Source organism: Lynx canadensis, chromosome B3 (genome assembly GCF_007474595.2).
Source record: "Lynx canadensis isolate LIC74 chromosome B3, mLynCan4.pri.v2, whole genome shotgun sequence".
In the NCBI taxonomy this organism is placed as follows: domain Eukaryota; kingdom Metazoa; phylum Chordata; class Mammalia; order Carnivora; family Felidae; genus Lynx; species Lynx canadensis.
This window is the reverse complement of record NC_044308.2, coordinates 57,578,404-57,722,582: the sequence shown is the minus strand read 5'-3', so window position 1 is coordinate 57,722,582 and position 144,179 is coordinate 57,578,404.

Genomic DNA, 144,179 nt, shown 5'->3' with positions numbered 1-144,179 from the left:
TCTTTTTACTATTTTGTCAGCAAAAAACACTGCAAAATTTTTTCTAGCATTTAGTCACTTTTATCCAGAGCTGCTAAATTTCATATACAATAGTTTCCCTCTTTTGCTCCTGAGAAAATCTCATGAATTGCAAAATATGTGAACATTTTACATTAGAATAAAGGTTTCCTCAAATCATTTTGTGTGTATGAACAGTCTTTCATTCTCAGCATTCCCTAGTTTTAAAAGAACTTACTATCCCAAATATTGATTGGGATTTTTCTCCACGTAGTTTAGAAGACAGCAACATTGATTACACTGGGCTTTTCTTATTTTCCACTTTTTCTTTTGTGATGGGCCATCTGGGTATTCTGTGTTTAGTTATGTATGTCTAAACTCTTTGAGGAGGACAGTTTATTTGTCCGACTGCAAATATCTAGAGAGTTGATAACAATTTTCTTTCAACAAGCAATTGTCAGGCTCCTGGCTTGGAACATGCCAGCCCAAATCCTCCTGGGTGGCACATGTGGTCAGACACAAAATGACATAACAGATTCTGGGATCTGACTTGGATCTAAAATTTAGCCCCAGTCAACAAAGAGTCTATAGATGAATTTGTGGGGCAGGGTGTCTGGAGCTTAGTGCACAAACTCATATTTTTTTTCACTAATGTATATATATGTATGAATTTATATATGAAAGTATTACTAGTTAAAGTATATATTATATATATGGTGTGTATATGTATGTGTGATGTGTGTGTGTGTGTATATATATATATATATATATATATGGAGAGAGAGAGAGAGAGAGAGAGAGAGAGAGAGAGATTGATTTACTCTAGGAAGAGGCTGACATGATTTTGGAGGCTAAGACGTCCCATGATTTGCAGTCTGCAAGCTGGAGGACTGTGGTGAGAGGGGAAGGGGGTGAGGGTGTAAGTCTCCATCCAAGCCCAAAAGGCCAAGAACCAGAAACACTGGTGTCCAAGTGCAGGAGAAGATGATATTCCAACTCAAAGCAGACAGCAAGTTCGCCCTTCCTCCACATTTTTGTTGTATTCAGGCCTTTAACAGATTGGATGGTGCACACTGGCTTTGGTGAAGGTTATCTTCCTTACTCAGTCTGCTGATTCAAATGCTAATCTTTTCCAGAAACATCCTCACAGACACACCCAGAAATAGTCTTACCAGCTATGTGGGCACCACTTAGCCCAGTCAAGTTGACACATAAAATTAACCACACACCTCCACACCTCCACCGCCACCAAGAAATTCCCATCTTATGTATTCCCTCGGGGTCCATTCATTCATTTATACCACAAGTACTGTTTTTGAACATCTACTCTGGGTCAGGTGCTACCAGTGCTGAGGATATAGCAGTGAGCAAGATGTTCCCTCCCACAAGGAATTTGCAGGCCTGTGGGATGACAAGCTAACAGGTGTCACAGTAAGGGTAAATACATGGAGGGTCATCCTTCCCAACTGGTTGGGAGAATGGTGGGCAGAGCTGATATGGGGAGTGATATCTAAATGGATACCGGAAGAGTAAACAAAGGCTAAGAGCAGCAGGGGTATGGTGTACATTGGGGGCAGTTCTAGAAAACACGAGGCAAAGGTCTGCAAGCATAGCAGAGTCCAGTGAGGTGAGAGACTAGGTGTGGCTGGAGAGGAAAGCTGGGGCCACATTATATAGGACCTCTACAAGTCACAGAAAGGATTCGGCAGTGTAGTGTAATGGTTAGGAGGGCAGGATCTGGCATCCTGAACTTGCACCTGAACCAGGACTACAAAATGGAAACAATTTACCTGTCTCATTGGGGTGTGGTAAGGAGCTACTGAGCTACCCCACAGAGAATTTTGACTACAGTGCCTGACATATACAAAGTATTTGGTAAAGGATAGCTATTATTATCATCGTTATTTCAGTCTGAGTGTCATGGGAGTCATGGAGACATTCCAAGAAGGCAAATAACATAATCAGTTTACATTTGAGAAAGGCTGCTCAAAGGACAGTGTGTTGAATACATTTACAAAGGACAGGCTGAAGGCAGGTAGAGCTAACAAGTTGTTGGGTAGGAAACAAATCCCTTCCAAACCTTCATGGCATCTAATGGGTATGTAAGAATGTTGATTGACCATAGCTATTAAACATTTTGAGGGAGAAACACTGTAGGATACTGTCCATCGTTAATACTTATGAGTATTGTATATTAGAGATAAATTTTGATATGAGGCGAGATCAAAGCAAGAGAGCCTGGTGTGTGTAGGGCACCATAGTATGGTGGGGGCATCCAGATGAGCAAGAAGACGTTATGTGTCTGAGAACACTTGGCAGATGGGTGGGGACAGAGGCAGACAGGGTGATAAGAAGTGCTCTAAAGATAAATACTGCCTACTTCACACTTTTGCCTAGAACCAGTCCTCCTGGGGTTACATCTTGTCAAACTGTACTCTCTTGTGCTGCACTCACAGCTTCTCACACTGATATTTAAAAACGATTTGGGGACTGCCTTAAACAACGCTTCCTTTTATAGGAAGCATTCTCTGGAAGCAGGTGTTGATGAGGAGGTTGGAATCAATACCTTGGAGAGGGAGGGTGAGGTGGCAGGATTGGGCTGCTGTCCCCGGCTGGATTATGTACATACAGGCCTAGTAGCCAGGAGGGAAAGTGGGGCCAATCCAGAGCTGGACACATGCTGCCTTTCAGAGGAGAGACCTCTGTCATCTCTTCCAGCATGGACAGGGTGGGGGAAATAGTAGTTCTTACTAGAGAATGTTCTGAGAAGTCTGGGGAGACAAAATCTTCAAAGGCACCTGCACAGAAATCTCCATCTGGTGTGTTAGTCTTGTGTTTTCCTAACCTGGGCCCTAACCTCAGCATAAGATGACTGCCTTGTTGGAGTGTTTACCTTTCTTTGAAAATGAACCACTCTGACGTCTAGATCCTCTGCCCTCCTCCTGCAGGAGATGAGAACCAAGCTATGCTTTTACTTGCCCCCAGCTATTATCTTTCTGGAGTATGGAAGGCAATAAGCCATAGCCATGCAATCCTATTGTCCCTAGAGTTACTACTCCCCTATGGATCTTGAACACCAGACACACTCGTTACTTCATCCACCACACTTTCAGCAGTACATCATCCCAACTTACCACTGACAAATGTTTGCACAGTTGAACTGCCAGCCGGTACCAGAAGCTGATTGTGCTTCACTTTCTGCCCGTGATGGGGAGCTCAGGGCCATTCAGGACCAACAAACCATCTCCAAGTCCCAATCTTACCGCCAGCTTTCTCGAAACAGGCACTAACTGTCAAAGGTGAGTTCTCCAGAAACAGGCATCTAGATGGAGTTTGGGATGCAGGAGGTTTGTTAAGAGTCAACACCTGTGAAAGGAAGGGTGTGGCAGAAGGAAGCAGTTGTACTAAAACGTAGAGCTAGCTTGTCTCCAGAAAGCTGGTGGCGAGTTCAGGAACATGTGTTGTCCATCAGAGCTATCTTGTGGACAGGCACAGTAGGGCTTTGTCCCTCCACCTCCCTCAATAACTAAAAACGGGCTGTCCCAGGAAGGGCAGCAACCTGGCTGTGTAGCTATCTGTAGCTGAGGCAGATCCCAAAGCACCTGATGATGAGAATCCTCTGCCCTCCTCCTGCAGGAGATGAGAGCCAAGCTATGCTTTTACTTCAGAATCTGTCTTTCTGACCATAGTCCCCATAGCCCAATAGCTCAGTAGATGTCCTTCTCTAAAGGAGAGCATGTATCTGTGTCTACCACACCTTTCCTTCCTACCTTCTGAGGATATTTTTGAAGGTTTATTTTACTGCTTTCTGTCCTAGGTTTCTTAACTCTGGGATTTTTTCTCAAAGCATTCCCATTAGACTCAACAAATCAACACAAACATTCACACACACACACACACACACACTTTGTGTCCCAAAATTGCATGGTATACTGATGGAAATTGCATGTTGCAAAAAAGATTGCATGTTTTGGTCTATGGAAGCTAACTTTTGTAGACTTGCAGGGAAGGAAGGATCTAGAAGAAACATTGGTCACTCCTTTGATTATAAAGTTTTATTCAGCTGTTCTGATTGGTTCACGTGATACTGATTCCTGCTTCATAGTTTCTCAGACCTCCCTCTTAACAGGGAAAACTTGGGCAAAAAGATGACCTTCCCCAGGGGGAAGAAACAGCCCTCAGTAAAATTTATCAGTATTAGCTAGAGCAACCCCACTAACATTCAGAACTTGTTCTTTGGCCATAACTGAGATTTAAATGACATATAAAGAGCAGGGGTGAGAATGATTAGAATATGACTCTGATCTGATGTTTCTGGGTTTTTCTCTAGCCTATGGAGCCAGTAGCAAGAGGTCTGGCTTCCAGTTCATGCCCTTAGCCAGTACACTGCAATGCAGTCTTGACTGTCTTCATTTGCTAAACTGCTACATGATTTGCCACACACAACCCTCTCCTACCACCCCTATCCCACTTTCTCTTTAAAATATTCACTAAAATTATTCATTTGGATAGAAGAGTATTTTTTTTTCTGTTCTTAATTATAAGATACCCAAGTAAAAAAAAAATCTGTTCTTTTAAAAAGAAAATAAAATGAAGTCACTTTCTGTTCATATGGCTCTTGACTACCCCCCGCCATCACCCACAACTCTATTTTGTGGTAGTGCTACTTAAACAGGAAGAATGACCCATGGTGACATAAATGTCAGTATTGATGAGTTATGTTTAAACCTCTTCAACTGTTGCCTTCCACAAAGTAGTCCTATAACCTATAACCTACAGCATTCTGCCACAAAATAAGTCCAGCATGGATGACCCCTATATCTTTTGTGAGAAGAAAATCCCAAAATAAAAGGAGGGAAAAGAAACAAAGGTAATTAATTGTTGCTTTGTTTTAAGAGAACGTCTCAGGCATCAAAGTAGCTTTATAAGATTCTCAGCTCAATCAGGCTTAAAGAGAGAGGCCTGGCCACTCAGCCCATGTGATGCATGGGAAGAGGTCCTGTGGTGAGTCTTCCAAGAGGTGGCTGGGGTAGAAAAATCTCCTATTTTTCTCCTGTTTATATTCTTAGAGATTTGCTTATTTTATTTACATATGAGAAAAATCGAACCTTGGGGTCCAGGGGAGAGACAGAATGAAACACATTTTGTCCTAATCCTGAGAGTCTATCGCTTCCCAGAGCAACACAAAATGCAGGCAACAAGGGCATGTTGTACACAGATCCAAATGAGCAAGAATCAGGAGTCAGGGCAAAGACAGGGAGATTTTCTCCAGTTCCTTAATCTATTTCTGTTTTAAAATATTCAGTAGCAAGACGCACAGCAAAGTGTCCCTTGCCAGCTAAGCCACAACTCTCTATTAGACGGTCTTACAAGAATTGATTCTAATTTGCTCAGTGATGCTTAGACCCACACAAGGAAAATAAAGCTAATGTAGGCCCCGTGGAAACTTCAGGGAACAAGCACTACATGTTTGTGTACCCAAACTGCAGGTACACAGGGGCATAGCAGGAAGCTCTGAGACCCCAAGCAAGATTGCAGAAAACCTTTTTTTTTTTTTTTTTTTTTTTTTTGTAAACTATGAAAATAAATAGCCCTCTAACTCCATGCACTAAAGGGGTTTGTGGAGTAGTATTTACACCTGTGGAGAGTGGAAGGCAGCAGCTGAGAGGATCAGAGCTTTTCTCTCTCAATCTAACTGGCTTTCCATTATTTTTGCAGTGACCTCATGCAGGCCAGAGACCCCAGTGTGTTTTATTCAAACTGTCCATATAACCCCAGGAAATAGGCAAATCTAATTTTAAAAAGCTAAGTTAAAATGGGTAAGTGCCAACTGGCTGCCTTGAGGCCCTCCATTTCAGAGGAGACTGTCATGGGGTGGCCTGGGGCCTACAGCTAGATGGCCTTGGAAAAATCATCTAAACCTTCTGAGCATTCTTCCCCTTCCGTGAAATGAAGGTGGCACCACTTCAGGCAGATACTGTTGTGAGGATCAAACTGGAAGGTACATACAAATATTTTAGAGTTTCAGGATTAATAATCTGGTAGAGGTTTCAGATGTTCCTTTTTTAGGTGGTATAGCATGGGTGGGATGTGGAGGGTGGTTTTCAGATATTCCTTCAATGTCTAATCCCTAAAACTTGTATCTGGAGGATAGATATAACTACATCAATATGCTTGCTTTTCCTCTTACTTCTTTCCCACTCTTTTTTTTTTTTTTTAAACTTTTTTTTTTTTTTTTTAACATTTATTTATTTTTGGGACAGAGAGAGACAGAGCATGAACGGGGGAGGGGCAGAGAGAGAGGGAGACACAGAATCGGAAGCAGGCTCCAGGCTCTGAGCTATCAGCCCAGAGCCCGACGCGGGGCTCGAACTCACGGACCGCGAGATCGTGACCTGGCTGAAGTCGGACGCTCAACCGACTGCGCCACCCAGGCGCCCCTACTTCTTTCCCACTCTTAATTGTTCCCTTCCATTCTGGAATTCCAAACCTTTTCTAATGCCCGGTGTTTCATTGCTGGTCCTATATGTTCTTATTAGTTAACGCTATGGCATTTGGGCCAATTGCATGGTGTTCTGATTATGATGATGCAGTGAATCAGCCCCAGCTAACTTCAACAAGTTTTGCCTATTGGGTTCTATAGGAAGAAGACTCCTTAATGAGGATAAGTGGGCAGGAAAGTTGGTAGTGAGTGCGGAAGGAAAGGGAAGAAAGCAGATTGGTGGAGAAGTTTAGCTAAAATATAGTTTCAGTAAAGACCTCTGCCAACCTTATAGGGATAAGCCCTATATAGGGATAAGCCCTATATAGGGATAAGCCCTATATAGGGATAAGCCCTGTTCTGAGCCCTGTAAGGACAAAAAGTCCTGTAAGGACAAAAAAATCCAGGAAACTTTCATATCCCTGTGAAGATCATTCATTGAATTCAGGCAGCTTTGGGAAGGGTCATCACCTTCAGCCAGGACAATAGGAAGCTGACAGCTGACATCTCTCCCATTAGCAGTCTTATTAGCTGGGGGAATAAATCCTTTCTTTTTTTTTTCCTTTTTTTTAAGGCGGGGGGAAGGGGCAGAAGGAGAGAGAGAATCTTAAGCAGGCTCCATGCTCAACATGGAGCTCAAGATGGGTTTGACCCTGGGATCGTGACCTGAAGAGTCCGATGCTCAACTGACTGAGCCAGCCAGGTGCCCCTAAATCTTTTATTTCTGATAGGGGATCTGAGTGATGCTTCTCAGTACTCTTCTTCAGAGGCCATTAAGCCACCATGATTATATCGGCCATTCACTGAGGGGGCTGACTTGACCCTTTGTGCTTCTGTGTAAGCAAACTCATTACCATATTGTGGAATCAGATTCAGACTTTTAAGCACAAAGTTCAAGCTAAGGGCCCAGAAACAATAAGGCAGATATAAGTCTAGGAGGTTCTCATATTATCGGGAGCGAGCAGAAACTTTGGGAACCATGAGAAAAACTAAGTCAGGAGGACTAAGCAGGCCTTAGAAATCAAGATCAGCAAGAATGCAGGTCTAGATGTAAGTACAGTAGGAAGACCCAGAGCCAGCACTAGTAAGTTCATGAATAGGGCAGAGGCAATTTCTGCTCTGTTGGTAATCACCTGAATGTTAGGCATCCCCAGCGTTTCTCTTCCAAAAAGGAGCATAATCTACCTTTGTATTGTTGAAAACATATAAAGGACATGTAGTAACATAATGAGCAATAAATATCTGTTGAACACAGCTTTCTTATGAATCGTTTTAGAGTAAAAAAAAATAGTTGCTCACCACTGATAATATGTTTTCCTTTATCAAGCTATTAGAACTGAATCAGCCATTGTGATTTCACTCCCCAGCCTTGGTTTCCAGGAGGCTTAATTTCAGTGTTGTCACAGAAACCTGGAAGAATTTTTCTTCTCTCTTTTCTCTGTCCCTCTTACCATTATTTCTGTTTTAAACTTCTGTTGTAAACTCTATTTTTTTATTTGTAGATTACCTCTTTAAATTTTAACTATCTAAAATCAATTAGTGAACAAACATGACATATTTAATTACTAGTGGCCTGTTCCCTGATCCTAGTCACAACTCTGGGCATGGAATATAAACTATACCAATTTGGGGAGGTGCATAACCATGACCTTATTTTTTTTTTAAGACAAAGAGAGCAAGAGAGCATGAGTGGTGGAGGAAGAGAGAGAATCTTAAGCAGGTTCCACACCCAACATGGATCCCAACATAGGGGTCTTGATCTCATGACCCTGAGATCATGACCTGAGCCAAAATTGAGAGTGAGATGTTTAACCAACTGAGCCATCCAGGTGCCTCTAACCATGAGCTTATAATATCCAAAGATGCAAGAGAAAGGTGTATTTACTCTTTTCCCTTCCCCAAAAGCCATAGATATAAAAAATAATAAAAACTAGGAATGAAACTAGAAATGGATTACAAGAAAAAAACTGGAAAAAAACAGAAACATCTGAAGGCTAAGTAAACAACATGCTACTAAACAACCAATGAGTCAACAAAGAAATCAAAGGGCTAGTATCCAAAATCTATAAATAACTCACCAAACTCTGCACCCAAAAAACAAATAATCCAGTGAAGAAATGGGCAGAAAACATGAATAGACACTTCTATAAAGAAGACATCCAGATGGCCAACAGGCACATGAAAAGATGCTCAATGTCACTCCTCATCAGGGAAATACAAATCAAAACCACACTGAGATACAACCTCATGCCAGTCAGAGTGGCTAAAATGAACAAATCAGGAGACTATAGATGCTGGCGAGTGTGTGGAGAAATGGGAACCCTCTTGCACTGCTGGTAGGAATGCAAACTGGTGCAGCCACTCTGGAAAACAGTGTGGAGGTTCCTCAAAAAATTAAAAATAGAGCTACCCTATGACCCAGAAATAGCACTGCTAGGAATTTACTCAAGAGATACAGGAGTGCTGATTCATAGGGGCACATGAACCCCAATGTTTACAGCAGCAATTTCAACAATAGCCAAATTATGGAAAGAGCCCAAGTGTCCATCAACTGATGAATGGATAAAGAAGATGTGGTTTATATACACAATGGAATACTACTTGGCAATGAGAAAGATTGAAATCTGGCCATTTGCTGCAATGTGGATGGAACTGAAGAGTGAATGCTAAGTGAAATAAGTCATACAGAGAAAGACAGATACCATATGTTTTCACTCTTATGTGGATCCTGAGAAACTTAACAGAAGACCGTGGGGGAGGGGAAGGAAAAAAAAGTTAGAGAGGGAAAGAGCCAAACCATAAGAGACTCTTAAAAACTGAGAATAAGGTGAGGGTTGATGGGGGATGGGAGGGCAAGGGGTGGGTGATGGGAATTGAGGAGGGCACCTGTTGGGATGAGCACTGGGTGTTGTATGGAAACCAATTTGACAATAAATTTCTTATTAAAAAAAAAAAGAAATCAAAGAGGAAATTAAAAAAAAAACACATAGAAACAAATGAAAATGAAAATACAGTAGTCCAAAACATAGCAAACACAGTTCTAAGAATTTTGTAGTGACATAGGACTACGTCAAGAAATAAGAAAAATCCAAAGTAAACAATCTAATCTTAGACATCAAGGAAAGGAACCAGAAAAAGAAGAACCAGAAAAAGAAGAACAATCAAAGCCCAAAGTTAGTAGAAGGAAGGAAATAATAAATATCAGAGTGGAAATAAGTCAAATAAACACTAAAAGAAAATGATCTAAAAGATAAATGAAACCAACAGCTGGTTCTTTGAAAAGAAAAACAAAATTGATAAACTTTTACCCATACTGATCAAGAAGAGAAAGGGTTCAAATAGATAAATTTAGAAAGAGAGAAGTGAAGTAAGAATCAACATCACAGAAATACAAAAGATTATAAGAGACTACTACAAAAAATTACATGGCAACAAACTGGACAGTGTAGAAGAAATAGATAAATTCCTAAAAATATAAGTCTTCCAAAACTGAATTAGGAAGAAATAGAAAATATAAACAGACCAATTACTAGTACCAAAATTGAATCAGTAATTTAAAAACTTCCAATAAACAAAAGTCCAGGACCAGATGACTTCACAGGTGAATTATACCAAATATTTAAAGAATTAATGCATATTCTTCTTAAACTATTACAAAAAATAAAAGAGGAAAGAAAGCTTCCAGTTTCCTTATATGAATCCAGCATTATCCTGATACCAAAACCAGACACTATAAAAAATTTACAAGCCAATATCCCTGATAAACATAGATTGAAAAATCCTCAGCAAATATAAGCAAATCACATTTAACAATGCATTAAAAGGGTCATCCACCACAAACAAGCAGAGAGCCATTCCAGGGACACAAGAATGGTTCAATATCTACAAATCAATAACATGATACATCACATTACCAAAATAGTGGATTAAACCCATATGATTATCTCAATAGAGGCAGAAAAAGCATTTGGCAAAGTTCAACATCCTTTTATGATAAAACTCTCAACAAGGTATATATAGAGGGAACATATTTCAACATAATAAGAGCATACATTAAACCCACAGCTAACATTATAGTCAAAGGTAAAAAACTAAGAGCTTTTTCTCTAAGATCAGGAAGAAGACAAGGATGTCCTCCACTTTCACCATTTTTATTCAACATAATACTGGAAGTCCTAGCCACAGCAATCAGACAAGAAAAAGAAAGAAAAGGCATCCAAATTGGTAAAGAAGTAAAATGTTCACTATTTGCAGATGTCATGATACTATCTATCTATAGAAAACCCTGAGACTCCACCAAAATACTCTTAGAACTAATAAATGAAGTCATTAAAGTTGCAAAATACAATATCAATATACAGAAATCTATTGCATTTCTATATACTAATAACAAAGTAGCACAAAGAGAAATTAAGCAAACAATCCCGTTTATAATTGCACCAAAAAGAAGAAACTACCTAGGAATAAACCTGACCAAAGACATGAAAGACCTGTTCTCTGAAAACTACAAGTTATTAATTAAAGAAATTGAAGATAATACAAACAAATGGAAAGAAATGCCATGCTTGTGGATTGGAAGAATTAATATTTTTTAAACTACAGATTCAATGCAAAATCTATCAAACACCAATAGCATTTTCACAGAACTAGAAAAAATAATCCTAAAATGTATATGTAACCACACACACACACACACACACACACACCTGAATAGCTAAAGCAATCTTGAAAAAGAAGAACAAAGGTGGAGGTATCAGAATCCCAGATTTCAAGATATACTACAAAGCTATAGTAACCCAAACAATATGGTACAGGCACAAAAATAGACACATAGGTCAACTGAACAGGATAGAGAGCCCAAAACTTTACCCAAATGTATATGGCCAATTAATCTACAATAAAGGAGACAAGACTATAAAATGGGTAAGCACACTCTCTTCGATAAATGGTGTCAGGAAAACTGGACAGCTACATGAAAAAGAATGAAGCAGGACTTATTTCTTACAACATACGGAAAAATAAAGTCAAAACAGATTAAAGACCTAAATGTGAGGCTTGAAACCATAAAACTCCTAAAAGAAAACATAGGCAGTACTCTCTTGGACAAGTGTTGGCAAGAACGTGGAGAAAGGGTAGCCATTATGCACTGTTTATGGGATTGTAATTGGTGCAACACTTTGGAAATAAGTTTGGAGGTTGCTCAACAAATGTAAAATATATATACCATTTGCAGTAATTCCACTACTATTTACCCAAAGAAAATGATAACACTAATTTGAAAAGATACATGTACCCGTTTATTGCAACATTATTTACAATAGCCAAATGTGGAAGCAGCCTAAATATTCATCTCTCTCTCTCTCTCTCTCTCTCTCTCTCTCTATATATATATATATGCACACACACACATATATACATACATACACAATGGAATACTCCACCATAAAAAAGAACGAGATACTGCCATTTGCAACAACATGGATGGATCTAGGGTGTATTATGGCAAGTAACATAGGTCAGACAGAGAAAGATAAATACTGGGGTGCCTGGGTAGCTCAGTTAGTTACGTGTCTACTCTTGATCTCAGCTCAGGTCTTGATCTCGGGGTCATGAGGTCAAGCCCTGTGTTGGACTCCATGCTGGGTTTGAAGCATACTTGAAAAAAAGAAAAAGAAAAAGAAAAAAGTTAAAAAAAGAAAAATACTACATGATTTCACTTATATGTGGAATCTAAAAAACAAATGAAAAAACAAAGAACAATAAGAAGAAACAGAACAGACTCATAAATACAGAAAACACACTGGTGGTTGCCAGAGGGGAGGGAAATGGGGATGTGGGCAAAATAGGTGAAGGGGAGTAAGAGGTACAAACTTCTAGTTATAACACAGATAAGTCACAGAGTTGAAAAGTACAGCATAGGTTACATATTTAATGCGAACTTGTGCAGCCACTCTAGAAAACAGTATGGAGTTTCCTCAAAAAGTTGAAAATAAGACTACCCTATTACCCAGCAATTGTACTACTAGGTATTTATCCAAAGGATACAAAATACTTATTCAAAGGGTCACATGCACCCCAATGTCTATAGCAGCACTATCGATAATACCCAAATTATGTAAAGAGCCCAAATGTTCATCAACTGATGGATGGATAAAAAAGATGTAGTATATGCATACAATGGAATATTACTCAGCGATTAAAAAGAATGAAATCTAAATTTGCAACAACGTGGATGGAACTAGAGTGTATTATGCTAAATGAAATAAGTCAATCAGAGAAAGACAAATATTATATGACTTCACTCCTATGTGGAATTTAAGAAACACAACAGATTAACATAGGGGGAGGGAAGGAAAAATAAGATAAAAACCTAAATTACAGAAAGTGAAAGCCAATTCACAATAAACTCTGGCCTCTGTCATTTAGCATAGTGCTTTTGAGATTCATCCAGGTCGTTCTGTGTATCAGTAATTCTTCCCTTCTTATTGCTGTATTCCATTGTATAGATAATCCCGCAATTTGTTTATCTGTTCACCTGTCAATAGACGTTTGAGTTGTTTCCAGTCTGGCTATTATGAACATGTTTGTGTGAACATATTATTTATTTCTCTCATATAAATATCGAGGAGTGGGATGGTTGGGTGAAATGATGTCTTCCACTTCATAAGAAACTGCCAAACACTTTCCCAAAGTGGCTATAATATTTCGTACTCCCCTTAGCATAGAATGAGAGTTCCAGTTGAACTGTATCCTCACTGACACTTGGTTTTGTCAGTCCTCTTCATTGTAGCCATTCTGGTTGTGTGTAGGGGTATTTAATTATGATTTTAATTTGCATTTTCCTAACGATTAATGAAATTTGGCATACTTTTATTTGGCATTTTTAACAGCTTTATCGTGGTATAATTGATATAAGAAAAACTGCACATATTTAATGTGTATACTTTGATGAGTTTGGAAATATGCAAACACCTGTGATACCATTACCACAATGAAGGTAATAACATATCCAACATCTCCCTGAGTTTCCTTGTGTCTCTTTTGTTTTTGTTTTTGTTTTGTGTTGTAAGAATACTTAATATGAAATCCACCCTCTTAAACTTTGAAGTGTACAATACTGTTTTGTTAACTACGGGCACTATGTTGTCTTGCAGACCTCTGGAATTTATTCATCTAGTGTAACTGAAACTCAGTTTTCGATTCATATATATTCTTTGGTGGAGCATTTATTCAAATCTTTTGCCCACTTAAGAATTGGATTGTCGTTCCTGCGTTGGGCTCTGTGCTCAGTGAGGAGCTTGCTTGGGATTCTGTCCCCTCTTACTCTGTCTTTCCCCCATTTGTGCTCTCTCTCTAAAAAATAAATAAATAAATAAACATTAAAAAATAAAAATTGGATTATCTTCTTACTATTTTGTTCTAAGAACTCTTTAAAGATTCTCCATCAGGTGTTGGCCGACTTTCTCTTAAAGGGCCAGCTAGCAAGTAGTTTATGCTTGTGGGTTATAATGTCTGGATTCAATTACTTAATTCTGACATTTTAGCTTGGAAGAAGACAAACAGGTAATAAAATGTGACTTAAAAGGACAGGTGGCTGTAATTTTCCCTCCTCTTTTCTAGATACAAGTCCTTTATTACGTACATGTTTGGCGAATATTTTCTCCCATCTGTAGCCTTCCTTTTCATTTTGTTAACAGTATCTTTTGAACAATAAAAGTTTTTAACTTTTATGTAGTTAAATGTATCAATGTTTCCTTTTATAGATTGTGCTTTTGTGTCTTATCTAAAAGAATCTTAATTTTTTTTCCTATGGTTTCTTCTAGAAGTTTTATAGTTTTAGGTTTTACATTTAGATCTGATCCATTTATTCATATTAAGTTGTTGATAGTTCTGTGTGTATTGTAAGATAATATTATTATAAAGTAATATTATTTTAAGACTAATAATTTTTGTGTATGTTATAAGGCAACAGTCAAGCTTCTCTTTTTTTGCATATGAATATCCAATTGTTTCAATACTATTTATAAAAAGACTATCCTTCCCACATTGAGTTGCTTTGGCAACTTTGTTAAGAATCATTTGGCCAAAAATGCATGGATATATTTCTTTAAGTTTTTACTTTAATTCTAGTTAGTTAACATACTACATTATATTAGTTTCAGGTGTACAATATAGTGATTCAACAATTCCATATAACACCCAGTGCTCATCACAAGTGTATGATGTATGATGTATGATGTATGATAATCCCCTTTACCTATTTCACCCATACACCCAACCCTCTTCCTATAGTAACCATTAGTTTGTTCCCAATAATTAAAAGTCTGTTTCTTAGTTTGTCTTTCTCTCTTTTTTCCCTTTGATCCTGTTGTTTCTTAAATTTCACATATGAGTGAAAACATGTAGTATTTGTTGTCCTCTGACTGACTTATTTTGCTTAGCATTATACTGTGTAGCTCTATCCAGGTCATTGCAAATGGTAAGATTTCACTCTTTTTCATGGATAAATAATATTCCTCTGTGTGTGTGTGTGTGTGTGTGTGTGTGTGTGTGTGTACTGCATCTTTATCCATTTGTCAGTTGATGGACACTTGGGCTGCCTCTGTATCTTGGCTATTGTAAATAATGTTGCTAAAAACATCGAGGTGCATGTATCCCGTTGAATTAGTGTGTGTGTTTTTTTTTTTTTATTCTTTGGGTAAGTACACAGTAGTGTGATTGCTGGATTGAAGGGTAGATCTATTTTTAACTTTTTGGGGAAATCCCATATTGTTTTCCAAGTGACTGCACCAGTTTGCATTCCTAACAATAGTATAGGAGTGATCCTTTTTTTCCACATCACTGTTGATCTGTTGTTTCTGGTGTTGTTGATTTTAGCCATTCTGAAAAGTGTGAGGTGATATCTCATTGTGGTTTTGATTTGCATTGCCCTGATGGTAAGTGACAATGAACATTTTTTCATGTGTCACTTGGCCATCTGGATGTCTTCTTTGCAGAAATGTCTGTTCATGTCTTCTGCCCATTTTTAAGTTGGATTATTCATTTTTTGGATGTTGAGTTTTATCTAAAATTCAATTTCTTTAATAGATATAGGACTACTCAGGTTATTTCTTTCCTGTTGTGTGAGACTTGCTTGGTATTTTTTTACTTTTAGGTCACCAATGTCAATTTCACTTGTCAAATGTATTGGCATAAATGTTTATAATAATCCCTTATTATCTTTTAAATATCTATAGAATCTCTAGTGATGACCCCTCCATAATTGCTGATATTGGTAATTTATGTCATCTCTCCTGTTTTCTTAATTAGTATAACTGACTAACAGTTCATCAGTTTTAAAAAAATTTAAAAATTCATTGAATATCTCCATTGTTTTTCTGTTTTCTGTTTTATTGGTTTCTGCTTTTATCCTCATTGTTTACTTTCTTCTTATTATTTTGGTTAAATTTACTCTTCTTTTCCTAGTTTATTCAGGTGCAGATATATGTAACTTATTTTCAGACTTGACTTCTTTTCTAACGGACACATTTATTGCTATAAATTTTCTTCCAAGCTCCATACCACAAATTTTGAGATGCTCTGTTTCCATTTTCATTCAGTTCAAAATATTTTTAAATGTCCCTTGTGATTTCTTTTCAATTCATGCAGTTGTTAAAATGTGTCAGTGTGCACTTACAGCATGGAGCCTGCTTGGGGTTCTCTCTCCCGCTTCCTGCTGCTCCCCCTCTCAAAATAAATAAATGAATAACCTTAAAGAAATAAAAAATAAAAAGAAAAACAATAGCAGGAGAAGAAAGTATACATGTGGTAAAAATAGGAAGTGATATTAAATGTGTCAATTAATTTGAAAATATTAGAGATTTTTAAAGATCTCTTTCTGCTATTATTTCTAGTTTAACTCTTTTTTGGTCATAGCATATGCTTTGTATCATTTAAGTTCTCTTAAAATTGTTGAAACTAGTTTCATGGTGTATGATATGGCCTATTTTGGTGCACATCCCATGTATTGTTGAAAAAGATGTATATTTTGTAGTTGATGAGCTGTGAAATAATGTCAGTTTGGTTTAGTTGATTGATAACGATCTTTAAGCACTTTGTACTATCATTGACTTTTCTCTCTGTTCTCTCTTGTTCTGTTACTTACCGAGAAAGAAATGTTGAAATATCTAGCTGTAATTGTAAATTTGTCTATTCTCCTTTCAGTTCTATAAGTTTTTGCTTCATGTATTTTGAAGCTCTGTTATCGGGTACATATACACTTAGGGTGGTTCTGTACTGCTGTGAACTGATTTGTGTCCTTCCAAAATTCATATGTTAAAATCCTACCCTTCAGTGCCCCAGAACGTGACTATATTTTCAGAGAGGGTTTTTAAAGAGGTAACTAAATGAAAGTGAATTCATTAGGGTGAGCCCTAATCTAATATGATTGGTTTTCTTATAAGAAGAGAATATTAGGACATAGACATGCTTAGAAACAAGACCATATGAAGACACAGGGAGGAGGCAGCCATCCACAAGCCAAGAAGAAAGGTCTCAGAAGAAATGAGCCCTGCTGGCACCCAGATCTTAGACTTCTAGCTTCCAAGATTATGAGAAAGTACATTTCTGTTGCTTAAGCAATCCAGTCTGTGGTACTTTGTTATGGTAGCCCCGGAAAAATAATGCATTTACTTTTGATGAGTCAACCCCTTTGCCATTTTAAAATGTCCCTCTTATTTGTGGCAATATTTCTCAAACTAAAATCTACTTTGCCTTAGTATAGCTATTCCTTGTTGTTTTTGATTAGTGTTTTTATTGGACATATCTTTATATTGTTACTTTTAAACCTATTTGTGTCTTTTAAAATTATCTTTCATTTATTTCTCCATTATGCTTATATTTTTATCTATATTTTTGATCATATAGAACACATTTATTATAGCCTTTTCTATACCTTTTTTAAATGTTTTTTTTTTTTTTTTTTTTTTTTGAGAGAGAGAGAGAGACTGAGCGTGAGCATTGGAGGGGCAGAGAGAGAGGGAGATAAAGAATCAGAAGCAGGCTCCAGGCTCCTAGATGTCAGCACAGAGCCCGATGTGGGGCTCAAACCCATGAACCACGAGATCATGACCCAAGCTGAAGTCGGATGCCTGACCAACTGAGCCAGCCAGGCTCCCCAACCTTTTCTATACCTTTGTGTGCTAGCTCCATTGCCTTAGTCATTTCTTGATCTATTTATATTTATTTTACTTTTTATTTTGGCTGATAATAGGTCAAAATTTTCTGCTGGTTTGCATAATTTATAAATTTTTACTGCATGCCTGACATTGGGATTTTACGTTGTTTATATTTTGGCTAAAATATTTTTTTTGTTTTTATTCAAATAGTGCTGAATTTTATTATAATATGCAGTTAAATTACTTACAATCAATTGAATTTTTGAATGTTGCTGTCAAGAATTGTTAGGGTGATCAATTGTTAGGTGATCCTTTATTCAAGAATCAATTTAACTCCTCTATGGTGGTTGTATTCTCCTACATGATGCACTGGGTTATTGTGATATTTTTTATACTCTGGTTGGTAGGAACGTAAACTATTGCTATTTTGAATGGGTTTCCAGAATTGTTCTTCCTACTTTTTTCTTTTGATTATTTCCCTGTTACACCTGCACTTCTGTACTTAGCCAAAGACTCAGGAGACCTCTCTGCAGGAATCTGAAGCTCTCCTTTTTGTGTGTCCCTCCTTTTTGATTTTCTGCCCCACAAATTCTAGCTGCCACGGCCTTCTGTACTCCAGGCTCTGTCTTCTCAATTCAAGGAGAAGTGCTGGGCTGTTTGGGTTCTCCCTCTTTGCATGAAGTCCTAAAAACTGCTTCTAAAGTAAACCAGTAAAGATGTAGAGCTCCTCTTACTTGTTTTCCTGCTCTTGGGGATTTCTCTCCTGCTGTTTTGTCATTCAATATCTGAAAAACGTGGTTTCATATACTTTGCCCAGGTTTTTAGTAATTTAGGTTGGGGGATAAATCCAGCTCTTATTACTCTACTTGACAACCTTATTTGACTAAGTCTAAAAATTATCTTGTTCAAAGTCAATCCCTTGTTCTTAGAAGGCTTAGCAGTCTAACAACATTCATACAAAGTATTTTCCCCTCTAATTGTATTGTTGTTTGGCTCAGTCTCAGCTCTGTAGTATCTTTCTGATGTCTGGTGCCTGGATCTCTTCTCAGCTACAATCTGAAGTATTTACCATAGGAAATGGCACTGTTCTTTGGCACCTCCAGAAATTATCCCGGTCTCAAGTCTCCCATATTTCCAAAGTTCCAAGGAATTGTCTGGCACAGATCTACTAAACTACATATTTACAATTGAAGCACAAATCACCTTACATGCATGTATTTCCCAAGCAATGCACTGTTTCCAGTACAAAACATGTAACTTAGACTCTAACCACAATTTGCTATTATCAGCCAGAGATCACTACAGAGAGACACAGCATATTTTGGGGATCATGTAAACAGATAAAAGATTAGGGAGGGAGGGAGGGAGGGAGGGAGAGAGAGAGAGAAAGAGAGAGAGAGACTGACTTTTAGTTTCTCCATAGGGCAAGGCTAATTGGTACCCATTGTCTAGCCTACCTTGAGTTTGTTTCAACTTTTTATTTAAAATTCTAGTTAGTTACATATAGTGTAATATTAATTTCAGGAGTAGAATTTAGTGATTCATCACTTAAGTATAATACCCAGTGCTCATCACATTAAGTGCCCTCTTTAATACCCATCACGCTTTTAGCCCCTCCCCCCACCTACCTTCCTTCTGGCAGCCCTCAGTTTGTTCTCTCAGTTTGTTTTATGGTTTGCCTTTCTCTATGTTCATCTGTTTTATTTCTTGAATTCTACATATCAGTGAAATCATATGGTATTTGTCTTTCTCTGACTGACTTGTTTTGCTTAGCATAATACACTGTAGCTCCATCCACATTATTGTAAATGGCAAGACTTCATTCTTTTTGATATCTGAGTAATATTCCATTATATTCCACAACTTCTTTATCTATCTATCTAATGTGATCTATTTATCTAATGTGATACACACACACACACACACACACACACACACCACATCTTCTTTATCCATTCATCAGTCAGTGGACATTTGGACTCTTTCCATAATTTGGCTATTGTTGATAATGCTATTCTAAACATTGGGGTGCATATGTCCCTTAAAATCAATATTTTTATATCCTTTGGGTAAATACCTAGTAGTGCAATTGCTAGATCATAGGGTAGTTCTATTTTTAACTTTTTGATGAATTTCCATGGTGTTTCTAGAGTGGCTGCACCAAGTCTCATTCCTACCAACAGTGCAACAGTGTTCCCCTTTCTCTGCATCTATTGTTTCCTGTGTTGTTAATTTTAGCCATTCTGACAGGTGTGAGGTGATATCTCGCTGTAGTTTTGATTTGTATTTCCCTGATGATGAGCGATGTTGAGCATCTTTTCATGTGTCTGTTGGCCATCTGGATGTCTTTGGAAAAATGTCTATTCATGTCTCCTTCCCATTTCTTAGTTGGATTATTTGGGTATTGAATTTGATAAGTTCTTTATAAATTTCGGATACTAACCCTTTATCACATATGTCATTTGCAAATATCTTCTCCCATTTTGTAGGCTGCCTTTTAATTTCATTGATTGTTTCCTTTGCTGTGCAGAAGCTTTTTATCTTCATGAGGTCCCAATAGTTCATGTTTGTTTTTGTTTCCCTTGCCTTTGGCAATGTGTCTGGTAAGAAGTTGCTATGGCTGAAGTCAAACAGGTTGTAGCCTGTGTTCCCTTCTAGGATTTTGATATTTTCCTGTCTTCCATTTAGGTCTTCCATCCATTTTTAGTTTATTTTTGTGTATGGTGTAGGAAAGTGATCCAGTTTCATTCTTTCACATGTTGCTGTCAAATTTTCACAACATCATTTGTTGAAGGCGCTGTCTTTTTTCCATTGGATATTCTTTCCTGCTTTGTCAAAGATTAGTTGACCATAGAGTTGTAGGTTTATTTCTGGGTTTTCAATTCTGTTCCATTGATTTGAGTGTCTGTTTTTGTGCAGGTACCATACTGTCTTGATGATTACAGCTTTGTAATATAGATTGAAGTCTGGAATTGTGATGCCTCCAGCTTTGCTTTTCTTTTTCAAAGTTACTTTGGTACTTGGGGTCTTTTGTGGTTCCATACAAATTTTAGGATTGTTTGTTCTAGTTCTGTGAAAAATACTGGTGATATTTTGCTAGGATTGCATTAAATGTATAGATTGCTGAGTGTAATATAGACATTTTAAAAATATTTGTTCTTTCAATCCATGAGCATGGAATGTTTTTCCATTTGTTTGTATCATCTTCAGTTTCTTTCATCAGTGTTTTATAGTTTTCAGAGTATAAATATTTTATCTCTTTGCTTAGTTTTTTTCCTAGGTATCGTATGGTTTTTGGTGCAATTGTAAATGGGATTGATTCCTTGAATTATTTTTTCTGCTGCTTCATTTTTGGTTTATAGAAAGGCAACAGATTTCTGTACATTGACTTTGTATCCTGTGGCTTTACTGAATTTGTGTATCAGATCTAGCAATTTCTTTGGTGGAGTCTTTTGGGTTTTCTACATAGAGTATCATATCCTCTGCAAATAGTGAAAGTTTGACTTCTCCCTTGCTGATTTTAATGCCTTTTATTTCTTTTTGTTGTCTGATTGCTGACGTTAAGTCTTACAGTACTATGTAAATAACAATGGTGAGAGTGGATATCCCTGTCTTGTTCCTGACCATAGTAGCCTACTTTGAATCTAAAACTCAAATGTAATAGTTCTTCTGACAAAGGACTCTTACACTGTAATTGTCATGTTTAGTGGGGAGAAGAGCGGGGAGAGAAAAATGTGCATAACTCTGAAACATTCTTGTCCTATTTAATAAAAATCTCTAAGTTTGAGATGGTAAGATCTTTTCCTCCGGGTAATTTATAAGGCTATTTTCTTCCATGTACTGGTCAAATCATATACTTTGAGTTTCAAAAAACAAAACAAAAACAAAAAACAGAAACCAAGAGGTCTTCTATCCTTTTGGACCCTGAAATCCTGATACTTCTTTCCAGAGCCCACAGTCAAATGAGTTCAGGATTATATGTTGTAAAAGATGCTACTGGTGCCCCAGCGTATCCCTTTGGGCCTTATGTTTGTGGCATATTCCCTGTCTTATAGCCACGTGCCAGGATATGCACCTATTTGCTGGAGCTGTTAAGGTAGCTGGAACCTACTGCTTGTACCTAAGGTAGGCTAGGAGTGCCACAGATTAATGCTCCATAATCAGCCTTTAAGCAATGACTGGAATGGGGTATCTCTGAATTGCCTGTTCTACATAAGTCCTGGAGTTTCCCAGCAGGAGGAGGCTCCAGTTACCCACAGTGGTAGCTGGCATGATACCTCCCTTTCCAGTCTTACTTCCCACTTCCCTACAACTGTGTTTTGGATCACCTCCAAAATAAACAACTTGTACTCAGTTCTTTGTCTCAGACTCTTTCTGGGAGAATCCAAATTAAGATACTCCTACTTTCTGACAACCAAGTAACTCTTCACAGATAATAGGAGACTCTAGAAGTAAAATTCACAGCTTTGCATTCCCAGCAATACTCGTCTTCAGTCCTCACGGAATATAGGAGAAAGAAGGAAAACAAAAATAGAATAACGAGTGCCCTGCCTTCCAATTTTTTTCATAGTGTCAGGCCCCAAGTGCACTTTCCTAACTGACCTGGGCCTGCCCCAGACTAGAAATGAATTCCCATCAGTGTCTAAAACCGGATACTGTTGCTTCAAGTGGGGTCAGATACATAATTGGTGTTATAATTTGTGCTTTAGGAGTGAACCTGCCTTAGCCCTTAAGATGAATCCCCACTGAGATGACTTCTGGAGCCAGTGATGGAGAACATCTTTCAATACCAGAGAGGTTGTTTTTTCTCTCCTCCTGGTACTTTTCCCATGAGAAGTTAAGTGCCCTTTGCAGTTTGATGTTTCTGAGTAAGCCTGTCTCCCATATCCTGCACTGGGCTGCATATACTCACAGGTATGATTCTGGGAAATGATGTATCTAGGCTCCTGAATCCTCAGATCTTGGCTCAGCTGCTTGATATGACTGCTGCCACTCCAATTAGTCATGAGGTATATGTGCCTTGGGTTCTTTCCAGAGAAAACAACTACCTTATTAGTAGCTAGAGCTTTGGCTCACACTCTTAGGCAATATCTTGCTTTGGTGATTTTGTCATAACTAAGAGTGAACTCTGAGGGCTACTGAGGTAGAGGTTTCTGTTGCATCTCCATACCTTCTTGTCTCTGAGATCCCCACCCTAGAAGAATCCTTCCTGTCAAGTGGAAAGAGACTTTAGACCATTATTTTCAGAAACACCACATGAAGGAGTGGTTCTAAGAGAATGAAACCATCTTTGAAAGGGAGGATAAAAGAGCTCCCTTCATGGAAAACAAGTTTATCTTGGCTCCACAGAAATCTCCACCTCCTGTATGTGATTGCTTCTCTGAGTATTGATTACACGATGTCCTTAGATGCTCCTTGAGAAGGCTGTGAGGTTAGATTGGGCTACCAGACAAGTTGAAAATCAATATTTTTTCTTGTTCCAAATACAGCATGTAAAAGTTGAACCAGTGTTTATAGTATCAAAGAAATACCTAAAAGGAAGAAAGACAAACAGAACACCTGGACTCTTGAGGGCATCTGGAATTAATACGGAATTTGTTCCTGGTCAGTGCATACAGTGTTGTTGCTGTGTTCTAGAAGGCAAGCCTGAGCGAACTGAATTTTAGGATAAATGCATGTACTGATGAATCAGAAATAAGTGAAGAACTAGAAGAGAGATGTAATAGTAAAAAGATCACTGAGAGAAAGAACAATGGGAATTTTCTTGCGCAACTGTGTGAGCTACTTCAAAGGATGCTATATTTCAAAGGTCAACTAAGAGGATAAGTAGAGGAATAGAAGAGAAACGAAGGCGACTGGGAGGCATGTTGGAAGAGAGGGTGAGTAGGAAGGAGAGCAATGGGGAATTAATAGGTGCAGTGACTTGTAATTACATGTGAGGGAGATCAACGATGAGTAGTAAAGAAAATAAGTCAGGTGGGGGACCTGGGTGGCTCAGCCGGTCGAGCCTCTGACTTCGGCTCAGGTGATGATCTCTTGGTTTGTGAGTTCGAGCCCCGCGTCGGGCTCTGTGCTGACAGCTCAGAGCCTGGAGCCTGCTTGGGATTCTGTGTCTCCCTCTCTCTGTGCCCCTCCCACACTCACACTCTGTCTCTCTCCAAAATAAAATAAAACATTAAAAAAATTAAAAAGAGAAAGAAAAGAAGTCAGGTAGGAGAGAGGAGAGAGAGAGAGAGAGAGAGAGAGAGAGAGAGAGAGAGAGAAGGGCTAGCGCAGCAGTCAATGGCCTGTGTGTCATATCTGATCTGCTGCCTGTTTCTGTAAATAAAGTTTATTGGAGCACAAGCTCCTTCATTTACATATTGTCTATGACTGCCATTGTGCTAAAACAGTAAAGTTCAGTAGTTGTGATAGAGATGATGTGGCTTGCAAAGCCTAAAATATTTCTTTTTACGTATAACATTGCTGACCTCCTGGACCGGGGGAAAGGAAGGTGAAGTAGGAAAAGTCAGTTGGTCAATGAAACAGTCACAGATGACCAGTTGCCAATAAAAACGGCTTTAGTGGGTGTTGGTAGTACCCCACCAGATCTCCCAGTTACTGTGAGGGTTGCTAACCATCACAGACGTTCCCTGCGGAAAAGTGACTTTGGCTAATGACTGCAGCAAGTGTGAACAAAGGTTGGCCCTCTTCCCTCAAGGTGTGACTGACTCTGTGGTGCAGTTCAAGCCCCAAAGCTTCCCCAGGGATGAGACTGCAGCTGGTCTCCAGCTGAGACTACCTTCTTGCTTCCCTTTGTTGCCCTGCCCTATCCTGCTTCTCTCAAGCCCCTATTCCTGAGAGTACTCCTCCCATAAATCATTTGAACAAGAATCCCTCTCTCGGACCCTGCTCCTACGGAATCTGACTTGGACAGTAATATTTAATGCCAAAGTGTACACGTAGCCAAGTTTTTAATAGAAATAAATGCAAAACACAAAAAACTGCACTGGTATATTCTCTATAGAAATGTATTTGTAGAAATGTTTTTCAATTACGAAATTAAATTGCAGATTACGGTCAGAGGAGCATAGGAAAGCAGCTTACCGCATTACATTCTTGGTCACAAACATGGGATTTGCTTAAGCGTACAGTTGGTGTGCATGTAAGTTTGAGGCCTTTTGCCATCCGTAGAGAAGCTGCTCTGGGCAGGTGTCTCTGAGTAGGCGGGGAGCCTTTCTAACTAGCTGTTGAGTTCAGATCATTCAAAACTTTGTGGCATGGAACCCATGAAGCCACTTGTGTTCTGACCCAACCAAAAAAATGCCTTGGGTTCTGAAGCAGCAAAGGGGCATCTGTCCTGGCATCAAACTATTGAACTTTTGCTATTCCTTTTCATCATCCTGAGAACATTGGGAGATACAATGTATTATACATCCTGTTCATGGCTTCTGCTTGTGGCAATCCAGACCACAGCAGTGCTTTTCCAGTCTGTGGAATTTCTTTTCATAGGTACGTCCTATGGATAACACCCACTAGTACACACAGCCAAGAGGCAGAAAAGCAGAGAGTTAATATACACCAAGATTTTAGTGGTATTTGTAAAGTAACCGTGGGATCCTGGAGGAAGCAGCAGGAACTAGAGTTGAAAACATTTTCTCCGGGGCAGATCAGCCTGAAACGCTTTCTCTTTTACTTGTAACCTGCTTTCAAAATTCTATTAATCCTTCAAGGCTCAGCTCTAAAGGGGTCCTTTCTTCACATTTGCAAAGTGAGCATTACGTGCTTGTACACTCATCAACTGTATCTACTTTTCCAGCTAAAATTAGCAACTTTTATCGAGGAACATGTCTAAAAGCTAACAACTAATCACATGCCCAAATCAAGCACTGAACCTCATTTACACATTTAACTACCACGCTTTTAACTAATGGTGAGTGACTCTTAAATACCATGTAGTAATTTGGAAAATGCCGAGGCAAGAACTGAAACTGACCATGCTGTGAGGCTATTGGGGAGCAGCAGGCTCCTTATCCAGCTGGTAAACCTCACTGCATCCCAGGGGGATTTGGCTGTCCTACCTTAGGTAGAAGTTCTGCTAAAGTCAAACAAACAAACACCATAGTTCTTTGTGAAAAATATCATCCCCAATAAAGCCAACTGCTTGTGCTGGTCGAGACGAGGAAAAGTTAGAAGTAGCTCTAAAACTAGAGAGAGCTTCGGTTAGGGTCAGCAAAAATGGCATTTCTCCCACCATCCTTTGCTTTCAAGCCCTTAGCAGATGTTGCAAGTTAATCATATATTCTTTTCTGCTAAGTTTAGTCCCTGCCTCACATTTCTTTTAAGTCTAACTTGTTAGGCAGTCCCCACCAGTACAGCAGAATAGGCACTTAAAGTACTTGTATTATTTTATTTAAGTAATTAATTTATTTATTGAGAGAGAAAGAGAGTGCATGGGGGACAGGCAGAAGGAGAAGGAGTGAATCTTAAGTGGGCTCCACACCCAGTGCAGAGTCCAACAGGGGGCTGGAACTCACGATCCTGGGATCATGACCTGAGCTGAAATCAAGAGTCAGATGCTCAACCAACTGAGCCAGCCATCCAGGCGCCTCTGCATTTACAGTACTTGTGGTAGGAGTGCTGACAACACGGACTCCATCTTTGGCCCTCCATCTTGTTCATGTTTGTACAATAACCTCCCTCAGGGCTCCGTGTTCCAGATTCCTGGGAGGTTAATATATACCCTGACTGGAATAAATGAAGGCTTGTTCTGATCTTCCCTCTGGTGCACAGATGGCACACTTTGGATAACTACCCTTTGACTTCACCACAATGCCCCTCATCCTATAAAAGCTACAGATTAAGGTCTGGAAGAGAACAGTGCTTGGATTGCTGTCTGCCCAATTCTCCTTTGTCAGTAAGTTGCCCTGAAAAGAACTGTTAATGGTGTGGAGTAGTTTGCTTTGTTTTTTGGTCTCAAAGTGCCCTCTCAGTCTGGAGGATACGTTATTGTCCCTCCTCCACCTTCTTCTTCTTTTTTTAATGTTTATTTATTCTTGAGAGAGAGAGAGAGAGAGAGAGAGAGAGAGAGTATGAATGAGGGAGGGGCAGAGAGCAAGGGAGATACAGAATGTGAAGCAGGCTCCAGGCTCCAAGCTGTCAGCACAGAGCCCGATGCGGGGCTCGAACTCAGGAGCAGTGAGATCATGACCTGAGCCAAAGTTGGACACTTAACTGACTGAGCCACCCAGGCGCTTCTGTTCCTCCTCCACCTTATAACCTTACCTTGGTTCAAAGTAATTTTTCTTAAACACCTTTTATCCTTGTTTGCATAACTCAGTTCAAATTTTCTGGCCTTACCATGTTCTTTCCCTTATTGGTACTTATGTTTTGATGGTTCACACTTTGTAATTGATTTTTGTTATTTATAAAACACTACGGCTACTGCTACAGCTTACTTATTAAATTCTGATTGTGGGCACATACATATACCTCTGGGTATGTGACCACTTGTAATTAGGCATTAAAGACTGCTTTTTGGTTGAATTTTCTGTAGTCCAAGGTAGGTTTCCTTACTGAAGTGCAGCTTTTTTTTTTTTTTTTTTTTTATATGAAGTTTATTGACAAATTGGTTTCCATACAACACCCAGTGCTCATCCCAAAAGGTGCCCTCCTCAATACCCATCACCCACCCGCCCCTCCCTCCCACCCTCCATCAACCCTCAGTTTGTTCTCAGTTTTTAACAGTCTCTTATGCTTTGGCTCTCTCCCACTCTAACGTCCTTTTTTTTTTTTTTTTTTTTTTTTTTTTTTTTTTTTTCCTTCCCCTCCCCCATGGGTTCCTGTTAAGTTTCTCAGGATCCACATAAGAGTGAAACCGTATGGTATCTGTCTTTCTCTGTATGGCTTATTTCACTTAGCATCACACTCTCCAGTTCCATCCACGTTGCTACAAAAGGCCATATTTCATTTTTTCTCATTGCCACGTAGTATTCCATTGTGTATATAAACCACAATTTCTTTATCCATTCATCAGTTGATGGACATTTAGGCTCTTTCCATAATTTGGCTATTGTTGAGAGTGCTGCTATGAACATTGGGGTACAAGTGCCCCTATGCATCAGTACTCCTGTATCCCTTGGGTAGATTCCTAGCAGTGCTATTGCTGGGTCATAGGGTAGGTCTATTTTTAATTTTCTGAGGAACCTCCACACTGCTTTCCAGAGCGGCTGCACCAATTTGCATTCCCACCAACAGTGCAAGAGGGTTCCCGTGTCTCCACATCCTCTCCAGCATCTATAGTCTCCTGATTTGTTCATTTTGGCCACTCTGACTGGCGTGAGGTGATACCTGAGTGTGGTTTTGATTTGTATTTCCCTGATAAGGAGCGACGCTGAACATCTTTTCATGTGCCTGTTGGCCATCTGGATGTCTTCTTTAGAGAAGTGTCTATTCATGTTTTCTGCCCATTTCTTCACTGGGTTATTTGTTTTTCGGGTGTGGAGTTTGGTGAGCTCTTTATAGATTTTAGATACTAGCCCTTTGTCCGATATGTCATTTGCAAATATCTTTTCCCATTCCGTTGGTTGCCTTTTAGTTTTGTTGGTTGTTTCCTTTGCTGTGCAGAAGCTTTTTATCTTCATAAGGTCCCAGTAATTCACTTTTGCTTTGAAGTGCAGCTTTGAATAATCGCTCTCACAGTAGAGTCATGTTTGAAGTGTTTGGTATTACATAAAAGTTTTTGTTGTCCTATGAATATTTGATCATTTTTAGCTTGCTTTTATGAATGTAATGCCTCAAAATATGTTGCCTTAAAAAATTTCTTTTAATGTTTATTTACTTTTGAGAGAGAGAGAGAGAGAGAGAGACAGAGTATGAGGGGGGAGGGTCAGAGAGAGAGGGAGACGCTGAATCTGAAGCAGGCTCCAGGCTCTGAGCTGTCAGTACAGAGCCTGGTACAGGGCTTGAACCCACTAAGCCACTAACGGTGAGATCATGACCTGAGCCGAAGTTGAATACCCAACCGAGCCACCCAGGAGCCCCAATATGTTGCCTTTTAAAAGTAGTTGTAGGGGCGCCTGGGTGGCGCAGTCGGTTAAGCGTCCGACTTCAGCCAGGTCACGATCTCACGGTCTGTGAGTTCGAGCCCCGCGTCAGGCTCTGGGCTGATGGCTCAGAGCCTGGAGCCTGTTTCCCATTCTGTGTCTCCCTCTCTCTCTGCCCCTCCCCCGTTCATGCTCTGTCTCTCTCTGTCCCAAAAATAAATAAACGTTGAAAAAAAAAAATTTAAAAGTAGTTGTAATACATGACAACTGATGTTATAAATTTGTTCAAATTAAGCTTAAATAAATGAACTGGAATCTTATTCACATATAAATCAGCATTGAAATTTATTCTGAGATTTGCAATTTATTAAGATTCTTCACCTGTGAGGCCCTGGGTGGCTACCTTTCATCTTATGGTATCTGTGATTCTAGACAAGGTCAAAGAAAGCGATGTTTCTTAGTTGAATTCAACACTCTACATTTAATTTCTCCTAATGATTTCTAGATATTATTCTGACTGACCCAAGCAAGTTTATCATATGTACTCTTTTTCCATAAAGAAAAGTGACTTATAAAATTTCAAGGAATGTTTTGGTTAGGTCTAAAATGGCTCATCAAGTAAGAGATAAAACTTTACGGAAGCTGAACCAGCCATTTTTCTCAGTGGTTGATGTCAAACTTAGGAAACTCATGACCATGTCTCTTTGCAAATGCGTCTTAAAAGTCGAGAGTGCACAGTCATCTTATCGAAGCATCAGGAGTTAAAGGCTTGTCTGTCATTGTTGAACCACACTTTGGTGGAGTAAATAATATGTTAGGGGGTTGTTCGAGTGTTGAGGGATTAGCCAAAGTCTTCAGGCAGATTCTTTATGGATGGCAAAACCTATTACCTTGAGTATTGAGCACTATGCTACTTCTTTAACATATGAAATGAAATACAAAAATCATCCCTTTCAGTATTTTGGAAAGTCACGGTACTAGGTACTACTGATTGGAGTGAAACAAATGTGGCGTTTTTGCAGCACATATGACTACTTTGTAAGATTTGAGGGCACAGACTTCATTCAAGAGAGACTGATTCAACATGTCTCATGTAACAGGCATTGTGGTAGGTGCAAGAAAAATAGAAGTAAAAGAGACTTTGTGATTATTTGATCACAGATGCTATGAAGGAGAGGAAACAGTGCTTTAAGTGAGTAACAGCTGGATATGACAAGGTTTACGTGATCAGGGAAAGCACGGAGTTGGTATCTGAAAGAAGATGAGTTCACTGGCTGAATAGGGAGAGAATTTCAGGGGGAGTGAGCAGCAAAAACTAAGGTCCAGTGTCAGGAATGTGACTGGAACCAAAGAAGATAGTTGAGGAAATCCAGACAGACCATTGTCACTGAGTGCAGGGAGCAGAGGGGAGCCGTGTGTCCTAGGCCACGCAGAGCCACCTCAGACATAACAAGTATTTTACTCTCCGTTTTGGGAGTTGCAAGAAGCAATTAAAACCTAAGCAAACCAGGAGAATCTCATTCTGGCAGGATCACTCAGTCTTTCATAGTGAAAGGAGGTGAGAAGGGGGTAGAGTAAATGGAAGAAGGGATGCCTGGGTGGTTCAGTCGGTTAAGCGTCCCACTCTTGATTTCAGCTCAGGTCATGATTTCAGGGTTCATGGGATCGAGTCCTGAGTCGGGCTCTGCACTGACAGTGTGGAGCCTGCTTGGGATCTCTCTCTCTCCCTCTCTCTGCCTCCCCCCCCCCCCATTCATGCCCATGCTTACTCTCTCTCTGAAAATAATAAACAGAAAAAAAGTATATGGAGGCAGAGCTGCAGGGAACTGACTGTGGGAAACCAGGGAAAAGGTTGATGCTAGTTTTGACTAGGATGATTCAAAATATCTGAAATCACCAGCAATCTGTCCTGAGTTAAGGAAAAATTTAGCTCTTGTAAAAAAATGTGATCTGGAAGACAGATGGCCATTTAACTGTCACCAGTACCATACATAGAGAAGTTTGACAGACCAGCACAGAGAGAATGGGTCCTGGGTTAGCCAACAGTAGAACCCAGAATACTTATTTGGAGGTGTGGTGAAGACAGGTTGTGCAGGTGAACCTTGGCAGCTGGGAGTTATTGGAGGAGCCTCACACCTCACACCTGGTAGTGCTAATTGGCTTGGAATTAGTTAATAAAAGAAAAGATACAGAGAAGCCCAGAGAGACAGCCCTATCCCTTCCCTATGTTGCTCAGCATATGCCCTGCCATGTGTCTGATGAATTCATGGAGACCCTTTTTATAATCAGTATAGAGCTGGAAGGGATGTGACAGGTTCTCAAATATAATGGTTTTCAAAATAGGGTCCAGAGACTCCTGATTCTGGGAGGATGGAGAAACACTTACCCCACTTTTCTCTATTTTTAAAAAAATTTTTTTAATGTTTATTTATTTTTGACAGAGAGAGAGAGAGAGAGAGAGAGAGACAGAGCATGAGTGGGAGAGGGGCAGAGAGAGAGGGAGACCCAGAATCCGAAGCAGGACCCGGGCTCTGAGCTGTCAGTACAGAGCCCGAGGCATGGCTTGAACCCACGGACGGTGAGATCCTGACCTGAGCTGAAGTCAGACATCCAACCAACTGAGCCACCCAGGTGCCCCGCACTTTTCTCTAGTTTTTATTTTAACTTTTCTCCATTTCTCCCAGTTTGTACAACACCCTGGACATGTCCTATAAAGCAAACTTCCTTGGGTTTTCTTTTAGTTTCACATACAGATTTACAGCTGGAGACACTGGCAATCCAGAAACACCAACAGCCACAGACAAAAACAAAAAACAAACACGCCCCACAAAAAGCCTACTCCTGGATCTGGACAGGAGCAACCTAGCAAGACAGAAAGCTTGTACACGATAATCATTATACTTTGGTCAAAATGTGGCCCCTGGACCAGCAGCATCGGGGTCATCTGGGAACTTGCTAAAAATGCAAATCCCTGAGACCCATCCCAGACCTGCTGAGTCAGAAGCTTGGGGGTTGAGCTCAGCAATCATACTTTGACAAGTCCTCCAGGTGATTCTGTTGCACCCTAAAGTTTGAGAACTGCTAACATGGCACCTGATGGTCTCTCTTCAGATGAGAAAACTCAAGGCTGAAGGTTGTTTGGTTTTCCCCAGGCAACAGCTTGTGTGGAGTGTAGCTCTCATTCTAGATTTGCCCAGAGTGCCTCTTCAAGCACTAAAATGTAAGGAGAACTGAGGAAATTTTATTTTATTATTTATTTTTTTAACAGAAAAATTTAAAATATGTTTGAATTAAGGGTTGACAGGTATTAATATGTGTATTGTGAAGTATCTGGCACATAGTATGTGCTAGATAAATTTATATTGAATATTGAACAAATTATTAGTTTGATTCAGCTAGTTTTAGAGAAGATGCTGAAAGACAAGATATTTTGGAAAATCTCAAACTAGTGTGTGTAAAAGCATCTGCAACATCGGTAAAATCGGTCCCAGTGAGGCTCACTGCTACAGGTTAAGGGCCTGCAGGATGTTCTTTCATATTCTGGCCCGTTTTGGCCCCAGCATATGTCAGACTTTATAAATACTTGACTTCATACCATGCCAGCGTTTCTCAACTCTGAATTTTGACCTTCTCCTGATGGTGGAGGGAGGAAAGACTGGATTCCTGTAGCTCAATCACTAAGTCTGTTCTCCAGGTGGGTTAGAACCTGGGTTTTCAACAATAGAGCAGTTTGTAATCATTCCTCCATTGCGTCTTGGTCCCAGCCCCCTGAATGATTACATTTAACATCATTAAAACTTTGCTTTAATTGGACTAGAGCAAAACATAAATGTCTGCTGCTTAGAAAACAAACACTTTAGTATTTTCTTAATGTTTATTTTAACGGATACTTACAATTGCCTGGAGACTAAATAGGGTTATTATATTTATTTTAAAAGTCATAATTGCTAGGATGGGCTGATGGAGGCCAAGTTTGAATTCATAGTGTGTTTTTACAAGTAATCATTTAATAACTCTGTGCAACCCCTTATGTGTGAGGAGAACTCAAGGGGGACTGTAATTATGGTGGTGCAATTAGGCATTTTGACCTCGTAGACACATGGGGAACCTCAGGCTACCAGTCTGGCTTCTCCTCAACCTCCCATTTTATATTTTGTAAAGCTAGTTGGAAACAGCAACAAAGCTTTGTTTTAAAGATTTTTCAAGCCACTGGTTCAACAGACGAAGAGGCACGGAAACTTGGTAAGTACCTGAAGTCTACAGAAACACCGTCTTCTGATGCTCATTGCCGAAACCAGGATATACACAATGTAGGAGGAGAAGTGGAAACAGTCCCTCAGGAGGAGCAGACTCCAGATGAGACACTCTCCGAGGGGAGCAAGCAGACACAACTCTGGCATCTATCTTACGGAGGATCTTTGATATCAATTTGCAAGCTCACTGTGCTATTCCACTCAGGTCCTAAATCCACAGGAACTGGATGTTGGTTTAGACTCCTGGTTCTCCAAGTGTGGTGTCTGGACCAGCAGCCTCAGCATCCCTGGGGAATGTGTTAGAAATGCAAATTCTTGGGCTCCAGGCCCACTTAATGAGAAACCGTGGGGATGGAGCCCAGCAATCTGTGTTTTCTGAAGTCCCCAGGTGATTTTGGTGCAAGCAAGGGTTTGAGGAGTCCTGGAGAGTGACTGAAAAAAAGAGGATGTATCTCTTCAAAGGGATGTGGCATCTCACTGCTGATGTGGAAAATCAGTTCAAAAACTGGTTAGGAAACCAGAGTAAATATGTAAAAGGCAAGAAAGAAGTCTTTCAAGAACCAGAGGCAAAACCAATACTCTCCTGCTGGATTTCAAAGGAGAAAATTCAAGGGAATCCAGGAAGCTATGTATCTTAAAGGACCAGAAAATAAATAGCCACTTGGCTCTCATATAAATATGAAATTAATTCATCTAGTCATTCTTATGTAATCTCTGCCTTCAGTTTCCTCTAGATTGTTTTCAGCTGGCAAATTTTGTACATCTTGTTAGTGAACTTGACAGCGACAGTGGTAGATGCCTCTACCTCTTTAAACCTTTCTTTTTGTTGTGAGTGGGGGATGGTAGGTACACTTGTGCATCAATTGTGTCTAGATATTTGAGTATAACTGGGGAATCATGCCTACCTGAATTTATTACATGAACGACAGGGAAGCCTCCTGGGAAGGGTGTTCATCTTAAAGGAAGAGAGAATGAGACAATTGACCCAGTAACCAATATTGAGTCACCACTGGCATCCTTCCCTGAAATTATTTAGATTTGTCTTTTGGCCACTAAGTTCTGTGGAAGAAAGGTGGGTTGTAAGTAAAAATACACAGTTGCTTCACATCAACAGCTCAGAGATGTTGAGGCAAAGATACCGCTTTGGTGCCAGAGAGCAAAAGTACAACTCAGTCGGGAGACAGACTCTATCCTTGTTCTTGTATAAGAAAAGTGGCTTTGGTTTTAGGGTATTCACAGCTTCAGAAAACACAAGTGTTTTCTGAGTCTCGGCAGAACGCGAGCCAGCTTAGTCTCCTCGGACCCGTGATGGTGCTAATCTCTGGTACCGCCTGGATGACCTTGGCAGTTGCCCAAGAACACCAGCATCATAAAGAAGAGTACAATACAGTGGAGAGTTTACATTTCCTTCTGCATTTCCTTGGCTGTATCATCTCCTCATTTTCATTTTTATTTATGGTTGACAGGGAGGGATTCGGTGGAGTACAGGACAAATTTGTATCTTTGTCTCCTCTCTCTCACACTGTAACACCTAGGCCACAGCTCAATATACATAACAGGTGTTCAACTAATTATGCTGATTGAGAGACCCTGGAAAGCAAAGCTTTTAAGAATGATTTGGTGCTTAACAAAAATGGGGCATGCCTGTGAATTATAAACAAGCTGAGTCCATTTACTTAGATTTACTCAGCCGCCCAGAAATCTGGTCTTCCACTCCCAGTGCTGGGAAAGCAGCAGGAAAAGAATCAGAGAATGCTAAAGTTGAGGGGAACGCTTAGGCACACGGTTGTTCTGCTGGGCACCGCCTGTTTCTCGCTTAAGATTTCTGCTTGAGAATCCTGCCAGGACTCCTGGCCACCTTGTGGTGAATGCCAGTGGGTGGCAGAGCTCCTGGACCTCACTGGCCTGCCTTCTCCCACTGCCTTTCTCGGCCCTGGCTGTTCCCCGCCCTCCAATCTCAGCCACCCCGGAGCCTCCCCTCCCTCCCGCCGGTGTGGGGATTGTGCTTGGGCAGCTTCTTCAGAAACAGCCATGGCCTTCCTGATGGCAAGCGTGGCCCAATGATGCTTGTGTTCTCTGGTGTTCCCTGTGTTGGCAAAGACCTGGAGGACCAACAGTTGCTGGGCTCTGCTGCACTTGCTCTTGCTACTCCTTGGCTGTCCTGACCCAAGTTCACTTATATCGGATTTAGTCTCCCTGTCAGCCCCACCGTGCTCCCCGATGAGCACATTTCTGGTCCTTCCCTGTTACTCCCCTTTATGAAATGATACTTAGGTCAAAAAAAAAAGTGTGCACATACTGAATGCACTAAATAGGATGAAAGCATTGTGTCTCAGCCTAATCATTAGTAATGTTTTTAAGAGTGTGGTCTGTACATCAGAATCGTAGGAGCAAATTAGCAAAGAGGATTTCTGAGCCCTACCTCCAGCTAGTAGATTCCAAATTCTGTAGATCTAAAATGCAATTAAAACAGCAACAATGAAACCTCCTCTAGTTTGAGAGTTGGTGCTTTATAGCGGGTTCCTAATCTTGGCTGTAAATCCAAGGCGAGGTAGGAGGTGAGGGCAAGGGGGTGGGGAGCTTCTCTTAAAAATCAGCACATGGATCCTGGATTAAATGGATTAAATGAGAATTTCTGAAAGTAGGGATGAGGCATAGTTGTTTTTTTTAAAAGCCTCCAAAGTGAATGTAGACTGTAGCCGGGTTTGAAAACCATTCCTTCAGCCTAGATGGCTCAGTATACGCAGTTTCCAAAGTCTGTGATGTGAAAACTGCTTTAGTAAAATTATTGCTCTTTAACCATGTTGCCTAAAACCTTCCTGTCTGTGGGTCATATCAATGTATTCCCTTCTGTGTTTTGCTGTGGAATCATCTTGCCTTTTTATTCTGTTCTTTGTTTTTATTGTTGGCTTTTCTTCTGATCAGTAACAAGAAAAAAGAAGACTGGCTTTGCTAGCTGATGGCCCACAGCTGACATTGGTCTAGCAGGTGTGTTTTCTTTATTTAAGATTTTATTTAAAGTTTTTGTAAAAATTTATGTTAAAACAGTGTTCCTAAAAAGATTTAAGGCAATCGTTAAATGTTGAGATATTTTCACATAAAAGTTCAGACTTGTCACCATAAGGGAAAAACCACAAGCTTCATCAGCATTGGAGCCACCTTCCCTGGGGGTGCCCCGCAGCAGCCTCACTGAATATCCTCCCTTGCCATCAGACCCTCTCAGACCCACCTCTGCCTGGCCCCTCAGGCATTTATGTTTATGACCTTTAGGAGAAATGGATGGATTTAATGTATTTTATCAACATCTGGGCACCTCCACGGTGTCAGGCACTCCATGGTAAATGTTTTTCTTTTTCTCCCACAAATCTATGAAATATACATTGCCATCTCTTTAGGGAACTTGGAGACTGGGCTGGGCTGAAGGGTTCCGATTTCTAATCCAAGCCTGTATTCTGCCAAAGCTTCCTCATATCCTCATGCTTGCAGGAACTGCGGAAACTTTGGCTTGGTTCCATCCCTCTGAGACGAGAGAGATGGGACTGTTTGGGGCACCTGTGAAGTATTTTGCATCCTATTAAGTTTTCATCACCTGGATAAAAGGAATTTAGAAATCAGTAAATGGGGGGGGGGTAGTCTAATTAGCTTCAAGTGTAAAAGCATAAGCTTTTTGGGCAATTTAAGATAGATTTGCAATCCCATCAAGTGGATGTAATCATGTATGTAACGTGAACATTTCAAGGAGAGTTAATAATGACTTTTCAGGCACCTCAGGGAACTGAACGGGAAGAACATTTGTTCAGTGCAGTTAGTTACCTGAGCTATTTTTTGGTAACACAAATTCTTGAGTGTCCCTCTGGTGAAGTGGGGCCTTCTGCCCACAACCCAATAGCAGTTCCTTGAGCTTGTGGTAATGTACAGTACCACCATTTTAGTGCAGTTTTCAACTGAGGTTGTAAATATCTTGTCTGAGTTAGTTCATTCAATAGGGATTTTATGTTCTTTGGGTGATTTTCAATGACATCTTGGGGCCAGAATTATTCCTTTAGAAATGGAGCTCAAGTTAGGAAGTATTAGTGGAAAAATTATTTTCCCAGATACTTTTCAGTAACCCATCTCTTGCATAATCAAAGCTTGCAGCTGTTTTCTGTCCACAGTACTTCAGGGTCACTGAGAACGGGTTGAAAAGAAGATATGTGGTGATCCGGTCTGTGTCTAGACAACTTTCAATTTCTCCAGTAGATTGTGTAGACTGGCAACTTAGGGGAAGGTGGGAATGGCAAAAAGAAACTGAAAGACATTTAAACAAGTTAATAGTTATTAGGATTGGAAAAACACTTGTAGCTATTTAATGAGATCAGGGTCAATGAGGTTTTGCCTTTGTATTCCTGCAGTGTCTGCTATGGGTTTGGTGGCCATACCTATTAAAATATTGTCGGGGCGCCTGGGTGGTGCAGTCGGTTAAGCGTCCGACTTCAGCCAGGTCACGATCTCGCGGTCCGTGAGTTCGAGCCCCGCGTCAGGCTCTGGGCTGATGGCTCGGAGCCTGGAGCCTGTTTCCGATTCTGTGTCTCCCTCTCTCTCTGCCCCTCCCCCGTTCATGCTCTGTCTCTCTCTGTCCCAAAAATAAATAAAAAACGTTGAAAAAAAAATTAAAAAAAAATTAAAATATTGTCAACCTCAGTTCTCGTTGACTCAGGATCCAACTCAGCTTAATCCTAAGGTAGTACGTCTTCAACACCTATAGCTGATAGACCAGAATCAATCAGATAGATACTTCCCCTAGATATTGCCAGGAGAGGTAATAGGGGACCCAAAACTGAAGGGCACCTTGTACTTTCTTAGTGACATTCTATTCCTTCACTCCCTCTCTAACCAGCACATTGCAGGAACTGCCAAAGTCAGGCCTAAGATGAAGGAAGAATTGGCTATCCCAATTCCCAGTATGCTGCCCGAAACCATTGAAAGGGAGGGCAGGTAAGTGTGTTGTCAGTTTCCTTTATTCCGTTGGTATGGATAGACTCTCCAATGCTGGGAATCATTTCTTTCTAGGGTGGATATAAAACCTGTAGATTCTGTCCCAGACCTTGAGAAGTTAGAGAGATTAGTATCCTCGGGCCCTCAAATGAGGAATTTTAATTCTTGCAGTCTCTTGAAAAGAAGGACCCTGGACTGGAGACAATGCTTCCTCGAATACATCCACAGAGGTGCTCACAGATTGGCCTTTGCTTACAGGCTTACACCACAGGGAAGGATAGTTTCCTTTTGTTAGAGGTTGGCCCAGCTACTGACAGCTCTCAATCAGGCAACAGTCTTGTGATCTCTCAGCTAGGAGGTGGTGAAACATAATAATAATGAGTTCAATAATTGGCATCATTCAGACCAGTGTTCACGTCCCAGCTTAACCAGTTACTAGCTGAGTGCTCTGGAGGACAAAGCTCTGAGTATCCATTTTCTTGTCTGTAAAATGAGACTATATCACTGAGGTGTGAGCACATTTGAAGATTAAGAATGTATTTCGGGGCACCTTGGTGGCTCAGTCAAGGAAGTGTCCAACTCTTGATTTTTGGCTCAGGTCATGATCTCGCGGTCACGGGATCAAGCCCTGTGTTGGGCTCTGTGCTGACAGCATGGAGCCTGCTTGGGATCCTCTCTCTTTCTCTGTCAAAATATAGAAATAAATAAATATCTAAAAAGAATGTATTTTAAGGGCTATCACAAAGCCTGGCACATGAGTGGTCAAAAAATAGACATTGTTTTTTAATGAGAAAGTTTTCCTAAAGGTAACCTCAATTTGTCATTCATCCGATGTCGAAAGGGTCCCTGAATTTTCAGAAGAACCCCTTTCACAGATCACCATCAAAAAGAGTCAGGTATCATCTGCTCTGGGAGAATTCTCATCATCCTGAAGTCCCCCACTTACCAGGGGGTATATGCCTGCCTGTGTTTCAAGTCAGAACACACACTCTCAGCAAGCTACCACCAACAGGTGTTCCTGGCAGCATTTCTAATCCCCTTTAAGAAGGGAAGGGATAATAATTGCTTGGGTCAGTCCTTCTGAAAGTTTGCTGACCCGTGGCCTATACAACACCACATGGTGAGTTTGCCCTAAATACCAGTCACATAGAAGGTGCAAGTACAGCACACACGATTACAGAAATAGATACAGTTGGATGCAGTCACAGAAAGATTTAAAATAATACAGAATTCATCTCTGTTGAATTGAACGTCATTTATATTCTAATAACACCTTTAAGAACTTTCCACATTGCTGCAGCCTATTGTACACTCTGCTAAGACCGTCCATTCCCTTTTCCACCCCTCTGGTCCTTTTGAGAAAAACTGGAGGGGAAACAGGGAGAAATGAGGCCTGAAGAGGGGAGATTAAAGGTGAAGGGGAGAGGATTGAAAGTTTTTACTTTCAAGTCTGATTTATTGATCACTGTATCTGGCATAGATAAACTGCAGACATGAAAGAACCTACAGAACATCACACGTTTGGTCCCATAAAGATGTCATTGTGGGTTAACATTAGCAATTACATGTCATTACTGGAGCTTTATTTTGGTCACTCATCCTGTTCTTCTAATATAAAGACAAGTAAGGAATGAACAGCCTGTTCCTTATATTTCTCTTTGTAAAATATCTTTGTTCTTCCATGATTGATTTATAGACCTTTTCTTTTAAGCGATGCGAAGTAGAACTAACATGAACTCTGTGTCAATACAGACGGATTGTCTTTACCATTAACCACAACTTCAAGGAAGTTTATCCTTAAGAGGTTACTGAGCAAAGCTTTGAAAAGTTTCTCAGAATTATGTGAGGAATAGTTTTATAATACAAATGGTTTTTGTACTTGGCAAAGATATTTACCTTATTTTTAACAAAATGTTCCTGCACCTTGACAACTTATTGTCTAATCCTACACAAATATGGCATTAATGAAGACTGAAAAAAAAAGACATCACCATCAGCTTCATTATCAAAATAATCAATACTCATTTGCAATTAATGTGATTAAATGCAATATGATGTGTGAACACTGATTGTTTGCTCGACTTGCTGGTATAAGTTTTAGCAGACAATATTGCAGAGTTGTTTATTTTGGGATTGTACTGCATTGCGATGTGTCTAACATGAGTATTTTCTAAATGGAATATTCACAGTTGGGAATTAGATTGTGATTTAGGCAAGTTACATTTTTAAGCCTATTGACTTAATATGAAGAAAATACAAACTTGTGATATTTCTTTTTTTTTAAATATGAAATTTATTGTCAAATTGGTTTCCATACAACACCCAGTGCTCATCCCAAAAGGTGCCCTCCTCCATACCCATCACCCACCCTCCCCTCCCTCCCACCCCCCCCCATCAACCCTCAGTTTGTTCTCAGTTTTTAAGAGTCTTTTATGCTTTGGCTCTCTCCCACTCTAACCTCTTTTTTTTTTTTCTTCCGCTTCCCCATGGACTTCTGTTAAGTTTCTCAGGATCCACATAAGAGCGAAAACGTATAGTATCTGTCTTTCTCTGTATGACTTATTTCACTTAGCATAACACTCTCCAGTTCCGTCCACGTTGCTGCAAAAGACCATATTTCATTCTTTCTCATTGCCACATAGTACTCCATTGTGTATATAAACCACAATTTCTTTATCCATTTGTCAGTTGATGGACATTTAGGCTTGTTCCATAATTTGGCTATTGTTGAGAGTGCTGCTATAAACATTGGGGTACAGGTGCCCCTATGCATCAGTACTGCTGTATCCCTTGGGTAAATTCCTAGCAGTGCTACTGCTGGGTCATAGGGTAGGTCTATTTTTAATTTTCTGAGGAACCTCCACACTGTTTTCCAGAGTGGCTGCACCAGTTGCATTCCCACCAACAGTGCAAGAGGGTTCCCGTTTCTCCACATCCTCTCCAGCATCTATAGTCTCCTGATTTGTTCATTTTAGCCACTCTGACTGGTGTGAGGTGATATCTGAGTGTGGTTTTGATTTGGATTTCCCTGGTGAGGAGTGACATTGAGCATCTTTTCATGTGTCTGTTGGCCATGTGGATGTCTTCTTTAGAGAAGTGTGTATTCATGTTTTCTTCCCATTTCTTCTCTGGATTATTTGTTTTTCGGGTGTGGAGTTTGGTGAGCTCTTTATAGAATTTGGATACTAGCCCTTTGTCCGATATGTCATTTGCAAATATTTTTTCCCATTCCATTGGTTGCCTTTTAGTTTTGTTGATTGTTTCCTTTGCTGTGCAGAAGCTTTTTATCTTCATGAGGTCCCAATAGTTCATTTTTGCTTTTAATTCCCTTGCCTTTGGGGATGTGTCAAGTAAGAAATTGCTGCGGCTGAGGTCAGAGAGGTTTTTTTCTGCTTTCTCCTCTAGGGTTTTGATGGTTTCCTGTCTCACATTCAGGTCCTTTATCCATTTTGAGTTTGTTTTTGTGAATGGTGTAAGAAAGTGGTCTAGTTTCAACCTTCTGCATGTTGCTGTCCAGTTCTCCCAGCACCATTTGTTAAAGAGACTGTCTTTTTTCCATGGGATATTCTTTCCTGCTTTGTCAAAGATGAGTTGGCCATACTTTTGTGGGTCTAGTTCTGGGGTTTCTATTCTATTCCATTGGTCAATGTGTCTGTTTTTGTGCCAGTACCATGCTGTCTTGATGATTACAGCTTTGTAGTAGAGGCTAAAGTCTGGGATTGTGATGCCTCCTGCTTTGGTCTTCTTCTTCAAAATTACTTTGGCTATTCAGGGCCTTTTATGGTTCCACACAAATTTTAGGATTGCTTGTTCTAGCATCGAGAAGAATGCTGGTGCAATTTTGATTAGGATTGCATTGAATGTGTAGCTAGCTTTGGGTAGTATTGACATTTTAACAATATTTATTCTTCAATCCATGAGCATGGAATGTTTTTCCATTTCTTTATATCTTCTTCAATTTCCTTCATAAGCTTTCTATATTTGTCAGCATACAGATCTTTTACATCTTTGGTTAGATTTATTCCTAGATATTTTATGCTTCTTGGTGCAATTGTGAATGGGATCAGTTTCTTTGTCTTTCTGTTGCTTCATTGTTAGTGCATAAGAATGCAACTGATTTCTGTACATTGATTTTGTATCCTGCAACTTTGCTGAATTCATTTATCAGTGCTAGCAGACTTTTGGTGGAGTCTACCGGATTTTCCATGTATAATATCATGTCATCTGCAAAAAGTGAAAGCTTAACTTCGTCTTTGCCAATTTTGATGCCTTTGATTTCCTTTTGTTGTCTGATTGCTGATGCTAGAACTTCCAACACTATGTTAAAAACGGCAGTGAGAGTGGACATCCCTGTCGTGTTCCTGATCTCAGGGAGAAAGCTCTCAGTATTTCCCCATTGAGGATGATGTTAGCTGTGGGCTTTTCATAAATGGCTTTTATGATCTTTAAGTATGTTCCTTCTATCCCGACTTTCTCGAGGGTTTTTATTAAAGGATGCTGGATTTTGTTAAATGCTTTTTCTGCATCAATTGACAGGATCATATGGTTCTTATCTTTTCTTTTTTTAATGTGATGTATCACATTGATTGATTTACGAATGTTGAACCAGCCCTGCAGCCCAGGAATGAATCCCAATTGATCATGGTGAATCATTCTTTTTATATGCTGTTGAATTCGATTTTCTAGTATCTTAATGTGAATTTTTGCATCCATATTCATCAGGGATATTGGCCTGTAGTTCTCTTTTTTTACTGGGTATCTGACTGGTTTAGGAATCAAAGTAATGCTGGCTTCATAGAATGAGTCTGTAAGTTTTCCTTCCCCTTCTAATTTTTGGAGTAGCTTGAGAAGGATAGGTATTATCTCTGCTGTAAATGTCTGGTAGAATTCCCCAGGGAAACCATCTGGGCCTGGACTCTTATTTGTTGGCAGACTTTTGATAACTGATTCAATTTCTTCACTGGTTATGGGTTATGGGTTGCTTTTGATAACTGATTCAATTTCTTCTCTAGTTATGCCACCCCATATACGTGGCAATGAGAAAGAATGAAATATGGTCTTTTGTAGCAACTCCTGTTTGAGTTTTGGAAGTGTGTGGGTGTTTAGGAATTTGTCTATTTCTTCCAGGTTGTCCAGTTTGTTGGCATATAATTTTTCATAGTATTCCCTGATAATTGCTTGTTTCTCTGAGGGATTGGTTGTAATAATGCCATTTTCAATCATGATTTTATCTATTTGGGTCATCTCCCTTTTCTTTTTGAGAAGCCTGGCTAGAGGTTTATCAGTTTTGTTTATTTTTTCAAAAAACCAACTCTTGGTTTCATTGATCTGCTCTACAGTTTTTTTAGATTCTATATTGTTTATTTCTGCTGTGATCTTCATTATTTCTCTTCTTCTGCTGGGTTTGGGGTGTCTTTGCTGTTCTGCGTCTATTTCCTTTAGGTGTGCTGTTAGATTTTGTATTTGGGATTTTTCTTGTTTCTTGAGATAGGCCTGGATTGCAATGTATTTTCCTCTCAGGACTGCCTTTGCTGCATCCCAAAGCGTTTGGATTGTTGTATTTTCATGTTTGTTTGTTTCCATATATTTTTAAATTTCTTCTCTAATTGCTTGGTTGACCAATTCATTCTTTAGTAAGGTGTTCTTTAACCTCCATGCTTTGGGAGATTTTCCAGACTTTTTCTTGTGGTTGATTTCAAGCTTCATCGCATTCTGGTCTGAAAGTGTGCATGGTATGATCTCAATTCTTGTATACTTATGAAGGGCTGTTTTGTGACCCAGTATGTGATCTATCTTGGAGAATGTTCCACGTGCACTCGAGAAGAAAGTATATTCTGTTGCTTTGGGATGCAGAGTTCTAAATATATCTGTTAAGTCCATCTGATCCAATGTATCATTCAGGGCCCTTGTTTCTTTATTGATCCTGTGTCTAGATGACCTATCCATTATTGTAAGTGGAGTATTAAAGTCCCCTGCAATTACCACATTCTTATCAATAAGTTTGCTTATGTTTGTGATTAGTTATTTTATATATTTGGGGGCTCCTGTATTCGGCGCATAGACATTTATAATTGTTAGCTCTTCCTGATGGATAGGCCCTGTAACTATTATATAATGCCCTTATTCATCTCTTGTTACAGCCTTTAATTTAACGTCCAGTTTCTGTGATATAAGTATGGCTACTCCAGCTTTCTTTTGAGTACTAGTAGCATAATAGATAGTTCTCCATCCCCTCACTTTCAATCTGAAGGTGTCCTCAGGTCTAAAATGAGTCTTTTGTAGACAGCAAATAGATGGGTCTTTTTTTTTTTTTTTATCCATTCTGATACCCTATGTCCTTTGGTTGGAGCATTTAGTCCATTTACATTCAGTGTTATTATAGAAAGATATGGGTTTAGAGTCATTGTGATGTCTGTAGGTTTCATGCTTGTAGTGATGTCTCTGGTACTTTGTCTCACAGGCTCCCCCTTAGGATCTCTTGTAGGGCTGGTTTAGTGGTGATGAATTCCTTCAGTTTTTGTTTGTTTGGGAAGACCTTTATCTCTCCTTCTATTCTAAATGACAGAGTTTCTGGATAAAGGATTCTTGGCTTCATATTTTTTTTCTGTTCATCACATTGAAGATTTCCTGCCATTCCTTTCTGGCCAGCCAAGTTTCAGTAGATAGATCCGTCACTAGTCTTATCAGTCTCCCTTTATATGTTACAGCATGTTTATCCCTAGCTGCTTTCAGAATTTTCTCTTTATCCTTGTATTTTGCCAGTTTGACTATAATATGTCGTGCAGAAGATCGATTCAAATTACGTCTGAAGGGAGTTCTCTGTGCCTCTTGGATTTCAATGGCTTTTTCCTTCCCCAGATCAGGGAAGTTCTCAGCTATTATTTCTTCAAGTACACCTTCAGCCCTTTCCCTCTCTCTTCCTCTTCTGGAATCCCAATTATGCATATGTTATTGCATTTTATCACATCACTTATTTCTCTAATTCTCCTCTCATACTCCTGGATTTTTTATCTTTTTCTCAGCTTCCTCTTTTTCCATATCTTCTCTTTTTCCATATCCTCTTTTCCATTATCTTCTAATTCCCCTTTCTCTCCTCTGCCTCTTCAATCCGAGCTGTGGTCACCTCCGTTTTATTTTGCAGCTCATTTATAGCAATTTTTAGCTCTTCCTGACTGTTTCTTAGTCCCTTGATCTCTGTAGCAATAGATTCTCTCCTGTCCTCTATACTTTTTCAAGCCCAGCGATTAATTTTATGACTATTATTTTGAATTCATTTTCTGTTATATTGCTTAAATCGTTTTTGATCAGTTCATTAGCTGTCACTACTTCCTGGAGTTTCTTTTGAGGAGAATTCTTCTGTTTTGTCATTTTGGATAGTCCCTGGAATGGCACGGAACTGCAGGGCTCTTCCCCTGTGCTGTCTGGAGTAACGTGTTGGTGGGCTGGGCCACAGTCAGATCTGATGTCTGCCCCCAGCCTACCACCTGGGCCATGGTCAGACTGGTGTGTACCTTATCTTCCCCTCTCCCCGAGGCAGGACTCACTGTGGAGTGGTGTGGCCCCTGTCTGGGCTACTTGCACACTGCTAGGCTTGTGGTGCTGCTTCGATGGGATCTGGTGTATTAGCTGGGGTGGATCCACAAGGTACACAGGGGCAGGACGGGCAGACTCAGCTCGCTTTGCCTTCAGTGGTCCATTTCGGGAGGGGCCCTGTGGCACTGGGAGGGAGGCAGACCTGTCGGAGGGATGGATGCACAGAAGCACAGCGTTGGGTGTTTGCGCGGTGCAAGCAAGTTCGGTGATGGGGACTGGTTCCCTTTGGGATTTTGGCTGGGGGATGGGTGAGGGAGATGGCGCTTCCCAGTGCCTCTGTTCTCCACCAAGCTGAGCTCTGTTCTATGGGGCTCAACAACTCTCCCTCCCATTGTCCTCTAGCTCTCCCGCTCTCTGAGCAGAGATGCTGACTTATAACCTTCCAGATGCTAAGTCCCACTGGCTGTCAGAACACACTCCGTCTGGCTCCTCCGCTTTTGCAAGCCAGACTTGGGGGCTCTGCCTTGCCAGGCGGGCTGCCCCTCCACTGCCCTGGGTCCCTCCCGCCAGGCCATGTAGCGCACACCCCCTTTCCGCCCTTCCTAGCCTCTTTTGTGGGCCTCTTGTCTACACTTGGCTCTGGAGAGTCCATTTTGCTAGACTTCTTGTGGTTTTCTGGGTTATTTAGACAGATGTGGGTGGAATCTAAGTGATCAGCAGGACGCGGTGAGCCCAGTGTCCTCCTACGCCGCCATCATCTGGTAAACTTGTGATATTTCTAATGTTTTTTATTTTATTTAAAACATTTTCAATGTTTATTTTATTTTTGAGAGAGAGACAGAATGTGAGCAGGGTAGAGGCAGAAGGAGAAGACGACACAGAATCTGAAGCAGTCTCCAGACTCTGAGCTGTCAGCCCAGAGCCCAATGTGGGGCTTGAATTCCCCAACTATGAGATCATGATATGAGCCAAAGTTGGACACCTAACAGACTGAGCCACCCAGGTACCCCATATTTTAAAATGTATCTCTTAAAAGTGAATTTCTATAGAATTAGAAAGAGTTGAGCGAAGCAAGGACAAATAGATGTATGGGGGGGGGATTGAAAATTCAAGGTGATTTTTATAAAAAATTGAGTTGCTCTATTCTGGTTCAAATACTAAAGGTTTTCCACTTCCCAGGCCCTGCTTTGCAGATGGCAACACCAAATAGTTAGGGTTCCATTTGTGTCCCGGCTAGAGTGAATTACAAGAGGTCCAGGCAGGACTTAGTGAGTTGGAGCTGCTGCACTGAGTCTTGAAAACAGTGTATGTAGTCAGGAAACATCAGAAATAATCACCAAAAAAATGACCCCATAAATCTTAAATACTTCACTGAAAAAACATATCCAGAAATGATGTTACCATATAGTGTTTCATGTTGAGGAAGTGGAGAATCTGTGGATTATTCAACTGAGTCCATTTCTTAAGCTCAGCTGGCAAATTGCTCCATAGCCAACTGTACTTTGTCTAAAATAATAGACACTAGGATAACATGGATAAATGGGATGGCACCTTTAATTTACGGTTTTAGTATTTGACTATGATGGCGTTATTTTGCTTTATAATAGTGATAGTTCTGGGGAAAAGGTGCTAGAATTTGAAAGAATTAGTACTTGAGAAATGCACCTGCCATTTTGTGTGAGATGAATGCTTGGATGTAGGGCATGACCCTGTGGTTAAAAAGCATCCTATATCGAGTTCCCTGGCATGGACAGGGGCTACAGCAATTTATCTGACTGTTTTTCAAATTAACCAACCTGGAGACCCTCATGCCCACAGATATTGGTAAATGAACAAATTCAAAAAAAGCTTCTCCTGGGTAATTTTTAATCCCTTAAAAAAGTCAAGTAATAACATGGTTTCCACAGAAGCTAACAAATTCAATTATTGTTTCATCAAAAGCCTTTCCAGACTTGCTTGCTAGGACACGTTCCCTTATTATATGCTCTTATAGCAACATGTCTATGCATATATTTCCTTCTGTGATTATTTTATTGATGTCTGTCATACATACCTGTATGCGAGATACATGAAGGCAGGGATCTTGGCTGCTTTTGTATTTTTAATGTCTGTACAAGGCACATTTAATGGATATCTGTTGACCAAATAATAAATGAATCAGTCTGGTCCATCGTCCTGAGGGCTCTCATAGCCTAAATGGATAGACAGAACCCGTGAATTAATGTGACCCAGTAATGCCCACAGGATGACATAAGCATGTGCATAGAATATACTAGTGAAACAATGTACCTCAAGTTCTCAGAAGATTTATCTCAAGGAGTGAAAACGCTGTGATATTATCTCCTTTAAACTTAGCCAGTTATTTAATACATGATTTTGATGCGAGGAAAGATACATTTCCTTTTTTATTTTTTATTTTTTGACACATCTCCTTAATTATTAGGACTTTTTTCATTGTGCAAGTGACAGAAAACCTGATGTCAAGTTGGCTTTTAAAAAAAGGAAATAGAATCCCATTTTTAATAATATGAATAGTTAGGTATTTCAACTGATCCTTATTCTTAGAACAAATAAAAATCCTACAATAAATAAAAACTATTCTAAAAAGTATTGGAGACATGCTAGATTATTAGAAATTAAAGGTCATTATCAAAGAAGGTGGGAGCCCAGAGAGGTAAATTGAGAATTTAAATCTTATTTTGTTCAAAGAACTTTTACTAGGCCTATTGGGGGGGGGGGCAGTTTTGTTAGGTACAGGAACCAGAAGACAAAACACAGCATGTTTTCAAGATGGGGCACCTGAGGGGAGATGTCTCCCAACAAAGCTGGAACTCAAAAAGCCATTCTTTTTTTTTTTTTTTTGAGACAGAGCACAAGTTAGGGGGAGCAGAGAGAGAGAGGGAGAGACAGAAGTGGGGCTCACTCAAAGTGAGGCTCGTGCTTACCTGAAGTGGGGCTTGAGCTCACCTGGTGTAGGCCTCTAGATCATAAACTGTGACATCATGACTTGAGCCGAAGTCAGATGCTTAATTACTCAGCCACCCAGGTGCCCCCAAAGGCCATTCTTCAGAGGAAGGGTGATCCAGAATTAAATCTGCTCTAGATCTCTACCCCCCCAGGGCCCCATAGGAAAGTGTACTTTTGTGCTGAAAAGTTTGAATAATAGATTGGCTCTCAAGTGTATTTTTAGCTTAAGTTTGCATCACTTTGAAGGGTCCAATAAGCATCCCAGAATTGGCAGAGCAAATCCAAATCTTTGAATAAATATATCTTTATCCTAGGTTCCAAATTTCTACAAAACAATTTCTAAGTTAAATGACAAACTAAAAAAAAAAAAAAAGGAGTGAATAGGCAACTATGCACAGAAGAAAAGGAAGAGCCATATTCTAATCCTACAATTTCTCCTGGTAGCAGACTCCAAGACAAATGATTCGAAGGCATGTAGATTATTTAGGAAGTGCAGGTCACACTAGCTGGTAAGTGGAGGCATGAGGTAGGGATGGCAGCCAATAAAGCCCAATGTGGGAAATGAGAATTGAAACTAATGAGGAAACTGGGAAATAGTACAAAGCACACATCTCAGAACAATCCCATTTAAGAGGTGAGGAAACTCACACTTTTTGCCAGTTCTGGTTGGTCAAACATTGGTCGATGGTTCCTGTGGTGGGGTGGGGGGTGATACTGTGAATTCCTTGGCGCTACTAGCCGGCCACACACATGGGTAGCACAGTCGCCATCATTCTGGGGAAAAGAGCTGTGCTGTGCAGAATAGACGGTAGATAGTGGCTGTTGGGAGTCAGCAGAGTATACCAAAAGGTCCCAGGGTTAAGGGCAGGGCGTTGACAGCAATGGTTACAAGAGAAATAACAGAAACAGATCCAGAAAGACTAAATATAAAGACTTATTATCAGGCACTGATTACAAAGCAGTAAAATAAAGACAAATTTGGAAAATCTAGGGATGGTACAGAAACCTATTAAAAGTGGCAAAGAAGTTTTGTAAATAACCAGACAGAATTTCAGGAGACAAAAAAAAATATAATAACCTAAATTAAAAAACTCGATGGGGGGTAAATCACACTTCAATAAAGTTGATTAAAAAAAAAAACCTCAGTGGAGGAGCTTAATAGTAGATGAAATGAAGGTAAATAGGGCATAAATGAATTGGAGGATAGATAGGTCAAAAGAAATGATCCAGAGTGCAACACAGAAAAAAAGGGGATAATGCAGGTAAGACTAAAAAGGTCTAACATCTGATTAGGAGAGGAGCTAGTGAAGATAGCAGTGATAGCTTTCTAGAACTGATGACAGACTCCAATCCAAAGACTCAAATATCCCAAAGAAGCGAAAGCAGGAAAAATAAAAAATTCCTATCTAGACACACAGTGAACCTGCAAAGAACTGAAGACAAACAGTCTTGAAAGTGGTCATAAGAAAAGATTATGTCCGATGAGTGGCAGTTAGTAGACTGATAGCTAGCTCCTTAATGCTAATAATGGAAGCCAGTATTCAGTGGAATGTGATCTTCAGTAAGTTGAAAATATACCTGCCAGGGGCGCCTGGGTGGCGCAGTCGGTTAAGCGTCCGACTTCAGCCAGGTCACGATCTCACGGTCCGTGAGTTCGAGCCCCGCGTCGGGCTCTGGGCTGATGGCTCAGAGCCTGGAGCCTGTTTCCGATTCTGTGTCTCCCTCTCTCTGCCCCTCCCCTGTTCATGCTCTGTCTCTCTCTGTCCCAAAAATAAATAAACGTTGAAAAAAAAAAATTAAAAAAAAAAAAAAGAAAATATACCTGCCAAAATAAAATTCTACACCTTAAAAAATATTTCAAAAATAAAGATGAAAAAGATACACACACACACACACACACACACACACACACACACATATTTAGAGAGTACAAGAAATGGGGGAGAGAGAGAGAAAGAGAATATCTTAAGCAGGCTCCATGCTCCGTGTGGAACCTGACACGGGGCTCGATTCCTTGACTCTGGGATCATGACCTGAGCTGAAATCAAGAGTCAGACCCTCAACCAATTGAGCCACTCAGGCACCCCTGAAATAAATATTTTTAAGTTGAGAATCCATACTTCATTACTAGCAGGCCCTGACTAAAGAAAGTTCTGAATGTCAAATGGAAGAAAAATCCCATATTGAGAGTTTGATGTGCAAGCAGTAATTAAAAACAAACAAGTGGCAAATACATTGGTGCATTTATGATATTAGCTGTATAAAACAATAATGTCTAATAGGGTTAAAAATATATAATCAAAGTACATGACAACAATAATAGAGAAGTGGAGATGGAGTTAAATGGAGCTGAAGTCTTCAAGGAAGTAGGGAGAAGTACAGATTAAACATTAGGGTAGGATATATGTTGGAATTTTTAGGTTACCACTAAAAGAACAGAAAAAAAGGAGAAATAAAATATAATCAACTCAAAAGGTAAAAGATCAAAAAACATATAGGGAAGGTGGGACAGAGTATATAGAACTGGTGAGCATGTATCATGACCTAAGGTTTATAATTAATATAATTCTGTGCACTTGAAATTTAAGAAGTTAAAAAAATAACAAAACCAATATAAAAATTGGAAAGAAGTAAATAATACTACTAATTAAAGGTAGAAATTATAGAACTAAAAAATAAAAAATAAATAAGATTAAAAAATCCATAATCTATTTCTTTATTTCATGCCTGATCTTGTTAGAGTTTTTTTCCAAACAGAGCAAGCATAAATAACTATTAGCAGAAATAACAGGGACATCATTATTGATCCCCCAGTTCTTAAAAGGTTAATGAGAAAAAAGTATGAACAATATTATGCTGATAGCTTTCATAATTTAGAAAACTGGAAACATTTCAATTAGAAAAGTGAAATTATCAAAATTTACAAAAGTAGTAGAAAGTATGAATAATCATCTAATGTTTAAAGGATCTGAAGTGACAAAATCAAAGAAATCCCAAATGATATAGACTTTCCAGTGAATTCTGTCTGCCATTCCAGAAGATATACTTCCAACCCAAAACTCTTTCGGAGAATCAGAAAAGATGACCCTGTTCCCAATAAATTTTTTTTTCAATATATGAAACTTATTGTCAAATTGGTTTTCATACAACACCCAGTGTTCATCCCAAAAGGTGCCCTCCTCAATACCCATCACCCACCCTCCTCTCCCTCCCACACCCCATCAACTCTCAGTTCTCAGTTTTTAAGAGTCTCTTAGGTTTTGGCTCTCTCCCACTCTAACCTCTTTTTTTTCCCCCTTCCCCTCCCCCATGGGTTTCTGTTAAGTTTCTCAGGATCCACATGAGAGTGAAAACATATGGTATCTGTCTTTCTCTGTATGGCTTATTTCACTTAGCATCACACTCTCTATTTCCATCCACATTGCTACAAAGGGCCATATTTCATTCTTTCTCATTGCCACATAGTACTCCATTGTGGATATAAACCACAATTTCTTTATCCATTCATGAGTTGTTGGACATTTAGGCTTTTTCCACAATTTGGCTATTGTTGAAAGTGCTGCTATAAACATTGGGGTACAAGTGCCCCTATGCATCAGTAGCACTGCTAGGAATTTACCCAAGGGATACAGGAGTACCAATAAAATTTTTAATGTCATAGTAACATCGCTATAACCTACTAAAGTGTAAAAAAATTGTATTCATGAAGTGCAATGTCGTGAACAAAATATAAGCAAACAGAATTATCTAGCCTTTTGCTGCCATCAAATGCCCAAACTGCCAGCAGCAAAGACCAGTGCTAAGACCCTGCTTACAGTGTCATTTGTCCAGGGCATCAACAAGTCACTTGGGAGTAGGTATAACTTGTAAGAGGTGAGAAACCAAAGAGGGATGGTGAATATTACCAGCAATTAGAGTTCTCATCAGGAACTCCTTGGGCTGGGGGGACATAGAGAGTGAGGAATATTAGCAGAGTCCAGAAGCAGAGGCCTTCAGATAGAGGCTAGAACCATAATGGTATGAGGAAACAAAGAGAAGGGCTATGCCTGGCAGGAGCTTCAAAGATGGAGGAGACATAGCTGCTGCCAGCCACTGCCCTAGAGTCTGGGTGACAAAGCTATTCCATGGTTTCTCCTCTCCAATATTCAATTTTTCCTCCAATCCCTCCTTTTGGTCACATTCAACTGAAAACAAGAGTACAGGAGAATCTGTTAATGTAATACATACATTTATTTCCTTCAAGGTACAGAGTAAGATGAAAGATGGAGAGTATATCTGAAGGGCAAACAGAAAATATACAGTAGAGAGGAGGAATAGTTATCACAAAAGTTAGGCAAGGAGTTACCTCCGGTGGGAGAGGTATACAGGTGCCTTCTAATGTGCTGGCAATAGTCTGTCTCTTGCCTTGATTGGTGGTTACATTGGTGTTTCTTATGTATGTATGTATGTATGTACTTATTAGAGAGAGCATGAGTTGGGGAGAGGGACAGAGGGAGAGAGAGAGAATCTTAAGCAGGTTCCATGCTCAGCATGGAGGGAGGCTTGATCCATGACCCTGGGATCATGGCCTGAGCCAAAATCAAGGGTCTGATGTTCAATCGACTGAGCCACCCAGGTGCCCCACATTGGTGTTTCCTCTATAATTGTTCTTAGAACCTCACATATATTTTAGGTTCTTTTTGTGTGTGTGTGTATGTGTGGATGATACAGCTCATAAAAGCACAAAAAAGAAAATTTACGGAGTCACATAGCTGAAAAACTCAGAGATAGAATTAACTTTAAGGGTATTTCATTCAGGGGTTCAATTGTTACCAGCAGTGCTCTTCTCTGTCATCCCACCTCATACTCAGGATGGCTGCAACAATCTCACCTTTCACCAAACTGATTCTCCCTCCCTCTTTCCCAGAAGCTTCAACAAATATGTCATTAGTTCCTTCTGCATCACATGCCCATTCCTCAGCCAATCAACGTGGCCAAGTGGTGAGGGGAATCACTCCCACAAAAATTTCATTAGCTGAGCCTGGTGATGAAGGACAGGTGAATCCTCCAAAGGAATGAGTTCCATTGCATGGAGAAGATGGTGAGGCCCATCCCAAGTGATTCAGTTTAATCAGTCCTTTTCTACCCAACTCCGGGTGGGTGGTTGCTCTTGTCTGGCATAATATCTACTGGAGCCTGGAGAGAAATAGAAAATGAGGGAAATGACAACTGGAGCTCTCCACGGATTTGCCTTTCTGTTCTGAGTCCTGACAAGGTATCCTTAAATAATACTTATTAGTTGATTCCAGGAAATATCAAATAATTGCTTAAGTCATAGGGTAAGTTTCCGTAAGTTGTCTCCCTCTTTTTCTCCTGAGACATCTTAAGAGGTCACTACATCTGTCTCTGAAAGGGATTAGAGATAGAAGATAACTGAGAGGCTCACTGTATGAGTGATGGTAATTATCGAATGAGGTATAGATAGCATGGACTCTGCAATTGGTTTACTGCATAGGTAAACAAGAGTTTTAGATATTTTAAACACTTAATTTCTTTTGAACAGAAAAGGTATATGTACCCTTTATGTCTATATCTTAATATATATTTATTAACCTTTGCTTTGAAACATAGTATGAATAAAGTTTTCAACTATAAATTTAATTGTTGGGTACATTTAATTGAACTCATAGGTATGATGAACACAGAAAGGTAGCTGCTCAGACTCCACTTTGGGGAAGGATTCATTGTCCCAGCTGCCGGGAATGCCATCAGCAAGTTTTCAGCTGTTGGTCTCTTCAGAGAACCTCAGTTGTAGAAAGGCATCTTTCCCCCAAACCATGCCTTTCTGGGTGGTGGGATGGTTAAATGTATGCATCAACTTGGTTAGATCACTATACTCAGATATTTGGTCAAAATTTATTCCTGATATTTCTGTGAAGGTGTTTTTGGACTAGATTAACATTTAAATCAGAAGACTTTCAGTAAAGCTAATTGCCCTCCATAATGTGGGTGGATATAATATAAACACCTGAAGGCCTAAATAGAAAAAGGCTGATCTTCCCAGAAGTAGAGCATTCTGCCAGCAAACTGCCTTTGGACTAGAGCCGCAACTCTTCCCTGGGGCTCCATTCTGCCAGCCCACTCTGCAGATTTTGGACTTTCCAGGCCTCCACAATTTCCTGAGTCAGTTCCTTAAAATTAATCTCTCTCCCTTGCTCTCTGATGGGCTTGTGTTGTAGCTCTGCTTCTGCCCACTCCAGCTTCCTTCCCCTTCCTTCTGTGTTGATCCCAAGGACATGCCCTACTAAACACGCTGAATTACTAAACACTCAACTCCATTAAGGTTTGCTTCTTAGACAATGTAACTTACAACTAAAGTAAAAATGAAATGTATAAGGAAAATATAATTGCCATTATTCCTGAGAAAAATATTCCAAAGTCTAGAAGGAGGATATAAAAGGCAAAACAATTGAAGCCTGCACTGGAAAGTCAACTCTGAAGAGAATTCCCTAGTTTGGAAATAGAAAAAATATGGGAAAACTTCTTATTAAGGTGTTTATCTATTCTATTTGGGTAGAAAACAATGTTTTCCATAGCCAGCTACCTCTGAGGTTTGAAGAAGGAGAATTACTTGCACAGAGTTGCACAGCAAGAAACACAGAGAAGCATTAGACGTCCAGTAATATACCAGGGCACGTGTCTATTAGGAGGTGGGATGAGCGGTATCTTGTATCTCTGGAGAAAATGAGAAATATTATACCTCGCTTCCCCTTCCTTTCCCTGCTTTCCCCACTTGCCCAATTCACTGGGGACTGATTAGTGTTGATTAGAGTTCTAGGTTCACACTCTAATTTGTTACATTTTGTAACCTACACCATGTGCTTTTAAAGGTTAAGTTTCTTCATCCTGCCATTACACCAGTAACTCTCATTAATTACTCAGAAAATAAGCTTAAAGTTGGGACAATTTAATTTAGTTTACATTGGTGGCATTTGAATCCTCAACTAGCCCACACACTTTGGCTATTGTTGAAATAGTTATTTCTTTTATGAAGCTCAGGTTTCTCTTTTGGATTTTCCTGATCTATTGTTCATCTCTGTGGATATATTTCTCTTTGTCCATCTAATGCAGAAATGAAATATAAGGTAACAGGATAATTTGAAAATTTAATGTAATTGGGATCATTGGAGAATTGAACTTGGGTTGTATTTCTTGCTGCTGTAGACCGAGAAAAAAGGTATGGAAACTTTTCCTAGATCCCCTTACCTAGGAAGATACTAAGACTTTATTCCCCAGCTCTATCTTTCCCCTTCTCAACCCACCCCCAACCATGGTAAGCAGAGACCACATCTTAGAAACAGTCTTTCGGGACTTGATTTCTCTTTAAAGAGGCACTGATATTTAGTCTGTGGGTAAAAACGTGAAAATTGTTACCTTCAGTGGATAGGAGTTGTGTTGACCGGAAAGAGGCATGAGGGAACTTTATGGGGTGATGGAAATGTTCTATATTTTAATCTGGGAGATGGCTACATGAGAGTATACGGATGTAAACGTCACTGAGCTATACCCTGAAGATTTGTGTACTTTATGTAAATTCTCTTTCTATATATACATATATAAAATGTGTATATATTCATAGAGTTGCACTACTCGCAATGTCACTATTCCTGAAATAGCCACAAGCCTGGCTCTCCAGAGGCTGGTACTTAGATTTATCCCCTTGCTACTAGTCTGCCCTTGTAGACCTTTATTCTATAAAAGATTGTCTGAGGACATGCCTTAGAAGTTATAATTACCAGAAAATATTTATCTGTCTGGTAGCAAAGTTAAAAGGAAGATTACTATCAATTCTTCAATATGTGGAAAAGGAAAAGAAAAAAAAAAAAACAAAATTTCTTCTTTACAGGTTTACTTCCGATGGTCTAAGACTCCATTGTCAGCTTAGTCACATGAAGGAGCTAGACACTGTTGTTAGCATTTAGGAGAGACGAGGCAGAAATCAATCCAACAAACTGCTTGCAAATCTGTTCTTTTTTGTCAATTAATTTTTCCAAGGAAATTTCCTTTTTTTTTCTCCTCTTTGGCATGAGGCCATTCAGACCAGCCGGTACACCTTTATATACATCAATGACTTTTGGCTTTTCACTGACACTGTGACCAGTCCCTATTCATAATGGTTTCATTGGATCACTTTGCTGACCTCTAAGATTCTGTCATTATGGAACTCCTCAGTACCTGCACCAGCTTGGTTATATTCTTGATGTTTGAGATCTGTTCTTTCTGGCCAATGGCCAATTTCTTGGACACACCTAGAATTTTCTTATTTATTATTTTTTGTTGTTGTTGAGGGTACTATGCTATCTTTCTCTAAATAGCCAGAGGCTCTCTGGGGCCCTTTGAATCCACACCAATACTGGATAATACCAATACTTCCCTTGCCCTAGTAGGAGTGGGTATGGGTACAGTTTATTAATCTGTAACTTCACTGGGGTGTGTGGTTTTTGGTTTCCAGAAATCTGCCATTTTGTGTGTCAAGAAAAGTTACAGATGAGAAATGGACAGTCTCAAGAGAGGCCTTCGTTGGACAGCCTCACACTGTTATGGGTAGCGTGCTGTGAGGACAGAGACTGACTCTGACATTTGTGTGCAGAAGATTTACTGGGGAATGTGCTGGCCCCTGTAAAGAAGTGAGAAATGCAAAAATTTTTTTTTTCAACATTTTTATTTATTTTTGGGACAGAGAGAGACAGAGCATGAACAGGGGAGGGGCAGAGAGAGAGGGAGACACAGAATCGGAAACAGGCTCCAGGCTCCGAGCCATCAGCCCAGAGCCTGACGCGGGGCTCGAACTCACGGACCGCGAGATCGTGACCTGGCTGAAGTCGGACGCTTAACCGACTGTGCCACCCAGGCGCCCCGAGAAATGCAAAATTTTTAAGAGGGAGAAGTTTAGCAGTGATATGGTTGCAATTCTCAGTCGTTAAAACAAGGAGTTCAGCACCTGGATGGCCTTTCAGAAAAATACTAAACTGGCAAAGAGACTAGGCCTTTGGTACCTCCATGTAGATCAGCTGGGGAGGGAGCATAACCCTGGTCAAAGCAGATTCCTTTAGCTGAGGGAAATTCCACAACAGAACACAGTTGTGAGTCTGTAATAGCAGGTCTATTTCCAGTGGCTGGGGAAATGAGTGCCTTGGTCTTGATCCATTAGGATGCTTTTTTTGTGTGTGTGTGTGCCACTTGGACCCACTTGCTTTATATAGTAAGATCATACCACCTGTGAAAATGTCCTCCGGGACCCTGGTTAGTTTTTTTTTCCTGGAGAAACTTAAAAAGAAAACCAGGGAGATACACTCCAGCGCCTGCTGCTGTAGCTGATCTTGATAACACAACTGATACCCATCATTTCCCTCTTCTAATACCCCTTCTAGAAACCCCTCATCCTTGGTTAATATCTCTGATGCTCTAGATGGCTTAACTGAAGGGTTACCTAGACCCTAATCCATGGACAGTGAAGATGACTTGGTTATTTGGTGGCCCTGGAAAGAGAAAGATTAGAAAATCAGGCAGAAGTGGTCTGTGGGAGAGACAGGTAAGAGTTGTCATGAAATGTGAAGGTCTTTATGTAACATGTTGGCATCCACCAGAATATTTCAAGCACAGAAGGTTGGTACTTAATAATAACCAAGTGCACAGAATGACTTCACAGTGTCAGCCAGCTTCTATTGGTGTTGCTTAGGCACTGGAAGTAGCTGTGGTGGAAAGGATGGAGGCTATGTGGTCCTCATAGCATGGGCTCCTGCTTGCCAAGACTTACCTACTTTCTGCTGCCACCAAATGCCCAACCTGCCAGCAGTGAAAACCAGTGCTAAGCCCCTGATATAGTGTATCTATTGAGGGGATCAACCAGTCATTTGGTAGTGAGAATTACACTGGACCCTTTCTACCATGGAAGGAACAGTGATTCATTGTGTCTGAAATTGGTACATATGCTGGGTGTGTTTTCTTTCTTTTCTTCTGGGTCTCAGTCAGCAACAAGATCTGAGAACAGAGTATTGATGTCAATATTTCCCCAAGAGATACGCTTAACAACAAATAAGCTGAGCCATGAGCCTATGACTAGGAGATCCATAGTTTCTAATATATACCCCACCACTCAGAAGCTGCTGGCTTGATAAATGAATGAAACAACTTTTTAAGTTGCAGCTGAGGAGCCAGCATGGTGAATCCCTTATCAGGACAGAGTGCCATTCTCTAGACTGTGAGATATACTCTAAATCAGTGACCATTACTTGGCACTGTGTCAGGCAATGGGCCAAAAGGTAGAACCTAAGGAGTCCTTACCAAGGAGTAAAAGTTGGGGTGGCCTTATTTATTATCCGAGTTTCCATTTAGAGAATTTGTATTTCCTGTTCCATAACCCTAGGTAGACTCCTCAGGGATGGAGGTCTTTAACATAGGAGCAGTGGATGAATTTTAGATGAATCGGGATTCAAGATTTTTGAATGCCTTGACCCAGATTTTCCATGCTTTGGGGTTGACTCTTAATCAGGATGCTGATTTTGAAGTAGTAGCCCCTTTTTAAAATTGAGCTCTCATTGACATATAATATTGTATTAATTTTAGGTGTACACTTAATGATTTGTTACATAGATAATGCAATGAAATGATTACTCCAGTAAGTTTAATTAATATCCATCATTGTATCCAAAACAATTGAAATTTTTTTTCAAGTTTTATTTTAAGACAGAGAAAGAGATAGCGTGCACATGTATGGGGGAAGGCAAAAAGAAAGGGAGAGGGAGAATCCCAAGTGGGCTCTGTCAGTGCAGAGCCCGGTGTGGGGCCCAAACCCATGAGCCATGAGAGCATGACCTGAGCCAAAGTCAGACACTCAACCCACTGAGCCACCCAGGCACCGCAAGATTTATTTTATTAACAGTAGAAGACTCGTTGGTGTTGAGAATTCAACCCCTCTTGGAGCTCTTCCAGTCTCTTATTATAATTAAGACCTGGGCTCAAACCTCAGTTTTTTCTGCTCTGTGCCTGCAGGAGTTAAGAGTCTCTTTTTATGTTATCAAGGAGGGCTTCTGGCTTTCATATTTTGTCTTAAATTGGTGATTAATTGATCCCAGCCTGTCCCTGCTTTCTTCAGTGCTTTGGGTGCACCCAGCAACAGCCAACAGATTCCATATCCTTATAATAACTCCTTCCCTTGTACCTCTCAAATGCCTTGTGTGGTGCATCTGACAATGCATTCCATTCTGCTGATAATCCACTCCAGTTCATCACTCATAAATTTTTCAACAATTACACCACTGCAGCAAGTCAGGGGATATTTATACTCCTCTTGGTACCAATACGGGCTCCTCTTAACCAGCTGGTCAGTGAGTGATACAGCTCAAAATCCATTTGAGAGTCTGCTTTGTAGGATCATCTCCAGTATCAGTTGTTACACATAAGGTTCCCTGGGAAACAGACTCTGGGACACTGATATTTTCATGCAGCATGTTTATTTGGGTGTGCTGTCTTCGTCAATGCCTCTTGAGGGAACCATGGACGCAGAATGGGGCCAAGGAAGAAGCTGAACTACAATGCAGTTGTAATAGCCATTTCAGCCAATATCTTGAAGAACTCTAAAACTAGGCCCTTCAGCAATTTCCCTATTTACATAAGGGGCCAGTCTTTTGTACCAGCACATCAACCAGTTGTTGAATGTGGGTTGCCCCTGAGGAGGAAAAGCAATATGTGCAGCTTCCTTCAGTCAAGGGAAATGTCTGGGTGGGGACATAGCTATGAGCCATCAGTAGCCAACGCCCTTTGTGGCTGGGCGAATGAGTTTCTTAGTCCTGAAGGGGGACTTGGGTGACACCATAGCATCTACTACAGGGCTTATTGAAAATTAAGTGGTATTATTCCAGAGACAGAAAGGAATAGTGCTACAAGGTTGAAGAACATCCCCACTCTTTCTGTGATACTGGGCTTCTCAGACTTGGAAAAGGATCATGGTATCACACTACCAAGATCCAAAAGTAGACTTGAGTCTAACCTGAAAACAGTACCTTAGAGGTGGCTGAATCATAAGTATTTGGCTACCACGTATCTGTAAGCTGTGTATTAAATGTCTTATGAGTCTTAATATCCCCTGTGTATAAGGGGATATTGCCGTAGAGTACAGTTGCCAGCGGAATTGTCTGACTTTGAATGGACCACACTGGACACATTTGACCAGCTGGGTATGCAAGACCCTAGATAAATAAATAGGGCTAGAAAGAGCGGTCTTATTCCATGGTTGTTAGATTACTATTGCTCCTGGAAGTTTCACCTTGTGCTGTTGGGCTCTGTTTTCCATCATCTTTCAGGCTTTTATCTAAATAGAAGTGGATCTAGCTCAAGGATTCCATGTACCAAAATTGGTAGAAAGTCCAAAATCATATGCTTGGGGAATCTTTTCATCGGTAATATGCAAAGAAATGTTGTGTTACTTTGAGTGTGGTGGAGTAATTTACCTTTATAGCGTTAATATGAATTACCATGATGGTTTCTTTTTCTTTTTTTTTTTAATATGAAATTTGTTGTCAAATTGGTTTCCATACAACCATGATGGTTTCTATTGTTCAAAATATTTGCTGCTTCTCCATAGGGAAGGATCACATATCCCCACCCACTCCTGTGGTATCAGCATTGGCTATGTGCATTGCATGAAGTGCAATGGCCAGTGAGTAAAAATGACGTGTGTCACTCCTCAACAGAAGATTTAAAAGCCATTGCATCATCTACCACTTGGCCCCCTTCTTCCTGTGTCATAAGATGAGAAATTCCAGTTAGGGGCTGCTGCATCAGTCTTGGCCTTGACATAAAAATTCATGGAGCAGAGCCACAGCTGACTCATGATGAAAATATAGAGTGAGAAATAAGGCTCTGCTGTTTTAGGACACTGAAATTTTTGAGAGGTTGTTTGTTATCACAGCATGATTTAGCCCAAACTGACTGATGCAGTTGAATTTCCATAGATTTCATCTTGTGTGTGTTCTGTTTGAACACTTGACACATTCACTTAAAAATGACAAGGTACACCGGATTGTAGTAATTCTCTCTCTGGAAGGAATATTGCTAAAGTACAGTTGGCCATTGTATCTCATTACAATTATCTGGTTGATTTTAGTATTTTGTTTTGCTTTAATTTTTGTGACAACAGCAAAGGTTTGGAGAGGAAAGGAAGGTTGGGAGGGACATAGGGAAGCTGAACTAGTTTAAAAAATCCCTGACTGGGGCTGGGTTTGATGGGTGGGGATAATGAAAGCTCTGCAATTAAAAAGAAATATAAAGTGCTAATTTTGAATTTTCATTTTTGGAAGATATATGTTATTATTTTTAAAGTAGTGCTTTAAGTAGTCTGTTCTGAAATTCTGAAAGGATCTAGGGGAAAACATAAAGCTTTCCTGCATCTAGTTCTACACTTAAAAATGGCACACATTTTGTAGATCTAAACACACACACACACACACACACACACACACACACACACAGTGAACTTAAGCTTTTATTTTCTTGAAGTTCAATTCTTAAAATAGTAACACAAGCAGCCAAAGATATTTTCAGTTACTTTAAAGAAGTTTTTGTTTGTATGCCTAATTTATATTTTTATTTATGGGGAAGGCATGGGGATTCTTGTTGGTCCATATAACTTAAATTTTATACAAATATTAAAGTATGATTCCCCCAAAATCACATATAACTCTATACAACTATTAAAATAATAGCAACCATTGAAAATATTCTTTTATGTGAGACACTGTGCTAACTATGTATATGCATATAAATCCTATGTGTAGCATATACAGGCAATAGCAAGATAGATAGTCTCATCTGGAAAATGACGCTTTGAAGACTATACTCACTGGTTTGTTGAAATAGGAAGTAGTTAAATGAGAATGCGTGTGGAGTGCATGCATAGTGTAGTCTCTGGCACAGAGGAAATAGGAATAAATGACAGCTAATATGCACCCTGACTTAATGCTTCTTCCATCAAAAAAATACAAGTTCTTAGCTTCAATTTTTCTACTTTTACATGGAGAAAATACTAGAGAAAATTGACTAAGGTCAGTGTATTGGGACAAAAACATTGTATGTGTTCTCAGTGTGCCCTGGCTTCCTGCTTTGTCTCCTTTTTGGTGCTGCAGCGACACCTGGCCCCCCTTCCACTTTTGGAATTGGATGTGGCAGACAGAATTATAAGATGACCCCAGGGTCCTGCCCCTGAAATACATGCCCTGTATCTATCATACCTTCCTTTTGAGTGTGAGCAGAATCTGTGAATATGATGGAGTATTATTCACATGATTAGTTACTTTTAAAAATTATTTTATTTTTTAAGTTGTAGAGAGAGGGGCAGAGGGGGAAGGAGAGGAGGAATCCCAAACAGGCTCCACACTCAGCATGGGACTTGATTTGATGACCTGGGATCATGACCTGAGCTGAAATCAAGAGTCTATTGCTCAACTGACTAAAGCCACTCAGGCGCCTTGCCCCCCCTCTATGATTAGTTACTAATCCATTAATTTAAGTTAATCAAAAGGAAAATTACTAAATGGGCTTAACATAATCAGGGGAGTCCTTTTGTTTGAATGTGTTGTTTATTTTGTTAACATAGGATTTGCAATTTGATAGCCACCTACTCTCCAATTTTACTATTGACTTTACAACAAAAAATTGATACATATAGAGCATTTCTTCAATTTGTGGGAGTATATATGTTGAGTAACAAATACTCCAGAAACCATTATATACATAAATTATTTACATATTAATGATATTTACTGTAAATAGAAATATTTAAGAAAAAAAATAAGAAAACTTGAAATCACAACTTGTGGTTTCTGGTCCACAACCAACCTAGCTTCTCAACAAAGCACATCCATGTAGATACATACATTTTAACTTACATATGCATTGGTTTATATCAAGCAAAAATGCTGCTCCTCAAAACAGCACCTGTTTTTTATTTTTATTTTTTTTAGAATTGAAGCTGGCCTTTATTTTTGGGTTATAAAAGATGACACATTGTTATTGTAAAAGAAAAGGATTCAAACATTACAGAAAAGCACAAAAATAAAGTAAAAATCATACAACCCAGAAATGACACATTATTAACATTTCAGTGAACAATTTTTTAGACCCCCCTTTCAGCACACAAACTAACTTATAATCACACTTACATTCAATTCTATGTGAAATGAATGGTATAAATGTACTTCCTTATTAAACAACACAACATGAACACCGTGCTGTGTCATTGAATGCTGCTTTATGTCATATTTTTTTTAAAAAATTAACATTTATTTTTTTGTTTATTTTTTTTGTTTTGTTTTATTTTCATTTCCATTTGGTTATTTTCTTTTTTTAAAAAATTTACATTCAAGTTAGTTAGCTTATAGTGCAAAAATGATTTCAGGGGTAGATTCCTTAATGCACCTTACCCTTTTATCTCATTCCCCCCCCCCCCACAACCCCTCCAGTAACCCTCTGTTTCTTTTCCATATTTAAGAGTCTCTTATGTTTTGTCTCTCTTCCTGTGTTTATATTATTTTTGCTTCTCTTTCCTTGTGTTCACCTGTTCTGTGTCTTAAAGTCCTCATATGAGTGAAGTCATATGATACTTGTCTTTCTCTGACTAATTTCGCTTAACATAATACCATCTAGTTCCATCGACATAGTTGCAAATGGCAAGATTTCATTCTTTTTTATTGCTGAGTACTCCATTGTGTGTGTGTGTGTGTGTATACATACATACTCACATATATATATATATACACACACCACATCTTTATCCATTCATCCATCAATGGACATTTAGACTCTTTCCATACTTTGGTTCTTATTGATAGTGCTGCTATAAACATTGTGGTGCATATGCCCCTTTGAAACAGCATACCTGTATCCCTTGGATAAATACCTAGTAGTGCAGTTGCTGGGTCATAGGGTAGTTCTATTTTTAATTTTTTGATGAACCTCCATACTGTTTTCCAGAGTGGCTGCACCAGTTTGCATTTCCACGAGCAGTGCAAAAGAGATCCCCTTTCTCCATATCCTCTCCAACAACTGCTGTTACTTGAGCTGTTAATGTTAGCCATTCTGACAGGTGTAAAGTGATATCTCATTTTGGTTTTGATTTGTATTTCCCTGATGAGGAGTGATGTTGAGCATTTTTTCATGTGTCAGTTGGCCATCTGGATGTCTTCTTTGGAGAAGTGTCTATTCATGTCTTCTGCCCATTTCTTCACTGGATGATTTGTTTTTTGGGTGTGGAGTTTGGTGAGTTCTTTACAGATTTTGAATACTAACCCTTTATCTGATATGTCATTTGCAAAATCTTCTCCCATTCCACAGGTTGCCTTTTAGTTTTGCTGATTGTTTCCTTTGCTGTGCAGAAACTTTTTATCTTGATGAGGTCCCAATAGTTCATTTTTGCTTTTGTTTCCCTTGCCTCTGGACTCGTGTTGAGTAAGAAGTTCCTGTGGCCAAGATCAAAGAGGTTTTTGCCTGCTTTCTCCTCTAGGGTTTTGATGGCTTCCTATCTTATATTGAGGTCTTTCATCCATTTTGAGTTTATTTTTGTGCATGGTTTAAGAAAGTGGTCCAGGTTCATTCTTCTGCATGTCACTGCCTAGTTTTCCCAGCACCACTTGCTGAAGAGACTGCCTGTATTCCATTGGATATTCTTTCCTGCTTTGTCAAAAATTAGTTGGCCATATATCTGTGGGTCCATTTCTGGGTTCTCTATTGTATTCCATTGATCCGAGTGTCTGTTCTTGTGCCAGTACCATTCTGTCTTGATGATTACAGCTTTGTAATACAGCTTGAAGTCCGGTATTGTGATGCCTTCTGTTTTGGTTTTCTTTTTCAGGATTTCTTTGGTTATTTGGGGTCTTTTCTGGTTCCATACATATTTTAGAATTGTTTTTTATTTATTTATTTTATTTATTTTTTTTATTTTTTATTTTATATATTTATTTATTTATTTTATTGTTTTATTAAATAAATATTTTTTATTTAATAAACAATTTAGAATTGTTTATTTCTAGCTCTGTGAATAGTTCTGGTGTTATGCTGATAGGGATTGCATTGAATATGTAGATTGCTTTGGGCGGTATTGACATTGTAACAATATTTGTTCTTCCTATCCAGGAGCATGGAATCTTGTTCCATTTTATTGTGACTTGCTCATTTTCTTTCATAAGTTTTCTATAGTTTTCAGTGTATAAATTTTTCATCTCTTTGGTTAGACTTATTCCTAGGTATTTTATGGTTTTTGGTGCAATTGTAAATGGGATCGATTCCTTGATTTCTCTTTCTGTTCCTTCATTATTGGTATATAGAAATGCAGCTGATTTCTGTGCATTGATTTTATATCCTGCAACTTTGCTGAATTCATGGATCAATTCTAGCAGTTTTTTGGTGGACTCTTTTGAGTTTTCCATATAGAGTATAATGTCATCTGCGAAGAGTGAAAGTTTGACCTCCTCCTGGCCAATTTGGATGCCTTTCATTTCTTTGTGTTATCTGATTGCTGAGGCTAAGACTTCCAATACTATGTTGAGTAACAGTGGCGAGAGTGGACATCCCTGTCTTGTTCCTGACCTTAGGGGGAAAGCTCTCAGTTTTTCCCTGTTGAGGATGATATTAGCAGTGGGTCTTTCATATATGGCTTTTATGATCTCAAGGTATGATCTTTCTATCCCTACTTTCTTGAGGGTTTTTATCAAGAAAGGATGCTGTATTTTGTTAAATGCTTTCTCTGCATCTATTGAGAGGATCATGTGGTTCTTGTCCTTTCTTTTATTGGTGTGATGAATCACATTGATTGTTTTGTGGATATTGAACCAGTGTTGCATCCCAGGTATAAATCCCACTTGGTTGTGGTGAATAATTTTCTTAATGCACTGTTGGATCCAGTTGGCTAATATCTTGTTGAGGATTTTTGCATCCACATTCATCAGGGAAATTGGTCTATATTTCTCCTTTTTAAAAAATTTTTTTAACGTTTATTTATTTTTGAGACAGAGAAAGACAAAGCATGAATGGGGGGAGGGTCAGAGAGAGAGAGGGAGACACAGAATCTGAAACAGGCTCCAGGCTGTGCGCTGTCAGCACAGAGCCTGACGCGGGGCTCAAACTCACAGACTTTGAGATCACGACCTGAGCCAAAGTCGGATGCTCAACCGACTGAGCCACCCAGGCGTCCCTATTTCTCCTTTTTAGTGGGGTCTTTTTCTGGTTTTGGAATCAAGGTAATTCTGGCTTAATAGAAAGCGTTTGGAAGTTTTCCTTCCATTTCTATTTTTGGAATAGCTTCAAGAGAATAGGTGTTAACTCTTCCTTAAATGTTTGGTAGAATTCCTCTGGAAAGCCATCTGGCCCTGGACTTTTCTGGGAGATTTTTGGGAGACTTTTTGGGAGATTTTTGATTACTAATTTGATTTCTTTACTGGTTATGGGTCTGTTCAAATTTTCTATTTCTTCCTGTTTCAGTTTTGGTAGTTTATATGTTTCTAGGAATTTGTTCATTTCTTTCAGATTGCCCATTTTATTGGCATATAATTACTCATAATATTCTCTTATTGTTTTTATTTCTGCTGTGTTGGTTGTGATCTCTTTCATTCTTGGTTTTATTTATTTGGGTCCTTTCCTTTTTCTTTTTGATCAAACTGGCTAGTGGTTTATCAATTTTGCTAATTCTTTCAAAGAACCAACTTCTGGTGTCATTGATCTGTCCTACTGTTATTTTATTTATTTATTTATTTATTTATTTATTTATTTATTTATTTATTTATTGGTTTTGATAGCATTAATTTCTGCCCTAATCTTTATTATTTCCTGTCTTATGCTGGTTTGGGGTTTTATTTTGTGTTCTTTTTTCCAGCTCTTTAAGGTGTAAGGTTATGTTGTATATATGAGACCTTTCTTTATTCTTTAGGAAGGCCTGGATTGCTACATATTTTGCTCTTATGACCACCTTTGCTGCGTTCCAGAGGTTTTGGGCTGTGGTGTTATCATTTTCATTGGCTTCCATGGACTTTTTAATTTCCTCTTTAACTTCTTGGTTAGCCCATTCATTCTTTGGTAGGATGGTCTTTAGTCTCCAAATATTTGTTACCTTTCCAATTTTTTTCTTGTGGTTGATTTCAAGTTTCATAGTGTTGTGGTCCGAAAATATGCATGGTATGGTCTCAATCTTTCCGTACTTGTTCAGGGATGATTTATGTCCCGGTATGGGATCTATGCTGGAGAACATTCCATGTGCCCTGGAGAAGAATCTATATTCCCCTGCTGTAGAATGAAATTTTGAATATATCTGTTAAGTCCATCCGGTCCAGTGTGTCATTCAAAGCCATTGTTTCCTTGTTGATTGTCTAATTAGATGATCTTTCCATTGCTGTAAATGGGATGTTGAAGTTCCCTACTGTTATGGTGTTATTATCAATGATTTTCTTTATGTTTGTGATTAATTGATTTATATATTTGGGTCCTCCACATCTGGAGCATATATGTTTACACTTGTTACGTCTTCTTGATGGATAGACCCCTTAATTATGATATAATGCCCTTCTGCATCTCTTGATACAGTCTTTATTTTAAAGTCTAGATTGTCTGATAGCCTGAAGGTGTCTGTAGGTCTAAAGTGGGTCTCTTGTAAACAGCATATAGATGGATCTTGTTTTCTTATCCATTTTGTTACCCTATGTCTTTTGACTGGAGCCTTGAGTCCATGGACGTTTAGAGTGAGTACTGAAAGATAGGAATTTATTGCCATTATGTTTCTTGCAGAATTGGAGTTTCTGGTGGTGTTCTCTGGCCCTTCCTAGTCTTTGTTGCTTATGGTCTTTATTCAATTTTTTCCCATCTTTTCTCCCCTAAGAGATTCCCCCTTAAAATTTCTTGCAGGGCTGGTTTAGCAGTCACAAAAATGTTCCGTGATTCTGAATATGCTGTTGCTTGTTTGGGCCCAAGGTCCTCCATTTAAACCTCACAGGTTAGCCAAGGCCAGCTGGGCTGTGGAAGCTATGATCTCCTGCCCTTTTTTCTGGAGGGAAGCTTGTCTTTGGCCAGAGTTTGGACTAATAATTCCAGCACTGAGTGTGGACATGGGGATCAGGAGGAGGAGGAACATGATCTTGTTGAGGTTCAGGCAAACAGGCCCGCGCAGCCCCTGCTGTGGTGGGTTTTTTGGACAAAGCCCACCTGAGGGCTTAGTGGGTATGATGGCTGTGTGTCTGTCATGTTGATACTGTCACAACAAAACTTGGAAGGAGAAGATTTCTGGTAACACTCTGTTAGCAAGGTATATAGATTCTAAGCACCATGGCCTTCTCTGCTATTCTTAGGGGAACAGCCATCAGTCAGGTGAGGTGCCTTCACAGGTGACCCGAAAAACAATCCTTATAGCTGTTTCCTAAAAGCTCACTTCTCCCAACCCTTCTCTGTGCCCAAATCTGAAAGAGAGAAAGCTCTGTATCCCTGTGGTCTGACCTAGTCAGACAAAGTGTTAGGCAGTTATTTAGGCTTGAGTGAAGAGGGGTAAAGCAGATGCTGGCCACATCCTCCAGCATGCATCATGGGTAGGCACATGTGCAAAAGCCAAAATGTTATATAATCATCAGCTGTCAATCACAAATGTCAATCAAAGACACATTGACATGTACATAAAACAGGCTTAAAGGATGCAGCTAGAGCTCCTTGGTGCCATTGCCAGTCTTACTCTGGCAGTGGCTACTTTCATTCTTGAAAGTGTACTGTACTTGTCTACTCAAACTCTGTCTCCCCATTCTGGCCTTGGGTCTCCAATTCTTTGCTGCATCTGGGACAAGAACTGAGCGACCCGTAAAAAAGAAATGAGTGAACATTTCCCTCATGTGAGATACTGATCTAACTGGCACTAGCAGCCTGGATGTGGGGCCAGCCAACTGGCCAGTGACAGTGGAACAGTCTTCAGTAGGGTTTGGCCCGCATGGTGGCAGTGGTGTCTGTTTTCGTGGAAGACTGGAGGCCAGAGTTGTATATATATATCAGTCAGGCTTTTCGAGGATGCTGACTTGCCTTTCTCAAAAACTAAAGTTTCGAATTTGAGGTATCAGTCCAGTAACAAAGCCTGAAAGCTTGGCAGTGAGCCACAAAAATCAGTTTGATGCATGTCTGAGAGTCCTGGGCTCAGATCTCTCTGCATCTAGCATGACTTAAAGCTGCATCAAGATTAGCGGTGCCTGTTTCGAGGACCCATAGCCATTCAGTCTCTGCATCAGCTCATGGAAATAGTTACCTCTACTTAAATCTCTGCATCAATACTTCTAGTCTGAGGTTTGTTTTCTTGGACTTTCATTTTGCATAGGAGCAGTTAATGACCTCTACAGGGTACAGATTAAGAAGTACCTATGTGGCTACGGCAGGGACCCAGCACCAGGACAGCCCACATGGGCAAGGCAGTCTTGGCAGTAGAAATAAAGCACCTGATAAAACAGGTGGGCAGATGGGCAGGCATCTGTCACTGGTCCTGTCCTGAAGATCTAAAGGCATCTTGCCTCAGCATCCAGCTTCACCCACCTGCACGCTCTCGTCCAATTCTGTGATCCATCCTCCATTGGCAAACATCATCAGGGGAATCCTTTAAGAGAAGATGGGGCATAAGATCCCTCTTCTGGCCTTAAAGGAGCAGGCTGCCAACCTGTGAGAAGGGCAACTTGGCAAAGACCCAAGAGAGGCCTCTAGGAACTGGAGCCCCATACCAATAACTAGCAAGAAAACAGAGACCTCTGTAAATGGCCACAAAGAAATGAATTCTGTCAACATGCCAAAGGAGCAGGGAAGCAAATCATTCCCCAGTCAAGCCTTGAGATAAGGATGCAGCTGGCTGACCCCTTGATGTCAGCCTTATAGCACCCTGAGCAGAAGAACCACAGAAACAAAGATAACCTAGACCCACAGAAGCTGAGATAATGGTGTTTTATGAAACTAGGTTGTATTAATTTATTATTCAGCAATGGAAAACTAATATAAAACTAATATAACACCACAGTGCATGGGATCTAGTCTCCTAAGTGACTGCTGGAATCAGATGACACAACCCAGAAGTACAGAGGAGTTAACTCCCCACGGGGTGAATTTTGACAAATGGGAAATGAAAGACGAGGGGAAGATGAGTATGAATTCCCAAATTCCACCCTCTGTGGCTACTCTAATTTTTGTTTTTAATTTGTAACTTTTCTAAAGAAGCACTAGGTATGTGCCAAGGGACTACACCTGCTGCTTACCTTGCTTTGTCTTTATGCAGCTTGTTGTGAGTAGTAACCATCATGGTAAAGGGATCACATCATGCTTTTCTCATTTCTTTCCTTTTCATCCTCACCAATATGTCTTGTATCTCCCAAATAAGATAATATCACTTTAATCTTTCCCCCAGGTTCTGCTTTCTGAAGGACCTGGGCCAAGTCACATACTTAAGTGGCACATCCAGAATTTGAGTCCAAGTCTGACTCCAAAGCATAATTTCTGGGTACTGTATTTCACTTTAAGAAAGTTAAATTTAAAAGTGGAAAATACATACGTCATAGAGTACACAATTACTATGCTAATGACATCTCAGGAAGATATGGAATAGGGATTTCAGATTGTCTTGTTATCTCAGAGAGAGTTGGTCTAACTGTTAGAAGGAATAATTTCTGGCTCTTTCATTAAGTTCAATTCAATAGACATATATTTGGGGACAGGGAACTCTATAGCATAAGTGATACTAGGTTACTTTAATGTTTGTTGTTAGTACCTCTTGGGGCAGAAAGTATGATAAAGAGTCACTTGCTTTTTTCACAGTGGAGACAGAATTTAAGGAATCCCTTTCTTAGGGGTTTTTTTGTTGTTTTGTTTTTGTTTTTGTTTTCTTTAGTTGTAAATACATTTCCTAAGGTTGAAATTGTGCCTTGAACTATTTCCGAGATGTTCTTTTCTTTGAGTGGTGTTCAACGAGCCTGAGGCAGAGTTTGAGGCAAATAAACAGAAACAGTACCCAAGTGCATTTTTAACACTGAGTTCTGTTGGGTAAATGAAAATGCTCCTTTCAGACTAGTTAATCTGTTCAGCACATTAGGGCCTAATAGGGTGGGCATCACACTTTGCTGCCTTAATGGTAGGGCCCAGAGCAAAGGTAAGCCCTTATTTCCAGTTTATTTTTCTCCTTCTAAACTCCTGGTTACTTGATGATCATGATCACAAGTTGAGCACGTTGCTTTTAAATATGTGTTCTTAGCTCAGAGAATGCTCTCAGAAATCAACTTTAGGGTTGCCTGGCTGGCTCACTGGGAAGAACATGTGGCTCTTGATCTTGGGGTTGTGAGTTTAAGATCTACACTGGGTGCAGAGATTACTTAAAAATAAAATCTTAAAAAAGAAGAAAGAAAAAAATGTATATCCTTAGGATTCACTTGCAGATTCCTTGGAGATGTCTGTGCTGTCCTGGTTCTTTGAAATTTTAACAGATAATCTGGGTCGAGTCCTTTGGCACTCACGTTTATACCTTCAGTCATATGTGATTGAATGAGGAGTAAATACCTAACTGAAGCCTGGACAAACATTCTGTCACGAATTTGGAGATGAGATGGAGCGAGGGCTGATGTCCTGACCAGAAGATATGTAACCCTGAGAGCTACAGGGTGGCCATCTTCTCCCGTATGGGACAATGATACTAAAAGGCCAACGTGACTTTATTCTGTGTGGATTCTTTGTTCTTCTTTCCCATTTGTATAGAAATGTGATATGAAGAGAGAATGCCAACAGGGATGATACTAATTTTTCCCTTCTGAATCCACTTTTCACCTTTCTCCTCCCAGATGTGTTTCCCAGGAGGCTGATCTCCATCATCTGAGTCAAGGGGACTCCCTTATCCTCTGGCTTCTGGGTGGGTTTGGGCAGTGTGAGGTATCATTAGGATATCAAAATGCAGGAAGAGAGGTCAGAGTATTTATTTCCTTGCTTCCTCATTCTCAGGCTGCAGATTTGCAGTGGTTGACTTTCTGTCGCAAGGTCACGGAACTTACAGGATGATTTTTCTTCTCCAGTTGGAGCTACAGATCTTGCTGTGTTTCAGTAAATTCCCCCTCAGGTCCAGCAGTGGGCAGACACCATTACCACTCCAGGTGTAGAGGAGGAGGAAGAGGGAACTTCGTCTTGCCCTCTTGGCTTCTCTTTACTCTGCCTTTGACCTTTTTGTAACTAATCTAATTATGCCTTTTGAAAATGCCTTCTGTTTCCTGCTGGGATCGTGACTGAATGATATATGACCTATGCTCCTGAAGTTCTCCTCCTATGTGGGTTCCTGACTGTGAAACACACCTATGAGCTTACAATAAACTTGTTTTTTGCTTTAACTGGTTAAATGTGGCTTAAAGCCAAATAGCTTCAGCAGATGAAGATTCCTTGAATTACATGTAATACATGTGATATACAAAAGTGTCTACTTATGTATATATATATATACTTACATAATACATAGACCTAAGCAATCTTTCAAAATAGGTGAGAAGTTTATCAGTAAATCAAATGGGTTGTGATTGTATACATGCTACTATGATAAGCAATACATTTGGTTTTTCTCTTTGGTTTTATTGAGTTACAAATGGCACACAACATTGTATTAGTATCAGTTGTACAACATGATTATTCAATATATGTATGTATCGCACAGTGATCACCACAATAAGTTTACTTAACCTCTAATACCTCACATAGTTTTTTTTCTTGTGATGAGAAACTTTAAAATTTATTCCTAGCACCACTTTCAAATATACATTATGCTATTAACTTCAGTCAACATGTTATATGTTATATCCTCAGTACTTAATTATCTTATAACTGGAAATTTGTACCTTTTAACCACATTTACCTATTTCACCCACCCAGCCACCCTTCTTCTGACAATCATTAATATGTTCTCTGTATCTATGAGTTCAGGGTTTGTTTGTTTTTTTAATTTCACGTAGAAGTAAAATCATATTGTATTTGTCTTTCTCTGTCTGACTTATTTCACTTAGTGTAATGCCCTCAAGTTCCATCTAGGTTGTTGCAAATGGCAGAATGATCTTCTTTTTAGTAGCTGAAAAACATTCCCTTGTGCTATATCCATTCATCTGTTGTTGGACCCATGGTTGGTTGTCCCCATGCTTTGACTTTCATAAATAATGCTACAATCAACATGGGGATGCAAATATATCTTCAGCACAAGGTATATCATCTTTGAAAAACTATCCAGTTCCTCTGCCTATTTTTAAGTATTTGTTATTAAGTTGGATGAGTTCTTTATATACTTTGGATATTAACTGATAATTGGATATGTGATTTATAAATATATTCTCCCACTCCATAGGGTGTCTCTTCATGTTGTAGACGATTCCCTTGGCTATTTAGAAGCTTTTTACTTTGATGCAGTCCCACTTGTTTATTTTTGCTTTTGTTGCCTTTACTTTGTTGTCAAATCCAAGAAATCATCCCCAAGACCAATTGCAAGGAGTTTACCCCCTATGTTTCTTCTAGAAGTTTTATGGTTGCAGGTCTTATGTTCAAATCTTTAATCCATTTTGAATTGCTATTTGTGTAGGGTGTAGAATAGAGGTCTTGTTTAATTCTCTTACATGTGGCTGTCAGTTTTCCCAATAGCATTTTTGAAGAGCTATTCTGTCCCTGTTGTGTATTTATAGCTTCTTTGTCATATTAATTGCCCATATATATATGGGCTCTGCATTTTATTGCACTGACCTGTGTGTCTGTTTTTATGCCAGCACCATGTGTTTTGATTACCATAGTTTTTTAATACAGTTTGAAATCAGGAAGTATGATGCCTTCAGTTTTGCCCTTCCTTCTCAAGATTGCCGTGGCTATATGGGGGTCTGTTATGGTTCTGTATAAATGTTAGGACTGTTTGTTCTAGTTCTGAGAAAAATGCCATTGGAATTTTTATGGGGATCACAGTGAATCTGTAGTTTTCTTTGGGTAGTATGAATATTTTAACATGAATTATTCTAATCCATGAACACAGAATATCTTTCCATTTATTTGTGTCTTCATTTTCTTTCATTAGTATCATAGTTTGCAGTGTACAGATATTTCATCTCCTTGGTTAAATTTATTTGTAGGTATTCTTTTTGATGCAGTTATAAACAGAATTGTTTTAAGTTTTCTTCTAGTCTGTCCTTAGTGTATAGAAAGGCAACTGACTATTATATGTTGATTATATAGCTTGCAACTTTACTGAATTTGTTAATTAGTTCTAACTTTTTGGTGGAGTCTTAAGTCATGTGTGTGTGTGTATGTGTATATCTTTCTATCTATATATCTGAAAATAGACACAGTTGTACTTTTTTTTTTTTTTTAATAATTTGGATGACTTCTCTTCCTCCTTCTCTTTCTCCTTCGTCTTCTCCTTCCTCTGGCTAAGACTTCCATTACAATGCTGCATAAAAGTGGTAAGATTGGGCATCCTTGCCTTTTAGCTTTTCACTATTAAGTATGGTATTAGCTGTGCGGGCTTATCATATGTCTTTTATTATGTTGAGGCACATTACCCCTGTACCTAGTTTGCTGAGATTTTTATCATGCATGAGTCAAATGCTTTTGTCATATATTTTTCTTGCATGTATTCAGAGGATCATGTGGTTTTTATCCTTCATTTTGTGAATGTGGTGTATCCTATTGACTTGCATATGTTGAACCATCTTTGTGTCCCTGGTGTAATTCCCACTTGATCATGATGTATAATCCTTTAATGTTTGGTGGAATTCAGTTTGCTATCATTTTGTCGAAGACTTCTGCATCTATGTTTTTCAGTTATAAGGCATTGTTATAAGAAGTCTTATAACAATGTTGTAAGACATTGTTGAAGACTTCTGCATCTATGTTTATCAGTTATAAGACGAAAGACATTGGTCCGTGACTTTCTTGTGTGGTCCTGGATTGGCTTTTGTATCAGGATAATGCTGGCCTTGTATAATGAGTTTGGAAATGTTCCCTCTTCTATTTTTTTAGGAAGAGTTTGGGAAGGATTTGTATTCTTTAAATGTTAGCTTGAATTGTTACCAGTGAAGCCATATATTCCTGGACTTTTGTTTGTTGGGAGGTTTTTTATTACTGATTTAATCCCCTTCCTTATTGGTCTGTTCAAATTTTCTATTTTTTTATGATTCAATCTTTGTAGGTTATATACATTTCTAAGAATTTATCCATTTCTTCTAGGTTGTCCAATTTGGCCTATAATTGCTCATAGTAGTTTCTTATGATCTTTGTATTTGTGTAGTATCAGTTGTAATGTCTCTTTCATTTCTGATTTTGTTTTTATTCAAGTCCTCTTTTTTTTTTTTGGTTAGTGGCTTTGTGATTTTGTGATTTTTATCTTCCCAAAAAATCAATTTTTAATTTCATTACTCTTTTCTATTGTCTTGTTAGTCTCTTTTTCATTTATTTCTGCTTTCATTTTTGTTATTTCCTTTCTTCTTCTAACTTTGGGATTAGTTTGTTCTTTTCCTAGTTCCTTGAAGTGTAAAGTTAGGTTGTTTATTTGAGCTCTTTTTTATTTCTTGATAAAGGCATCTATTGCTATCAACTTCCCTCTTAGAACTGTCTTTGATACATGCCATACGTTTTGGGGTGTTGTATTTCCATTGTTGTCACAAGATTTTTTTTTGATTTTTTTTTTCCTTTGACCCATTGGTTTTTCAGTAGCATATTGTTTAATCTCTACATTTTGGTGAATTTTTCAGTTTTCTTATTGTAATTGATTTCTAGTTTCCTATTACTGTGGTCAGAAAACTCTTAGTATGATTTCAATCTTAAATTTATTAAGACTTACTTTGTGACATAACATATGATACATTCTGAAGAACATTTTATATGCACTTGAAGAATGTGCATTCTGCTGCTTTTGGGTAGAATGCTTTATAAGTGTCTATTGAGTCCATCAGGTCTATGTGCAGTTTACATCCAGTGTTTCCTTATGGACTTTTTCTGTCTAGATTATGTATCCATTGCTGAAACTGGGGCTTGGAAGTCCTCTATCATTGTATTGCTCTCTATTGTTCTCTTTTTGTCTGCTAATATCTGCTTTATATATTTAGGTATTTCTTTGTTGGGTGCATAAATATTTACAAATGTTATGTCCTCTTGTTGGTTTGATCCTTTTATCATTATATACTGCTCTTTCGTTTCTCTTATTGCAGCCATTGTCTTTTTTTATTATTTTTATTTTTTATTATTTTTTTCAATATATGAAGTTTATTGTCAAATTGGCTTCCATACAACATCCAGTGCTCATCCCAAAAGGTGCCCTCCTCTATACCCATCACCCACCCTCCCCTCCCCTCCCCTCCCCTCCCTCCCACCGCCCATCAACCCTCAGTTTGTTCTCAGTTTTTTTTTTTTTTTTCATTTTTTTTTCAACGTTTATTTATTTTTGGGACAGAGAAAGACAGAGCATGAACGGGGGACGGGCAGAGAGAGAGGGAGACACAGAATCGGAAACAGGCTCCAGGCTCTGAGCCATCAGCCCAGAGCCTGACGCGGGGCTCGAACTCAACGGAGTGCGAGATCGTGACCTGGCTGAAGTCGGACGCTTAACCGACTGCACCACCCAGGCGTCCCTGTTCTCAGTTTTTAAGTCTCTTATGCTTTGGCTCTCTCCCACTCTAACCTCTTTTTTATTTTTTTTCCTTCCCCTCCCCCATGGGTTTCTGTTAAGTTTCTCAGGATCCACATAAGAGTGAAAACATATGGTATCTGTCTTTCTCTGTATGGCTTATTTCACTTAGTATAACACTCTCCAGTTCCATCCACGTTGCTACAAAGGGCCATATTTCATTCTTTCTCATTGCCACGTAGTACTCCATTGTGTATATAAACCACAATTTCTTTATCCATTCATCAGTTGATGGACATTTAAGCTCTTTCCATAATTTGGCTATTATTGAGAGTGCAGCCATTGTCTAAAATCCATTTTATTTGATATAAGCATAGCTGTGGTTGATTTTTTTTTCTTTTGGTTATCATTTGCTTGGGATATCTTTTCCATCATTTCACTATTTTTTTTTTTTTTTCTTTCAGCATGTTGGATATATTATGCCACTCTGTTCTGGTCTGCAAAGTTTCTGCTGAAATTTCTGATTGTCTTATAGGGGTTACCCCTGTATGTATAACAACTTGTTTTTCTTGTGCTGCTTTTAACATTCTCTCCTTCAACTTTTGATGAATTAATTATAATGTGTTTCAGTGTATGTCTGGTTTCCTCTCATTTGGGATTCTCTGGGATCCTTGGATCTGGTTGTCTGTTTCTTTCCCCAGGTTAGAGAAACATTCAGCCATTTTTTTCAACTAAATTTTCTGACACTTCCCTCCCTCCTTCCAACCCCCCTCTTTTTTTCCTGGGATCCTTATCCTCCCAATATGGGTCCACTTGATGGTGTTTTATAAGTCCCTTATGCTATCTTCATTCTTTTCATTCTGTTTTCACTTTGTTCTCCTGCCCTGTCTTCAAGTTGCTTTATCTTTTTTTTCCATCTCTTCTAGTCTGTTAGTGAACCCTTTTATGAAATTTCTCCATTCAGTTATTGTATTCTTTAGTTCTGTGATTTCTCTGTGGTACTTTCTTATATTTTATATTTGTTAACATTCTTTCTTGTTTATGTATTGTTCTCTTGATATGAGTGAGCATCTTTATGACCATTATTGTGAACTCTTTATCAGGTAAATCACTTCTCTCTGTTTCATTAAGTTCTGTTTCTCGGGTTTTATTGGTTCTTTGTTTGCTTGTTTGAAACCTATTTTTCAGTGTCTTTCATTTCTTTGCCTCTGTATTGGTTAGTACATTAGATAAAACAGCCATGTCTATCAGCCTTGATGGAGTGATTCCATATAGAAGATGAACCTTATTAATTCTTTCCAGCCCTAGCTCTTGGTTATCTCTCAAATTTTTGTGGTTGCTCAAGCAGCTTTTTTTGTTCTTGTGGCTCCCAGTAATTGAGGTTGTGCCAAGACTATCAGTATCCCCAAAGGGAGGATCTCAGTCAGCACCTAGATGCAGGCTGATTGGAAGCTGGACCATCACAGCAGTTTTTAAAATATGCAAATATATCACTTTCAGGGGAAAAATAGGATACTGCTGACTCTTTCAACTCCCTCTGTGCCAGGCCCCAGAGTCTGGGCAGGGAGCCAAGAACTGCCTGTTTGTTGCAGTGCCACTGAACCTATGAACACAGTCTGCTGGCCACCAAGGCCAGCCTCTTAAGGGATGTGTCCTCTGGGCAGCAGCTGTCTTTGATACATACCATACGTTTTAGGATGTTGTATTTCCATTTTTGTCACAAGATTTTTTTTATTTTTTTCCTTTGACCCATTAGTTTGTCAGAAGCTGGGGTGCCAGATGTATGCCCAAGCTCCTTTCATGTGAACACTGCCAACCTGGAATGGGCAGAAAGTGAATGTGAAGATGGCATCTCCCTGGTATCTGAAGAGTATTCCAGTCAGCCTTTAGATGTGTGTCAGACTAGAAGCCAGACCCTCATGCTGCAAGTACCGAAAATATGCAAATTGGCCTCCCTCAGGGGAAGTCTCAGGGTTGGGTGCCTCTGTGTGAGCTTTAGGGGAGATAGCCAGTCAAGAGCTGTTTCCTTTTTCCCTTTTTTTACTGCGAGACCCATGAACACAAGCTTCACTAGCCACCAGAGACAGAAGACCAAGGGGATGCAATCTTCAGTTGGCATCCACAAAAGATGGGATGTATGTGCACAGGTTTCCTTCAGGGTGACCCTGGTGACCTGGGTCAGGGCAGGGGAACAGTGTGAAGGTGGCACTCACCAGCCTTCTGGGTTTCTGGAAAGGTCTGCAGTTGGCCCCTACACCTGTGTCAAATTGGAAGACTGAGTTCAGTCTACAGCTTTTAAGGTATACAAATAAGCCTCTTTTAGGGGAAAGGTGGGTGTTTTAGTGAGCTGTATTTCTGCTGAGCCCTTGGGGGGGCAGTGAGGAGCCACACTTAGCCACAATGAGTCCTCTTGAGCTTGTTAAGAACTGTTTCTTTGTTTGCTGTAATGTTTTTAGTGTTGTAGATGCAAGCCCAATTGGCTTTCAGAGCTAGGTATTTGGGGGGCCTGTCTCTCAGGTGGATGTCTTGAAAATTGAGTTGCTAGATGTTGGGTGCAAACCCTTCACTCAGGGAGAAGCTGGGAATTGTAATTTATCTGGACTGTACTTTGCTGTGCAGGGGGTGAGGTTTATGGGGAGATGGTGTCTCAGCCTTTCAGACCCACTTTTAAGTTTTTTTTCTTGTTTGTGTGATGTGTAGGATTTGCTCAGCTGGTTTCTGAATTTCTTTCAGAGGGAGTTGTTCGATATGTAGCTGGGATTTGGTGCATCCATGTGAGTTCAGGAGTCTATGTCATTATTTTAAATTGGACTCTGCATTTTATTTTAAATTTGAATCACATATGTTGTTAACCCACAAATGTAAAGAAGATGCTGAATGGATGATTCTAATACAAGGAAGAGTATGAGAAGAACCAGAGAGGTAAAACAATGCAATGAAATTCAAAGGAAGAAGACAGCTCATTGCGGGTGGGGATGATATGGAGAAAAGGCAGTTACTTCCCATGGAAGTACAATAATATTGGGGCCAGATTAGAGGGTGGGATGATAACCTCCTGGAAATATATTTTGTTCACTAGGCTAGAGAAATATATTTCCCTTTCTAGGTGATGAAGAATCAGTGAAGTTTTGTGTGAGGCTGTGAAAATGAGTTTGATTTGAAGGGAGACATACTGGCTTTGCCTGCTGAATGGTCCAGGAGGCTCCCTCACCCTAGCAAAAAGGGTGACAAGGTCTCCAGCTGATACTGAAGATGGCATGTAGTCTCCTCAGAGACTAATGCTGGGACCTGGATGTTTCTCTTACCAGAAAGGCTATTTTCTCTAACCATGTGGGCTCAGGGCCTTTTAATCTCCATTATTAGGTGATTATTGGTGTGTTCCTGCTTCCTCTTTTTTTACTCCTCTTTAACTAGGACTAGGGAGGGCTTGTTGTCTTCTGGAGCCAAACCTTGGAGTGTCCAGCTATACCACGTACTCCTCTCTGTGGGAGGGTAAGAAATTGCTATCAAATGCATTCTTTTGTTACTTCTAGAACTTTAGGCATCAACAAGTAATCTGCTTTATACCTTTATTGTGTGTCACATGTGGTATTTGCCTCTGTTCCAGACTTGACAATTTTTGTGCTCTAGAAAAATTAATTCGGCCTACCCACTGCTACTTGGTAAGGGGAGAAGTGATATAGGGAGACCAATTAGAGAGCCAATGATAAGGATGGCTATGCAAGTGGTTATGAAGCCCAGAGAGCATCTTAGAAATAAATAGACATGCATTCTCAGGTAGTGCTATAGGATTGGGTAGCTGAATGTGAGAGGACAGAAAATGCCGAGAGTTTGAACCTAGGTTATTAAGATAATGGTAGTGGCAGTCAAATAACGATGGAGGTTAGTTTGCAGAGGATGGATGGGAAATGGTAGGGCTTTGGAATAGGTTTGGAATATGTCCAAACCTGGTGGAGAAATTGATAGTAACACTGAGTGAATGTCTTGGAGGCAGTTGTAAATATGATTCAGCAAAGAAGCCAGAGTTTTTCCTCAAATATATATGAAGTTCTTATTTTAAAGAAGGATTTTATTTAAAAATTTTTAACAAGGAAGCTGAAAGATGTTTAACAGTATTAACTATCTGAAACAGATAATTATAAAACAAAACAAAATATTTCCCATGCAGCATGGCCCAAAAGAAATGAAGGTTGAGGGAGTGAGTGCTTTTAGACTTCATATTCTCTGCTCTTTGTTTTGCCACGGGAGTGAAAAAGTAGCCACCCAAGTGCACCCAAGTTGGATTTTCATGTTCCATTCAGCCTTGTTTTTTGCATGACCTTCTCTTCTCTCTTAAACCCTCTGGTGAATGGGCCTCCAGAGAAATGAATTCATTAAAATACGTGGGTTCATAATGAGATAATAAATAATGCAGCAGATTCACCCCAACTAAAGATACCGCATCCCTGTTAGCTTTGGCATTTATTTAAAAATCTTTAGAGAAGAACCTTCTGGGTATTGTTTTGGCAAGATTTAGCAGATGTCTTTCTTACCTGAAGTGCATTTAGAGTAAAAATGACAGTTATTTTAAATTGATTTTTTTTCTTACAGGTATTTCAAGAATATTTCAGCAAATGGTATAACTAAGTTTATCTGGAGGCACTAAGCACGTTAATGGAATTCTACTTATCTCTCAGTAGAAAACAACAAACTTGTCAAATGCTCTCAACTCTGTTTCTTTAAGTTTGTTTGAAATTTGTTTCCTCATCTATGAAACAGAGGAGCTGAGCTACATTTCCCAGGTGTTTTCGTGCTTGAGATTTCTCAGGACAGATTTCTCCGGACAAGTTCAAAGTCACACAGTAAGGGATAGCACCAGGTATTTTCTTCAGCGGAAGGTGGTGGGGGGGAGGGAGGAACCTGAATATAACAGAAACAGGGCTGGTTTTTGGAATCTGAGACCAGCTTGAATACTGCTTCCAGCACCAGTTACTAGCTGTAGATAAGACAGCAAAACTTTTGGTTCCATTTTTACAGATAATTAAAGTAAATCACAAATGCCATATATTTTGGCTATTTCAGGGACCTGCATACCATAGCTACCTAGTCAGTTCCCTTCCCACTCTACCAGGAAGCTTCTTTTGGGACAACTTTTTGATAATTTTTATGTTGAAACTGTGCTTTGAGTCCCCATACTTTAGTTTATAAGCAGAGAATGCCCTCATTGGTCCTTTAGAAACCATGGATGACAGCTCTTTCTGTCATCCCAGCCATCAAATGATTTTTCACAAATTTAAATAGAACATGTATCCTCTTATCACAGCTTCTCCATTAGATGGTAACCTGCTCTGTGGGAGACAATGCTTTAGTCATCTTTGTGTTGTCTGCATTTAGCATAGTGACTAGCACATAGTATCAGGACAGTAATTGTTGATTGAAAGAATGCAACTTCTTTCCTTCTCCCATTTTTTATTGAAGACAGAACCCGACCAACCACCATCTCAAAGTTCTGACCTTTTATTCATTTATGTGTTTTTCACCTTACTGATATTTTCTATTTTAATAATATATTTAGTATGTCTTACAAATTTCCTTAATTTTTGTGTGAGCCAGGATAAGCATAATAAAAAAGGGAAGATAGTGTGTGCTCTTTGTGAGCAGGAAAATTGGTTTAAGTAAATTTTTCAAAGGATGGCAACAATTTCATTATATTGGAATATAGCCCCAGGTAGTTAGGGGCTGTAGTTTTCCTCCCCCACACAATTGCTACTAGGGATCATGTTAAACTTAAAATCAGTCTCTGGGGTGTGGCTTCTTGCTGATACCATTATGACACAACCTGCAAGTTTGGTAAAGTCCCATCTCTCTATTCTGCTGGGCATACTGATGATCTTTTTGCATAGAAAGTTCAGGTGAAGTTGACTGGACAATCTTTTGGTAAGGTTTAGTTAATTTATTAAAATTGGATGGCTACAGGGGCGCCTGGGTGGCGCAGTCGGTTAAGCGTCCGACTTCAGCCAGGTCACGATCTCGCGGTCCGTGAGTTCGAGCCCCGCGTCAGGCTCTGGGCTGATGGCTCAGAGCCTGGAGCCTGTTTCCGATTCTGTGTCTCCCTCTCTCTCTGCCCCTCCCCCGTTCATGCTCTGTCTCTCTCTGTCCCAAAAATAAATAAAAACATTGAAAAAAAAATTAAAAAAAAAAATTGGATGGCTACAGTTTTAAAATTGAGTCCTAAGTTTAGTGTATGTCTTCTTTGGTCATCTAGAAAGCAGAATAAGGCCAAGGACTTATAGTGGGAGGCCCAGGGAGTTAAGGCCTAGGAAGAAGAGAGCAAAAGACACCAAGCAATGTGATATTATGTGCCACTAATGATAATTTACATAATGAATTAAAGGGACACTTGTCATATATGTTCACTTGGCAAAAGGGGAATGATCACATTCCTTCACGGGCTGTTGTGAGCATTAATTATGTTAATCTATGTAATATGCTTAGAATGCATCACATAGTGAGAACTGGTTAAGTATTAGCTCTTAGCTATTATTATTTGAGACACAAAATGGTCCTTCTTCCAGGGATGCATGATATAGTTCAGGTAAAGTCATATATTACAAATAGCTTGGATTATATCCTATTTCTAAAATAAAGTGTGCATGGAGTTATTCAATAAATATTTATTGAAGGATTACTCTGCTTGAGAAACAATAAGATAATTTATTAACCTGGGACTTCTGCAAATCAGGTCCTGAGACAAGGATTTAGGTATTACAACTTTGAGAGTTACCATCCCAGGGCAGTGAGTGTGAGTGGAGAAGGGAAATCAATCAAGGGAAGATGTGAAGCAATTCAAGCGTTACCTTAGTGCCTGTTGCTTCGTTACAAGCTATTGAAGGACATAGTGCATTGCTCAGCAGTGGTATTTATTCACCACGTAGGGCTTCTCAAGGAAAAAAAACCATACCTCAGGGGTTTCCAGGGAAGAGAGAAAGGAGAGATCTTTGTCTGCCTTCTCTTGTTTTATTTCCACTGGTCCTTAAGGGACCTTAAGGGACCTTAAGGGACTCTCCTGTCTCACCAGTTTATCAAGCTCTTTAAGGAGTCACATCTACTGTAGTGTTTTATCTACCTCCAGAAGTAGAGAGGCAATCTTGCATGGGTAGGATGCTAAGAGAGAAAAAGAAGGAAGCTTCTGTGTCCACAGAGTTGGATAGAAATATTTGGTGTTCTTCCTTCAATGACTCCTGGATGGATTTGTATGTACCTTATATCTCACTCTGGTTCAAAAATAACCCACAAGCAACCCAGTGTCTTGAAAGTGTCTGCTTAAGACTGTCACCCCTTTCCCCTACTCCAATCTAGGCCTTCTTTTGGACCCTTTGAAGGAAGAAATGGAATTATTTTTATGAATGGCATGCTCAGAATCGCCTCTTAGCCCAGGTGTCTCCCTCAGTATAATATGCAAAAATTCTATCTGCTCAGTTAAATCCTGAAATGCCTCAGAATAAGGACCATGCATTATCTTTGGATTTCTCAAATCCCTTAGTGACTGGATGGTCATGGATGAAAAAATAAATATTGGTCATGGTGGTTAACCCTTAGCTCCTGCCTGCCACATCTGATATGATTTTCTTCTCATTTGTACCTTTATGCTTCAGGGACTGGTTCAGTTGTCACCTTAACCAAACACGGTAAGATTTTTCTGAGAGATCTCATTGCATAAGATATCCCCCATTAAATTTCCCATGGCAATGTATTTGAAAATCTGAATGCATTCTGTGATATTTCCCATTGAAATCTAGTTAAATCTTGCTTTTACTTTATTCAGAAAACGTTGAAAACCTAGGTCAAAGATCTGGGGTTACATAAATGGGAAGATTTGGTCATTGTTTTCAAGGAACTTTTGATTCAAGATAGAATAACTTATAAAATGTAATCTCCACCACAGTTATTATCATGTAATGTTGAAGCTGTAATGGTAACAGAAAGAAGGGAGAGAGGCTTTAGGGTGGTTTTCACAGAAGAAATGGTGCTAGAGTTTAAAAATGAATGAGGGAGCCAAACCATAAGAGACTCTTAAAAACTGAGAACAAACTGAGGGTTGATGGGGGGCGGGAGGGAGGGGAGGAGGGTGAGTGATGGGTATTGAGGAGGGCACCTGTTGGGATGAGCATTGGGTGTTGTATGGAAACCAATTTGACTATAAATTTCATATTGAAAAAACAAAAATGAATGATGAATGAATGGTGTGTCTGTGAGAACAAAATGAGGCTGGCAGGTAACAGATGTTGAGCAATTGTGAGGGGGCAGAGTGCCTTGAATGTGCTGCTGGGGTGTGTGGATGAAAAAGAACAGTTGTATTCTTGTGAGGCTAGGGCACATTACCTATGGGGGAGAACTGGAGAGATCAGGCTGATTGGGAAAGCTGGGGCTACAGACTGATGGACTGTAGACTGTGCTACAGATATTTTCCTAGGGGCAAAGGGGATTCATGGAAGTGCTATCAATAGAAGAGAGAAAACCAGCTTCTTGAGGTTTAGGGAATATATTGTAGATACATTTGTTTCATTCATGACGCCTAGCAGGGCTTCTTATATGTAGCAGGCTCTCCGTGGATTTCGGTTAAATGCTGGAGCTCCCCTAGTTCCGGGACACTATATGACAGGCACAGATCTTAGCAGAATTCACAGCCAGACAGTAAACGTTTAGAATTCTTTGTTCCTGGGGACAAACTTCTGGAGTATGACCTTGTATTTCATACAACTTTGTTCTTCAAAAATTGCTGCTGTATAATACTTTTTGTCAATTAGTTGGAATTGCATTCAGTTAATGGCATATGTAATTAGCCATCTTATCTTGCTCTGAAGGGCACCTAACAAGAGGTAAAATGAGCTATTTTCAGTGGTTGTAAAACTACTGAGCCACAGAAACAGAGGTTGAGACCCTTTAAGGGCTCAGAGGAAATGGAGCAGAAACTAAAAAATACCATCACAAATGGAAACTACTCCATAAAAAGAGAATTCAGTTCTGAATTTTGGAGATTATGCTTCCATATATGTTAAATTCTCAAGAATTGGTTAATGTTTTTTCCCTACACTCCCAAACCCCATTTTCTTTTCCCCATGAAGATAAATATTGAACTAAAGGAGATAATTGCTTAGAGTTTTATAAATCTATTGTTTATCTTATCAAATTACAAAAAAATAAGCTGGTTAGTAATTAAAATTTAACACCCAGCTACATAAAATAAGAGTATTAGCAGAAAAGCTAACATTTATTTTGTGCTTACTGTGGGCCAGGTATTGTTTGAAGTTCTCTACATGCATTCTTCTTTAATCCTTGTAACAACTCAATGAATAAAAAAATGGAATAACTGATTCCACATTAGTAAGGAAATAATTATTCTCTCTACCCATGCATGTGTCTCTAGAGCTGTGCTATCCAGTACAGTAGCCACTACCTTCATGTGGCTATTTAAATTTAAATTAAAATAAATTCAGCTGCTAATTCACACTACCCCATTCCCCAGGTGGCTATTGGTTGCCATATTGGATGGCACAAAGTGCATTTCCATTAGAGACGTTTCTGCCCATTCTCTTTTAGAGAGACCAGACCATGCTGTCACAGAGCTCAGAGAATTTAGATTTAGAAGAGAACCACATAGTCATCTGGTTTAATAGCTTTATTTCCAGTGAAAAACAATTTGCCAAAGCAGTTAAGGGACTTGCTCAAGATCACACAGTTTATAATGGAGAGAGCCAGGACATGGACCCATGTATCTTTATCCATCACATGCACTGATATAGCCTACCTGCTTGTAATGCACAGCAGAAAGAAGGCAGTGAGGACAGACACACTAATAACCATAACCTTGACTGTAAATGCTTCTGTCAAGAGTGATCTCAGGGGTATGACTAGGAGAGACTTTAACTTCAAAGAGTGCAGCGTGGAGTTTACCACTATCCTTTGCACAGCTGAATGCTAAATCAGGTAAAAGAGGAACATCAGGATGTCCTGTACTATGGGACAGACTGAGAGGTGGCAGATACAGAATTGAACCTATATTCCTTCCTTCAAGGTCCAGGGAAGTCTGAAGGCTTCAGTGACCTCTGCTTTTTTGGCTATGATAACCCTATGTCATTCTTACCATGAACTTTGTTCACTTCTTTTTTTTTTTTTTTTTTTTTAATTTTTTTTTCAACGTTTATTTATTTTTGGGACAGAGAGAGACAGAGCATGAACGGGGGAGGGGCAGAGAGAGAGGGAGACACAGAATCTGAAACAGGCTCCAGGCTCTGAGCCATCAGCCCAGAGCCTGACGCGGGGCTCGAACTCCCGGACCGCGAGATCGTGACCTGGCTGAAGTCGGACGCTTAACTGACTGCGCCACCCAGGCGCCCCAAACTTTGTTCACTTCTAAGGATGGTTTGTGCCAAAAACTTGGCTGGGGCCTGGATCCTGGGAATATATTAAAAAGTTTTCTGATTAGTATTTCTATTGTGACTTTCTTTGATTAAGAAAAAAAAATCAACTAAAAACTTCATTATAAACCATAATTAACATTATTTAAGTCTTTCATACATTTGGTACAAGTTTTATGTCCATATTTTACAGTCTTATCCTTTTTCATTTGTATCTAATATTTTAAGCCCCTTTAAAAGAATAGATGTTTAGGGGCACCTGAGTGGCTCAGTCTGTTAAGCGTCCGACTTCAGCTCAGGTCACGATCTCACGGTCTGTGAGTTAGAGCCCCGCGTCAGGCTCTGTGCTGACAGCTCAGGGCCCGGAGCCCACTTCAGATTCTGTGTCTCCCTCTCTCTCTGCCCCTTCCCCGCTCATGCTCTGTCTCTCTCTGTCTCAAAAATAAATAAAAACATTAAAAAAAAAGAATAGATGTTTAAAATATTAGAATTTGTTGTCCCTCTTCCAACTTTACTGTAGTTGGATTTTTTGAAGCTTCTCTACTTAATAACAGTCAATAATTGCTCCAATGCCTAGCTGTCTTTGCCTCAGTCTTCGAAATTCTCAAACATGCTGAGGGCTTCTTACATCAAGCCCATGGGACTCACTGCTCCAAGGCTTCCTCTGAATGCACGAGCACATTTGTTAGCCCAACGTGGAACAAGTTGGGAATGAGCAGATAAGTGCCATCCTCATTCTGCAAGCACGCCAATGCTGAGTTATTATTTAGCCTCTAAGGGAAGCCACCATGAGTCACACCATGGGATGATCCCATTTACATGGGTGTGGTCAGGACCTGAGACTTGTTTCTACCCAACGAAGATGACAAATGGGATGGGATAGTTACTCCTGTGATTATGTCATGCAAGACATCATCTTAGCGGACCACAGTGAGAGAATCTCCTGCTGGCCTTGGGGAAGCAAGCTGCCATGTTGTGAAAGGGCTTCAGGGCAAGGAACAGCAGGTCATCTCCAGAAGCTGCGGGCTCCAGTCTTCTATTCACAAGGAACAGAATGCTGGCATCAGCCCCAAGGGGACCACAAGCTCCAGAAAGAAATGCAGCCTGGTTGACATATTGTTTGAAGTCTTGTGAGACCCTGAATAGAGGGTCTAAGTGTCACCGGACCCCAAGTTCAGCTGCCTGTCGCTTGAAAGGCCAATACTTAAGAGATGAGTTTTGATTGGAAAGGAATTTGAGCTTTATTCAGGAAGCTGGCAGCCTGGGGAGAAGGCAGGCTCTTGTCCAAAAGCCAACTGTGAGGTCTCTGCCTGACCCAGGGGTTTTAAAAAGGGGTTTAGTGTTAATCGGTAAAAGGGGTGCAGTGGTCTGCAACATTTGATCACACGTAGACTCAATGATGCCAGCCACAAACATTATCGCAGTGCTCGGGGGTTGTGCAGGGTGTGGGGGGGGGGGGGGCGGATAGGTTCTTGTTTCATGATGTGCAGTACTCTGTTATTTCCGCAAAGGAAGGCAAGGTCTATAGATACACAAAGGGAAGTTGGTAAAATCATCTGTGTGGCCTAAAAAAAGAAAAATATTTTGCTAAAAAATTACCAGGCTAATAAAAAAGCCAAGGTGGCTTCAAACAGACTTGCTGGCCTCTGTGTCCTGGGGAAGTTTTGTCCTCCTGAAAGCCAGTGATCCATCTGCTACATTCAGATCCAGGGACTTAGGTCAGCAAGTAAGAAGTGTGTTAACTTGAAGCAAATTAACTCTTAAGACCAGTTGGAGTGCTCTTACAGGTGAATTGTCCCCAGACTTATGACCATGGAAAACAGATAGTAAATTTGTGTTGTTTTAAACTCTGTTTGCAGTAATTTGTAACACAGCAATGGAAACGAATGCAAGATTCTTACACAGCCTCCTGGAGGTGCTCAGTAGGATTGAGCCCCAGTTGCTCTCCGGGGTAACTTGCTTGTTACGGTACTCTTCATAGGTTGCCTTTTATTTTCTTTCTACCTTCCTTATCCTCGTACCGCTGCTGCTTGGAATCTCCTAAATAAAGTATTTGCACTCAAATCCTTTGTTTAGGATCTGCTTCTGGGACAACCCAACCTAAGAGTAGCATTTTGATGCCTTTTATGAACAAGTTCGTTCATTCTTTTTCTCTTTCTTTCTTTCTTTCTTTCTTTCTTTCTTTCTTTCTTTCTTTCTCCCTTTCTTTTTCTTTCTTTCTGCCATTCAGTCATTCATATAATTTATTGTCAAGATGGCTTACATAAAACACCCAGTGCTCATCCCAACAAGTGTCCTCCTCAATGCCCATCATCAACTTTCCCCTCTCCCCCATCCCCCATCAACCCTGTTTGTTCTATGTATTTAAGAGTCTCTTACGGTTTGCCTCCCTCCCTGTCTGTTTGCAACTATTTTTCCCCTTCCCCTCCCCCATGGTCTTAAGTTTCTCAAGATCCACATATGAGTGAAAACATATGATATCTGTCTTTCTCTGACTTATTTCATTTAGCATAATACCCTCCAGTTTCATCCATGTTGCTACAAATGACATGATTTTATTCATTCTTATTGCCAAGTAGTATTCCATTGTGTATATAAACCACATTTTCTTTATCCACTCATCAGTTGGTGGACGTTTAGGCTCTTTCCATAATTTGGCTATTGTTGAAAGTGCTGCTATAAACATTGGGGGTATATGTGCCCCTATGAATCAACACTCTTGTAACTTTGGATAAATTCCTAGTAGTACTATTGCTGGGTGGTAGGGTAATTCTATTTTTAATTTTTTGAGAAATCTCCACACTGTTTTCCAGAGCTGCTGCACCAGTTGCATTCCCACCAACAGTGCAAGAGGGTTCCCGTTTCTCCACACCTTTGCCAGCATCAGTTGTTTCCTGAGTTGTTAATTTTAGCCAATCTGACTGGTGTGATGTGATATATCAGTGTGGTTTTGATTTGTATTTTCCTGATGATGAGTGACATAGAGCATCTTTTCATGTGTCTATTGGCCATCTGGATGTCTTCTTTGGAAAAGTATCTATTCATGTCTTCTGTCCATTTCTTCACTGGATTATTTGCTTTTCGGGTGTTGAGTTTGGAAGTTCTTTATAGGTTTTGGATACTAACCCTTTATCTGATATGTCCTTTGCAAATATCTTTTCCCATTCCGTTGGTTGCCTTTTAGTTTTGTTGATTGTTTCCTTTGCAGTGCAGAAGATTTTTATCTTGATGAGGTCCCAATAGTTCATTTTTGCTTTTAATTCCCTTGCCTTTGGAGATGTGTCGAGCAAGAAATTGCTGTGGCTGAGGTCAAAGAGGTTGTTGCCTGCTTTCTCCTCTAGGGTTTTGATAGTTTCCTGTCTCACGTTTAGGTCTTCCATCCATTTTGAGTTTATTTTTGTGTATGGTGTAAGAAAGTGGTCTAGTTTCATTCTTCTGCATGTTGCCATCCAGTTCTCCCAGCACCATTTGCCAGAGAGACTGTCTTTTTTCCATTGGATACTCTTTCCTTCTTTGTCAAATATTAGTTGGACATACATTTGTGGATCCAATTCTGAGTTCTCTATTCCATTGGTCTACGTGTCTGTTTTTGTACTAATACTATACTGTCTTGATGATTATAGCTTTGTAGTAGAGGCTAACATCTGGAATTATGATGCTTCCCACTTTGGTTTTCTTTTTCAATATTACTTTGGCTATTCGGGGTCTTCTGTGGTTCCACACAAATTTTAGGATTAACGTTTGTTCTAGCTTTGATTAGAGTGCCAGTGCAATTTTGATCGAGATTGCACTGAATGTGTTGATTGCTTTGGGTAGTATTGGCATTTTAACAATATTTATGCTTCCAATCCATGAGCATGGAAAGTTTTCCCATTTCTTTGTGTCTTCTTCAATTTCTTCATAAGTTTTCTATAGTTTTCAGCATACAGATCTTTTATATCTTTGGTCAGGTTTATTCCTAGGTAATTTATGGTTCTTGGTGCAATTGCAAATGGGATTGATTTCTTGATTTCTCTTTCTGTTGCTTCATTATTGGTGTATAGAAATGCAACTGATTTCTGTACATTGATTTTGTACCCTGCGACTATGCTGAATTCATGTATCAGCTCTACCAGCCTTTTGGTGGAGTCTTTTGGGTTTTCCATGTAGAGTATCATGTCGTCTGCGAAAAGTGAAAGTGTGACTTCTTTGCCAGTTTTGATGCTTTTTATTTCATTGTGTTGTCTGATTGCTGATGCTAGGACTTCCAACATGTTAAACATCAGTGGTGAGAGTGGACATCCCTGTCATGTTCCTGCTCTCCCTCTGCCCATTTTTTAAGTTGGATTATTTTGTTGTTGGGTTGTATGAATTCTTTATGTATTTTCGATATTAGCCCTTTGAAAATATTTTCTCGCATTTGATAGGTTGCCCTTTCTTTCTTTCTTTCGTCCTTCCTTCCTTCCTTCCTTCCTTCCTTCCTTCCTTCCTTCCTTCTTTTCAGTTTCTTTTTCAGTATAGGAGCTTCTCCTTTTAATGTAGTATGGTTTGTTGATCTTTTTTTCTTTTGGGTCTTGTGATTTTGGTGTCATATGTAAAATGCCAAGGAGCCTCTTTCCTGTTTTTGTCTAGGAAGTTTATGATATTAAGTCTTATGTTCGAGTCTTTAATCCATTTTGAATTAATCTTTGTGAGCGGTGTAAACAGGTGTCCAGTTTCATTCTTTTACAGGTTTCCCCATACTGTTTGTTGAAGAGACTATCCTTTCTCCATTGAGGGTTCTTGGCTTTCCTGTTAAATATTAGCTGACAGTAAATACAGGGGTTCATTTCTGGGCTCTGTGGGTCTTATTTTTATGCTAGTTCCATACTGTGTCAATCACTATAACTATATAGTACTGTTTGAATTCAGGAAGAGTGAGTTCCCTGCTTTGTTTTTCTTTGTTATGATTGCTTTGGCTATTCAGGATGTTTTGTGGTACGATGCAAATTTTAGGATTGCTTTTTACTATTTCTATGAAAAATGTCATTGGAATTTTAGCAGGGATTGTGTTGGATCAATAGATAGCTTTAGAGTAGTATAAACATTTTATCAATATTAATTCTTTTGATCCTTGAACAAAAGATATCTGTGTATTTGTTTCATCTTCAATTTCTTTCATCAAAGTCCTATGGTGGCCATTGTACAGAACTTTCATTTCCTTGGTTAAATTTATTCCTAAGTATTTTATAGTTTTTGATTACATTATGAATAGAATTTTTTTTATTATCATTTTCAGATGTTACATGTTTAATGTATAGGAACAAAACTGATTTCTATATGTTAACTTCATAACCTGTAAGTGTACTGAATTTGTTCAATAGTTTTTTGGTGGACTTTTAGGGTTTTCTCTATATAAGAATTGATCATCTGCAAATAATAATTTTATTTCTTCCTTTCCAACGTGGATTCCTTTTATTTCTTTGTCTTGTCTAATTGCTCTATATAGGACTTCCAGTACTATGTTAAATAAGAGGGATGAGAGTGGGCATCCTTGTCTCATTCTTGATCTAAGAGGAAAAGCTTTCAATTTTTTGCCATTGACTCTAATGTTAGCTGTGGGTTTGTTGTATATGGCCTTTAATATGTTGAGGTATGTTCCTTCTACATCCAATTTGTGAAGTGCTTTTTACCATGAAGAGATGTTGTGTTTTGCCAAATGCTTTTAATACCTCTATTGAGATGATCACATGATTTATACATTTTATTCTATTGTGGGGTATCACATTTATTAATTTGCTTATGTTAAAATATCCTTCTATCTCAGATAAATCCCACTTGGTCATGATGAATAATCCTTTCAATGTGTTGTTGAATTTGGTTTGTTTATTTTGAGAGAGAGCATGTGCATAGTGAGGGAGAGGCAGGGGCAGAAAAGGAGAGCGAGAATCCCAAGCAGGCTCTATGCTGTCAGCGCTGAGCCCAATGTGGGGCTTGATCCTGTGAACTGTGAGATTATGACCTGAGCCAAAATCACGAGTAGGATGCTTAACCAATTGAGCCACCCAGGTGCCCCTTTTCTTTCATTTCTGATTTTATTTAAATCTTTTTTTTCTCTGTTAGCCTAGCTACAGATTTTTCAGTTTTCTTTAAGAGCTGTTTTGTTTTTTTTTCTAAAAATAATTTCGTTCATTATTTTTCTGATCTTTTTCTGGTCTTTATTTTATTTCTGCTCTTATCTTTATTTCTTTACTTCCAATTTTGGGCTTAGTTTCTTTTTCTAGTTCATTGAGGAGTAAATTTGTTATTTTTGAGAATTTTCTATTTTCTTAATATATGTATTTTTCACTATAAACTTCTCTCTCAGAATTATTTTGCAGCATTGCATAGATTTTGGTATGTTGTTTTTTTCGTGTTTTAAGATACATTTTTAAACTTTCCTTTTGATTTTTTTCTTTGACCTATTAGATATTCAGAAGTGTGTTAATTTTCATATATTTGTGGATTTTCCTGCTTTCCTATTGTTGATTTCTAGTGTCATACCATTGTAGTTGGAAAAAATACTTGGTGTTATTTAATTAGGTTAAACTTGCTGAGGTATGTTTTGTGTCATGTCATATATGGTCTATCCTGGAGAATATTCCATATGCTCTTGAGAAGAATTTGTATTTTACTTCTGTTGCAAGGAATACTCTCTAAATGTTAGGTCTATTTGATCTAATATATGTTTCAAGTCCAACATTTTCTTGATTTTGTCTATCTGACTTAACTATCCATTGCTGATAGTAGGTTATTAAAGTCCCATACTATTATTGTATTGTTGATTTCTCCTTTTAGATCTACTAGTATTTCCTTAATGTGTTTAGGCACTCTGATGTTTGGAGTGTATATGTTTATGACTATTATATCTTCTTGATGAATTGACCACTTCATCATTATACATTGATCATCTTTGTCTCTTATTACTGATTTTGCTAAAAATCTATTTTGTCTGATAAGACATATAAGTATAGCTTCCCCCTAGTTTCTTTTGGTTTCTTCTTGCCTGGAATATATTTTTCCATTCTTACACTTTGAGGCTATTGTATCCTTAAAGCTAAAGTGAGTTTGCTGTGTGTAGCCTATATTTGGTTTTTATTTTCTTTTTTTTATCCAGCCACTCTGCCTTTTAATTGGTGAATTCAACTCATTTGCAATATTGATATGTAAGGACTTATTTATGCCACCTTTTAACATTTTTTTTGAGAACTAGAGTGAGAAGGGGAGGGGGAGGAGGGAGAGAGAGAATCTTAAGCAAGCTCCACACCCAGTGCTCTAATGAGCATGAGATCCTGATCTGAGCTGAAATCAAGAGTCATATGCTTAACCAACTGAGCCACCCAGGCACCCCTATTTATGCCACCATTTTAAATTGTTTTCTGGTTGTTTCTGTTTCCATTGTTTCTTTTTCCCCCTTTTTCTACCTACCTTCCTATATTTGTGATTTTCCATGATCGTATGCTCTTTCCTCTTTCTTTACTTTTTGTAGGTATACTTTAGGGTTTTGCTTTGTGGTTACCATGAGACTTACATAAGACATCTCATACACAAAATAATCCATTTTAGACTGATAGAAACTTAACTTTGATTGGCTACAGGCTTCACCCCTTTACTCTCCCTTTTTATATTTTTTATGTTGCCATGTAACTCTTTTTATGTTATGTATTTGTTAATAAATTATAGTAGTGATAATTATTTTAATATTGTTTTACTTTAACTTTTATAGTTAAAGGTTAACACATCATTCTATTATAGAATTAGAGTTGTCTAAGTCTGACTATGTATGTATGTATATTACCAGTGTGTTGTATATTTTTGTATGTTTTCATGTTGTTGCTTAGCTCCAAGAACACCTTTCGGCATTTCTTGCAAGGCAAGTCTCATAGCAATGAATTACCTAAGCTTTTGTTTGTCTAGGAAGGTCTTTATTTCTCTTTCATATTTGAAGGATAAATTTGCTATATACAGTATTCTTGGATGGAAAATTTTCTTTCAGAATTTGAATATGTCATTCCACTCTCTTCTGGCCTATAGGGTTTCTTCTGAGAAATCCGATAACCTAGTGGAGATTCCTTCAAAGGTTATAATCCTCCCTCAATCCCCAATGAATTGTAATGATTTATCTTGTACTTTTGACAATTTTATTATAATGTGTCTTAGAGAAGATATTTTTTTTTTTTGCGTTGGGATAGTAGAGTGAACTATTAGCTTTATGAACTTGAATGTCCAATTTTCTTCTCAGTTTTGTGAAGTTCTAGGCTATCATATTTTCAAATTTTCTTCCCCCTTCTCCTTTTATGGAATTCCAATTAATCTACTATTTGGTTTCTTGATGGCCTCCTATAGGTCATTAGGGTTTTCCCCCCTCTCTTTGCCTTCTCCTTTCTTCTCCTGTAACTGGGCTATTCAAAATTCCTATCCTCTAACTTACTTATTCTGTTTTCCATTTGTTGTACTGTACTGCAGGTGCTTTCTATTGCATTTCTCATTTCATACTTTGATTTTTTTTCAGGTCCAGAATTTCTGCATTTTTTAAAAATGATTTTTACATCTTCGATAAATATATAATTTAGACCTTTTTTTTCATGATTTCATTGATTTTTCTTTGAGTTTTCTCATAGGTCATTGAGTTTCTTAAAAATAGCCAACTTGTATTCTTTATCAGTTAGATTGCAAAATTCCATGCCTTTGAGCTCAGTTAATGGAGAATTGTTATTTGGTGATGTTTCCTTGATTTTTTTCAATGTTTCCTGAAGTTTTGCATTGCTCCTTTTGCATTTGAAGTAGCAAACACCTCATTAAATCTTTGTTCCTTGCCTTCAGATAGGGTATTCTGCTCATTAATGCTGTTATTATGTGGGTTCTTCTCTGCTTTTGTATGAGTACACCTGATCTCCTCTTCTTGACCTTTTTTGTTGTAAAAATCATAAGCATTTACATCTTTGTTTCTTGCAACTTACCAGGTGAGTTTTTAGTTTATGGTCCATTTTGACTTATATTTGCATGTGGTGTAAGGAAGGTGTCAAATTTTACTGATATATTTTTGCATGTGGCTTCTAATTGTCTCAAAATTTTTTGAATAGACTATACTTTCCCCAATTAATTATCATAGAATCCTTGTAGAAACTTGATCATAAATATAAGTGTTTAATTTTGTCCTCTCAATTCAGTTCTGTTTTCTCTGTGTCTAATCTTTGTGAGTACCACAGTGTGTTAAGTTTTTAAATTTGGAAGCATGACTCCTCCGACTTCATTCCTGTTTTTCATAAATGTCTTTGTTATTCAGTGTTTCTTGTATTTCCATGTGAATGTCAGAATGAACTTGTCAATTTCTATTTTTAAAAAAGGCACCTGTAATTTTGATAAGGAGTGTTTTGAATCTGATGATCGAACTAGGGAATAGTGCCATTTCAACAATATTAAATCTTCCAATCAAGGAGTATGGATGTCTTTCTAAATATTGATATCTTTAATTTTTACAATGAAGTTTTATAGTTGTCAGTGTATAAGTATTGCACTCTTATGTTAATCCTTTCTAGATAATTTATTCTTTTTGATGCTATTGTAAATGAAATTGATGTCTTTATTTTTAGATTATTCAGTACTAGTGCATAGAAACATAGTTGATTATATATTTTGATCTTAGCTCCTATAACCTTTTTGAACTCATTTATTCATTGGCATAGTGTTTTGGTGAATTCCTAAGATTTCTTTATATGCAAAATCATGTCATCAACAAATATAGTTTACTTCTTCCTTTGCAATATGAATTTCTTTTCTTTTTCTTTTTTCTTTTTTTGTCTTATTACCCTCACTAGAATCTCTAGTACAAATCTAAATAAAAGTGGGCAGAACAGATACTTTTGTCTTGTTCTTGATTGTAGAGGCTAAGCATTCACTCTTTCACTACTAAATATGATGTTATCTATGGGTTTAAAAAAAAAGTACGTATAGTTTGTCATAGATTGAATTGTCTTCCAAAAGATATTATAAAGTCCTATCCCCTGGTAGTTGTGACCTTATTTTAAAATAAGGCTTTTGCAGATATAATCAAGTTAAGATGAGGTCATTATGGTGGGCCTTGATCCAGTATGACTGGTCTTCTTATAAGGAGAAAAGACAGACACACACACAGAGGGAAGATGGTCATGTATGACAAGGGCAGAGATTGGAGCTGTATTGCCACAAGCAAATGAGTGGCTGGTGCTACAAGAAGCTGGAACAGGTAAGGAAGAATTCTCCTTTGAGGCTTCACAGGGAGGATAGCCACTGCCCCCCATCTTTTCCCTGCCACCCTATCCCCTCAACATCGTGGTTTCAGACTTCCGTTCTCTACTGTAAGAGAATAAGTTTTTGTGGTTTTAAGTGTGTTCTGTTACTGCAGACTTAAGAAAATATTTTAAATATCAGATTGAGAAAGTTCACTTTCTTACCTGTAATAGGTCTACTCAAGTTTTCTATTTCTTTTTGAGTCAGTTTTGATAGTGTAAGTTCAAAAAATTGTGTATTTTATCTGAGTTATCTAACTTGTTGGCATAGTTATTTATAATATTACTATAATTTTAAAAGTTAATTTCTTATGTTTCATAGGCCTGTCCTCTCTTCAGTCATGTTTTTATTAATTTGAGTCCTTTTTTTTGGTAGCTCTAGCAAATCCTTGTCAATTTATTGATATTTTCCAAGAACTAATTTTAAGCCTCGATTTTCCTCTTGTCATTCTCTATTTCATAAATTTCCTGTGTAATGTTGATTTTTTTTCCCTTCTTTCCATTTGATTTAGGTTTAGTTTGCTCTTTTTTCCCAGTAACTTATGGTGGAAGATCAGGTTATTGATTTGAAATCTTTCTTGGTAATATATATATTTATAGCATAAATTTCCCCTCTAAGCACTGCTTTAGCTAGCTCCCATATATTTAGATATATTGTATATTCATTTACATTTTTCTCAAATTCTGATTAAATATAGAAACTTTGCTTTAGTACAGTTTTATTCCTTTTTGCTATTGTCCTATATTATCTGTTTATAATAGCTCAACAATAAAGTTTTATTTTTATGTAATCTTATGTATTTAATTTTAATTTTATTTTTTAAATTTACATCCAAGTTAGTAAGCATATAGTGCAATAATTACTTCAGAAGTAGATTCCAGTGATTCATCCCCTATGTATAACAACCAGTGCTCATCCCGACAAGGGTCTTCCTTAATTCCCCATACCCATGTAGCCCATCCCCCCACACCCAACCCCTTCAGTAACCCTCAGTTTGTTCTCTATATTTAAGAGTCTCTTATTTTTTGTACCCCTCGTTTTTATATTATTTTTGCTTCCCTTTCCTGATGTTCATCTGTTTTGTATCTTAAATTCCACACATGAGTGAAATCATATGACATTTGTCTTTCTCTGACTAATTTCAGTTAGCATAATACCCTCTAGTTCCATTCACATAGTTGCAAATGGCAAGATTTCATTCTTTTTGATTGCCAAGTAATACTACATTGTATGTATGTATGTATATGTGTGTGTGTATGTGTATGTGTGTGTATATATATATATTTAATATATATATATTATATATATATCTTCATCTGTCGATAGACATTTGGGCTCTTTCCATACTATGGCTATTGTTGATAGCCCTGCTATAAACATTGGGATATGTGTGCCCCTTCAAAACAGCACACCTGTAAATACCTAGTATTTATCCTGATTATGTCTTCCATTATAGGTTAAGGACTTTTTTTTCCTTTGCTGCTTTCATGATTCTTTGTGTGTTTTGCGAATTTGAGTATGATATGCTGTATTTATGGTTGGCTTTTGCTGAATCTAATGGGGGTTCTCTGTGCTTCCTAGATTTTGATGTCTGTGGTCTTTCTCCAGATTGGGAATGTTTTCTGCTACAATTTGCTCACATAAACCTTCTATCCCCTTTTCTCTCTCTTCAGCTTCTGGGACCCCTATGATTTGTATGTTATTCCTTTTTCATGAGTCACCGAGTTCTCTAATTCTTATATCATGTTCTTTTGCCTTAGTTTCCCTCTTTTTTCTGCTTCATTATTCTCTAGAAGTTTGTCCTCTGTATTGCTGATTTGCTGCTCCGCTTCATCCATACTTGCTGCCGTGGCATCTATTTGAGACTGCACCTCAGTTACAGCATTTTTAATTTCTTCCTGACTAGATTTTACTTCTTTTATCTCCTCAGAAAGGGATTCGATGCTTTTTTCAACTCCAGCTAGTACTCTTTTTATCATGATTCTAAATTCTGGTTCAGACTTCTTGTTGTGTCTGTATTGATTAAGTTCCTGGCTGTCATTTCTTCCTGTTCTTTCTTTTGGGGTGAATTCCTTTGTTTTGTCATTTTGGATGAAAAAAAAAAGAATTAATAAAATTAAAAAATAAGTAAAACTTAAAAACACAAAAAGATAAAATAAAGGATTCTAGGTCTTAGGTGTGCTTTGGTGTGGCTATTGATAGTATAGAGGAAAAGGGAATGAAAAGAAGAGAAAAAAAGGGGAAAAAAGGGGAAAACAATTGAAAATTTTAAGAAACGAATACAATAAAATAGAATAAAATGAAATCTTAAAAGTAAAATAGAATTTAAAAAATTACAAAACATAAACAATTTGGTGGAAAAAAATTTAAAGGTAAATCTTTTTTATAAAAATGGAAAATAAAAATATTTTTTTTCTCTTTCTGTATTCAAGAATAAGAAAAAAAGAAAAGACAAAAAATTGAATAGATGGACCAGTGAGCAGAATGAAATGTGATTGCAGTTGCATCCAGTTTCCCCTAGAAGTCAAACTATGAAGCACTTTATAGTCCATAAACTAAGCAGGCAGAGAGACTTTGGTGTTCCTTTAGAGCATGGTTGGCAGAGTTGGATGGGGCTTGGTGTAACAGCTCTATTCTCCATTAGATGGCACTGCTTAGTTTACTGGGGTGGATTGTTGTGGTGCTTGTAGGTGTGTATGCGAATGTGCAGGAGGGGTGAAAATGGCATCAACCAGGACCCAGTTTCTAGTATCAGAACTCTGTGCGGTGGTTGTGGGGCAATCAAGCATCCCTCCTTTGTGTCCGGCTTCCATCCACTCCCCATTTCTACACTGTCCTTGACCAAGCCATCAACATACCAGGCAGCACCTTTCTCCCAAGTTTTATCTCAGATGGGGCTGTGTTTCCAAACCCCTCACTTCTGAGGGCCCTGTGGCTTTGACCCGCTTGGACCCTCTGGGAGGGAATCTTGCCCAGCAATGGCCAGGTGCCAGCCTGCCCCCAGGACCATTCACACAATTGCGCTGCTGCAGATGCTCAGAGACAGTGGCCAGGTGCCATCCCGCCCCAGAAAAAGTTCACGCAATTGTGTGGCAGCAGTGTTTCAAGGATTATGGTAAAACACAACAAACATCTGGCGCCACGCTTCACCCTTAACGTCTTTGTTCCAACACCAGTGAATGTGGCTGTTCTCTGGGGTCCACTGGGACCTTTGCCTGTGGGGAGGCTGCACAGCCTCTACCAGATGTCCTCTCAGCAGGAAATCACCTCTCCCTGTGTGGGCCAAGGACCCCTGGGACCTCACTGTCTGTTCCTGGGGATTAGCCCTTACCACCAAAGCTATACCAGGTATTGAGCTGCGGAGTTTCAGACTCTAAACTTCTCTGTTTATAGAGTCTTAATGATATTTAAACCTTCTCCTTTCTCCCTTTCTTGTTAAGTCCTTTATGGGTATTTCCACTCTTTCTCTCCAGCTGCTTTGGGGAGTGCTTTTCCTGTACTTTCCCCCCTATCTCCATCCTCTCTGTGTAAGTAAAAACAGCTCCTTGCCCTGCGCAGCTTCTGTCTCCCCCAGTTCACCTTTCTGTGCCGTGTACCTGCCGAGTTCTGTGGTTCAAGTTGTGAAGATTGTTGTGTTAATGCTTAGATCCTTTCTAACTGTGCAAGATGGTTTGGTGTTGGTCTAGCTGCATTTCAGGGATGAAAGAGGCAAAACAAAAAAACAAAAAAAAAAAACCCAAAAAACCTTCCATGCTGCTCTGTCATCTTGGCCCCTCCTCTAACCTTATGTATTTTAAATCAGTGAAAGGCAGAGGAAGACATTTTTATATGGTCCATTATATTTACCTATGCATATACTTCTTCCTATGTTCCTTCTGTCTTCATATGAATTTGAATTGTCATTTGATGTTATTTGCTTTCAGAATAAAGGACTTTCTATTATATTTCTTATAAGACAGGTTTGTGGATAACACATTTTCTCAGGTTTTGTTTCTTTAGAAATGTCTTCATTGCACCTTCATTTTTAAATTAATAGACTTTATTTTTAGAGCAATTTTAGGTTTATAGAAATATTGAACAGAAAGTACAAAAAGTTCCTCATGTTTTTTCCCCACCAACAGTTTCCTCCACTTTCAACATATTACATTGATATTGTACTTTTTTTTTTTTTTAATTATTTTTCAACGTTTTTTATTTATTTTTGGGACAGAGAGAAACAGAGCATGAACGGGTGAGGGGCAGAGAGAGAGGGAGACACAGAATCGGAAACAGGCTCCAGGCTCCGAGCCATCAGCCCAGAGCCTGACGCGGGGCTCGAACTCACAGACCGCGAGATCGTGACCTGGCTGAAGTCGGACGCTTAACCGACTGCGCCACCCAGGCGCCCCTGATATTGTACGTTTTTTACAATTGATAAGTTAGCATTGATATATCATTTTTAAGTCCATAGATTACATTAGGGGGCACACTTTGTGGTATACAGTTTTATGAGTTTTGCTAAATGCAGAGTCATATGTGCACCATTATAGTAACATACAAAATAATTTTATTGCCCTAAAATCCTCTGTACTATACCTGTTAATCCCTCCTCCCTTAATGCTCCCTGGCAGTGACTATCTTTTTACTGTCTTTATAGTTTTGCCTTTTTCAGAATGTCATGTAGTTGGAAGTGTAAAACATGTAGATTTTTCATACTGGCTTCTCTCACTTAGCAATATATATTTAAGTCTCCTTCATGCCTCTGCATGGCTTGAAAGCTCATTTCTTTTTATTGCTAAATAATATCCCACTGCATGGATGTCCCAGTTTGTTTATCCATTCACTTACTGAAGGACATCTTGGTTTGCTTTCAAGTTTTGGCAGTTATGAATAAAGCTGCTATAAAAATTTATGTGCAGGTTTTATGTAGGGGTTTTCAGTTTATTTGGGTAAATACCTTAGAGCACAATTGCTGGAATGTATAATAAGACTATTTGTAGTCTTTTCATTGTAGAAAAACTGCCAAACTGTCTTCCAAAGTGGTTGTACCAATTTGTAGTCTCATTGTCCGGAAATGAGAATTCCTTTTGCCCCACATCCTCACCAGTATTTGGTGTTTTCTGGGTTTTGGAATTTAGCCTTTCTAATAGGTATGCGGTGGTATCTCTTCGTTATTTTAATGTGTAATACCCTAATTACATATAATTTAAAGCATTTTTTTCCATATGTGTATTTTCTGTGTATCTTCTTTGGTATGGTGTCTGTGTTCTTTTGCCCACTTTTTAATTGGGTTGTTTATTTATTGTTTAATTTTCAAAGTTCTTTGTATATTTTGGATTCAAATCCTTTATCAGAGATGTTTTCAAACATTTTCTCCAAGTCTGTGGCTTGTCTTCTCATTCTCTTAATGATGTGTTAAACAGAGTAGAAGTTTTTAATTTTCATAAGTTCAACTTAATTTTTTTCATGGGTTATTCTTTTAGTATTATATTTAAAAACTCATTGTCAAACCAAGGTCACCTAGATTTTCTCTTATATTCTAGAAGTTTTGTAGCATTGTGTCTTACATTTAGATCTACTATTTGTATTGAGTTAATATTTGTCAAATATGTAAGGTCAATGTGTAGATTTTTTTTTTTTGCATGTGGATGTCCAGTTATTCCATTACTCCTTCCTCATTTGGATTGCCTTTGCTTCTTTTCAAAGATTGATTTGCTATATTTGTGTGGATTTATTTCTGGGTTCTCTATTGTGTTCCATTTATATATTTGCCTATTCTTTTATTAATCTCACAGTGTCTTGGTTTCTATGGCTTTAGAGTAAGTCTTGAAACTGGGTAGTTTCAGTCTTCTGAGTTTTTAAGAAAGTATATCAAATTACCATTCTGAGTCTTTTGTCTTTCTGTATAAACTTTAGAATCTTTGGACTTGTTTTAAAATTTAGGTACCTCTGGAATATTTGGAAACCTGTGTGAGTACAGGTCTGTTAGGATTATATTTGTCAGAGAAAAATGAGGAAGTCCCTGAGGAAAACTCACTGGGGGTGGAGAATTAAACGACTAAGCTTCAGTCATGGGGCAGGTGCAAGGTGTCCATGATTCAGATTTGATAGTGTGAAACAAAGTCAGAGGAAAGGGAATATCCATGTGAATATGAGTGTATGGAACAATGTGTTCATCAGGTATGAAAAGATACATCACTGCAGGCAATGGGCTTTCTGGGTGGCCCACAGGTAGGAGGTAGGGATGTGCTGCTTAGGAATGTCAGGGCACTATTTCTGTCTCTCTCTCCTCCAGATGAGATATAGACTTACCTAGAAGTTAATTTAAGAACTAGTAGATCTTGAGATGCTCAGTTACCTAAGTGTGTAATTCTTGATTTCTGCTCAGGTCATGATCTCATGGCTCCTAAATTCATGTCCCATGTCAGGCTCTGTGGCTGACAGTGCGGAGCCTGCTTGGGATGCTCTATCTCTCTTCTCCCTTCTCTCCCCCTCTCATGCTCTCTACCTCAAAATAAATAATAATAAAAAAGAACTAGTTGATCTTGATGTTGGCCAGCATTCCCTTAATTGGAAGCAACCAGATCATTAATCATTTGTGTTTTCTTCATAGGGTAAAACATCTGTGATTTAGTATACTGTTAAACTTTCTGATCTGGTAAACCATGTCTCACATGCACACTGCTACTTGGCAGCTGTGAGCTGGTTCGTGTTGAGTGTGGACAACTGAATGAAATCCTATGAGCCTAGGGGATAGAGATTTTAAGAGGGGAACTTCCTGGTCGGAATTCCCACATATTTATGGTAACTTTAGTTGGACAGAAAGGGAAAACTGGTGCTTTATTAGGTTGTCTTTGCTGTGGCCATTGCCACTTTGTGATGTGAGGTTGCGGAATCCATACTTACTTCTTGGTGCAATGAAATTAAGGTGTCACCAGCATTAGACATTAACAACAGAGGTGGTGTTGGCATCTTCAGAATTTTAGCACTCATTTGTCTCCCTGGTGGGACGATTGCCAATGTTGTGTTTCTTGGTAAGTTCCAAGGGCAGAAGTGAGGCACTCAATGTGGCTTTGTACAGTCCTTTCCAGATAAATAATAGTAATAACTTATAGCTTTAAAAACTATAAAAAAAGCAGTTAGGTTTACAGCAAAATTAAAAAGGTACAGAGGTTTTCCTTATACCTTCTACCTGCACACACGAATAGCCTCCCCCATTATCAGTGTTCCCTACTGGAGTGGTACATCTGTTATAGTTAATGATCCCATGTTGATACATCATAATCACTCAAAGCCCATAGTTTACCTTAGGGTTTATTCTGGGTCTTTTATATTCTATGGGTTTGGAAAATGTATAATGACCTACAGAGTATTTTCACTGTCCTATATATATACTCTCTGTTCCACCAGTTCATCTCTCCCCTCCCCCTGCCATGGTAGCTTTTTGAAATCTTACTATGTGCTAGCAAACACTTTGCAATATCACTGAGAAGTAGATCTTTTCATTATCTTCATTTCACAAGGGAGAAAACAGACATAGAGAGGTTGAGAGGCTTCTACATACCTTGATGAGGCCTAGCAAGTGGGGAAAGAAGGAATCTAAGTCCCAAGTCAAAAGTGTTGACCAAAACCTTGTATTCCCTGTTCAGAGGCTTTTAGAAGGAAGTATGAATGACCCTGGTAGGCAGGAGGAGGACCAGTACTTTGGAAAACTGCTTGGCTATGTAGAGTAATCTCAGTTCTTTTTTTTTATTCCCAGGCTAGAGTGTCCTTGAAAAATTCTGTTCACACTTAGTGTTTTTATGTTTTTTGTTTTTTTAAAATTTTTATTCATGTAGAATATAGCTTTTATAGACAACAGTTCATATTTTTCTTTCAAATTGCTATGCTTTTCATGAGTATTAAAAACCATATTTTCTTTAATCACGTATTTATAGATGTTATCTAATATCAGAATTAAATTTACAGAAAAAATTGGGTAATTTCTTTTGCTATGATTCTCACATATACTGAAACAGTTATCCTTACTATATGTTTATATTCTTCATAACATTTCTACTATTTTACTTTACTCACCTTTGAAACAAAGCAATTAAGTTACATTTCTCTACATTTTTTTTTGTCAACAGAGAATCTAAAACCTGCTGTATAGTGTTATAATGACTTGATTTGCATCTTTTCTGAGCAGTGAGAATTACCATTATTTAGCAGAGTAATCATATTTGAAGTGTTTCAGAAAGAAATTTTTCTTCTATACCATCTGCCAAATTTACTTATTAACACTTTTTTTGAACTGATAACTCTACAAATATGTTTCTAGCCCAGATTTTTCTTTTGTGTACTGAAACCTTGAATTAATTACCAACTGAACACTTCTGACTTCAATTATTACTGTGAATGGACACTGTAATGCATTTTCCAGATCCCTGTTTAGGAATAAAATACCTCTTCCTGTAGCTATGAGAGTATTTATAGCTGTCAGCCCTTTTCAGGGATTGCCCTAGCCAAAGAAAGGCAACTCACTCAATCTCATGCTCTTTTCCTGGAGCAGCTTCCTTCCAGTGACTGATAGATATAGAGCTATAAACACCTGACCATCTCACTCAAATAGGGACAACTCTAAGGGTTATTGTGTCTTAAAAACTCCCTACTCCATTGCTGCCCAACTGCGATGCTAACCAGTTTCTCTCTGCTCAACCAGTTTCTCTCTGCTCAACGCTGATTCTTTTTCTTTCCTTCCTTTTGTTGTGAGTTAATTCCAAAGTCATTCTCTAATAAAACACCTATGTGCTAACTTCTGTTTCAGAGTCAAGTTCCCAGGAAACCCAGCTTGAGATACTGACAGCTATCTCAAATTTGGTATGCCTAAATTTAACATGGATTTGGGGAAGAAGATAAGTGCTTTTATTGTATTTCTTAAACCAGTTAATGGCCCCATCATCCACTCATCATCCCAGTGAGAGATCTGGGATTTGCCCTGGATTCTTCTTCATCACTATTATTTCTTTAGTTATCAATCTGGTTACTCTCTCAAATTCATTTCCAAATACTCCCTCTTCTCTTCATCCCTACCACCACTGCTATGGCTAAAGTCCTCATTATTTCTTGCCTGTTTAGATAAGCAGCCTTATAACTTAAAGATTTATAGCAGATGCTGTCAGTGCCCTGCTGCATTCCTTGACACTCACTATTCCCAGTTTTGCCACAGGCTTGTTAAAGCAAGCACCTGCAACTCTCTGCCTGAGGGCTTTCTTTGGCCCATGGAGATTGCTGAGATTGTGCTGTGGCCAGATAGGGAGTTCTGGGAAGTTAACACTCCCAGAAGCAACTCTGAACCATTGGTGGATGGAAATTGGCGGATAGACACTCTGATAGGAAACTAAGGTGTGTTTCACATGAGGTCTCCCTGAGGTCACCTGTGGATTAGTTTTTTCCGTAGTGATAACCTTCATAGTAATGTAAAGTTCAGTGGCTTATTTCCTTTTCCTATCATACTTCTTCACTGTGGATGAATGTTTCTTGGCATCACTTCTTAGGAACTGGCTATAAAGACCTTACCTTGGCTAGAATTCCTCGGTAGGAAACCCTGAGATGAAGGTTTGAGTGCTGGAAGAGTTACCTGAATTAAACACAAATGTGATCATTTAATTGTCCTATTTAAAAATTCAAGTCGCTAAAGGTAAACCCCAAAGTCCTTAGTATGCCATCCCAAACTCTTCATTACTTATAGCAGGATGTTTGCTGCTCCATTGAGCTAGACAATCAAAACCATGGCCCTCTTGAAACATCCAGTCACGTCTCACTCAGATAGAAGGTAAGGTCTCAAACTGCAAAGCCTACCAGGTTCAGGTTAAATGTAGGATACATCAGATAGCTCTAAGAATAGTTGACACAAAGCTTCATTGAGCCAAGAAATAGAGTAGCTTCTCTTCTAGACACACAAAAATGTGGGCTTCTCAATAGCACTTCAATGATGTTTTTTCACCTTTACCTTATTTGAATGGGATTCGAACTAAAATCTCTCATTAGTTTCCCACAATTGAGCATTTCTTCATAATGAAGATTGATGAAATTTTGGAGCTCACAGGAAAACTAGCGTAGGAAAACAGACATTATTTCTTATTTATGCCTTTAACTTTGGCACTAGGGTCTAGATGGAAATGAAGCCAAAAGCTTAATTCATTGGATTTGAAAACAAGATGATACCATTAAGTGAATATTTACAGAATACCAACTGTATAGTGTGATGTGAGAAATACAGGAGAGATACTGGGGCTTGAAAGAGAAGGGAAAGTAAGTTTGATGTTTGAATATACTTAAAAATTATGAGTCTTTGCCCAAAGCCTTTTGTTGAACTGTTATTTGATCCTGTGCATAAAGTAAAGATCTCCACTTTATACATAGGCAGTGATCTTAATTTGAATAACTAGGCCATAGTCACAAACTTAAACACTATTTCCCCAGGGAAGACTTTATGACTCCATAATCAGTTTTCCAGAGTATCTTAGAGTTCTTTTTCATAGCCATTACAATTTACAGTTGTTCAATTAAGTTCCATCTCCCTCACTGGACTGCAAATTCCAGGAGAGTAGTGACCACATCTATATTGTTTACTACATATTTTTAGTACCTATTGCATGACACATGTATGTGCCTATAAGTATTTGTTGGATAAATGAATACTCAAATATGGCAGAACAGGGAATTGATCTCAGATCTGACTTCTCACCCTCATTTTTTTACAGTGAGTATATCAGATTAAAAGACAGAGATAGTACAATACCTATCTACAAAATTGGCACTTAATTACATATCTAGTGGCAATGTAAAAGCGAGCAGTTCCTAAGCACTTTGACCAACCCTGTTAGGCCTTGTGTTATTAAAAAAATGTTTTTTTCATGCTTCGTGGGCTGTAGGGCCAGAGGAGATTCTCAGTTAGGAATCCACTTACATGGAAAATTCAGGACTTGGGCTTCTCAGTGATGGACTTTATGCACAAACTAAGTTTATGGATTGCTATATAAAACCATTTATCTAACCCTTCATTTATTTTTACCTGACTTAGCCTATGCACAGTTTTATTTCTGGCAATTGTTAGGTAGCATTGTGGCTTGGTCTTTAGGTTATTACATTCATGAGTACAAGATGGCTGCTACAATCCCAGATGGAGCATGTGGACAACATCTGGCCAAAAAAAGAAGGAATTTTTTGTTGTTGTTTCTGTCGTTCTTTGATTTTTAATTTGGAAGAGAAACTTTTCCAGAAGCCCTCTGTAAATATTTTTCCTCAGGGAAGTTTGGCCTGGATTGGATCACTTGTTTTAGTGGGGAAAAAAGGGATGGCAAAAATACAGATCTTGCATTTTTAATATCTTCATCCACATTTTTATGGGTTTCTTCCTCTATTAAAAAAAAAGCTGGAGCAAAGACAACCCAAGGTGTGTTCCATAAGGGCTTCTACTCAGGGGAATGGACCAAATTAAGTTTTTATTCAAAGGTTTGATTTACTAGTTGGTTTTCATAAGAGTTAAAGGGGGATTTGATAACTTAAGTAATTTAGTGACTTAAAAAAAACCTGACCCTGAAAATGTCTGTCTCTAGTATGCCCTAATTTTTTCCCCTAAAAATTAGTTTAATTTCTCTCCTTTGAGCAGGTGGAGATCCAACAATTGCTGTTTTCTCTAAGATAAAATGCTGGAAAATCATCTAGGGGTTAAATTGAAGCCCATCCAGTAAAATACTACTTCTCCACCGTCCATATACTTGGGTTCCTGGATTTCCTGAATGCATCATGTACTTCTTACATTGTACTTGTTCCCTAAAGCCTATTAAAAGATTCCCAGCCACCCCCCCTACAACCTTCCTGGAAGAAAAGCCCATAGGAGAAGAACCCACAGGACTGGGTATTGAAGTTTTTCATGATTACCTCACCCCTCTTCATCTTTCTCTCTTGGCACTTATCACCACATGACCTGCATCATTATAGTTATGTTCCTAATTTCCTCACATTCTAGGACCTTGAGGATTCTAAAATAGAGTGTCTTATATAATCTTGGTACTGTTATGACCTAGTACCCAGTGTAAAGCAGATCCTCCCTCTTCCCTGTAGCCACACTCTGCAATATTATTTAGAGACTCTACTTTTGATGGAAAGAATTGCTATTTCTCTGCCACAGTCTGACCCAAACAAAAATGACAATATGTTAATTCTGAACCTAAGCTTCAAGAGGCCTTGTATGATTCTGTTCTCATTTTTCTATCAGATTAGCCTGGGCTTGTTTTCATAGCATAGCAGAAAAGAAGGGGTGGGGGACCAGGAGAGAGAGAGAGAGAGAGATCATGTAGAGAACTCAGATTATCCTAGACAAGCTGATAGCCAGTTGACCCCAAAACAAGTGGAAGAGTCAAGCCAAGACTAGCAGAGATGTCTAATCAAGTCATAGATGACCATATGCACATTTGAACCCACCAGAAACCAGAAAAAATACCCATCTAACCTTTAAACACATGAAAAACATAAAATACCTTTAAGTTACCATGCTTTGGGGTTATTTACATAGCCATGACCTTCAGATATGCCCAAGAATTTATTGCATTGAAACCACCTTTCATAATTGAAGAAGAATTTTCATCCTTGGCGAAGAAGGGTCTAATGAGTACATGGCCCAGATTCTTCATGGTAAAATTACATAGATAGTGAACAAGCTAACACAATATGAGAAACAAGTCAATAGGAAGATAAGCTTTAAAAAGTGAAAGTGTAATCTTCATATTACCTATGGAAAACAAGATGAAAAAGTCCAAGTATAAAATGATTTAATACTAGGTACTTTTCATTCTTCAAAAGATTTTGATGTGCCTAGACAGAGGGTACTAATAATAGTCAAAAGTGAAATTTATTTAAAATGCCTTTTAAGCTCTCCTTTATTATGCTAATTAAACTTAATTCATAAATAAAATATCAAGTTGAGATGTAACTGGCAAATGTGTTCTATTAAGGAACACTTAGGTTCATAACTCCTCCCAGTTGGCTGAGTTCTTAATGCTATATGGTTCTCTGCCAGGCTATGGGGTTTATTCTCATGTTAAAGAAACAGGCATTTGCCAAGAATCCTGATTTAACCGTGTCTTCATTCAACTATAAGCAGATCTTCATGGAGTATTCACACTCTGTATGTAGACAGGGATCATCAGTAGCCCAGAGCTCCCTAACTCAGAACTCCAGATTTTACTTGACTGGGAAGGCGGGGGGGGGGGGGGGGTCAGAATGTTAATCTGAACTAGAAATGCAAAAGATTTTCTTACTCTTCCACATTTGAAACCAGTTAAGGAAGAAAACATTATTCTACTTTAATCAGAATATGATGTAAAAGTTTGCACTGTATTTGTTCTTCTATGCCTAGCAAAATCAGCTTTTGTGTAACTGAATTAAGATGAGCCAAAAAGAAACTCAGTAAAGTGACCAGAAGTTGGTTTTATGCCCAATTCTTCTGCAGAGGCAAGGTAAATGGGAAGAGTCAAATGTGCACAGGGTTGCCCTCCTTTGTTAGGAGGAATTCAAGGAAGAGGCAAATGCTTAAACAGTGGTTCCTACTCAGTGCTCTATCTGTGATTTCAGATAACAAATCTGCTTGGAGATATGACCTGGGACTTGGAAGTGAATCTAGAAATGCTCACAGTTGGAGGTGATATTACTGTAATATTTCTTTGATATGGTCCCTCAGAGTCTGGCTTTCCACTGAATGCTAGTGAATTAAAATGTAGTCAATATTTACTGAGTATCAGGTGCTTCTGCGGTGTGTGTGTGTGTGTGTGTGTGTGTGTGTGTGTGTGTGTGCGCGCATGCTGGGTGAGAGGGGGCAGGGAAGGAAAGGACATTTCTTTATCCCTATTCAAAGTCTACTGTCTTTTTTCAATGGACTTTAAAGACTTTTTAAAAATGTTTATTTTTTTGATAGAGAACATAAGCAGGGGAGGGGCAGAGAGAGAGGGAGACAGAGGATATGAAGCAGGCTCTGTGCTGACAGCAGCGGGCCCAGTGGGGGGCTCCAACCCACCACAACCATGAGATCAAGGCCTGAGCTGACGTGGAACGCTTAACCGACTGAGCCACCCAGGTGCTCCTCAGTGGACTTTAAATATTTATTAAGCAGCTCTGGGCCTGTAGGGGGCCACATCTGTCTTTACAATTAGTTAATTGTGCCAGGTCCTGGCCAGCTGGCAGACCCCTGAGAGCACAGGACCAGGGGGATGGGAGTCAGGGGAGGAGGGTGGTAAGGGTCTGAGCTGCCCAGGGTATCTGTCCTGAGAGAGTCGCCATGCTGAAAGCATGGGGACAGGCACCTCAGTTCTGCCAGGGCCTGGTGTCCCAGACTTTCCAGGTATTTTTACATATTTATGATGGGGGCAGGTTATGAGATGGGGACTCCTAGGAGGAGCCCAAGCAGAGCTGGGCCCTGGGAAGCTGAGCTGAGGAGTGAGCTGGTGGTCTTCCCTGAGCACATTGGAGACCGGGCCAGTGGCACAGGCTCTCGACCCACAGACCCACAGACAATCCCTTGAGCTCCCTTGAGCTGACCCTCCACCCACAGGGGTGCCATGTCCCCCAACAGTACAAGCCCCACTGTACGAGGAGAAAAACTGTAAAGCACTATTTTTCACTACTGATTTTCCAATCATTTGACTAGTAGTCTACATCTAAATAAAAGTTTAAAAATGAAAAGAACAAAAACCAAAAACCCAGACATGATGGAAAAAGACTCTGAGAAGGTATGTAACTTGCCCAACAGTAGTAAAGCGAGGATTAAAAATCAGATGCAACTGCCAATTCCATGTTCTTTCCACCACAAGACACTACAGAAGAACTGAAAGAGTAATTTTTGTGACTCTGGTACTGTATCTGTGAGAAAGTACATAAACCTACATATTTATGTAGCTGCTTTTCTGGAACAGACTGCCTCTACCAGAAGTGCCATTTTCTGAGGCCAGGCTGCTATGTCTTTGTTGAGTAAAATTGCACCCAGTCTCTTTTTATAGGAAAATAATATACTTTCATTAAAAAAAAACCCTTTATATGAGCTTACATTATTAGAGATGCATGGGAGTCAGTGGAGGGATAAGAGAGATTTTTTTTCAACTGCAGCTTTTATGGAGCCTAAATGGTAGAATCCCTTAAGACATAGAAGCAATTGTGTGCAGTCCCATTGATTTGGGGCATTGTTAAGGTATGTCAGTGGCCTAAGGTATATTAATGATGGAATATGTCATTGGTGAAGGTAAATTTTCCAAGCATAGTGTGCTCTGATTACTTCCTCAGAAGACATTCCTTACGGACAATTCTAGGGCAAAGATGATAAATAATAAACTTTTTGCTTTATGAAGTTTGTGGCAATTTAAAACTGCTTTCATGTATGGCCTCCTTTTTTAAAAAATCTCTTTATTGACATATAATTCATATGCCATAAAATTAACCCAATTAAGTGTACATCTCAGTAGTTTTAAGTATATTCAGTTATGCAACTATCAGCACAATCTAGTTTTAGAATATTTTTGTCATCCTAAAAGTAAATCCTGTGCCAGATTTTAAAGTGCATTCTTCAGTTGATGAATATTTGAGTTGTTTTTACTTTTAGGCTATTATGAATAATGTTTCTATGAGGATTTGTGCATTACTCTTTTTGTGTGGACTTATGTTTTCACTTCTCTTGGGTATGTACCTTGGAATGAAATTGCTGGCTCATATGGTAACTGTATTTATCATTTTAAGGAACTACCAAACCATTTTCCAAATAGATGCTATATTTTCCATTACCACTAGCGATAAATGAGGGTTGCACTTTCCCCACATCTTCATCAACATTTGTTTTTGTCTTTTTGCTTTTAGCCCTCTTAATTACATGTGAAATCATATCTCATTGTGGTTTTGATTGGCATTTCCCTTGTAACTAACAATGTTAAGCATCTTCTCATGTGCATATTGGCGACTTGTATATCTTCAGAGAAATGTCTTTTCAAATCCTTGCTCATGTCTAAATTGGCTTATCTATCTTTTTATCACTGAATTGTAAGAATTTTTAATGTATTCTGGATAAAAGATTCTTATCAGATATATAATTTTCAAATGTCTTCTCCCATTCTGTGATTGTCTTCTCACTTTCTTGTTATTGTGTTTGTAGTACAAAAGGCTTATTTTGATAAAGTCTAATTCATATAGGCATACCTCAGAGATATTGTAGGTTTGATTCCAGACCACCCCACTAAAGCAAACATTGTAAAAAAAAAGAGTCAGGTGAAGGCGCCTGGGTGGCTCAGTTGGTTAAGTGTCCAACTTCGGCTCAGGTCATGATCTCGCAGTCTGTGAGTTTGAGCTCTGTGTGGGGCTCTGTGCTGACAGCTCAGAGCCTGGAGCCTGTTTCAGATTCTGTCTCTCTCTCTCTCTCTCTAACCCTCCCCCGTTCATGCTCTCTCTCTGTCTCAAAAATAAACGTTAAAAAAAATTTAAAAAGAAAATTCAGGTGAATTTTTTGGTTTCCTGGTACATATAAAAGGTATGTTTACACTATACTGTAGTCAATTAAGGATGCAATAACATTATGTCTAAAAATATGCATATGCCTTCATTAGGAATTGGTTTATTGCTAAAAATAAAAAAAAAGCTAACCATTATTGGAGCTTTCAGTGAGTCAATCTTTTTGTTGATGGAAGGTTTGCTTTGATGTTGATGACTTATCAGGGTGGTGCTTCTGATGAAAAAGTGATTATAGTGCAGGACATTTTATTTCTAGGGTCCTTGATAAATCTAAGCAAACTCCTTTGAATATGTATATTTTTACATTTTGTATGAAAATTAGAAATGCTTATTGTGTTCTTCCTTTCCAGTTGTTCAATCACGAACAATGTTACCTATAATCCTGTTTTTGATTTACTTTATTTTATTTTATATTTTGTTTTTTATTCAAGTATAATTAATATAGGATTATATTAGTTTCAGGTGTACAGTATAGTTCAATAATTCTATACATTACTCAGTACTCATTAAAAGAAGTATACTGATAATCCCACTACCCCACCCACTACTCCCCCCACCCACTACCTCATGGAAACCACCAGTTCTCTATATTTAAGAGTCTGTTTTTTTTATTTGTCTTTTTGTTTTGTTTTGTTTCTTAACTTTTACATATGAGTGAAAGCATATGATATTTGTCTTTCTTGGACTGATTTATTTCACTTAGGATTATACCATCTAGATCCATCCATGGTGTTTCGAATGGCAAGATTTAATTCTTTTTTTATGCCTGTGTAATGTTCATTGTGTATATATACCACATATTCTTTATTCATTCATCTATAGATGAACATATGGGTTGCTTCCAAATCTTGGGTATTGTAAACAATGCTGCAATAAACACAGGGGTGCATATATCTTTTCAAATTAGTGTTTTTATTATCTTTGGGTAAATACTCAGTAGTGGAATTACTGGATCACATGGTAATTTTTAATATTTTGAGGAATCTCTATACTATTTACTGAAGTGGCTGCACTAGTTTGCATTCCCAGCAACAGTGCACAAGGGTTCATTTCCTCCACATCCTTGCTAGCACTTGTTATTTCTTGTCTTTTGGAATTAGCCTTTCTGACAGATGTGAAGTGATATCTTGTGGTCTTGATTTGCATTTCCTTGATGATTAGTGATATTGAGTATCTTTTCATGTGTTTATTGGTCACCTGTATGTCTTTAGAAAAGTGTCCATTCAGGTCCTCTGCCCATTTTTTCAATTGGATTATTTGGGGGTTTTTAGTGTTGAGTGGTACCTTCTTTATATGTTTTGGGTATTAACCCCTTAGTGGGTATATCATTTGCAAATATCTTATTCTACTTCCTAGGTTGTCTTTATGTGTGTTGGTGGTTTCCTTCACTGTGCAAAGTCTTTCTATTTTATGTATTTTTAAATTTTTTAATGTTTATTTATTTATTTTGAGAGAGAAAGAGTGCATGTGAGGGGGGAAGAGGTAAAGACAGAGGGAGAGAGAGAATCCCAAGGAAGCTCTGGCTGTCAGCACAGAGTCCAATGCAGGGCTTGAACTCACAAATCATGAGATCATGAACTGAGCTGAAATCAAGGGTCAGATGCTTAACCAACTGAGCCATCCAGGTGCCCCAAAGCTTTCTATTTTAGTTGTAGTACCAATAGTTTATTTTTGTTTTTGTTTCCCTTGCCAAGGAAGACATATTTGAAAAAATACATCCACTGCCCATGTCACAGAAATTAGTGCTAATATTTTTTTTTAGGAATTTTATGGTTTTAAATCTCACATTTAGGTCTTGAACACGTTTTGAGTTTATTTTTGTGTATGGTATAACAAAGTGGTCCTTTTCCATGTAGCTGTCCAGTTTTCCCAATACCATCTGTTGAAGACACTGTGTTTTCCTCATTTTTTATTCTTGCCTTCTTTGTTGTAGATTAATTAACCATAAAGTGTGGGTTTATTTCTGGGCTTTCTATTCTTTTCTATTGATCTGTGTGTCCATTTTTGTGTGTGTACCAGTACCATACAGTTTTGATCACTACAGCTTTGTAGTATATCGTGAAATCTGGAATTGTGGTACCTCTAGCTTTGTTTTTCTTTCTCAAAATTTCTTTGACTGTTTGAAGTCTTTTGTGGGTCCATACAAATTTTATGGTTTTGTCTTAGTTCTGTGAAAAATTTTGTTGTTACTTTGATAGGGATTGCATCTGGACATTGAGGGTAGGGTCAGTTTGGGTCCTGCATACACGAGTTTTATTGGCAAAAGTATATGTGAGGAATGAAGAGTAGAGGAAACAGAAGTGGAGGAGGGAAGTTTTCAGACTATGCTGTGTGTCTGATATGTATGAAAGGAGAGAGGGAAGGAAGGATACTTGACAAGTATGTGTCTATGTGTGTTTCTATTGAGCAACTCTTGTGCATAATTTAATCAATTATTATAGGATTTTCCTTTTATTCCATCCACTATTCAAATGACTAATTCCACAAAGGCCAGCTTAGTGTAGGTGCAGTTTCTCTGAACTACACCTCTTGACTCCTGTCCTGGGACTCTTGAAGCCACCATATAGGATGCCAATGAGCACCTATTTGGCACTCCCAGAAGTGCACACCTGTCAGGACAACTTAGAAGTCCAGGAGAGTTGATGTCTGTTGTCCTATTTTGAGCAATGGATGAAAGAGTTGATGTATAAATGGCACCACTTTTGTCCATTGGGTACATAGTTTTGAAAGTTGCATGAGTGTAAGCCTCAACTGCCTGTTGTGGTGGCTAACTAGATAGTATATATTTGTGTTGCCTTTACCCACTTCTTTGTTTTATTTTTCTGTCCTAAAATTCTCCGTGGAATCATATTCCTTTATTAATTTCTGCACTTAAGATCTGCTTTCAAGGCAACCCAGGCCAACTCTTGAGGCAAACACAGCCTCATTTAAAGGTAGTATAGCTTTAATTTTTATGACTATGACTAAGCTATTGGTTCAATCTTTATGGAAGCAGTTGGATATTTAGGAGAATAGAAAAATATCAAACATATTGAGACAAATCTTTTTGTATAAATATTTCTCCATAAGGCAATACCTGATTTACCTTAAGGTTTCTAAATACTCTGGATTTCTTTCTGGGACTTGGTAGGATTGTACTTCCGTGATCTTTTAAATTTGACATGGCTATGATATTGACTTTAGCCAATGAAATGTGAGTGGAAGTGAGAAGGATCAGAAATAAGTTTTATGAGTCAAAGTATGATTTTCCTTCTTTTTCCAAAGTATAATTTCTTGTATTTCTGCCCTCTTGCCATGGTGATTATGAAATATTGAGAATACATGTATTTTTATCAACCTGTATCTGAGTGACAATGATGAACAGATCTTGCCTATTGATCTGCATTGGGAATGTAGCATTATCAAGAAATACATGTTAATTCCTGTTAAACCATTGAGTTTTTCAGTTGTTTGCTATGATTTAAAAGTCAGGATGGGCTAGGTTATTATGAAGTGTATAAAACATACATGTGTACATATGCACACATGTAATATGTACCAAGCATTACTCTAAGGACCAAAACAAAACAATTAAAACAATCATGTAGCAGCCAATGAAGCAGCTCAACTGTAAAATGGGAGATCATCAGAGTGTCTAAGGTTAGAACATGTAATAACTTGCTGAAGATCCCCAGATAATAAGTATAAAAACCAGGATTCAAACTTCAGAACCCTGTTTCTAACACCTAAACCAGTGTTTTTCGGTTTGGATGTACTATGTTGGTGATACCTGATAGCCTGTAAAGTAGACCACAGGGAAGTTTTGTAATTTTAATTCTGTAATGTATTTCACGGGTTTTACATTTAAGATTATTAATTGTAAACCATTATATAAATTAAGTAAAATGCATCCTCTTAGCTGCAAATTGAACATGACGCTAAGATGAACAGCATTTAAGAACACTATTATGAGGGACATAAGATATACGTGAAAATAAATGGCAATTTCTCTTTACTGTTATATATATAATTTGCTGAAATTTGCAATTCTGTAATAGTACAAAAGTAGTTCATAACAAAATGGAAGCAAATAAAGTGATAAAATAGTAACTATTAGTGCAACTCTAATACATACCTACTGAAAAAAGTGATTGGGCTAGTATGATGATTTTCCATAAGCAACCAAAGAATGATGAAGAAGAATGTGAATATTGGTTTTATTGGGTGAAACTACCTTACATTCATTAAATTGTTATGAAACCCTTAAACTTTTCCATTTTTTTTAATGTTTATTTGTTATTGAGAGACAGAGAGAGACAGAACATGAGAAGGGGAGGGGCAGAGAGAGAGGGAGACACAGAATCCGAAGCAACTCCAGGCTCTGAGCTGTCAGCACAGAGCCTGACGTGGGGCTCAAACTCACAAACCGCGAGATCATGACCTGAGCTGAAGTCAGTTGCTTAACTGACTGAGCCACTCAGGCGCCCCTCCATGATTTTCTAAGCAAAACAGAACGACCACTCCGCCAAAACTTTTTTTTTTTCCGGGAAAAGCATAAAATAATGCTTTCAGGTACAAAATTGATTGTCACTAAGAAAGAAGAGAGATCAAAACATCAGAACCATCACTCAAAGTTACAATACTTATAGAAAATACAAATACAATACTCACTCTTGCTAAGAAACTTATAAAACCACCCATAAAATTGACAAATAAAACTCATACAGAGAGGACAAGCTATAGGCACAATTTCTTTATTAAAAAGACATTTTGGGCATTGCTTTATATCAATGGCATATAATATGGAAGAGCACTTACTGTCATTTATGTGCTGAAAGATAATTTGCTTTTATAGTTGGACAATACCAATTCCAGCATATATGTAGCACATGAGGAATAAATGCCAGGCACTGCTTTTTGACTCATTTATCACTAAAAACTCATTTTGTGAACTGTATTATCAAGGAGAAATCTTTTCAATAATAACCAAGTGGGAGAAAAAAAGTGCATTGGAATCAGTATCGTCAGAACACAGTTATGAGTACAACAAAGAGCATTGCTCTATGAAAAAAGTTTCACTTGAATCAGATCCACCCACTATATTCATAGGGAACAGTTGTGGCTCAATGCATGTGTGAAGGATATTCTCCATTAGCTCATCAGAACAGTGCTCTACCTTTTCAAGTCAGGGTCCCAGCTAAAATTCAATGGCACACGTAGAATAATTTGAGGGGCACCTGAGTGGCTCAGTCAGCTGAGCATCTGACTTGATTTCAGCTCAGGTCATGATCCCAGGGTCATGGATCCCATGAGTCCCATGTCAGGTCTATGCTGAGCATGGAGCCTTCTTAAGATTCTCCCCAGCCTCTGCTCCCTTTCTCAAATTAAAAAAAAAATAGGATAATTTGAGGGGAGTTTATTTACAGGTAGGTAACTACAAGGGATACAGCACCAACTGGGCTTAGTAGGAGCCAACTCATTACAGTGTCTTTACTCCTTTGCATTGGCCCAATGAGCTTTACATGATAACTACATAAATATTGTTGACACAGAGCTAAGGAATGTGTTCCCCTATCAGACTCCTTTTGTGTAGAGTCTCAAGTCATCTCTGCTTCGCCTGATTCCAGCAATGTCTATGACCAGTAATTTCACACTGACTCTGATCTGCTTTGAACCAACATTACCCCTCCCCAATTTTGTACTGTGAACCTCTTGGTGTCCTGCCTGGATCTTCTGATGTTTGTCATGGGGGACCCTGTAAGAGCCCACTAGATATTTACATACCCAGAAGTGTGTGTGTGTGGGGGGGGTGTTAATGTCTTAGGGAGTAATCCTCAGACAAATGAGATATGGAAATCAATGGATTTAGTCTCTTGAGGGAGGCAGTTCTGAGATACACAACGCACACTCTTCAGAAGGTTCACAATTGTCCACAATCATTGCGCTGTAGGCCCAGACTTCCACACATAAAGTTGGAGTGGTCCTGCTCATGGAGTGAAGGGTTCCAAGCCCAAGTGAGGTGGTCTCAGCATAAATCTATGTTAGGTTGAGTAATTTAATGTATAATGCGACTGCAAGGTGCAGTAGTGTACTAAAGGCTCATTTATCGTCCACATTCCACAAAATCTTCATTTTTATCATCCTTGAATTTTTATCACCATTGCATTTGTTTCAAAAATATTCCTCCACTCAGTGCTGCCAAATCAAAATAGCAGTAGGTATCCTAATTTGTTTTTTGATTTGTGCTCACAAATTCTTAAATGAGCCCTAAAGTTCACTTTGTGGTAAATGACCTGTTTTTGTTTGTTTGCTTTCCTGGTAGTTTTTGTAGAGTTTTGTGTTTATCCTTATACAGTGATGTTTCAGTGTGGACAACTTTCCCATCAAGGTCTTCAGTGGAAAAATCTTTTCTTGTGTTTTTGATGACTTTCTCCTCCTTGGCTTATCTTTTTCTGAAACTCCTCATCCAGAGGAATAATCATAAAGATTTGACATATTTCATGTCTTATGTTTTAGGTATAGATACTGGGAAAAAATTTTAATGTAATTTTATAAGATAATATCTTTGGGGGTGATATTTAGGTAGAAAATAAAATTACTTTCAAATATCGTGTTTTTGAGAGGCCATTTCAGGCATATCTTATTTGAAACACATGTGGATATTGTTTGCTTGTTTTTAATTTGATAGTATTTTTTAAAAAAAAATGTTTAAGGTTTATTTATTATTGAGAGACAGAGCATGAGCATGGGAGGGGCAGAGAGAGGGGGAGACACAGAATCTGAAGCAGGCTCCAGGCTCTGAGCTGTAAGCACAGAGCCCAACACGGGGCTCGAACTCATGAACTGTGAGATCATGACCTGAGCCGAAGTCGGTCACTTAACCACCTGAGCCACCCAGGCGCCCTAATTTGATAGTTTTAATTTGTGAGTTTAATCCATTTTTTGTTATGATCACTGGTACTTGTAGACATTTCTAACAGTTTTTGTTGTCTTCCCCCGCCCCCGTCACCTTTTTAGTTTGATAAAATTCTGTTTCTTACCCATCACTATTCTAAATTTTAAACAGACGTTTTAAAGTTATATGTAATAATAATATTTATAATTGTACCATATATAATTAATGTGCTAGTGCTTTCTCCTTGGGAGAGGACCAATGGTACTGAAATCACTTCTGTCTTTTCTATTACTGTTTTTAAACTGAATTCTGCCTTTCAAATGTTTGTTAGTAGTTATATTTAACAATCTTTTAGGTTTTTTGTTCACCATTTGTTTTGCATTCCAGTCTTTCCTGTCTTTTTGCTGTAGCAATAATTAATAGAGCTTACTATTTGCAGATCCTTGTTGAAAAAGCTTTGTTCTTTTGCATCTGAAAATTCCTCTTCCCTTTCTCTTGAGTGGTAATCTAGCTGGGTTAAAAAATCTATACATTTTATATTTCCCTCAGAACTTGGAGGATTTTTGTCTGTTTTATCTTGTAATTTATATAGATAGAATGTGTTCTGTCAATCTATGAGAGAGGTAAGATAGAATATATATAAAAAGATAATTAGATGATAATCTGCAGACTAAATAAAGTGAAGTCTATACTTTTTCAAGCTGCGGATTTATTTTTATTTTACTTAGATCTCAGTTAAAATTGACCTGGAATGAAAACAACAATAGCAACAACTCACATCTTCATATTGAAAGTGCGTAGCATTGTTTTTGAATATTCCTTCAGTTCTCATCTCTTGGAACTTCTGTTAGACATGCTGGGGCTTCTTCTACATTTCCACTTCTTTCACATGTGTTCTACATTATTTCTGGGCTGCTTTCTGAGTGAATTTCTCAGGATTGATTCTTTGTTCAACTTTCTTGATCTGGAGTTTATCCTATTTGTGTGACTTTGAGATAAGCTCAAACCTGTTAAAGCCATTTAAATCTCAGGCAAAATCAATTAATAACAATCTCACTACCCATTACAGAAAAATCTCCCAACTTATGTTGAATTATACTGGTAAGAAATAGATGTAATCAGTATTTATTTTAAATAATGTTTTTACTAGGGTCACCTGGATGGCTCAGTCAAGCGGCCAACTCTTGATCTCAACTCAGGTGTTGATCTCAGGGTCATGAGTTCAGGTCCTGCTTTGGGCTCTGTACTGGGTATGAAACCTACTTAAAAAATATTTTTACTACAGTTGCTATTTAAAAGTTTTAAAAATATTTATTTATTTTTGAGAGAGAGAGACAGAGCATGAGCGGGGGAAGGGGCAGAGAGAAAGAGAGACACAGAATCCCAAGCAGGCCAGGCTCTGAGGTGTCAGTGCAGAGCCTGATGTTTACTAACATGTATGTAATCATTGGTCTTTTAATTTCTCTTAGAATTTAAAGGACACTTTTAATCGCATATGAAGGTTTTCATCTCAGGAAAGTCTTACTCATTTATGTTACTTTGCAGCTGCCCTTGTTCTTTCCTTATTATTCCTGAACTGTAATTATAAAAATGGAGAACAAAAATGGGTATCTACTCTTTCACCTCATCTTGACATTTACTTTGACCTATTTCCTCTTCCTTCAGCGAGAACTTAAGTGTATTACTCTATATCATGATTCTATTTTCTGGCATTTGAATGCTATTTGGTTCTCTTTTCTTTTTTTTTTTTTTTCTTTTTTTTTCTTTTTTTTTTCTTTTTTATTTATTTATTTATTTTTATATGAAATTTATTGACAAATTGGTTTCCATACAACACCCAGTGCTCATCCCAAAAGGTGCCCTCCTCAATACCCATCACCCACCCTCCCCTCCCTCCCACCCCCCATCAACCCTCAGTTTGTTCTCAGTTTTTAACAGTCTCTTATGCTTTGGCTCTCTCCCACTCTAACCTCTTTTTTTTTTTTTTTCCTTCCCCTCCCCCATGGGTTCCTGTTAAGTTTCTCAGGATCCACATAAGAGTGAAACCATATGGTATCTGTCTTTCTCTGTATGGCTTATTTCACTTAGCATTACACTCTCCAGTTCCATCCACGTTGCTACAAAAGGCCATATTTCATTTTTTCTCATTGCCACGTAGTATTCCATTGTGTATATATACCACAATTTCTTTTTTTTTTTTTTAATTTTTTTTTTTCAACGTTTATTTATTTTTGGGACAGAGAGAGACAGAGCATGAATGGGGGAGGGGCAGAGAGAGAGAGAGACACAGAATCGGAAACAGGCTCCAGGCTCTGAGCCATCAGCCCAGAGCCTGACGCGGGGCTCGAACTCACGGACCGCAAGATCGTGACCTGGCTGAAGTCGGACGCTTAACCGACTGCGCCACCCAGGCGCCCCTATACCACAATTTCTTTATCCATTCATCAGTTGATGGACATTTAGACTCTTTCCATAATTTGGCTATTGTTGAGAGTGCCGCTATGAACATTGGGGTACAAGTGCCCCTATGCATCAGTACTCCTGTATCCCTTGGATAAATTCCTAGCAGTGCTATTGCTGGGTCATAGGGTAGGTCTATTTTTAATTTTCTGAGGAACCTCCACACTGCTTTCCAGAGCAGCTGCACCAATTTGCATTCCCACCAACAGTGCAAGAGGGTTCCCGTTTCTCCACATCCTCTCCAGCATCTATAGTCTCCTGATTTGTTCATTTTGGCCACTCTGACTGGCGTGAGGTGATACCTGAGTGTGGTTTTGATTTGTATTTCCCTGATAAGGAGCGACGCTGAACATCTTTTCATGTGCTTTGGTTCTCTTTTCAATGCAGATTCAGATTATTGTACATCTTTAGGGTTTTTTTTTCTCAATTCTTTTTTTGTTTTTCATCTCGCCTATTGAATTTCTTAAAACTTTTTGTTTTAATTCCTTAGAGACCACATTTTCATGCATTTTAGTGAGGATGAAAAGGTATTTTTTCTAAAATAATTTTCTAAGTTTTATATAAAGTATTTTTTTGGAAGTTTGATTCTCTTGAGTTTAGAATGATAATATATATGTGTGTGTGTATATATATATATATATATATATATATATATATATATTTTTTTTTTTTTTTTTCAATATACTTCTGGTTAGCAGAAAGCTAATATGAGAACTTTCTTGACTAAAGATGTGTTTAAATGTATTGTGTAGATTGTACTCAGGTCTACTCAAATTCTTCTGTCAAATCTGCAGCTGGAAAGGGAGCAGTTTTGCATAGCTCCCTACCCAGTTATTAGTGTTTCAAGATTTTTATCTCTACTTCATTTCAGTGATAGAAGTGTCATTTTCTACACTTCGTGCATGGTTCTAAGACATTTTATAATCATAGAAATAGCATCTCTAGGAGAATATTGTGGCAAGAGAGGTAAAGAACCCACCTGGTGGCAAATGTTGGGGTAATCATTATAATTGGGTCAATGCTTCCATTTTCTCTTCTATTTTCTTGGAGTTAAAGTTCTTAAATATTTTTAGAAAGATATACTGATGGGGTCCAAGAGGGAATCTCTGTTCTACTTGGAGGTCATGATTTTTGAGGCAAAGAGTTGGGTGCTAAGTATTCTTGCTATATAAACTTTTTATAATCTAGGGACAGACTGTAGAGGAGGGCTTACGCATATAAGTACTTCCATAGTGGTGGATTCCCTCTCTAAGTAGACTTTGTGTCTTTACAGATTTTTTTGGGGTAGGAGGGAGTTGAGAAGAACTGTCTAAGAGACTGTCAAAAATTACTGCAAGCCCTTATTACCGGTCTAAATCCTGCTTATTTTCTATTCTCACTCCCCTATGGAATTTTGGTATTATTGATCAAATTAATACCTCATAAGAGCAATTCTGCTCATTCCGACTTTTTTCCAAAGCCTTTAGTGTTTATGCTTCTGTAGGCAATGGGAAACTACTTAAACTCATGTTCATTTTTTTAATATTTATTTTTGAGAGAGAAAGAGTGCGAGTGGGAGAGGAGCAGAGAGACAGAGGGACACAGAATTCGAATCAGGCTCCAGGCTCCAAGCTGTTAGCACAGAGCCCCCGAGGTGGGGCTCGAATCTTCGAACTGCAAGATCATGGCCTGAGCCAAAGTCAGACACTTAACCAACTGAGCCACCCAGGCACCCTACTTACACTTATGTTCAATTACTTCTGTAACAGTGGAAGAGTAGTCTAGGGGAATCTCTTCATAGTTGTTTTATTTTGGAGCTTATGTTCTGGTCCAGGTAGCCTATGCACATTCACAAGTATTAGGCATTTTTACAGTATTCTTACCATTTGATCCACGTAGAATGGCTTCTACTTTATCCAGTCAATTCTTGTTCATCCTTCAATAACCGTATCAGATATCATCTTTATTTTAACATAGAATCTGAATGTCACACAGCTGAATGTTAAAGCCCTCATGGCCCTTTGCATCTTTTAAATAATATTTATGCCACCAGTTAATTTTTGAGCAGGGACTGAATCTTTAATTTTGGATTAGTATGTCTGCATAATACCTAGTGAGCAGTGTCTTATACTCTATAGGGCTTCATAAATACTATTCAGTGTTTTTGGTCTTTGGATCCACTTGCACACTGGGAAGTTCTAAAGTTTTTACTTATAGTTGTAACCACATAACCCAATGTCCTGCATCCTGTGTCTAAAGTATGTTCTTTATTTTTAAAAGCATTGCAGCTTCAGAATTATATAGAATTAATTGTTTCTCTTTTGTAGGTTGGTAAATCTACCTAAATATTTTTCTTTCAGCAAGTGTAAAACTGATTCTATAGACCTGGAAGGGCTCTGAAAGTAACATTCAACACTTTGGATCTATATGCAAATATCCAGTGCCCTTCTGGATTATAGCTAAGATACAAATTAAAGTGCCCTTTTATATACAACTGTCAGCAAAAAGAACAGAAATATAAGTAAGTTGTTGAATACAGAATTGAGAATCTTAAAGTTCTGAGTAAGAGACAACAAATGTTGCATAGTTAACTCTCAAAATTAAATAGCCTTCTGCTATCAAATATTTCAGGTATAGTTTGACTTCGTAAAACATTATAGGAATTGGTGGATTGGCGATAATAGTTTACCTGAACCAATCTCATAGAATTAGCCCCCATGTGCTTCACATTCATTATGTTGCCATTTTGTTTTATTGATCATTTCTTTCCTGTGCAGAAGCTTTTTAGTTTGATGTAGTCCCATTCATTTGCTTTTGTTTCCCTTGGCTCTGGAGTCTCATCCAAAAAAATATTGTCAAGACTGATGTCAAGGAGCTGAGAGGACTGATGTCTATGTTTTCTTCTAGGGTTTTTATGGTTTCAGGTCTTACATTCAGGTATTTAATACGTTCTGAGTTAATTTTTGTGTATGGTGTAAGAAAATGATCCACTTTCTTTTGCATGTTGCTGTTTAGTTTTCACAGCACCATTTATTGAAGAGACTCTTTCCCCTTGTATATTCTTACCTCCTTTGTCATACATAATTGAGCATATAAGCATGGGTTTATTTCTGGGGTATTTTGTCCCATTAATCTATGTGTTTCTTTTAATATCAGTGTGATACTGTTTTGGGTGTGATATCTTCAATTGTGTTCTTTCTCAAGATTGTTTTGACCATTCAAGGTCTTTTGTGGTTACATATAAATTTTACAATTACTCTAGTTATGTGAAAAATGCCATTAGAATTTTGATAGGGGTTGCATTGTATCTGTAAATTGCTTTGGGTAGTATAGACATTCTAACAATATTAATTCTTCCAGTCCATGGGCACAGAATATCTTTCCATTTATTTGTGTCATCTTTACTTTTTTCATCAGTCTCTTTATAATTTTCAGTGTGTAGATCTTTCATCTACTTGGTTGAATTTATTCCTGAGTACTTTATTCTTTCTGATGCCATTGCAAATGGAATTGTTTTGTTGAATTATCTTTTCCCATAGTTTATTAGTGTAGAAAAATACAACAGATTTCTGTATGTTGATTACGTCTCCTGAAACTAGCTGAATTCATTTATCTAACAGTTTTTGTGTGGTATCTTTAGGGTTTCTACATATAATATATTATCTGCAAATAGCAAGAGTTTTACTGCTTCTTTCTTACTTGGATATCTTTTATTTCTTTTTCTTGCTTAACTGTTGTGTCTAGGACTTCTACAACTATGGTGAATAAAAGAGGGGATAGTTGGCATCCTTGTCTTTTTCCTGATCTTAGAGGAAAAGCTTTCAGTTTTTGTTTTTGTTTTTGTTTTTACTGTTGAGTACGATCACTGTGATTTGTGGGTTGTTATATACAGCCTTTAGTATGGTGAGGTACATTTCACGTAAACCCACTTTGTTGAGAGTTCATATCGTTAATAGATGTTGAATTTTATCAAATCCTTTTTCTGCCTCTATGGAATTGATCATATGATTTTTTTAAAGACATGAAAAAAATATTTTTGATGAAGTATAATTAACATACAGTATTATATTAGTTTTAGGTGTACAATATAATGATTCAATAATTCTGTACACCATTCAGTGCTCGTTAAGGTAAATGTACAGTTGATTTCCTTTATTTTTTTCGCCCCTCCCCTTACCTATCTCTCCTGTGGCAACCATCAGTTTGTTCTCTGTATCTGAGTCTGGATTTTATTTTATTTTTTTGGTTATCTTTTATTTTGTTTATTCATTTGTTTTGTTTCTTATCTTTCACATATGAGTGAAATCATATGTATTTTTCTTTCTCTGATGACTTCTTAGCATTATACCCTCTATGTCCATTCATATTGTTGCAAATGGCAAGATTTTTTTCATTTTCTTTTTTCCATCATTCCCTCCCTTCCTTCCTTCCTTCCTTCCTTCCTTCCTTCCTTCCTCCCTCTCTCTCTCTCTCTCTCTCTCTCTCTCTCTCTCTCTCTCTCTCTTTCTCATCACAATAAGTATACTCTTAAATCCTCATCCCCGATTTACCCTATGCATCCATCCACCTCCCCTCTGGGAAACATCAGTTCTCTATAATTAAGAGTCTATTTCTTGATTCATCTGTCGCTCTTGCTCTCTCTTTAATTTGGTTGTTTTGTTTCCTAAATTCCACATATGAGTGAGATAACATGGTATATTTCTTTCTTGGACTACTTTTGTTTAGAATTATACTTTTTGCTCTATCTATGTTGCAAATGGCAAAATTTTATTCTTTTTATGGCTGAATGATACTCTACTGTGTGTGTGTGTGTGTGTGTGTGTGTGTGTGTGTGTGTATTACAACATCTTTATTCATTCATCAGTTGATGAACACTTGGGCTGCTTCCATAGTTTGGCTATTATAAACAATGCTAGAATAAGCATAAGGATGCAAGTATCACTTTGAATTAGTGTTTTTGTATTTGGGGGATAAGTACCCAGTAGTGTGATTCCTGGATCATAATATAGTTCTATTTTTAACTTTTTGAGGAACTCCATACTATTTTCCACAATGACTGTACCAATTTGTATTCCCACCAACTGTGCAAGAGGATTTCTTTTTCTCCACATCCTCACCAACACTTATTCTTTCTTACATTTTTTATTTTAGCGATTCTGACAGGTGTGAGGTGTTATCTCATTGTAGTTTTGATTTGTGTTTCTTTGAGTGATGTTAAACATTCTTCATGTATCTGTTGGCCATTATGTGTCTTCCTGAGAGAAATGGTCTGTTCATGTCTTCTGCCAATTTTTAATTGGATTATAAGTTTTTAAGGGGGCTTTGAATTCTATCAGTTCTTTATATATTTTGGATACTAACCCTTTATCAGATATGTCATTTGCAAATATTTTCTCCCATTCAGTAGGTTGCCCTTTAGTTTTCATGGTTGTTTTCTTTGCTTTTGTTTTTCTTTGATTTTATTTGGATGTAGTCCCAGTAGTTTATTTTTGCTTTTGTTTCCTTTGCCTCAAGAGACATATCTAGAAAAGTGTTGCATGGCTAATGTCAGAGACATTACTGTCTGTGCTATCTTCTTGGATTTTTATGGTTTCATGTCTCATATGCAGGCCCTTAATCCATTTTTGTTTTGAGGGCACAAGATTTTTTTAAGAATTTTTTAAAATGTAATTTATTTTTAAAATTTACATCCAAGTTAGTTAGCATATAGTGCAACAATGATTTCAGAAGTAGATTCCTTAATGCCCCTTACCCATTTAGCCCATCGCCCCTCCCACAACCCCTCTAGTAACCCTCTATTTGTTCTCCATATTTAAGTCTCTTATCTTTTTGTACCCCTCCCTGTTTTTAAATTATTTTTGCTTCCCTTCCCTTATGTTCATCTGTTTTGTATCTTACAGCCCTCATATGAGTGAAGTCCTATGATATTTGTCTTTCTCTGACTAATTTCACTTAGCATAATACCCTCTAGCTCCATCCACGTATTTGCAAATGGCAAGATTTCATTATTTTTGATTGCTGAGTAATACACCATTATATATATATATACCATAAATTCTTTATCCATTCATCCATCATTGGACACACAGGCTCTTAACATACTTTGCTATTGTTGATAGTGCTGCTATAAACATTAGGGTGCATGTGTCCCTTTGAAACAGCATACCTGTATCCCTTGGATAAATACCTAGTAGTGCAATTGCTGGGTTGTAGGGTAGTTCTATTTTTAATTTTTTGAGGAACCTCTATGCTGTTTTCCAGAGTGGCTGCACCAGTTTGCATTCCCACCAACAGCGCAAAAGAGATCCTCTTTCTCCGTATCCTCACCAACATCTGTTTTTGCCTGAGTTGTTAATATCAGCCATTCTGACAGGTGTGAGGTGGTATCTCATTGTGGTTTTGATTTGTATTTCCCTGATGATGAATGATGTTTAGACTTTTTTCATGTCTTGGTTGGACATCTGGATGTCTTCTTTGGAGAAGTGTCTATTCATGTCTTCTGCCCATTTCTCCACTGGGTGATTTGGGGTTTTTTTGGGTGTTGAGTTTGTTAAGTTCTTTATAGATTTTGGATACTAAACCTTTATCTGATATGTCGTTTGAAAATATCTTCTCCCATTCCGTCAGTTGCCTTTTAGTTTTGCTGATTGTTTCCTTTGCTGTGCAGAAGCTTTTTATTTTGATGAGGTCCCAATAGTTCATTTTTGCTTTTGTTTCCCTTGCCTCCGGAGACATGTTGAGTAAGAATTTGCTGTGGCCAAGGTCAGAGAGGTTTTTGCCTGCTTTCTCCTTGAGGATTTTGATGGCTTCTTGTCTTACATTTAGGTCTTCCATCCATTTCGAGTTTATTTTTGTTTATGGTGTAACATATGCAGGTCCTCAACCCATTTTTAATTTATTTTTGTGTATGGTGTATGAATATGGTTGTTTCATTTTTTGCATGTAGTTGTCTAGTTTTCCCAGCACCATTTGTTGAAGAGACTGTCTTTATCCCATTTCATGCTCTTGCCACCTTTGTCAAAGATTAAATGACCATATAGTTGTGGATTTATTTCTGGAGTTTCTATTCTGTTCCATTGATCAATGTGTCTGTTTTCCTGCTAATACCATACTGTTTTGATTACAATTGATTTGTTGTGTATCTTGATATCTGGGATTGTGATACCTCCAGTTTTGTTTTTCTTTTTGAAGATTGTTTTGGCTATTGAGGTCTTTTGTAGTTTCATACAAATTGTACGATTCTTTTTTCTGGTTCTGTGAAAGATACTGTTGGTATTTTGATAGGGATTGCTTTAAATCTGTAGGTTTCTTTAGGTAGTATGGACATCTTGACAGTATTTATTCTTCTAACCCATGAGAATGAAATATCTTCCCATTTGCTTGTGTCATTTTGAATTTCATCAGTGTTTTACAGTGTTTGGAGTATAGGTCTTTCACTTCTTTGGTTAAGTTTATTCCTAGATATTATATTATTTTTGGTGCAATGTAAATGGGATTGTCTTCTTAAATTTTCTTTCTGCTATTTAATTATTAGTATATAGAAATGCAACAGATTTCTGTATATTTGTTTTGTATCCAATGACCTTCCTGAAATTTATTAAGTTCTGCTAGGTTTTTGGTGGTCTTTAGGGTTTTCTGTATATAGTATTATGTCATCTGCAACTAGTGAAAGTTTTAATTATTCTTTACCAATTTGGATGCCTTTATTTCTCTATGCTGTCTAATTGCTGTGGCTAAGATTTCCAGTACTGTGTTGAGTAGAAGTTGTGAGAGCAGACATCCTTATCTTGTTCCTGACCTTGGGGGGAAAGCACTCAGTATTTTTTTCAAATTTTTTAAAAGTTTATTTATTTATTTTGAGAGAGACAGAAACACCATGAATAGGGGAGGGGAGAGAGAGAGAGAGAGAGAGAGAGAGAGAGAGAGAGAGAGAGAGAGAGAATATCCCAAGCAGGCTCTGCACCAACAGCACAAAGCCCAATGTGGAAATTGTAATCATGAAACTATGAGTTGTGACCTGAGCTGAAACCTAGAGTCAAGCACTTAACTGACTAAGCCACCCAGGCACCACAAAAGCACTCGGTTTTTTACCATTGAGTGTGATGTTGACTGTGGGTTTTTCATATAAAGCCTTTATTATGTTGAGCTGTATTCCCTCTAGACCTACTTTGCAGAGGATTTTTATCATGAATGGACTTGTACTTTGTCAAATGCTTTTTCTGTATCTATTGAAATGATCATATAGCTTTATCTTTTTTTCTTATTGTTGTGATGTATCACATTGATATTTTTGTGAATATTAAACCACCCTTGCATACTGGAAATAAATCCCACTTCATTGAACTGTATGATTTTTTATTCAGTTTGCTTGTATTGTTGTTGAGGATTTTTGCATATGTATTCATGAGAGATATTGGCCTGTAGCTTTCTTTTTTTCTTGGTGTCTTTATCTGGTTTTGGTATCAGGGTGATAGTGGCCTGATTTTGGAAATTTTCCTTCTTGTATTTTTTTTTAATAGTTTGAGAATGATGGGTATTAATTATCTTTAAATGTTTGGTTGAATTTGCCTGTAAATCCATCTGGTCCTGGACTTTTGTTTTTTGGAAGGTTCGTTTGTTTGTTTATTTATTTATATTTCTGGTTGGATTTCATTGCTGGTGATTGCTTTGTTCAATATTTCTATTTCTTCCTGCTTTAGTTTTGGTAGGTTATATGTTTCTGAGACTTTATCAGTTTCTTCTAAGTTTTCTAATTTGTTGGCATATAGGTTATCATAATATTCTGTTATAATTATTTGTATATTTTTGCTATTGGTTATTATTTCTCCTTTTTCATTAGTAATTTGAGTCCTCTCTAACTCTATCTCTCTTTTTAACGAGTCTTGCTAGAGGTTTATCAATTTTGTTGATCTTTTCAAAGAACCAGTTCTTGGTTTTATTCATGGGTTCTATTGTTTTTTAGTTTCTATGTCATTTATTTCTGTCTAATCTTTATTGTTTGATTCCTTCTGCTGGGTTTGGGTTTTGTTTGTTGTTCTTTTTCTAGCTCCTTTTGGTGTAAAGTTAGTTTATTTGAGATTTTTCTTCTTGAGGTAGACCTGTATTGCTATAAACTTCCCTCTTAGAACCATTTTTGTTGTGTCTCAAAGATTTTGGACTGTTTTCATTTTCATTTGTTTTCATGTAATTTTTTGTGTCCTCTTTGATTTCTTGGTTGACTCACTTATTGTTTAGTAGCATGTTTTTTAACTTTCATATATTTGTGGTCTTTCCAGATTATTTCTTGTGGTTGATTTCTAGTTTCATCTCATTGGGGTCAGAAAAGACGCATGAGATTGATGACATTTAGGGGTGGTGATGGAGTTCATGGGGTTCGGAGCTGACAGCCAAGAAAGAATTATTGAAGACATCTTTGGTGCAAAAATGGTGATTTTGTTAAAGCATGGGGATAGGATCCATGGGCATGAAGAGCTGTGCTGCAAGTGTGTGTGTGTGTGTGGGGGGGGGGGTGACCTTTTTATGGAGTTGGGGGAGATAAAGTCAAGAGCCAGTTTCCAAAGAGACTTTCATATGCTAAAGACTCACAGATTACCTAGCTATTGTCAAGCTAAGGTTTTGTTTCCCCTAGCAAAGTATTAACAATAAGACAGTAGAGAGTTCCTGGAGAAAGGTTATACTCTGTATTTGCCTCAAGTATTTGTTAGTGGGCTGCAGGTGTTGAGGAAATTTAATTTTATCTGCCATTTCCTTCCTGCCTTTGTTCCCCACATCACTTATGGAGGGAGGGTGATGTTGGAGGTCCAGAAAACTGAGTCTGTAGGTTTCTGGGGATTCGGCAATTGATATGATTGCCTTTTTCTTGTAATTTATTAAGATATTTGTAAGCTGATGGAGACTCTTATCAGTTTAGCCATTTGTTTTTTTGTCCTTTTCTTTGTCCTTGGGGAGCCAGGAGTGCCTGAGAAATGTCACACATATCCCACCTGGTGGGAGGGTGGTGAGGTAATGCTACCTTGTGCTTGGCCCTCAACTTGCCTTATGGTCCCTCATCAGTATGACCTCAATCTTTTTGAATTTGGGAGACTTTTTTTTGTGACCTAACATGTGATTTCTTCTAGAGAATGTTCTGTGTGCACTTGAAAGCAAAGTACTCTGCCATTTTTGGATGTGTTGTTCTGAATATATCTATTAGATCTATCTCATCGAATGTGTCATTTAAAGCTACTCTTTCAGGGGCGCCTGGGTGGCGCAGTCGGTTAAGCGTCCGACTTCAGCCAGGTCACGATCTCGCGGTCCGTGAGTTCGAGCCCCGCATCAGGCTCTGGGCTGATGGCTCAGAGCCTGGAGCCTGTTTCCGATTCTGTGTCTCCCTCTCTCTCTGCCCCTCCCCCGTTCATGCTCTGTCTCTGTCGCAAAAATAAATAAACGTTGAAAAAAAAAATTTTTTAAAAAATAAAGCTACTCTTTCATTATTGATTCAGTCTGGATGGTGTAACTGTGTGTTAAAGTCTACTACTCTTATAGTACTATCAGTTCCTAAATTCATGTCTTGTTAATAGTTGCTTTATATATTTAGGTGCTTTCATGTTTGGTGCACAAGTATTTACAATTGTTATATTCTCTTGTTGGATTGTTCTGTTTCTCATTATGTAGAGTCCTTTTTGTGTCTTGTTAATTTTTGTTTTAAAATCAATTTGGGTGATATGAATATTGCTATCCCATCTTTCCTTTTGCTTCTATTTTCAGGATAAATATTTTTTTTCATCCCTTCACTTTCAGTCTGCATGTGTCTTTATGTCTGAGGTGAGTCTCTTGTAGGCAACATATAGATGGGTCTTGCTTGTTTATCAATTCAGTCACCCTATATCTTTTGATTGGGGTATTTAATCCATTTACTTATTTATTGACAGGTGTGTACTTACTGCCATTTTGTTATTTGTCCCTGTTTCTTTCTTCTTGTATTCTTATCCCTTGTGATTTGATCACTTCCTTTAGTGTTATATTTAGATTCCTTTCTCTTTATTTTTTGTTGTCTGTTATAGGCTTTTCATTTGTGGTTACCAGTAGGTATTTTTTTTTTAGAATTAAAAAAAATTTGTTTAATGTTTATTTATTTTTGAGACAGAGAGAGACAGAGCATGAGCAGGGGAGGGGCAGAGAGAGAGAGAGAGTAAGACACAGAATTTGAAGCAGGCTCCAGGCTCTGAGCTGTCAGCACAGAGCCCTACGCAGGGCTCAAACTCATGAACCGTGAGATCATGACCTGAGCCGAAGTCGGACGCTCAACTGACTGAGCCACCCAGGCGCCCCAGTTACCAGTAGGCTTTTATATAACGTCTTACACATGTAACAGTCTATAGTAAGTTAATGGTTGCTTAAGATTGACCTATTGTAAAAGCACTAAATTTTTACCTCACCACCCCACATTTTATGTATATGATGTCATACTTTATATCCTTTTTATTTTGTTAATCCCTTACCTGACTTTTGTAGAGATAATTGATTTTACTGCTTTTGTTCTTTAACCTCCATACTGGTTTTATAATTGATTATTACTTTTATTATATATTTGTATTTACCTGTGAAATTTTTGCCTTTAATAATTTTCTTACTCCTGATTATATCCCTTTCTTTCCACCCAAAGAATCCCTTTTAACATTTCTTGTAAGGCTGGTTTAGTGGTGGTGAACTCTTTCAACTTTTGTATGTTGGAAAACTATCTCTTCTTTATTCTAAAAGGTAGCCTTCCTGTGTATTCTTGGTTTCAAATTTCTTTCATTTAGTACTTTATTGACATCATGTGACTCCCTATTGACCTGTAAAGTTTGTGCTAGAAAATCAGCTGATAGCCTTATGGGGTTTCTCTGGTATGTAACTCTTTTCTCTTGCTGCTTTTATAATTCTGTCTTTATGAATACTTTTTACTTTCTTATTATTATATCTTGATGTGGACCTCCTTCAGTTAATTTTGTTGGGGGTTTTCTGTGCTTCCCGGATCTGAATTTCTGTTTCCTTCCCCATGTTAGGTAAGTTTTCAGCTATTATTTCTCTCTCTCTCTCAAAACTCTCTCTCTCTCTTTCGAGAAGAGAGAAAGAGAGAGAGAGAGAGAGAGAGAGAGAGAGCAGGGAGGGGGCAGGGAGAGAGGGAGATAGAGTCTTAAGCAGGATCCATGCCCAGAATGGAGCCTAATGCCAGACTCAATCCCATGACCCTGAGATCATGACCTGAGCTGAAATCAACAGTTGGATGCTTAACCGACTGAGCCACCTGGCAACCCTTCAGCTATTCTTTCTCTCTTTAAATTTATTGAGAGAGAGAGAGAGAGTGAGCACAAGTGAGGGAGAGGGGCATACAGAGAGAGAGAATATTAAGCAGGCTCCACACTCAGCACAGAGTCCAATGTGAGGTTTGATCTCACCACCCTGGGATCATGACCTGAGCTGAAATCAAGAGGTGGACACTCAGCTGACTGAGCCACCCAGGCTGACTTAAGATAAATTTTCTACACACTTCTCTCTCTTCTCCTTCTGGGATCCCTATTGTGTGATTTTTATTACACTTGATGATATCACTGAGTTACCTTAACTATCATTTTTAATTTGTTTTTAACCTTTGCACTGTTCTGTCTGGTTGTCATTACTCTGTCTTCTGGGTCACTGATCCATTCTTCTGCATCTTCTAATCTGCTATTGATTCCCTCTAGTGTATTTTCAATTTCAGTTTTTGAGTTCTTCATCTTTGACTGATTCTTTTTCATATTTTCTATCTCTTTTTTGAGGCTCTCATTGAGATCTTTCACTCTTTTCTCAAGTCCAGTATCTTTATGACCATTATTTTGAATTCTTTATCAGGCTTATTGGTTATCTCTATTTCATTTAGCTTTTTTACTGTGGTTTTGTCTTGTTCTTTCATTTGGAACATATCCCTCTGTCTGTTAATTTTGTCTCACCCTATATATTTGTTTCTATGAATTGAGAAATTCAGCTGTGTCTCCTGATCTTGAAAGTAGTGACATGAAGAAGAGGTCATGTCGTACCTTGTAGCACAGTGTCCTTTCTTCACCAGAACCAGATGTTTCAGGGGTTTCCTCTATGTGGGTTATGTGCACCTTCCTGCTGTGGTTGAGCAGCAGTTGCCTTCAGTCCATTTGTCTACACTGGGCCACTTCTCTGGTTGTGAGGACGCTGGGCAAAGTTTGGTCTTTGTGCTATCAAGGAAACTGTCTGTGGCACCTGTGGGCTTGTAGTTGGTATTGTCAGTAGTCAGCCCAGATTTCTGCCCTCGATTTGTTTGTCAGGGTTGCAGTTGCACCAGACTGCAGGGTGCTCTCTCTGCCTTGTCCTTGGAAGGCTGATGTTGGTGGGTGGGTCTGGCAGTCAGATCAGATGCCTGCCCCTAGTGTTTCTGCTGGGTCTGAAGTTGCATTGATTGGCAGGGCCTTCTCTCTGTGGTTCTAGCCGTAGTTATAAGGTTTGATTGCTGGTACTATGGGTGCAGTGCTGAGTGTGGTTATCTTTCCCTTTCCCCAGTTCAGGAGCTACTTTGAAGTTGTACCAATCACTCCCCTCCTGTTTGCAGGGTGTGTTGGAGCAGGAACCATTGTGGGGGGACTCCTGCAAAGTGGAGTAGGTTGGATAAAGATCTGCAGGAAAACATCAGTGTGTGATGCATAGTGTTAGCAAGGTAGATGGAGAATATTGATGTTAGTTCCAACTAGCATCCTGCTATCTAGGCTCTGTGGGGCCTTAGAGGCTGTGAATAATGGTTTCTGCCAGTTCTTTTGTTCTTGGAGAAATATTCTAAAGTTCCCTGCCTCTCTAGCGTCTGCTCTGATATTAGTAAATAAATGTCATTAACATATGCCCCAGGTGCTTTTCAAAATGGTGCTTCTATGCTGTACTTGTCTTCTATGCTGGCTTTTTCAGGGCAAGGACTCAGTTTCCTATGCCCTTTGACTCTTACAGAGCTAAGCCCACTGATTTTAAAGTACCCAGAGTTAATCCCTGGTGATTATAAAAACTCATGAAGTTAAGCCCCACTGATCTTGAAACACAAATGTTATGGGTAATTCATCTTCCTGTTGTGGGTTCCTCATGCCTGGGTCTCCGAGAAATCAAGGAAACAATCCCATTTACAAGTGCACCAAAAACCGTAAGATACTTAGGAATAAATCTAACCAAAGAGGTAAAAGATCTGTATGCTGAAAACTATAGAAAGCTTATGAAAGAAATTCAAGAAGACACAAAGAAATGGAAAAACATTCCATGCTCATGGATTGGAAAAACAAATATTGTTAAAATGTGGATATTACCAACAGGCACATGAAAAGATGTTCAGCGTCGCTCCTTATCAGGGAAATACAAATCAAAACCACACTCAGGTATCACCTCACGCCAGTCAGAGTGGCCAAAATGAACAAATCAGGAGACTATAGATGCTGGAGAGGATGTGGAGAAACGGGAACCCTCTTGCACTGTTGGTGGGATTGCAAATTGGTGCAGCCACTCTGGAAAGCAGTGTGGAGGTTCCTCAGAAAATTAAAAATAGACCTACCCTATGACCCAGCAATAGCACTGCTAGGAATTTACCCAAGGGATACAGGAGTACTGATGCATAGGAGCACTTGTACCCCAATGTTCATAGCAGCACTCTCAACAATAGCCAAATTATGGAAAGAGCCTAAATGTCCATCAACTGATGAATGGATAAAGAAATTGTGGTTTATATACACAATGGAATACTACGTGGCAATGAGAAAAAATGAAATATGGCCTTTTGTAGCAACGTGGATGGAACTGGAGAGTGTAATGCTAAGTGAAATAAGCCATACAGAGAAAGACAGATACCATATGGTTTCACTCTTATGTGGATCCTGAGAAACTCAACAGGAACCCATGGGGGAGGGGAAGGAAAAAAAAAAAAAAAGAGGTTAGAGTGGGAGAGAGCCAAAGCATAAGAGACTGTTAAAAACTGAGAACAAACTGAGGGTTGATGGGGGGTGGGAGGGAGGGGCGGGTGGGTGATGGGTATTGAGGAGGGCACCATTTGGGATGAGCACTGGGTGTTGTATGGAAACCAATTTGTCAATAAATTTCATATACATAAAAAAAATGTGGATATTACCCAAAGCAATCTGCATCTTCAATGCAATCCCTATCAAAGTAATACCAACATTCTTCACAGAGCTAGAACAAACAATCTAAAATTTGTATGCAACCAGAAAAGACCCCTAATAGCCAAAGCATTGTTGAAAAAGAAAACCACAAAAAATTTAAAAAAAAAAAAAAAAAAAAAAGGGGCGCCTGGGTGGCGCAGTCGGTTAAGCGTCCGACTTCAGCCAGGTCACGATCTCGCGGTCCGGGAGTTCGAGCCCCGCGTCGGGCTCTGGGCTGATGGCTCAGAGCCTGGAGCCTGTTTCCGATTCTGTGTGTCTCCCTCTCTCTCTGCCCCTCCCCCGTTCATGCTCTGTCTCTCTCTGTCGCAAAAATAAATAAACGTTGAAAAAAAAAATTTAAAAAAAAAAAAAAAAAAGAAAAAGAAAACCACGCAGAGGCATCATAATTCCAAACTTCAAGTTGTATTATGAAGCTGTAATCATCAAGACAGTATGGTATTGGCAAAAAAACAGACACATAGATCAATGTAACAGAATACAGAACCCAGAAATGGACCCAAAGATGTATGGCCAACTTCAACAAAGCAGGAAAGAATATCCAATGGAAAAAAGTCTTTTCAGCAAATGGTGTTGTGAAAACTGGATAGCAACATGTATAAGAATGAACCTGGACCACTTTCTTACACCATACACAAAAATAAACTCAAAATGGATAAAAGCCCCAAATGTAAGACAGGAAGCCATCAACATCCTATAAGAGAAAACAGGTGGCAACATCTTTGACCTTAGCCTCAGCATCTCTTACTAGACATGTCGTTGGAGACAAGGGGAGCAAAAAGAAAAAAATGAACTATTGGGACCTCGTCAAGAGAAAAAGCTTCTGTACAGTGAAGGAAACAATAAAAAAAAACTAAAAGGCAACCGATAGAATAGGAGAAGATATTTACAGATGACATATTTGATAAAGGGTTAATATCCAAAATCTATAAAGACCTTACCAAACACTACTCCACCAAATAATCCAGTGAAGAAATGGGCAAAAGACATGAACACTTTTCCAAAGAAGATATCCAGATGGCTAACAGTCACATGAAAAGATGTTCAACATCACTCATCCTCAGGGAAATACATATGAAAACCACAATGAGATATTACCTCACACATGTAAGAATGGTTAAAATGAACTCGGGATGTTGGCGAGGATGTGGAGAAAGGGGAAAAATTTTGCAATGCTGGCGGGAGTGCAAACTGTTGTAGCCATTCTGGAAAACAGTGTGGAGACTCCTCAAAAAATTAGAAATAGAATTACCCTACAATTCAGCAATCACCCTACTAGGTATTTATCTAAAAGACACTAAAATGCTGATTTGAAGGGGCACATGCACCCCAGTATTTATAGCAGCACTATCAATAATAGCCAAATTATGGAAAGAGCCCAAATGTCCATTTACTGAAGAACGGATAAAGAAGATGTGGTATATATACATAATGGAATATTATTCAGCACTCAAAAGAATGAAATCTTACCATTTGCAACAACATGGATGGTACTAGAGTGTATTATGCTAAGTGAAATAAGTCAGAGAAAGATCAGTATCATATGATTTCACTCATATGTGGAATTTAAGAATCAAAACAGATGAACATAGTAAAAAGGAAGAAAAATAAGATAAAAAGAGGGAGGAAAATCTTAAGAGAGTCTAAAATATGGAGAGCAAATTGAGGGATGCTGGAGGGGTGTTGGGTGGGGTGCTGGGCTTAGTGGATGATGGACCTTAAGGAGGGCAATTTTGGGGATGAGCCCTGGATATTATATGTAAGTGACGAATCACTAAATTCTACTCCTGAAACCATCACTACACTGTATGTTAGCTAGCTTGGATTTAAGTAAATAAAAAAAATAATAAAATTAGTTTCATGATGAAGAAGACAAAAGTAAAGTCTGTTTTGTCTGAGATGAGTAAAGCTACACCAGCTTTCTTTACATTTCCATTTGCATGGCTTATATTTTTCCATCTCATCAAATTCAGTCTCTGTGTGTCCTCAGATCTGAAGTGAGTCACTTGTAGGCAGTATATAGATGTGTCTTGGTTTTTTTAAATCTATTCGACCTCTTTATGTCTTTAGTTTGTGGATGTAGTACATTTACACAAAAAAACTGTCGATAAGCATATACTTATTGTTATGTTGTTAATTGTTTTCTGGCTACTTTTGTAGTTTTTTTCTTGTGTGCTTCTTTCTCTTTTCCCTTGTGGTTTGATGCCTTCCTTTAGTGGTGTGTCTATATTCCTTTCTTATTTTCTTTTGTGTATTTGCTATGAGTTTTGGCTTTGTGATTACTTTAAGTTTGCATGTGTCAATCTATGTGTATAGCAGTCTATTTTAAATTGATAGACTCATATTTGAACACATACCAATTGTCCCTCCCATGGTTTTGTTTTTGATATCACATATTATACTTTTAAATTTTATGTATCCCTTAACTAATTTTTGTAGTCATAATTCTACTACTTTTGTTTTTTAACCTTCATAGTAGTTTTATAAGTGGTTAATCCATTACTTTCTATATATTTGCCTTTTCCAGTGAGATTTTTACTTTCTTACATTTTCTTGTTATAAATTATGATTTCTTTTCAGCTTAAGGAAGTACCTTAGACATTTTTCAAAGGAAATTTTAGCACTGATTAACCCCTTTTGCTTTAGCCTGTTGTAAAATCTCTTTATCTGTTCTTCAATTTTGATAATAATCTTTCTTGGTAGAGTATTTTTGTTGATTTTTTTTTTCTTTTCATGCTTTGAATATGTCATGTCCCTCCCTCTACTCTGCAAAATTGCTGCTGACAAATCTTCTGATAGGCTTATGGGGTTTCCTTTGTATGTAGCAATTTCTTTTTCTCTTGGTGCTTTTAGGTTCTCTCTTTATGTTTAACTTATGACATTTGAATTTTGATGTGTCTTGGTGTGGATGTCTTTGGATTCATATTATTTGGAATTCTCTGAAGTTCCTAGACCTGGATGTTTCTTTTCTCCCTAGGTTAAGGAAATTTTCAGCCATTTTTTCTTTGAATAAATTTTCTGCCTCTCTTTCTCTCTCTCTCTCCCTCCCTCCCTCCCTCCCTCCTTCCCTCCCCCTTCTTGGACCCCTTAATATGAAAGTTACTCTGTTTGATATTATCTCAGAGGTACCTGAAGTAATCATCATTGATTTTAATTATTTTTTTTCTTTTTCCTGCTTTGTCTAGGTGGGTTTCGTTGCTTTGATTCCAAGCCCATTGATCTGTTGTTCTGCTTCATCTAGTCTACTGTTGAACCCCTTTAATGTGTTTTCAATTCAGTTATTATAGTATTCTTCAGCTCTTGACTTCTCTTTGGTACTTTCTTTTATTTTTTTATCCTTGTTATAGTTCTCACTGAGTTTGTTGAGCTCTTTATAACCTTTACTTTAAGTTCTGTATCAAGTAGATTACTTATGTCCATATTGTTAGAGTCTTTTTCTGAGATTTTATCTTATTCTTTGGTTTGGAACATATTTCTGTTTCCTCATTTTGCCTGACTCTCCATGCTTGTTTCTAGGTATTAGGTGAAACAGTTCTCTGTCTTGAAGCGATAGTCTTGAATATATGTTATGAACCTTCTCATTTAGCCTTTCCCTACCTCTTGGCTGTCTCTTGAATATTTGATTGTCTAAACTGCCAGGTTTATTTTTGATTTGTGCCCATTGTTGAGGGTATGCCAAACCTGTCAGTGTTCCAAGGGGAGGAATCTCATTGGCAGCCAATCTCTTAGACAAGAGCTTTTACAGTATGCAAATATACACAATCATATGGGACTGGAATTATTATTCCTGCTGGCTTCCATAGCAGGAGATCTGGGGGTGTCCTCTTGGTAACAATCACAAATATCAATATTCCAGACAAGTATATTACCTCTTTTCTGAGTAATCTAATGGAGCTGTAGCAAGGTCCAGGGGGTGTACAAGGATAGTGTATTTCTGCTTATATTCCCTTGAAGTACCTCCTTTAGCCTCTGGATATTTGGGAAATGAAGTCTGTCCCTCAGGTCCAAGCTCTGGACTAAGTAAATAGGCTTTTTTCATAGCAAGACTGAAGATGTGTTCCAGTTTGCTGTCTGTGAAGTGCCCTGGGGTGGTGGCCTTCCAAGAATTGTCTTTCTGATTATTGCATTCCCATGGACCTCAAGAATACCAACCCCCTTGACCACCAGGGCTAGGTGACCAAGGAATATCTCCTTTGTGGATTGTATGTTCCTGCTGTATTAGCTAGGTAGCTTCAGAATGAGGGGGTGGGGTACACTCACCAGCTTCAGAAAGGCAGCAGAAATATGTCTTTACTGTGTATGCCTGGGGACTTCAGGAATGCAGAGGTAGAGTGCCTTGTTTGTGCATGTACACTGGCTTTAGGCTGGGAACAAGAGAATGCCTCCACTGCTTATGGTCACTAGTCCTAGTCAGGAAGTGAAGGAGTGTTCCAACTGCCCCCCTTGCTGACTCTAGTTAGGAAGCAGGAGAATGCTGTGAACATTTGTGCTTGCTTGTCATAGCCAGGGAGTGGGGGAGTACTACAACTGCCTGTGCTCTTGGGCTTCAGCAGGGCAGTGAGAAGTGATGTATCTGCTTACCCCACCTGTCTGAGCCAGGTGGCTGGATGGTGCTTGCCCACCTGTGCTAGTAGAGTAGGTGGAGAGTGAAAAACTTGTGCCTACCAGCACCTCCATCTCTGGAGAGAGGTTTTTATGTCCCCTGCCTTCCAGCAGATGCTTTTAGATTAGCAAATGCATCTCCTTCACATATTGTCCAGACACTTTTCAAACTGCTATTATACTGCTGAGTCTTGGGGCAAGTGAGCCCACACATGAACCCTTTAAAGGGGGAATCTCACTTTCCAATAGCACTTTGGGTCCCTGGGACACCAACCTCATAAATTTTCTAAGCCAGGTGACTTGGGGGCTTCTCTCAGTGCAGATCTCAGGGGTTGGGTTTCCTCATGTGAGTCACCAAACTTTTGCTCTTTTAGATGCACCAGACTGGTGGGATTTCTTCCTATTGTGTCTCACTGCACTGGAGGTCGGGTTTTTAGTGAGACTGTCTCTGCCTCTCCTATCTATCTCACTGTTTTCCTTTGTTGTAGAGAAGAAGCTCACCTAGTTTTTGGATCTTTTTCAGAGGAAAATGATTCATATGTAGCAGTAGGTTTGGTGTATCCATGGGGGAAAGCTGAGTTCAGAATCTTCCAATGCTGCCATATTCTGCAAAGTTTCTAGTTTGGGAAATTAAGGCATTGATGTTGCTAACTGAAAAAGAGCTATAAGAAAAGCAGGGTGCTTTCTTTGTTGGTTTCTGAAGAAGCAGTATGAGATGCTCTTCTCCCCACTTGGAACTTTGAGAAAATCACTAGAAAGATGAGACAAAGAAAAGGAAGAGAGCCTGACATTAGGCAGGTTTGGGACCCAGTGCAATATAGCCGTGGGAATTTTGGAATTATTTGATTCTCAATACAGTATACATCTTGATTATAGGAAAATTACTGGCCCTAGA